The sequence below is a fragment of the Anomaloglossus baeobatrachus genome, chromosome 7, assembly GCF_048569485.1.
Source record: "Anomaloglossus baeobatrachus isolate aAnoBae1 chromosome 7, aAnoBae1.hap1, whole genome shotgun sequence".
Taxonomy (NCBI): Eukaryota; Metazoa; Chordata; class Amphibia; order Anura; family Aromobatidae; genus Anomaloglossus; species Anomaloglossus baeobatrachus.
In genome coordinates, this window is record NC_134359.1 from 194059925 (window position 1) to 194204103 (window position 144179).

The following is a 144179-nucleotide window of genomic DNA, read 5'->3' on the forward strand; positions in this document are numbered from 1 at the left end:
TCACATGCTGGCGGTACATCAATGCTTTGATCTCACGCTGCACAGCTCTCTGTCGGCTCCCCGCCGCCGTGGCGGCTAACTGCTGCAAGAGGGCCAACACATCACTCATACAGTGTTCCATCACATTAGTTGCCAGTACTATCTTCGGGTTATGATCACTGGGTTCATTCATGATCACAATCATACCCTGGTGTTGCAGTTCAGCTCTCCCCACTGTCATAGCCACTTGCTTATACCCCACTTGGGTCAGTGGGAGTCCATCAGCAGCAATCAGTGTTATGCTAGTATCTGGGGGAGCCAGCTCGTCTGTCCCCCAATACCGTTGGTACAATGTGTATGGGATGGTGGTTACCTGTGATCCAGTGTCCAAGAGAGCCATCACCGGTATGCCGTCCACAGCCACGGGGATGATGGGCCGGGCCCCGATATACCGATCCCGCCAGTCTGGAGGGCCACGGGGTTCTACTCCTGAGGATTGGCCCGTGGCCCCAGGGGTTGCTCGTTTAACGGGCACTGTCGGAAGTAGTGGCCAGGCTTGCTGCACTTGTAGCAGGTTGGAGGTCTGTTCCGCGAGTGATTAGCACTTCTCCGCTGCATCCAGGGAACATCCTCAGGGCTGTCGGCGAGCTGTATCTTGGCTGGAGGCTGGGATCTGGTCAGAGGTTGGAGCGCGGCAAGAATCTTGGTGAGGTCTCCGTCCATGCGGCGGACCTGGGCTGCCAGTTCTTCCATCGTGCTGCTTGGAGCAGTAGGTATTGGAGAAGCTGGTAGGGCAGGGGCCACCACGACGGGGGCCGTCTCAATTGGCCACGGGGGTGGCTCAAAGATTTCTGAAGCTGGGGGTTGCAGTGCTTTGATGGCCCGTTCCTTTAACACAGCAAAGTCCACATCAGGGTGTTCCAGGGCCCACAGCCGGAGTTGTTTGCGATCCTCAGAGGACCTCATCCCCTGCACAAATTGCTCTACTAACATCTTGTTGCTGTCCGCCTCATTGATGGTGTCCTCCCGCTTTAGGGTGCGGAGGGCGGTTTGCAGACGTAAAGCGTAGTCCCGAATACTGTCCACAGACCGTTGCCGGCATTGGTAAAACTGCATCCTCAGCTCAGCTTCGGTACGGGTCTCAAAGGCAGTCTGTAGCTTCTCAAAGATGGTGGCTACAGAGAACCGGTCCCCCTTGGCCCAAGTTTCTGCCTCCTGCTCAGCCGCGCCGGTTAGCTGGCCCAGCACTACCGCTGCACGTTGCTTATCAGTCAGGGGGTACAATTCCAGAAGTGGGTTAAGCTTTTTCCGGAAGACCTGTAAAGCATCAGGTCTCCCGTCATACTGCGGTAGCCAGGTAGCTCCGGGCACATAGGGCAAGGAGAACGGCATCACCTGAGCGAGAGCGGGGGCCGCGGCACCTCCTCCCAGCACGTCCGGGACCTGAGCAGGCCCATTCCCATCCACGGGTGCCACTGCGGCTGCGACCGCCGCTCCTCCAGCGGCTTCGTCGGGCGCAGACATCTTGTTTCCGTCCCCCTTAGCCTCTTTCCGGCCCCTCCTCTATCGGGGCGGGGTTTTGGTCTTCGCGCCTCTGCTACTCGAGAAGACGCTCGAGCGGGAACTCTTCGCACCAAAGATGGCGGCTTCTGAAATTTTCCGGCCGGACACCTCCGGCGGTCACAAGGCGCACCTCTACCCAACGGCAGAGCGGTAAGATCCTGTTCGTGACGCCAAGTTGTCGCGGGCGGAGGAGGGGACGCCGCGCTCTCCCACTGCTCGGGTCCGGCTGCCGCTGCTGCTGCGGCCTGCTGCTGCTCGGTGGCTCGAGCGATGGGCCGGATCCCGGGGACTCGAGCGGTGCTCCTCGCCCGTGAGTGAGAGGGGATTGGTTTTTGGTATAGTTTATTGTCCGTGACGCCACCCATGGTTGTGGTGATTGTGTGGACACCACCGCTGCTCTGTATGGGGATCCCGGGAGCGGTGACAGGGAGCAGCAAAGTTGTTAGTTCTCCCCTCCGTGGGTAGGGGGTGGTTGTCCCGGGGCCCAGTGATGAGGTGGGGGATGCTGGATGGCAGGGCCGGTGCAGGGCTTGGTGGGGTGCAGGGACGCAGGGGCAGCGCTGTGCCTCACGGCACTGTGGTACTCACTCAGCCTGAGACGGTGACACAGTTCTCGGTAAAACACACGGCTGGAAAGACGGTTCCCACGGACGGCTGCTGTTGCTTTTCCCCAGTAGTTGACGGTGACGGTCCTTTTTCCTGCACCTAAGATGATGTTGGTAGCGATGGGTTCCCACCGGTAACCCGCTCCCCGGCTTGGATATGGGCCGGAGGAGCCCCTTTCTGCCCGCAGGCGCTGGCCCTGAGAAACTGGTGCCTTGGCAGTGGTGGTGTCTCTCCACTACGGGTGGACTGTTGCCTTCAATCGGGACTTATGTGTTGGGAGACCCAGGAGGTCCCCTTCACTGACGGATTTGGCAAATTCACGGCGACTCCTAGCCTTGCCGGGATCCGAAAGGCCCCTGCCAATGGTGCTGGCTTCTCTTCGTATACCGCTTCGGTACCGCCGGGCCACCACCCGTCCACGGTCCTTTCGGCAACCTCCGAGTAGCCGCTCCTGCAAACAGTCACCGCCGTCTGCTGACCTTGCTGTCTCAGTCCGGGGCACACACCCGGACCGACTTCAGGCTTTCTCAGCTGTCACTTTCTCTGTCACTTTCTACTCTCTTACTTGCTCCTCTACCACTTCCTTCTCCTTCCCTAACTCATCTCTTCACTCCTTCACTTCCCTAGCTTAACTGCCTGGTTTTCCCGCCTCCAGGGCTGTGAACTCCTCGGTGGGTGGAGCCAACCGCCTGGCCCGCCCCCTGGTGTAGACATCAGCCCCTGGAGGAAGGCAACAAGGATTTTTGTGTAGCTTTGGTGTACCTATCTGGGGTGTAGGGTGTGGTGGTGTCTTGACCTGTGACCCCTGGCTTGCCCAGGGCGTCACACTTACTTTCAACTATACCGGCACCCATGATGCTGATGCAGTTGAAAGTGCGAGACTCCCCCAATTCATGGGTCCCTTAGTGGCCGCATGGTCTGCCACTATATCGGTATGCTACTGGCTCTATTTTTCACAATTTATCTAAGTACTGCCAACTTTTTTTTACTACAAGGTGCAATCTCTCCTACAATTTATAATACAGACCTGCCAAAGGCAGAGCCTGTGCACAGCCACAAGCAGCTGACTTTTGATCAGAGCACAGCACACAATGTAGATCACAACAAAGTGCTTGTATCACACATATTTACACGTATTACCCGTGAGACCTCATTTACACATCAGTATTTGTGCATCAGTATATCTATGCCAAAGCTAGGAGTGGAACTCACAGAGGAAAATTGTAAATTAAAGATTGACACCTGTTCTATGTTTTGGAGACACTCCTGGTTTTGGCATATGAATACTGATAAAATACTAATCAAAAATACTGACGTGTAAATGAGGTCTAAAAACAACATCCTTAGGCTAAGTTAACACAGGGCATCTTTTGCTGCACTTTTAGTGCTTTTTTTGAGGTCACAAAAATGCACCAAAATGCATGCATTTCCTTCTCCCAGCAAAGTCTATGAGATTTTGCTGTCCACACTGGACATCTTTTGTTGGCTGCATCTTGGCTGCGTTTTTGAAGATGCATCCAAGATGCAACATGTCAATTTTTTGCGTTTTTCCAGCTGTTTTGAGCCCTTTCAGTCAAAAGATTTGACTTAAAAAATACATTGGACAAAGCGCGGTAAAAACGCATCAAAAATGCATTGCGCTTTTTGATGCGTTTTTTTTGTCACGGTGCGTTTTTGGTGCGTGTTTTTGGGACAAAAACACTGCATATTTGTTGTAAAAAAAAAAAAAAAAAAGATGCCATGTGTGAACATACCAATTGGCCACGCTGTGTAGTTTTGACACGTATTTTCAGAAATCTGCATCAAATCTGCATGTCCATTGTGAAGCCAGCAAAGTCTGTAAGAATTCAGAAGTGCTGTGCCCACGTGCTTACTTTTCCCTTGCGTATTTGGTGCAGATTTGGTGCAGAAAAAAATAAATCTGCACCAAATATGCAAGGGAAAAATACTCAATGTGGGCACAACACTTCTGAATTCTCATAGGCTTTGCTGGCTTCACAATGGACATGCAGGTTTTGCTGCAGATTTCTGAAAATCTGCGTCAAAATACGCGTCAAAATATGCAGCGTGGGCACAGGGCCTTAATGTTCGGTCAGTCAAATCGAGAATAGGTAATTCTCTATCAAGGTTCTTTATAATGTATTTTTTCTACCTGTTTCTTCATTAATTTCCACTGACCATGGTGTCAGTACCCCACCTGAAGTGATAAATAGAAATGAAGAAGAAGGCAAAAAATTGAAATGTATCTATACATCTGCTTTATAAAAAGAGAAAGTTTAGTAGGGATCTTCCATAATGGTAGTCTTTACAAAGTGGCATCTTCTGGTCTAGGATGTTTATTTAGGTGTCTGTCTGAGAAAAAGTAATCAACTATTCATTATCATAAATGCTCTCGGCATAGGCACAGTTCAGTATAATGGAGCACTTTTATTTCCCTTAAAGGAGTGGTTCACCCATATTCATTATTGGTCACAATGATATTATGTTGAGAAAAAATGTTTCTCTGAAATACCTTGTGTTGGCAATTCTGCCTGTGAGTGACGCTTTTGCAGAGCACTCTTCCCCATCTCGCTTGACCCCCGGTCTCCGTGACCTCGGGGATACAGTGATGTCACGTCAACTTCCTGCTCACCTCACATCATCGCGGCCGGCCCCAGTCTCCCTGAGTGACTGGGCTGTGGGAGGCGTTTCACCACTCATCGCAGCTCATCATCTCCCTGCTCCCTCCTCCTTCACTGCAGAGCGCTGCAAGCAGGAGACCTGCTGGGCTGTGATGAGCGGTGAAATTCCGCCCAGAGCCCAGTGACTCACGGGGACAGGGGCCGGCCGCGGTGATGTCAGGTGAGCAGGAAGTTGACGTGAGATTACTGGGTCCCTGAGGTCACGGAGCCTGGGGGTCAGGTGATGGGGAAGAGCAAACCGCAATAGCACCGCTCATAGGCACTTTTGGCAACACAAGGTATTTAAGAGAAACTTTGTTTCTCAACATAATATCATTGTGGTCAATAATAAATACACTGTGTGCAGAATTATTAGGCAAGTTGTATTTTACAGGATTTTTTTATTATTGATCAATAACTATGTTCTCAATGAACCCAAAAGACTCATAAATATCAAAGCTTAATATTTTTTGAAAGTTGGAGTGGGTTTTTTTTAGATTTGGCTATCTTAGGAGGATATCTGTTTGTGCAGGTAACTATTACTGTGCAGAATTATTAGGCAACTTAATAAAAACCAAATATATTCCCATCTCACTTGTTTATTTTGACAAGGTAAACCAATATAACTGCACAAAATTTAGAAATAAACATTTCTGACATGCAAAAACAAAACCCCAAAAAATTTGTGACCAATATAGCCATCTTTCTTTATGATGACACTCAACAGCCTACAATCCATAGATTCTGTCAGTTGCTTGATCTGTTTACAATCAACATAGCGTGCAGCAGCCACCACAGCCTCCCAGACACTGTTTTCCCTCCCTGTAGATCGTACATTTTATGAGGGACCACAGGTTCTCTATGGGGTTCAGATCAGGTGAACAAGGGGGCCATGTCATTATTTTTTCATCTTTTAGACCTTAACTGGCCAGCCACACTGTGGAGTAGTTGGATGCATGTGATGGAGCATTGTCCTGCATGAAAATCATGTTTTTCTTGAAGAAGTTGTCTGGTCTGGGAGTTGAGCTTCACTCCATCTTCAACCCGAAAATGTCCCACAAGTTCATCTTTGATGATACCAGCTCATACCAGTACCCCACCTCCACCTTGCTGGCGTCTGAGTCGGGGTGGAGCTCACTGCCCTTTACTGATCCAGCCTCTGGACCATCAAAAGTCACTCTCATTTCATCAGTCCATAAAACCTTTGAAAAATTAGTCTTAAGATATTTCTTGTCCCAGTCTTGAGGTTTTATCTTATGTTTCTTGTTCAAAGGTGGTCGTTTTTCAGCCTTCCTTACCTTGGCCATGTCCCTGAGTATGGCACACCTTGTGCTTTTTGACACTCCAGTAACGTTGCAGCTCTGAAATATGGCCAAACTCTTGGAAAATGGCATCTTGGCAGCTTCACCCTGGATTCCCCTCAATTTATGGGCAGTTATTTTGCACCTTTTTTGCCCAACACGCTTCTTGCGACCCTGTTGGCTATTTGCCATGAAACGCTTGATTGTTTGGTGATCACGCTTCAAAAGTTTCGCAATTTCAAGACTGCTGCATCCCTCTGCAAGACATCTCACAATTTTGGACTTTTCAGAGCCCGTCAAATCTCTCTTCTGACCAATTTTGCCAAAAGAAAGGAAGTTGCCTAATAATTAAGCACACCTTATATAAGGTATTGATGTCATTACACCACACCCCTCCTCATTACAGAGATGCACATCACCTGATTTACTTAATTAGTAGTTGGCTCTCAAGCCTATACAGCTTGGTGTAGGACAACATGTATACAAATTATCATTTGATCAAAATACTCATTTGCCTAATAATTCTGCACACAGTGTATGGGTGAACACTTCTTTAATATAGAGTGGCAGTGCACAAGCTCAACTACCACTCCACACATTTGCCATTGGGTTGCGAAGCTCTGTATGGTTTTGGTGAGTTTCTTATGCTGCCTATTTTCGCTTATTTATAGAAGTCTCATGCCCCTTGAGATTCTTTAATATTCAGTGTACAGTGACCTGCCGTGTGTGTCAAATTCACAACACATCAATTTCTCTTCTGAGTACACCAAGGTTTCTGTGCAGACTTGCATTAGGTGAGGAAATTGCACAGGTAAAAAACACATGCATTTTTAGTGCACTTCTGTGGTGGAAACACATGAAAATGCATGTAACCCACACATAAATATATCAATACAGTTTTGTCAAAGCCAAATACCAGGAAGTATAAAAAAGAAAGCAGTTTTATTTAAAGCATGACACACGAACAAGAGACGAAAAATCAGAGACAAAAGTGCAATAAAAATGCATGATATGCACACAAAAACGCAATGACAAAGCACAAGCAACCTTATTTAATCAAGGGTACGTGCTCATGATCAGGGTTTTCAGCATTTTGAAAGCAGCATATTTTTGCAGCATCTAAAATGCTGCATTGTACAGTACAAGCACAGTGAATGGTATTTATAGAAATCTCCTGCACACTATGCTTATTTTTCCTGATGTGTAAACTGACCTGCAGTACAGGCTTCCTCTCCGCAGCATGTCAATTTCTCCTGCTTCATGTTCAATTTGCATCTGTTCACACTTGTCTGTTAGGAAGTGCCATCAGTTAAATTTCTCCTGTGGAGACGCTTGAGTCTCCTGCACAGGAGAAGACACCGGACGCAGAAAAAATATGTTGTGTCCAGGACACCTACTAATCTTGATTGTGTGCACATACCCTAATAGGTGCAGAAAAGGAGAAAAAATTCTGCAACATTAAAAGCTAATCATGGGAACGTAGCCTAATGGGGATAAATGGCGTTCTGCACAGCACACCAATTTAGTTAATCTACAGTAAAGTCAGGAGATATGATTTCCCTGCTCTTGACTCTGTAGACTTTAATTTGCTTTAAGCATGCGGTCTACAGAATGGCCGGGTGATGCACTGCCCCAGACTCTAACACAGGCACAGAACATCAGAGTACCAGTGCGGTGATGTCATCACATACTGTGCGTATAACAGCACAAAAACATTAATGCATTGGTCCAGTGTCCTAGATTAGGTGAGTATATGAAGATTTTTATTTTAATGACAACTATTGATGTGGCTGGGGGGGCATCTGATCTGAAAATATGGGGGACCTCGTACAGTGTGATGGTTACTGTGGATGCGACCTACATTGTAGTGACTATTATTGGTGATCCTCATAAAGTGTAGGGACCAGTAAACAGTGTGGGAGCTAATGTGGGGGCCATTATACTGTACAGTTTGAGGCCTACTGTGGGGGCCATCGTACCTTATAGAGACTATGTTTGGGGACCCTTATACAATTGGAGGCCCTTATAAAGTATGACAAATACTGTATGGTTCATTATACAGTGTGGGGACTAATGTGGAGGCTGTTATACAGTGTGGGAGCTAATATTTGGGCAATTTTACAGTTTTGAAGCCACTATGGGGGCCATCATACAGTTTGGGGGCCCTCAAAAAGTGTGAGTACTACTGTGAGGGATGTTATACAGTGTGATTGACACAGTGTGGGGATGCTCTTAAAGCCAATATATAGTGTGGGCTACAGAGAGGATCATTAAACAGCATGGGGGCTGTTATTCACTGTGGGGGCCATTATGTAGGAGCTGCACTGCGAGGCTGGGTGAGCACTATTGTGGGTGTCGTGCAGCCAGGCTCTGGGTATGAGCAGCATGATTTGTGTAACAGATTCCTTTAAATTGAGGAAATGTCCCAGAAAAAAAACATCCACAACAAAGGAAAGATAATCTTACAATAACTGTAACCTTCTCTCTAAAAGAGCTCTGTGAAAACTGAGATCTCTAACCTATATTTGTAAGGAAAAAGAAATGTAGATGTGAGCCACATCATGAGTTATTCCCTTGGCAGATGCAAACAATACTTCTCTCTGAAAATAACTTCATCCAGGAAAAAAACATGCTCAGTGTTCCAGTGTATCATAGCAGCCAGCCAAAAGTTTCCCCTACAGCCAAGAGAAGCGGAGATGGCTCCTGTCCAACACTGGGTGTTTTCTGTGCCTGCATGAAGTCATTATTAAACTATGGCATGTAAAAAAAAAATGTAAACCTGCACAACTAGGAGTGCCGTGACATGGAGTATGCTCTGAAACACACCCCTGGATCTGAAAAGTTTGGATAATTCCCATTTTACCTCCCACTGGGTGGAGCAGAGGCTTAAAAGGGAAGCTGGAATGTAGTTGCTGGCAGTGTTTTGCTGCAGACTAGTGTCATACTATCCTATCAAAGCAAACACTAATCAAAGGCGAAGAAGCCAAAGAGGAGAACATCTGCTACTTTTACAATAAATTCATTAGAATATATCATACGAAAGCTCAAGAGGAAAAGTAAAGCAGCTGCACGGTTTGATTTGTGAACATCTGTGAACATGGAGGAAGATGCAATTCAGATAGAGAAGAGCAATGAAGAGTTTCAGAAGAGTGCTGATCATGAGAGCCAGGAGCTGGTGGTGCCCAGCCACAGCCCTGCCGAGTCCCCCAGCTCCAGCCCTACACCCCAGCAACTGGTGGCAGACTCCATCAAAGACAGTAATCAGGTCAACGCCATCACAGTTCTCACCCTGCTGGATAAACTAGTAAATATGCTGGATTCAGTGCAAGAAAACCAGCACAAAATGGAAAAGAGGCAGATTGACATAGAAAACTCAGTAAAAGGTATCCAAAATGACATCACCAAACTTTCAAAAAGTCATACGTCTACAAGCAACACTGTCAGTAAACTTCTGGAGAAATCTCGCAAAGTCAGCGCCAACATGAGAGATGTCAAGGATCGTATGGATAAGCAGACTGTGCAGGTGAAGAAGCTGGAAAGCAACCACAATGTGCTCTTGAGAAGAAATAATTTCAAAGTCTTAATCTTCCAGGTATGTTACACATTGTATAAATACCACTTTATCTGTTACGATAGATAATGAAAATATTTTTGCAGAGACTCTTCTTTGCATTACAAGTACAGACTGGTACCCTGGGCAGCTGCGCCCTTCTCACTATGGAGCTAGTGTAGACTGAGCCCTCGTGGGCAGGGTCCTCTCTCCTCCTGTACCAGTCTGTGCCTTCTATTCTTCATGATTAATGTACTTGTTCTTATGTAGATCCTTTTCACTTGTAAAGCGCCATGGAATAAATGACGCTATAATAATAAATAATAATAATAATAGTGGTACTCACAGTAGAGTATCACAAGATACAATCAGGACTATATACATATAATTGTATATTGTAAATATATTGTTTTACTTTGGACATATTTGAGTAAAATCTTTATCATATCATATCATATAGAAATCTCACATATATTGTAATCTGGTATCAAATAATTTGAAAACCAAATTTTCACTTTAAGAAATGACTAAACCAAAGTAAGCACCATATACGGCTGAAACGAATGGGTGGGGTTGAGTATTTTTTTGGACTAATTCACATGAAAGCAGAAGAATTGAATATTATACAGTAAGGCTAGAGCTAAATGGCGACTGCAGTTCTTAAACTTTTCTAAGACTTGTTTGTGTGGATACTTTTAGGACTGCAATTTGTCTGAAAAAAGCAAACAAATCGCAGACAACTCGCATGCGTGTCGCACTTTACATGACACCATTGCAATGTGCCACTTGTATGACCAGAAAACCAATCGGTTTGGGTTTTTTGCAATGGTGGTAATGTAGACTTGTTGACAATCATGAGATGGGTTGTCACAATTGAACAACGCCATCTTTATATTGTCTTGTAGTAATATACAGTAGATATCACTTGTGGGCCCACATTTATCAAGCATCTCATATCAGGTTGTAGTGTAAACAGGACCTCTGAAATGTTGCTAGTGAAGATATGAAACATTTTTTCTGTAACATTTGCAATTTTTGTTGCCTGTCACTGCCTCTGTAAATGGAAAGGAAAATGGGCGTGGTGTCCAAAGAGTATTTGATTAAGGCCTCATTTACAAAAATGAAGACTAGCAATTGTATAAATAGAACCCTCTCAGAGCAGATGGAGATTTATTTTTTTGACTGTGAAAATGTAACAATTTTTCTATGAAACTCTTCACTTTATTTGGCACCAATCACTCCAACTGCTTCCTAGTACTTGTGGGCCATGGGTTTGGTTCCATCGCTGTCACCTGCTGTAAACAGACCATATCCATCACATACGTTTATAATGACAGAAGCAGAGGACGATTCTTTGTGTATTTGCTTTCATTTACTTATATCAGTAGCAATCATTTCTGTATCATCTTCAAAACGTTATGGAGATGTCATAAGATTGGGACAGAAATATTGGTGATTGTTGTCATACCTACAGCTCAGAAAATGGGAACATTCGCTAAACATACGATTTCTGCAATGACTTTAATGCAGAAAATGTATCAATGCAAACCATTGTATGAATATTAATTAATTAAAGTGTGTGCAGTGTTCACTTTGATTGTTCCCAGGCTTATTTTTTATTATGACATTTACCTAAATGTTAGTGTAATTCTGTAGAATGAAATACCTTGGCTAATAATGCGCTGGAGTCGCTGATTCACAGATTTTTGCATTAAATGCAAAAAGAAAAATATAACACCACTGATATTCCTGTTGACTTGTTACATGCACAAATGTGGCCAGAAAGCCACATGCTGCTTCCAAAAATACAAATCAGGGAAAACATTTAAATATGTCATGTGTTAGATATCATAAATTCCCTACACATATGACCATAGTATAATGAATTCACATTTTGTGGAATTTTAGTGGAGACATCAACATTAAAATTTCCAAAGAAAAATACTTTACGGCATTTAATGAGCCCAATTCACAAACAATAAACTCTGCCCTTATATATCTGCTTATTTCTGACATGACTGAACCTCCATACTGCTGGGGTGGATGAGATGTGGCACCATTTGTGGTAGGGCAGTGCTCCCAGTCCTGCAGCTGTCAGGGCATGCTGGGAGTTGTAGCTTAGCCACCACTAGGTTGGGGAACACTACAGTAGGGAGTGGCTGGTGGTCTACACGGATACATTGTACCAGCACCACTGCCGGCTGATCACTTACAGAGCAGTGTGAATGCGAGACCAGATGTGGCTAATGGTGGACAGCATGTTGTATATAAACTACAGAAATAAGTGACTCTTTCCTCCCTACCGTCAATGTTACTTTCTTGGAGTACCCCTCTACATTTACTATTCATACATGTAATAATAAATAATAATAATACATGTATATCGAATAACCATTTCTGTAATTAATGAGCATAATTGCAGGATGTGTCATAATAGAAAAAAAATCACTTTTAACGTTCGCCTGAGATTTTCCTTTTCAGTTACTAGAAATATCATGTGCTCAAGCTAATCGTGAATAATTCAGACCAAAAATGGAAAAGTTGAATCTTCACCCCTTCAACTCGGAGCATTTTAGCATGTGTCCAATTCTGTGGAGCATTTCTTAATTTAACCCTGTGCGGTGTCAGTGTTCTTGCTCAGACTGGGCACAGCTTTAACCATAAATGATAAACTGCATGAATGCGAAGAAGTAGGGTAAAATACAGGATTTTAGGACCCCACACTATGGCCATCATGATGTTATGTCTTCAAAAAATGTTCCAATGTTTTAATATAGTTAATATGTAAGAGGCATAAGGAGGGCACAGCATTCAATGCTGGGGGCCTGGGGAGTAATTACGGATGGTAGCCTGCTCTACACCTTCAGAAAAGGATCTAGACGAATAATTCAGCACCTTGCATCATTTGCAGAACTTACACCACTCCTCAGCAGCAGTCTGTACTAGTCCTCAGGATCAGTTTAGTGTTGGCACATCTTGGTCTTACATGTTGCATTCAGCTCTTTGCTTCTTAAGACCGCTATACATTATGATGTCACATATATGCCAGCTTCACAATCTGACCTTCACAGTCCAAGTACAGACTGAGCTGTCTAGACCTGGCCCTAACTGGACCGCCTAAGGCTATGTTCACACAACAGTGTAAAAAATCGATCCGCTTTTCATTCCAAAAAGTGGTACAGTTTTTCTCACTTGTCATCTGTTTGCAGTCTGAATGCAATCGGATTTTTTACAGTAGCGGTAATTAATCATTTACAGTTTCCTATGTTACAGAATTGCAATGTATCCATAAAAATCAGATGCTATACTGTGACATCCAATTTCTTTCTTGCACCTATAGACTTGAATAGGGGAGTCTCATCCAATTTCAGATTCATATTGCAGCATACAGAGTCGGTCCTCTGCACTGCCTCTTTGAATAACAGGGGCTGGTATGCTGTGTGATAAACATTGGATAGTACTTGTCCAACTTATAGAGTTGTGTGCATAAGCCCTAATAGGGTTGTATGGAAACATGCGGCCTTTCCAGACATTGCAGTCTGTGCTCGGACTGTGACTGTTGGAAGTGTGAAAATGGCCTAACATACATTTTCAGTTAACTAGAATAGTGTTGTCTGAAAACTATATCTCTCAGCATGGCTTGTTAACACCTTAGGGTGAGTTCTGACGTGATTCAGTTGTCTGCCAGGTCATGCTAGAAGTTGTAGTTTCATAACAGATGGAGTGACGCACGTTGATGTCCTACTACCCTGTTTCCGCAAAAATAAGATCTACCCCGTGAACAAGGTTTTTTTGGCTTTTTGGAGTATGCTTAAAATATAAGCCCTACTCCAAAAATAAGTCCTAATTGTGGTTCCATAAGGTAGTGTCTAAGTAGCTAAAAAAAAGTTAAAGAATACAGCAGGAGTCTTCATCAAAGAAAGCATTAGGTGACACCATACTTTAGTTATGGACAGTTACTTGTTAGACGGGCAGCAGTCATTAATGAGAGGACTATTGTGATTGCAGCAGTGCTTGGTGCATATATAAGCAGTTACAAACATTTGTGTGGACACATTTTCCATATGGCAAAGGTTAGGAAAAAAACTGGCCTTGTGTCACATTTCTGTATGTGGTGTAAAATCCCAGCTCCAAATATTTTACATTCCTCTTGAGCAAGCAGCCCAGCCCAGGATAAGACTAAGCTGCATTGTGGCACTGACAGATAGCGGCAACTTGTCTCCCACTGCCTTTCATGGAAGTTATGTATTTCCCAGAGGAAAGATACTTCTGCTTTGAATCATTTTTACATCTTTCCAGTTCTTTTCACATTAAACTACAATAATTATACAAGAATATAGTGTATTCTTCCACCAGGGTATTACATACCAGCCGAGGCAGACGTGCCAAGGTGCCACCTGTGCAGTCTCACAGGGGCCCATGAGGTAAGGGCCCATATCCACCTGAAAATCATCTTCGGTCACAGACACATAAATGGTGCGTTATGGACTACACAGCGCCCATGCACCATTATTATACATGGGCCCTCTTCTGTCTTTCTGCCCCGCATATATGTGTGTTTGCACTTGTGCTAGTCCAGACAGGATATATCTATTGTGACCCTCCATTAAGGATTATTTACATAACTGAACTTGTGGTCTATGTTCCCATCCTAAAACTGTTCACCCCACACACTGAAATTGTGTCCTGTTTATGCCAAAAAAGTCTGCACCCTACATACAGTGAAGAAAGCAAGTCCTCATTCCCATCATTATAATCACCAGCTATCTAATTTATGGGCTGGTAAACTGATTCCATCTTGTATTATTTAGATCAGTTGCTATAAGTAACACCGCCACTTCTTTGCCCTGGCTTTCATATGTGCAGCTCATCGTGTGTATACACCCATGTGCAGTATTCACGATAAGTGATGAATATGAAATATGGTCACACTGTTATTCTTTTTACATCTTTCCAGTAGAAGAACTCATGAAATAACTTGAGACTATGGGAAGCATATATTGGTATTCAGGTGAAGAAGTGCTGAATTAGCCATTTGACAGTTTCTCCTATGCACAATATGTAAGGTCTCTTCTTAATTTGTAAATCTTTAAAACCACATTCTTATTTTGTAGAGACACTTGGCGATCCCTGCATAGTTGTGTTAGATCTCCAACATGCAGAGGTCACTACTTACACTTTTACTCTCTCTTATTTACTACTACCTCGTTGTCTGACTCTATGCATGGTTCATATACAGTTATATGAACTGGGCTAGGTATGTACATATGGTAGATATGCATTTTTGACATTATGATATTCTTCTATCACTTCTCCCGCCTACCTCCTATGGGCGCCACCCAAATCCATTATTCACCTCACAAAGTTTAATAGTGATTTCACACATCATATTTCAGCTCTGTATTTCCAATATTTTGTAGACCAGTTTCACATATTTGTATTTCACGGTCCATGTGTGGACCAGGCTTCCACTAGATGTAGCATCTAATAAATAATGCACACAATAGATGAGCATTCTGGTAGGGAATAGTGATGAGTTAGCGTGCTTGGCACTGCAAGACACTCGATCAAGTATCGGGATGCTTGAGCATGCTCGATACTCAGCCAATTATCATGGGTGCTCATAATGGGAACAAATAAAGGCGTTGTATAAACTGCAAATGGAACTTCTTATGACTTGCTTTCAAAAATGCATTTTTTTTCTTGATATTCTTACATAAATCCAGATTTGTGGAGTAAGCAACTAATAGTTGTCCCTGTGGACACATTCTCCCACTTCAACTGTGGATTTCTGCAGCTCCTCCAGAGTGACCATATACTTTACCTCTTGGCTGCTTCACTAATACTACTTTCTTTGCTTGGGATGTCAGTTTAGGTAAATGGCCATGGCCTTTTATGTTTGCAGTAGTGTCATACTCTTTCCATTTTTGGATGATGGGTTGAACAGTGCTTCATAATATATCCAGGACTTGGGTTATTTCTTTTCTAACCTAAACCATCTTTACTCTTCTCCACAACTTTATCTCTGACCTGTCTGGTGTGTTCATTGGTTTTATGATGCTGTTTGATACCTAATGTTTACCAACAAACCACTGGAGTCTTCACAGAAAAGCTGTAGTTATACTAAGAATAAATTACACACAGATTTAATTTACTAATTACCGGTAGGTGATTTTTCTTCAGGATTGGCTGCACCTCAATGGGGAGGATGCAGCTGTGCTGGGGTAAAAATAGCTAGAACTTTGGAGGAGTGTTTAAACTAGAGACTGAGGAGGGCATTTACTGTATAGGAGAGGAAGATAGTGCAGATAGTGACCTGGGCATGGTGCTGACATGGGGTAGGGGTTAGAACAGTCAACACACTAAAGAAGGATAGAGATACAGAGAAATACATAGAGTGCATGTACACTAATGCCAGAAGCCTCACCAGCAAGATGAAGGAATTAGAATTAACATTGTTGGAAAACAATGATGATATGGTTGGAATAACAGAGACATGGCTGGATGAGAGCTATGACTGGGCTGTTTATTTTACAGGGCTACAGTCTGTTCGGGAATTACCATACAAATAAGCGAGGGCGAGTTGTGTGATTATATATAAAATCATCCTACCTAATAATACAGTATATGTAAGGCTAATGAAAATGTAGAGTTCCTCTGGGTGGAGATTATGGAATGGAGAAAGATAAACAAAATACTATAATGGAAGCGGCAGAAAATAGATTAAACTAAATAGATGCAGCAGTGAATCAGGAAGAAGCCATTAAATTAGCCACCCAGATATAAATTGGGGAGCAGAAACCAGCAGGCTCAGGACCCAGAAAGAAGTGGGGCACTGCTAGATCTAATATTAACCAATAGGTCGGACTGCATATCAAATATACGGGTTGGGGTCACTTGTGTCATGGTGATAACAAAATAATAAGTTTTCATGTATCCTTTAATAAGATGTACAGTAGAGGGGCTACAATGACACTATACTTCAGAAAGGCAAATTTCCAATGTCTTAGAGATGAATTTAGTGCCATAAACTAAGACAATGTCCTGAGAAATAAAAATGCACAAAGCAAATGGGACACTTTTATAAGCATCCTGCATGGGACCTCAGCACAATATATACACTATGGGAATAACAAGCTAGAAATAGGAGGAAACCACTATGGCTAAATAGAGCTGTAAGAAGCACAATAAATGTAAAAAAGACACGTTTAGAGAATTAAAACAAGAGGTTAGTGAAGAGGCATTAAATTATTTAAAGAAAATTAAATAAATTCTATAAAAAGCAAACCAAAATAGCAAAGATTGAGAAAGAGAAACTCATTACCAGAGAAAGTAAAAATAATCCAAAGATATTCTTCAACTACATAAACAGTAAGAAACTCAAAAATGATATTGTTGGCACCCTCAAAAATAATCTGTGTGAAATGGTGGAGGAGGATGAGGGGAAAGGCCTAAATGCCTTTATCTCTACAGTATTTAAACAAGCAAATCCCATGACAGATGACATGATCACTGATATAAATTCCCCATGAAATGTCACCTGCTTAAGGGGTGCTTCACACATAGCGAGATCGCTACCGAAATCGCTGCTACGTCACGGTTTTGGTTACGCAACAGTGACCTCATTAGCGATCTCGCTGTGTGTGACACTGAGCAGCGATCTGGCCCCTGCTGTGAGATCACTGCTCGTTACACACAGCCCTGGTTCATTTTCTTCAAAGGCGCTCTCCCGCTGTGACGCACACATCGTTGTGTGTGACAGCGAGAGAGCGACGAAATAAAGCGAGCAGGGAGCAGGAGCCGGCGTCTGGCAGCTGCGGTAAGCTGTAACCAAGGTAAACATCGGGTAACCAAGGGAAGCCCTTTCCCTGGTTACCTGATATTTACCTTCGTTACCAGCGTCCGCCCTTGCTGCCAGTGCCGGCTCCTGCTCTGTGCACATGTAGCTGCAGTACACATCGGATAATTAACCCGATGTGTACTGTAGCTAGGAGAGCAAGGAGCCAGCGCTAAGCAGTGTGCGCGGCTCCCTACTCTCTGCACATGTAGCTGCAGTACACATCGGGTTAATTAACCCGATGTGTACTGTAGCTAGGAGAGCAAGGAGCCAGCGCTAAGCAGTGTGCGCGGCTCCCTGCTCTCTGCACATGTAGCGACGTTATGATCGCTGCTGCATCGCTGTGTTTAGCAGCTAAGCAGCGATCATAACAGCGACTTACTAGGTCACTGTTACGTCACAGAAAATGGTGACGTAACAGCGACGTTGTTATCGCTGTCGCTATATGTGAACCCAGCCTAACCCAGTAAGAAATACAGCACACCTCAAAATCAATAAAGTAGACAAACTGGGTTAAGAACTGTCTCAGTAATAAGGAAACAAAGGGGGGGTATTAATGGAACACAATCAGATTGGGTCACAGTTAATAGTGGGTTACTACAAGGGTCAGAATTGGGCCCTCTTCCTTTTAACATATTTACTAATAACCTTAGAAATGGCAATTGAAGTTTATTGTGAGTAAATGTAAGGTTATGCACTTAGGCAGAGGAAATAACATAATTATGTACTTAATTGTTAAAAACTGAGTAAAACTGTCACTGAAAAAGACTTGGGTGTATGGGTGGATGGCAAACTCAACTTTACTGACCAGTGTTAAGCAGCTGCTGCCAAGGATAATAAGATAATGTGATGCATTAAAAGAGGCATAGATGCTCTTGAGAAGAACATAGTTTTACCCCTATACAAGTCACTAGTGCAACCACACTTAGAATACTTTGTACAATTTTGGTCTCCAGTGTATAAGAAGGACATAGCTGAACTAGAACAGGTTATGAAAGGAAAGGAGGGAATGCAGTATCAAGACAGATTATTAAACTTGGGGTTATTCAGTTTGCAAAAAGGAAAGCTTAGGGGGTGATCTTATTTCAATGTACAAATATATGGGGGGATAGTATAGATACTTTTCTAATTATCTTGTTACACATAGGCCTGTGACAGGGAAAAGGGTGTATCCTCTACATCTAGAGGAAAGAATGAACTCTCTGTCACATAATGTTGTAATGGCTAATTCACTATGCTATATTTGAAGAGAAACCTTAATGCCCTTGAAAAAATGTTATTTTACCGGTTATGGGCATTCGATTCTGTGATGGGGTGTTGATCCAGGGAACTAGTCTGGTTACCGTATGTGGAGTTGGGAAGGCATTTTACCCTTAAAAGGAATCTGTCAGCAGGTTTTTGATAGTGCTTAACAAGCTGCCCCCACCCACACCAGGCTCTCAGTGTACAGTTCTATGGACAGAAGCTGCTAATCACAGAAGGGGGCAGAGTTGGACTTCAGCTCATGTGCTCCTCAGTCTAAGGCCGGTGTTACACTTGCGAGTGCCTCGCGTGTATCTCGCGCTAGTCTCGCGGTGCATCACCCGGCACAGACTCATGCTACTCACAGGAGCGAGTCTGTTGCATGCATCTCTATGCAGTTGAGACGCTCCTGTAAGGAGAGTGTGAGTCTGTGCCAGGTGATGCAATGTGAGACTTGCGTGAGATACATGGGAAGCACTCGCAAGTGTGACACCGGCTTAACTAATGATAAAGCCATGAAGTTTAAACTAACATTGCAGATAAACAAAAACGCAGTTTGAGATAAGAGATGCAGGACTGTTATCTGAATGTTAACTCTTGAAGAAAACCTCCTGACAGATTCCCTTTAATATAGAGCTTAATGTATACCTTATGGGGTTTTTGTCTTCCTCTGGATCAACATGTTAGGCTATGGGCTGAACTCGATGGACTTAAGTTTACCTTCAGGTTTAAAACTATAGAACTATGAAATCAAGCTTTATCCAACATCATCAAAATAGTTTAAGGCATCAACAATACTATCTAACATTTTTATCTTCTCTCGCAATGTAAAGGAATTAATTATTTAGTTGCGAATAGCAAAACTCTGTCTTCTGGCAGGTGGGTGAATAGGAATGTACTATGAAGCTCGCCCTCCAGATATACAGAAATTCCCACATTAGAAACAACTTATATAAATGTAACATTTTAGCCTTGTACTTATTCTCATGTTAGAAAAGTTAGACAACTTTTAACCGCTTAATGACCGAGTCCTTTTAATGACAAGCTACAGTTTTTGTTTTTGTCTCTGTATTTAAGTAGCTACAACTATTTTATATTTTTAGATTTTCATTGATGTTACCATGTTTTATGCAGTAAAATTTGTATTTATTTAGGAACTAATTGGAGGTATACATAAATGTTCGTGAAATATATATATATATATATATATACATACAGTATTTGACAACAGTTCATACGTACCCCCCAACAGCTCCTAATTGTACATAAATACATACACATAAGTTTAATATAAATATACATATGTGTGGGTATTTATATATATATATATATATATATATATATATATACATATATATATAATACAGACCAAAGGTTTGGACACACCTTCTCATTCAAAGAGTTTTCTTTATTTTCATGACTCTGAAAATTGTAGGTTCACATTGAAAGGAAAGCATCAAAACTATGAATTAGCACATGTGGGATGAAATACTTAACAAAAATGTGTAGAAACGACTGAAAATATGTCTTATATTCTAGGTTCTCCAAAGTAGCCACCTTTTGCTTTGATTGCTGCTTTGCACACTCTTGGCATTCTCTTGATGAACTTCAAGAGGTAGTCACTGGAAATGGTTTTCACTTCACAGGTGTGCCCTGTCAGGTTTAATAAGTGGGATTTCTTGCCTTATAAGGCTACATGCGCACGCTGCTTTTTTTCCTGCTTTTTTGCTGCTTTTTTGGCTGCAGTTTTGTCAGCAGAACTTTCTGACATCTGACTTCCCAGCAAAGTCTATGAGAAGTCAGATTTGTCATGCGCACATTGCAGTTTGTCAGCGTTTTTTTTGTCAAAAGTTTGTGACAAAAAAAATGCACCATGTTCATTCTTCCTGCGTTTTTGTCAACATTTGTCACCCATTGAAATCAATGAGGGTATCAAAAACGCAGGAAAAATGCATGCTAATCAAAAGTGGTGCATTTTACCTGCCTTTTACCTGCATTTTTGTTTGCAAAAACGCAGGTGATTTGTCAGGAAGTGAGGTCAGGCAAGTGGTCCCGTCCCGTCCTCCATGTGTTCCCCGAAGTACCGCTGTCCCCAGGGGAGATGATGTGGAGGACGGGACTATCAGCAGCGGCAGTGAGAGGGGGATGGACATTGGCAGCTGAAAACATTGATTTTTATCTCTCTCTGCTGCCGCCGCTGATAGTCCCGTCCTCCACGTGTTCCCCGAAGTACCACTGTCCCCAGCGTGCATGCACAGGGGAGATGATGTGGAGGACGGGACTATCAGCAGCGGTGGCAGCGAGAGGGAAATATCAATGTTTTCAGCTGCCAACGTCCATCCCCCTCTCGCTGCCGCCGCCGATAGTCCCGTCCTCCACGTGTTCCCTGAAGTACCGCTGTCCCCAGCATGCACGCACAGGGGAGATGATGGACCCCTCTCACTGCCACCGCCGCCGCCGCTGAAAGTCCCCGGCTCCACGCTCCTGCCGGCTCCACGCTCCTGCCGGCTCCACGCTCCTGCCGGCTCCACGCTCCTGCCGGCTCCACGCAGTAGCGCGATCAGCTGAGCTGTCACTGAGGTTACTCGCGGCCACCGCTGGATTCAGCGGTGGCCGCGGGTAACCTCAGTGACAGCTCAGCTGATCGCGCGGCTGTCTTCATTAGCTGCATGGAGGTGACCGGAGCGGCTGTGTCTGCTGCTTCTCCGGTCACCTCCATGCAGCAGCGCTGGATGAGACGCTGGAGCATGCTGGATTACGCCGGACATGGAGGGCTTTGTCGGGGTTAATAAATTGGTAATGAGGGAATGTGTTTGTGTTTATTATTTCTAATAAAGGATTTTTCGGGTGTGTGTTTATTTTACTGTAATTTACAGATTAATCATGGAGGGTGTCTCATAGACGCCTGACATGATTAATCTAGGACTTATTGGCAGCTATGGGCTGCCATTAACTCCTTATTACCCCGATTTGCCAACGCACCAGGGCAAATCGGGAAGAGCCGGGTACAGCCCCAGAACTGTCGCATCTAATGTATGCGGCAATTCTGGGCGGCTGTTGGCTGATATTGTTAGGGTGGGGGGCTCCCCATAACGTGGAGCTCCCCATCCTGAGAATACCAGCCTTCAGCTGTATGGCTTTACCTGGCATTAAAATTGGGGGGGACCGCACGCCAGTTTTTTTTAATTATTTATTTATTTCTAATTTTTTTTTTTCAATTCAACAAGCTTTATGGGCTTGTTTGAACTGAAAAATACATGAAACAATTGTTGACAAAACTGCAGCCAAAAACGCACCAAAAAAGCAGCAAAAATGCACCAAAAAAGCACCTACATTTTTTGTGACATTTCCAGGCTCTCTCTGACAAGGTGCAGTTTTGGCTGCAGTTTGTGAACACGAAAAAGAAGCAGCGTGCGCATGTAGCCTAAATGGGGTTGGGACCATCAGTTGTGTTGTGCAGAAGTCTGGTGGATACACAGCTGATAGTCCTACTGAATAGACTGTTAGAATTTGTATAATAATGATGTAGAGATGGCATCAAGAGCATGCAAACAAAAAAACATGGGATGATACCTTTTTGCCAAGTAATGTCCAACTAGAAGATGTCAGCTTCAGTATCCAATAACACTTGCTTTATTATGGACCTAAAAATGTTGCTGTTACTGCTATTGTGATGCCATTATGAAGCAAATGGACCCATACTGGATTCTGTAGCCACCTGCCTCTACTTGGATTACGTCTTTTCTCAGTTTTGAATATTATTTTTCCTTTACAAACATTCCAACAAGTGAAGTTTAGCCTTGAATGTGGATAGAGCCACCCTACATGTGATGGGGTTAACAATTAGCGTTTATTCTATTTTCTTCCTTTCTTTGTCCTACATTGAGCTTTTAGTTATAGCCAGATGTAAATGATATAATTAAAAGCATACATGGTACGCCTGCCTGATGACATGTATGTAATAAGAAGACAGAATGAGACTTTCCATAATTACGTTGTCAAAACAACTGTTGTTTTCTCATTGATTTAGTGGAATACAATTTTCCATCATGTAGTGTGCTTTGCTTTAGTGCTGTTAACGCTGATACACACTGACACTGATGTAAATTCCCACACAGCAAAATGTAGCTATGTAATTATATATGTCATCTACCAACCTGTCCTGCAGCACTATGATCTACTATGTGTAAGATAGCGCAGCTACTCTCTGTTAATTTCAGTTGGGCATAAAATATATTAACCCATTTATTCTACAACCAGAAAGTGATATATAATGATCATGTATTTATCTGACATAATGCATCTAATGCATTTTATTGACTAGTAGATACACATTATGATGAGAGACACTTCTAGTTTCCTCTCTGTCGGAATGGCCGTCCGCCATTGTTTTGTAGCGGTGTTTATTTGTGGTGAGCTTGGATCAGGTGGGGCAGCTATATACTGTGAAGCTCATACAGCGAACTATAATGTGCACAAGCTGTTTTAGATATTGCGAGGATATACACAGTTGCCACAATGTCTGAGTATGTGTAGTCCTGCCCCTCCCGGTATCCCCTAACCCCTCCCAGGAACAGGCACATTCGACATAAACCCCATTTTTCGGGTATATGACTTTGAGTATTTAGTTACAGAAATTTCTGCCCCATTTCTGCGTCTCTTGGCAGGAAAAAAGCAGCAAAGCATGCGTTTTTACATTTTTCAATTTGAAGTCGATGGGTAAAAAAAAGAAAAAACACTGGAAAAACGCACCAAGAATTGACATGCTGCAGATTGTTTTTTGCACCAAATCTGCAAGGAGAAAATACTCAAGTGTGCACTACACCTCAGGATTCTCATTGACTTTACTGGAATCAGGATTTGTTTGCAGTTTTATAAAAAAAATCTGCACTCAGAAACACATAAAAAATAACGATAAAACCACAACGGGCGCACACAATATTAGAGTCCAGAAAATCTGACAGTAGTAGCCATGGAGAAACTGATAAGTAGAGCGCCTGTATACTGCTGTGAGTGTCACTATTTATTACATGGAAAAATATGAGCCCTAATAGCTTGTTCTAGCTCACACACAACAAATATTCCATCATTCATAATACACAAGTACAGCGAGGGATGGAAACTATGCGGCTTGGCATTATCTTCTATATGGCTATTATACTAGACCATTCATTGTGAAGAAAAGACAACGCAGTCAGAGTTGGTGTTCTTGCATGCAAACAAGAATAAACCTAAAACCTTAGAAATAGCAAAAAGCAGAGGCACTAATGTCGCGGGCGGGGAGAGGATGCTGCGCTCACCACGCTCGGGTCCGGCGCTGCTGCTGCTCGGTGGCTCGAGCGGTGGGCCGGATCCGGGGACTCGAGCGGCGCTCCTCGCCCGTGAGTGAAAAGGGTGGTTTGTTGGGGTTTGAGATGTCGGTTCGTGACGCCACCCATGGTGTGTGGTGAGGTTGGGGCACCACCGCTGCTCTGTACGGGGATCCCGGGAGCGATGACAGGGAGCAGCTGGGATGTTTCTCTCCCCTCCGTGGGTAGGGGGATTTTGGTAGTCCTGGGGCCCGGAGTTATTGTCTGTTTGGTGGATTGCGGGGCCTGGCCAGGTGCAGGGTCGTGGGGTAGCGCAGTGCCAGATGTCATGGTGGTACTTTCTCAGCCAGTAATGCACATGGAGTCTCTTGTAAAACAAACGGCTGGATGAGCGAGTCCCACAGATGGCTGCGGCGGTCACTCCTGGTCGGTTGGCGGTAACAGTCTCTCCCTGCACCGGTGTTATGTTCTTGGCCCCGATGGCTTCCCACCGGTAACCTGCTCCCCAGCCGTGTGTTGGCTAAGGGAGCCCCTTTTGTTGCCCGCAGGCTCTGGCCCTGGGAGCTCTAGCTCTGGCGGTAGCTTTATCTCCCTCACGGTTTGGACGGCTGCCTTTGTCGGGTCTTTATTGCTGGGAAACCCCAAAGGTTCCCGTCGCTGACGGATTTGACCAGTTTAACGGCGACTCCTAGCCTGGTCGGGGTCCGTAGGCCCTGCCGGAAGGTGCTGGCTTCTCTTCGCTCCCCTGTCCGGTACCAGCGGGCCACCGCCCGTCCCCGGTCCTTACGGTTGTGCGTCAATCTGCCTCTCCTGCAGCCGGTCACCACCGTTTGCCAACCTTGCTGTATGTGCCCGGGCCACGTACCCGGACACGGTCAGTCTGCTCCTCCACTACTACCTCCTTCAGCTTCAAACTCTCCTACTCCACTCCTTGTCACTATCTCTCTGACCTTCTTTCCTGCCTCCAGGACTGTGAACTCCTCGGTGAGAGGAGCCAACCACCTGGCTCCACCCCAGCTGGTGTGGACATCAGCCCCTGGAGGGAGGCAACACGGATTTGTGTGTGTGTGGCTGGTGTGCCTAACCGGGGTGTGGGGTGTGTTGTTGCAGTACCTGTGACGTCCTGGCTTGTCCTGGGCGCCACACTAACCAAAAGATAAAACTCATATGCATTGTTTAATTGTGTGTTTAAAAAAAATCAAAAGACTGGTGAGATGTTAGCAGTCAGCGTAGGCCGGCAAAGCATCAATAAAGCCAAGGACTCCCAACCTGTCTCCTAAGATGTTGCTTGGCAGGCCTCACACTGTATAATACCTGTGATGTGACGAGGGCAGGCATTTCCAGCTTACGATTGACATTAACAACAATGTCAGCTCAAATCCCTGATTCCATTGATACATTTGCCTCCTTAGCCTGTTCCTGTTTTTTTTTTTTAAACCTAAAAAATAAAGGGAACCTGTCACAGCTTTGTCCCCTATAAGCTGTGGCCACCAGCAGTGAGCTCTTATATACAGTATTCTAGAATACTGCATATAAGTGCCAGGCTAATCTGTATAATGTAAAAAAAACACCTTTATTATACTAACCTCAGGGGCGGTCAGGTTTAATGGGTGTCGCTGGTCTCGAGTTCTGTGCCTTCTCTCTTCCTTCCATCTCTGCCCTTCTTCCCAGCTCCATGTGGATGATGCAGCCTCCATTGCGCTCCTGTGCATGCACACTATGATCTACCCTGCTGACGGCAGATCAAAGTATTGTAGTGCGCATGAACGAGCCGTCTTTGACCTTTCCCCGTATCTGCGCATGACAGTACTTTGCTCTGCCCTCAGCAAGGAAGATCAAAGTGTGCATGCGCAGGACCGCAATGGAGGCCTCTGTGAGGAAGACATAGAAAGTGTCATCCACACGGAGCTATGAAGGAGAACAGAGATGGATGGAAGGAAGGAGGCACCGAACCAAAAACCAGCGATGCCCATTGGACCTGACAACCCCATAGGTGAGTATATTAAAGGTGTTTTTACATTATACAGAGTGGCCTGGGCACCTACATATAGTATTCTAGAATGCAGCTTAAAAAACATTTTCTGGACACCTTACATTTTGTTTACAGACAGGGCAAAAAAGTTCCTTATTTTTATGTAATGTACTGGAATTTCTGGACAGTTGGCCCTATGAGGGATATGATAACTACATCTCCCTCCACTGTTCACTATGTCAACTGATTAAAAGGAAAGGGTAAACTTATTTATTACATGGACTGGAATCAATTCTCCAAACTTTCTGGGGAACCCAACTCATGTAAAATATTCTAACAAAGCCCTCCATTAACAACCTCAAATTGACAAGCTACAATCTGAATTGACCAGAAATATAGGCAATTAAACATCGTAGACATTTTCTAAATAAATGAATGATCAGATTTGAGTGCTTTGTAATTTAAAGTAAACTTTCTACATGCAATATCTTTTATTTTTAATTTATTTTAACCAAAACTAAAACTTGATCTTTAAAACTGCAATGTAAAAGGCTGTTTTCACACACAACAGATCTTTTGCCTAAACCTCAGCTTTATTACTCTTCTGAACTTTTCTCACAAGAATCTAGGCATATGCTGCAGAAAAACAACAAATCTACAATTATAATAACTACAAATATGATTTTCTTTATTTAAAGCACTGCATTTTTTCCCAGCCCTGGAGTGCTGATTTAAATTTAAGTCCCGTGTCCCCGGTCCTATACTTGGGCATCTTCCACTTTTTTCGACATCGCTCCGGTCCCATGGTGACACATTGTGATTGCAACTTTTGATTGGCTGTAAGTCAGAAGTTAAGTCACAAGCACTCAATAAAAGTCTATGAGAGCCAGAATGAGGCCAGAATTAACTTTTCTGTGGTTCTACTGATGAAGAAGTCAGTTGTAGTGTGAAACATGATTGAGAATAAACCACACTTGAACTTTAATGCACTAAACTCCCTGGATATCTTCATTGAATCTCTACCAGCAACACAGCATATTCATATCTAATTTACCTGATCCATTACACATCAGTTTGGTACAGCCAATTTACACCACCCACAGAATTCTATGGTGCATAATTTACTGGGCCCTAACCTGCAAATGTAGTGTGCAAGCAAACAAAAATTTTTGTGTAATGTTTCATCACTTAGTATATTATGGGGCAATTGCACCCTAGAAACCTAGTTGTCACGGGTGTCAGTCAGTCCTGTAGTGTCCGGCTATAGAAGGTCATAGCATTTGGCTGCACAGACTGCTCCCTGACCTTCTATTATTTCTGCTTGGTTTTCATCCCTTTCCCTTTTTGACCCTGTGGATTTCCTAAGCCTGTCAGCAGCTGTTCATCAGTACTTCCCTTGTCTTTATATACCTTCAATTTCTAGTATTCGGTGCTGGTGATACTTCATATGCCTTTATCAAATAATCGGATTGCATACATCTTGAGAATCTTAATGGTTGTTGCAGTTTCTCTCCCTGAGTCAACTGGAGAAAAGTTGTTTGTTGTCTTCGCTTGTTTATGATCCCTGTATGTCCTTAAGTGCCTAATGGGGTTTACGAAAAGTTCATCCAATCCGCTCCCTATCTAGGGCTCAGATCAGGGTAAGCCTAATGCCAGAAGAAGGGGCAGGTAATCCAGCAACACGTCCAGTGATAAAATCAATTATTTAATCAAACGTTTAAAAAGGTCTAGTATATGATAAAATATGTCCATGACCCAGGGTAAGGATTGCTTACACGTTTCGGACTATACAGTCCTTACTCATAGTTGTGATCCCACCCTGGGGCATGGAATCATATTTTATCATGTACTAGACCTTTATAAATGTATGGATTAAAGAATTGTTTTTTATCACTGGACTTGTTGCTGGATTACCTGCCCTTTTTCTGTGAATGCACTGGATTCCTGATATCCATTGATCCCTGCACCGCCTGGGTTAATTGCACCTTTTGTGGATCTCTTCAACACTTGCATGCAGAGTGAGCTGAAAATGACTTTTTTGCTTTATAAGCCTAATGCCAGGTATCCAGCTCAGCAAAAAGGTGCAGCACTTATCTAGGAAGGGGAGGGAACCCAGGGCACAGCAGCATGCTTGGTCAGGGGTCACCATCTCCCCTTTCCTTAGCCTAGACACAGGGTTTCCCTTTCCTCTCGCCGTTCGCTTGGCACTTCCCCGTACCTATGTGCGCACTCTGTGTTGAGTTTATTGCAGTTCTAAACGCATCCTCTTGCAGAAATTGTGTTTGTCAAATTTGGTTGACCACAAAAACGCTAAAAATACGCTTGCGTTTTTATTGCGTTTTTACCACGTTTTTACCGCGAATTACATGCTTTTTCATTGCTTAAAGTCAGATGCGTTTTGAATACAAATACTCTACTAAATAAAGTTTAAACATTCAAACACTATGAAAAAAACAGAAAAAAATGATAACAAATATCATGATTAAAATCATACATAAAATAGCTAATTTTATTAAAATTATAACTGTTCTAATATTTATGCATAAAATAACGTTAAATTATGGATTTTCATTAATTTAATTGTCGGACTGTGTGTGTGTGTAAAGGGACATATTATGCCCGTATTATAAAGTAAAAAAACGCATGCGTTTATTTGTTCAAAAAAGCATGTTTTCTGCATCAAAAAAGCATGTTAAACGCTAAGATTTTAATTTAGGTTGCATTTTGAAAGTTCTCATTGACGCTAATGTTAGCAAAACGCTGCCAAAATGGCAAAGACCAATTGACATGCTGCTTCTTTAAACGCAGAGATTATGACAAATTTTCTGCAACTGAAACGCTGCGTTTTTAACAGCATTGTGTGCACAAGAAAGCCCAGTTTCCCATACACTTTGCTTGGAAATCAAAACGCATGCATTTTGGCATTAACTCGTTCAGCCCCTGGGCACTTTCCAGTTTTGCATTTTTGTTTTTTGCTCCCCTTCTTCCGAGAGCCGTGACTTTTTTACTTTTCTGTCAATCTTGCCATATGAGGTCTTGTTTTTTGCGGGACAAGTTGTACTTTTAAATGAAACCATAAGTTTTACCATATAGTGTACTGGAAAATAACAAAAAAATTCCAAGTGTGGAAAAACTGCAAAAAAAGTGTGATGGCACAATAGTTTTTGGGATGTTTTATTCACGGTGTTCACGATATGGTAAAACTGATGTATGGGTATGATGCCTGAGGTTGGTGTGAGTTTGTAGACACCAAACATGTATAGGTTTACTTGTATCTAAGGGGTTAAAAAAATTCACAAGCTTGTCCAATAAAAGTGGCGCGCGTTTTGCGCCATTTTCTGAAACACGTAGCGTTCTCATTTTTTGGGATCTATGGCTCAGTGGCGGCTTATTTTTTGCGTCTCAAGCTGTCGCTTCTAATGGTACCATTTTTGCACAGATGCTACGTTTTGATCGCCGGTGATTGCATTTTGTGTAAAACTTGCGGCGAACAAAAAACGTAATTTTGGCGTTTGGAATTTTTTTGCCACTACGCCGTTTACCAATAAGATTAATTGATTTTATATTTTGATAGATCGGGCATTTCTGAACGCGGCCATACCAAATATGTGTACATTTATTTTTTTAACCCTTTAATTTTCAATGGGGGGAAAGGGGGGTGATTTGAACTTTTAGGTTTTTTTTGTTTTTTTTAAACTTTTTTTTTTACTTTTTTTTTTATTTTACTAGTCCCCCTAGGGGGCTATAGCGATCAGCAATCCGATCACTCTTATCTATCTGCTGATCACTGCTATACAGCTGTAAACAGCAGATTCAGTCACTTTCTGTTTCTCTCTGCTCGCGGCCGAGGGAAAACGAAAGTGAAACTTCATAGCTGCAGGCGTCATCACATGACCTTGTGCTACGATGGCAACCACCGAACGTCACGTGATCACGCACGTGACTTCCGGTGGGGGCGGCGGTAAGTAAAAAACATGGCCGCGCGCATATAGATCTTGCTACCAGACTTTGGCAGCGAGATTTAAGGGGTTAAATGTTGCGAGTGGATGCGATTCCACTCGCAACATGCAGGCACACATGTCAGCTGTTGAAAACAGCTGACATGTGTGCTGACCGCCGCCTGCCAGCGGCAGGGGGCGGGGCTTAATGGGACACGCTCCATGACGGATATATCCGTCCATGGTCATGAAGGGGTTAAAACGCTGCAGTTCAAAACGCTGCGGAAACGCATGAAAAAACGCAAAGTGCGCACATAGCCTAATACTGAATATAAGCTGAGGCAGTTCACACATGGCTCTCCACATAAACTGCTGCATTAAGATTTGGCCTGAAAGGTTTAGTGAAAGACGACCTCATTCCAACACTTGTTTTTTATATGACATTTATCCTGTCAAATATAACTAGATTAATTAGTTGAAATTGTTTAGTGACTTCTTCACGGAAAACTTCAGCAAAGGATATTCACTATATTATGTACCTAATTCAGAGTCTAAAGAGGGCAGTGCTATAGTTATGTCCATAACCCCCTTTCATGCACCGCACCCCCCAAGGCTCCAAAACTTTATATGGCACAGTGTAAAAAAAAAATAGTGTAAATACAGTGAATGCTTTTATTATGTAATATCTGGTATAGCTTTACCTTTTCTTCAGTTATAGGGAGAAATATTATCCCTTTCAACAAAACCTCAATTGACTATATTTAGATATTTTAATGCGCCATCAATATGCTATGTTAGTTTAGTTTAATAAGACCCAAAGTGGTTTCCATGACATTTGATAGCCTATAGATTGCATAGCATTGGCACCATGCTGGGTGGGCTCTTGATGAATTCTCCCAGGAGTTGGTTTTACTACAATAACCAGTTGCCTTAGTGATGATTAGAATAAGTGACTTAACACATTTGGTTTTAAATTGAGAAATTATAGTGTAGCTAAGAGGGATTTGATTTAATGTCAGCACAGAATGAAACCATAGCATAATGTTTAAAGCTTTTGCCTTTTAACTAATGCAGCATAGGCTATTATAGAATTATGTGGAGGGTCTTTTGTATATCTGCAGTTGATGTGTCATTGCTATGTTTTCTGCCATGAGTATTCCTTCTTTTTTCTGATATGGTTCTCCTGATACAGACTATAGTTCCAAAAATGCCCATGGCTTCGCAGAGACAGTTGAGTCTCATCACTTTGTACTTGCTCTGAGTGCCAACTAAATGTAGAAAGCGTCTTTTCCTTCAGTGACAGAGAACATCAGTCCTCTCTGCACAGTCTCTGTATATTCCCATGAGATGCAGTTTCAGGCTCTCTCTCCTGCCTCCTGCTTGTGGTAGGTTTCTCCTACTAGCTTGTACAAGCAGGAGGCAGAGGAAACAGGTTGTCAAAGGCCACACTGAACATTCTGCACACAAAGATAATATAGACTGTCAGGATTTTTCTAACTGTTCAGCTAATCATTGCATAGACTAATAAATTACTGATTTGTGACATAAGGCAGAGATGATATTTTCAGCTGTATAGGGGCTTATGCAAAGTAATAAAAGGGTTATATTTGTTGTGGAGGCAAATTAGAGTTTGAATGGATTTTATAGATGAATGTGATTCTGTAATTCAGAGAAGCCTGTACTGGAATGGTAGTCAGATTGGCTAGATCATATGAAATGACATAACCCATAATGAAAGCATTAAAAAAGCATAGATGCAATTGTACTAAGATGAAACAAATTAGTCACCTAGAATATTGCTGGTGAGTAATCATTAAACTGTTGGTGAAAATCAAATAATGATTGAGTACTACATAAACACTTTACAAATTATGTTGTAGTAAAAAAAGTATTCCTATTGTATAAGAAGTGTACATATTTTAGTATTTTTGTAATTCTTTATCATAAAGGGAAAAATCGGTATTAATCAGTTCATAAGGATATAAAAAATGAATAATCCCTCCTACTAAATTACATATGTCCAACATATACATGTGGAGATTCTCTAGATGTACATACCAAATATGTTGCCCAGATGTATGCAGCTGCATATCATATAACTGCATTCTTTGATGACTGATTACCACTTTAAAAATGTAGGCTAATGATTAAAAGGAACCAACCGGCAGAATTTTCATATATAAAGTAAAGCCAGTGCTATATTGGGGTTATCATGCTGAATGTAACCATACCTTTTGTTCTGAGATTGGATGTTTTAATTCAGAGATATGTGCAAGTAAAGTTCCAGCAATGCACTGCATGTTGATTGACAGGTGCAACAGAAAGGGAATATGTGGGTCAGGTCTTGCTATCTATTCCCTTCCCTGTCTGCCTGCCTGGCCTTCCTCCCCCTGTCACCATCATACATGTTAATTCCAGTGCAGGCAGACAGGGGTAGAAATAGAAAGCAACACCCGACCCACATGTTCCCTTCCTATTGCACCTGTCAATCAATTAGCAGTGCATTGCTGAAACTTTATTTGCACATATTTCTGAAATAAAACATCTAATCTCTGAACAAAAAGCTATGCTTACATTCAGCATCCTAGTGCCAGTATAGCACTGGCTTTACTTTATATATGAAAATCCTACTGGTGGTTCCTGTTAAAGAAGTACTCCTATCTATATTTTCTTCTATTAAAGTGTACATATGTGCATGTAATGTAGCATGAGTGTAATAATATACTTTCCTACCTCTGTTCTCTCTGTTGTCCAGCGCTTTTCTGCCCCACTTATTTGTGGCATCACCTCTTTGTAGAGACTCTCCGGATCAGACTGTGCTCTGCTTGACCAGAAAGTGTTTTTACAATGTAAGTCTGTAGAGTATCAGAACAAGGCTCTATAGGCTTACATTGTAAAAGAGACTTCTGGCTCACACAGTATAGAGTGATCCAGATATTTTGAGGAGCGGTGTGGAATTCACTGAGAAGAGGAACAGAATGGCACAGGATATTAATACTTACACTACACTGTTTGCACATATACACACAATTACTAAAATAAAAAAAAATAATACAGTGGGTGAAATAAGTATTGAACAGGTCATCAATTTTCTAAGCAAAAGTAATTCTAAATGTGCTACCGACATAAAATTCTCACCAGATGTCAGTAACAATCCATCTAATCCACACAGGCAGAGAAATCAAACCATGGATGTCCATTAATTAGGTTATGTGTAATAATGAGAAATTGTACAGGGAAAAAGTATTGAGCACATGCAGAAAGAGAGGTCTAAAAAGCTATGGAAAGTCATGACACCATCTGAAATCTCTTAGTAATAATATAGCAATTCTGCCACTTATTGAAAAATAATATCAGCTGGTTCAACTGATGGCCTATAAAAAGGCGTCTCAGTAACAAGGTGCAACACAATAAACATCTCATGATGGGTAAAAACAGTGAGCTGTCTCAAGACCTTTGCAACCTCAATGTTGCAAAACATACTGATTATATTGGTGCAAAAGATTTCCTAAACTACTGAAGGTTTCGTTGAGACCAGAATCTAGAAATGGAAAGAATATAATTCAATCATAAATCGGACATAACCTGGTGTTTCCCACAGAATTTTCACACAAAGGAGTGAAAATAATTATCAGATGGATTACCCTAGAGCCAAGGATGACCTACAAAACGTTAAAGAAAGACTCAGAATCAACAGGTAGAATTGTTTCAAAGAAAACATTAAGTAATGCACCCATCCTTCATGGCCTGTATTCACGTTCATCACACAAGACTCCATTCCTGAAAAAAATGCATGTTAAAGTGGATTTATAGTTTGTTCTACAACATTTAGACAGGCCTGTGAAATACTGGGAGAATATAGTCTGGCCAGATGAGACCAAAATTGAAGTCTTTGGATGCCAAAGAGCTCCACCCCCAAAACACCATACCAACAGTGAAGTTTGGAGGTGGGAACATCATGGTGTGGGGCTGTTTTTCTGCAGATGGCACTGGCATGCTTCATATCATTGATGGAAAGATGAATGGATAAATGTACAGTACCTAAACATTCTTCGTAAAAATCTGCTGCCATTTATCAGGTGGTTGAAGATGTAATGAGGGTGAAAATTTCAGCACGACAATGTTCCCAGAGACACAGTAAAAGAAATGTTCAATTGGTTTCAGAGAAAGAAAATAAAGCTGCTAGAATGACCCAGCCAATCACCTGACCTGAATCCAAGAGAAGGAACTAAAGCTCAGAGTTCACAAAAGGGATAAAGTGCCTCTGTCTTCTTCTATGCAAAGGTTTATTTTTCATGATACGATACGACCATTATTCTTTCATCAGGCTCTAAAAGGGTACCTGTCATCTAAAAAAGACTATTAACCTGCAGATATGGGGTTAATGTGCAGGTTAATAGTGTTCTGATGCTATGTGGCCGCCACCGTGAGAGACAGAATGCTGGGAGGAAATTAACTTTATTCCTCCTAGCAGCCACAGATTATTAGTCATTGAGGTGCGGTTGGTGTGGTTCAGTCACCACTGCTTCTGTAGTGAGCAGCAACTATAACCACACCAGAACACTGACTGAAAGCCGCATCCTCACTACATCAGCAGTGCCAGCTGTGTGCCTATGACTGAAAGACTGAGGCTGCCGAGAGGAATAAAGTTATTTTCCTCCTGGCAGTGGGGCTCTCTCAGTGCGGCAGCCGCAGGGTGTCAGAACACTATGAACCTGCAGATTAACCCCTATATTCAGGTTAATAGCACTTTCACGTGTGACAGGTTCCCTTTGAACCTCTAGAGTAGAACTGCGGTTTTACACACAGTTGGATACAATGTCAAGTTCATGCGACTCGATTCACTTTGCACAAGTTTCGATTTCCTAAATGGTATTCTAATAGATGTCACCTATGTACTGATTTCACAAATATGTGTTGCTCTTGCAAGAGTCTCCCAAGGTCAAGTAAAACATTTTTGTTACAAAGCAAACAGATAAATAGGAGTCTTTGGTTAATTTCCATTAGTGATTACTTTCCTATAACTCTATATAGGAAGTAAGCTAGAAAGTTATCTCGAGATGTTCTTGTGGCGCCCCTGACCTGGTCAGGCACCACTGAGTACTGCACCCATGCTGGGGACAGTACAAAACAGGTGATCCAGAAGGCTGACCGAGGTGTGACTACACAGGCGCATAGTGATCAGGTCTCACACATTTACCTTTGAGAGGACCCCTGGGGATCCCAGGAGGGGGCGAAGCCTCTATCTCCACTCGAGGGGTGTGGTAGAGAGCCTGGTTGCTAGGTGACGTAGGCAAGAACAGGAGAGGAGGGAAGAGTGAGCCGAGGACAGTTGAGTGGTGAAGTTCAGGGAGGGCAGAAGCAGACCCTGTAGCTCTACACAATTCTGACAACGTACGCGCAGTGACTACCAACGGGGGAGAACGGTCACCTGGTAGTGCTGCCCGAAATCCACACACGGCTAAAGAGAGAGCAACGGAGTGGAAAGTAAGGAGACTGTCAGGGAGATACCAGGCCCAAACGGGTAACAGGTCCCAGTGCAGGGATAGATCCACTTGTCCTTTGCCAAACCTGCATGAGGGGGCACTTTACACCCCCAAGACAACACCACAGAGTCCGCAGCCACGTAGCCAAAGTGAGGGCCCATAGCTCACAGGAGGCAAGCAGCCGGAGTGACTTGGTCCAGGCTACAAGCAAACGGGCCAAAAAGAAGGGGAGAGAGGCACCAGCAACTTCCCTGGGCGACCCCAGCAGGGCTTCAAGCAGGGGTTACCCCAAAACACTACGGGCTAAGGAAGGTGAGTTGGTAGCCACCCTCATAAGTCAGCCTGAAGGACACCTGGTTCCAGCCTGGTTCATCCCAGCTACGCCCGGGTTACTCACCCTGCCACCATCAGTGAGTAAAATCCCTGAAAGACATCCTGCTTGTGCGTGTGAGTCATTCTGCGACTTGTAGTTCCACACACCTACACGGGACCCTGGGGCATGCCTCACTCTCAGGAGGCTATTACAACTGACTGCACCTACTATCAGCCCCAGGCACCCCCTAACCTGCAGTGGCGGTCCCCATTGACCGCAATTCTGAGAGTGGCGTCACGACAATCAAAATAGAGGATTTCCTACCTGTGACGAGATCCAGCCGCGTGGAGTCCCTGAAGGTAATGCACCGCTGCACCGACACCGAGCCTCGGGGCCCCACACATCTGGCGTCACGAACAGGATAAGGACTAGACCTGTTCAGACAGGTGACCATGTGCCTGGGCGGTCCGCTTGGAAAATTGGAAGCGCCGCCATATTGCCACCATGAAAAGCGCGCTGAAAAACAACAGCAGCCCGCGCTGGGAGAAGTTACCGCCCACGAAGAGGTGTGGCTACCCAGAGATCCCCTGGAGAGTCCTGTCCTCGCAAGTGATGGGAGCGGAGGCGTTCAGAGACGTCGGGAAGGAAAGGGAGCCAGAAGCCTGCTGCTGGAAAAGGCAGAGCAGAAACTGATAAGCCTGCTGTTGGGAGAAGAGTTCAAGGCAGTGAAGGAACTGGCACTGAGACTGCAAGGAAGAGTCGGAGGTCTGCTGCTGAGAAAAGATCTGCAGAGCGGCGACGACGTGGTGAAGATGGCGTCTGAAGATAGGAGCCCAGAGCCGGGTTCCGCTGCCTGGTGGTCCTGGGAGCTTGCCCAGTTCAGTAACCGACTGGAAGCGAGGATCGTGCAGCAGATCCGAGAGGGACGTGCGGAGCTGCAGGAGATGGCTGCGGCGGTTCAGGCCTATGAGAGGGGAACCGCACGACGAGTGCCAGACCGAGCGGCGACGACTCAGGCCCCGACGATGTTACCGATGGGTGAGTCCTGTGTTGCCCCTGTCAGCGCGAGTGCCCCGACCCTTGCTGCCATGCCCGCGGTCCCTGAAGAGGCGCCCGGCGCTGCAACGCTGAATCAGGCCGCAGCCACGCCAGGTGCGGCCCGCCGAGCCCAGGCCGCCTTAACGATGCCCAGCCCGGCCCGCAAAGATCCGGCTGCCGCCGCGACCCTCCTCCACGCCGCAGGTGCGGCCCGCCAAGGACCGGCTGCAGCTGCGACGCCAATCCAGGCCGCAGAAGCGCCCAGCCCGGCCTGCACAGATCCCATCGCAGCTGCGACGCCAATCCAGGCCGCAGAAGCGCCCAGCCCGGCCCGCACAGATCCCATCGCAGCTGCGACGCCAATCCAGGCCGCCGCAGCGATGCCCTGCTCGGCCCGCCAAGACCAGGCCGCTGCCACGCCAGGCTCGGCCCGCCAAGACCAGGCCGCTGCCACGCCAGGCTCGGCCCGCCAAGACCAGGCCGCTGCCACGCCAGGCTCGGCCCGCCAAGACAAGACCGTACAACTATTTACCCCGGCCTGCAAGGCCAGAGCAGACACCGCTCCCCAGCCCAAAGAAGTCCCTGCTAGGAAGTCCCTGCTGGGGGAGGACCCCGAATACTGGAAGCTGAAGGCTGATCTAGAGGCCCACTTCCCAAAGGAGATGGTGGACCGGTATCTGCTCCCTCCGCATACTCACAGGAAGACTCCTGCAACATTCATGCCAGAGGGTCCCCCGCCCTGGCCTGCTGATGAAAATCCATCCATAGCGCTGCCACAAGAGGAGTGCCCAGAAGAACTAAGGGGGAGGGGAGGCCAGGAAGCTGAGAAGCTGACCCCAGAGCCATCAGCAGTGGATGCAGCACCAGTCCAAGAGCCCGAGATGCTGCCGTACTCCCGCTGGGATGAAGAGGGCCCGACATCCTCCGCTGAGGAAGATTTGTCCAGATACCTCACCTGGGAGCCTGCAAGCGGTGAGATAGCAGCCAGGCAGGACCCAGCCCGCAGGACACGGCGCCGCAGCAGGACAAGGGATCCACCTGCACAGCAGTCTCCCGAGAAGAAGGACGAGGTCACGGCCAGAGACTTAGAGGAAAAGCGGTCCTTGAGAAGAGCCAAATCGCAGGTCAGAGGCCCACTTTGTCGAGGAGTTGTAGAAGACTTCAGTCTAAGGTCTGGATATGGCTTTATAGTAGCACCTGGTGTAAAAGAGGGCATATTTGTGAACAGAAGGGATGTTAGAGCACATTTACCTAGAGGACATCCAGGAAGAAACCTACAGATAGGAGACCCAGTAGAATTTACAAAGCACCAAGGAGAACGCGGATGGTATGCACTAGATGTCACACCCTGCCCCAGAAATCCCTACAGTAAACCTGCTGTCTCAACACTACAAGATAAAGAAAGAGAGAAAGAAACAGACACAGAAGAAGAGGAAAGAAAATACAAAGAACTCATTGATGAAACCACTACAGATGATGACGACAGGTGCCACAGCCCTACAGGCCCAAGCCCTGGTGAGGAGGAAGAAGGAGCAAAGTCCATGTAAAGTAAAGTAAGAAGTACAGCAGTTACAAGTTTTGACAAGTTTTGCAACGTTCAAGTTTAAGCACGTGCCCACATGAACTTGTGTGAGAAACCCTTTTGCACTTTAACCCATGAACCTTAAGGCTATGAACTGGCTATAGCCACAAACTCTCGCAGTGTTTATAGTTACCCCAGAGGTACCACCACTACCAGGGAGCACGCCTGTTTATGGGGCCTGGCTCTCCACCACAAAGAGGGTACCTGGTCAGCACCAACTGTGGAGGCCGCCTCTACATCCTGCCAGAAGTGGCTGAAGGCGCGGCTCCACCAGGCCAGGTATACCCTGAAACCACCAGACCATGAAAGCCGCCTCTACATCCTGCCAGAAGTGGCTGAAGGCGCGGCCAACGGGAGAGGCAGATGGAAAGAAAGGTCTGGGGAAGCTGATGGCCCAGACCTGGTTACCAAAAGAAACCGGTGACCTGCCGCCTGAGAGGGTTTAGGGTGGGTTAACGGACTTGTGGGTGGAGGGTGGTGATGTATGGTACCTGATGGTTTTAAAACGTTTTACCATGTTTTACTGTTTTACGCATTTTAAAATGTTGTCTTGCAGCCCGAGGACGTGCTGGTGATAACTAAGGGGGAATGTGGCGCCCCTGACCTGGTCAGGCACCACTGAGTACTGCACCCATGCTGGGGACAGTACAAAACAGGTGATCCAGAAGGCTGACCGAGGTGTGACTACACAGGCGCATAGTGATCAGGTCTCACACATTTACCTTTGAGAGGACCCCTGGGGATCCCAGGAGGGGGCGAAGCCTCCATCTCCACTCGAGGGGTGTGGTAGAGAGCCTGGTTGCTAGGTGACGTAGGCAAGAACAGGAGAGGAGGGAAGAGTGAGCCGAGGACAGTTGAGTGGTGAAGTTCAGGGAGGGCAGAAGCAGACCCTGTAGCTGTACACAATTCTGACAACGTACGCGCAGTGACTACCGACGGGGGAGAACGGTCACCTGGTAGTGCTGCCCGAAATCCACACACGGCTAAAGAGAGAGCAACGGAGTGGAAAGTAAGGAGACTGTCAGGGAGATACCAGGCCCAAACGGGTAACAGGTCCCAGTGCAGGGATAGATCCACTTGTCCTTTGCCAAACCTGCATGAGGGGGCACTTTACACCCCCAAGACAACACCACAGAGTCCGCAGCCACGTAGCCAAAGTGAGGGCCCATAGCTCACAGGAGGCAAGCAGCCGGAGTGACCTGGTCCAGGCTACAAGCAAACGGGCCAAAAAGAAGGGGAGAGAGGCACCAGCAACTTCCCTGGGCGACCCTAGCAGGGCTTCAAGCAGGGGTTACCCCAAAACACTACGGGCTAAGGAAGGCGAGTTGGTAGCCACCCTCATAAGTCAGCCTGAAGGACACCTGGTTCCAGCCTGGTTCATCCCAGCTACGCCCGGGTTACTCACCCTGCCACCATCAGTGAGTAAAATCCCTGAAAGACATCCTGCTTGTGCATGTGAGTCATTCTGCGACTTGTAGTTCCACACACCTACACGGGACCCTGGGGCATGCCTCACTCTCAGGAGGCTATTACAACTGACTGCACCTACTATCAGCCCCAGGCACCCCCTAACCTGCAGTGGCGGTCCCCATTGACCGCAATTCTGAGAGTGGCGTCACGACAATCAAAATAGAGGATTTCCTACCTGTGACGAGATCCAGCCGCGTGGAGTCCCTGAAGGTAATGCACCGCTGCACCGACACCGAGCCTCGGGGCCCCACATTCTCACACGCAGCCTCAGCTAATATCCAGCAGTTATGTCCATATTCCATATATACACAGGTTATATCCCGATAACCTCCTGCGGATTTCCAGTCGCTCTTGCCCTTGTTCTGTGACTCTTGACAGCCGCATTATTTACCACAACACTTTTAGCGTTTCATCCCAGCATGACAAGTTTCCTTGCAGATAGTTTGTTCACTTTTATGTAGGGCAAACAGACAAGTGTGAAATACAAAATCCCTCTCAGTGCTGTACAATTGTAAGGAAACGGCCTTTGTATTTATTAGCCATACCATTTTTGTACAGGTTTGCAGGCATTAAAACATATGGGAGGATGATAATATTCAGAAATTGAACAATCAATCACTTCTACGGCCTAGGAATTCCTAACCTAGCAGAGGTAATTTGATTACCTTATTCAATGAAAATCAGTGGCCATATCCATAAATCAAGCGAGCATGGCAGACTAAAGAAACCTCTTTTTATAGTGTTGTCATTGGAAGATTCAGGTGGCAATTTTGCAATGCTGTGTAGGTGACATAATTATTAACCGCATTTATATAGCGTGCCTTCAGTCTGACCCGTTTCACTACAGACATTGCTTTGCTGCAAGTTTCACACTTATTTCCCAGCTGGGACAACCTGGACTGTGAGAAATAATTTATTTTCCAGAATCGTTCCCTTTATCAGTAATATTTAATCAGAGTGACAAATTAAAATTACAAAATATAACGAAACTCATCCATACTGATACCGTTGCTATATAATAATATAATAATATAAGATGTATTCACTTATATAGCGCAATTAATTCCACAGCGTTTTTATATACATTGGCACCGGTATGTATGTCTGCACATATCCAGTTGTGTTTGTCAATCAATTAACAAGTAGAAAAGAATTACCGTACTCATCTGTAATACTGTATTGCGCACTAGAAAGTGACTTTTTCTTAAGAAAAAAAACAGACCCTCTGAAAAAATCCCGCACCCCTGGTAAAAACTGCACCCGCATTTTTGACGCGATTTGCTGCAGATTTACTGCGGATTTACCGCGGATTTTCCGCAACTTGATCCCCGCGGATTTTTACCAATATCTATGGCAAAAACCGCAGGTACCTGCAAAAAAGAAGTGACATGCTCATTAATTCTGCAGCGGAAAACCGCGGGTAAATCCGCAGGTATAAAAAAAACGCAGTGTGCGCACAGCATTTTTTAAAACCCATAGGTTTTGTTGGGGAATTGACTGTAGCAATGTTAGACACATTTTCTGCAGCAAATCCGCGGCAAAATACGTGGTAAATCCGCAGCGTGCGCACAGGGCCTTAGGCTGAGGTCACATGTCCTATAATCATCCATTAGAATGGATCCTGCAGAGATCTGTTGGTAAACTGATTTCTGCCTGATCCATTTTTTTACCTTGGGAGTCTAGGGATAACAGATACGTTAAAGGGTTGCTATTTACCTGCAATTTGTAACAGATCCTGTCAAAAAATAATGGATCTGTTACAAATGCAAAAAAAGATGGCTAAATAGCTTTATCCATACTCTGCAATGTTAAAAAAAATGTATCCGTCAGAAATCAGTTATTTAACAACAGAAAAAAGCAGTATCCATTTTAATGGATGATTATAGGACATGTGACCTCAGCCTTAAGGCCCCGTCACACGCAGTGATATCGATAACGATATCGCTAGCAAGCGTACCCGTCCCAGTCGTTTGTGCGTCATGGGCAAATTACTTTCTAAGGGGGTGGTTCGTGCGGTGTCACAGCGGCGTCACTAAGCGGCCACCCAGTAGGGGCGGAGATGAGCTGCCGTAACATCCCACCCACCTCCTTCCTTCCTCATTGCTCACACATAGCGATGTGTGCTGCCTCGGGAACGACGAACAATCTCCGTCCTCAACAATCAACGATTTTATGAAAATGAACGACGTGTCAACAATCAACGAAAAGGTGAGTATTTTTGATCGTTAACGGCCGGTCGCACACAACGACGTCGCTAACGATGCCGGATGTGCGTCACGGAATCCGTGACTCCGGCGATATATCGTTAGATACGTTGCTGCGTATAACGGGGTTTTTAGGGACTATGATCTGGCAGATTCTTTCGTGGGTCTTGGGGTTGGTCAGGCTCCTGCACAGTTTACCTTGATGCAGATAGAGCCGACTCTGATCTTGCCACAACTTCTTGGTCTCTTCTGGAGTGCCTGGTCCAAGACGGGCATCAAGTCTAGCCAGCAGCTTCTTGACTAACTTGATCGCCGGGTCCCGATCCTGTGCTTCCTGTCAGCCATGGTGAGGCAACGGATTACAGGTCATGTCCTGTTGTCGTGCACTGGATCTGAATTGTTCATCCAATGGAAAAAAAACAGCAAATATAATGAACATTGTGCCGTATTTATCATAATTCCACATACCGCATACTTGGTAGATTTTTTCTTCTCCATGCTCTCTCATTGCTGTTGGACTTTTACATAATACTTTTTACAACTTATTTAGTGATATGCTTACATAGTGATATATGTTTGCACTTCTCCCTTAGAAAACTCCCAATGAGCTTGTAAAACAGTGTCAATTTTGGCCTCCGTCTGGCCATTATACATTTGTAGTTTGGTCTAGTAGACTACCGTATGTTATTTGATATTGTGATATCACAGTATCTAATTGAAAAAGGATATATCAAAGGTAGTTTCTATGGCATCACAATACATCCGCTGATCAGTTATCTCTTACGGTACGTGCACATGATCAGTGTTAGCAGCGCTTTTGCTGAGTTCAGAACGCTGCCTTGTACAGTAGAAGCACAGTGGATGGGATATAGCAACATCTCCCGCCCACTCTGCTTTTTTTGTACACTGCATAAACTGACATGCTGCACAGCTTTCGAGCTACAGCTTGTCAATTTATTCGTGTGCAGAAGGAAGTGCTTTGAGCGGGAGAACACAGCGAAAATATGTTGTGCCCAGAATTCTGATCATGGGCACAGACTCTGCATTCTCCCGCGGACAACACTAGGGCCTCCGTAAGAGGGAAGACGCTACCTATAGAACACAGCATCTCCAGAGCATAGCATTTACCCTTACCGACTGGAGGTCATTTAGCTGCCTGTTTACATAGGCAGACTAAAGTAAAGGATGCACGCTCTACTAAATCGCTCAATACACATAGACTACCATAGTTCTCAGTACTGCTGTACCACCCCTGTGCCCTCGGCCGAGCCGCTCGGATCCTGAGCCACGGTGGCTCGAGGGGTCTCCGGACCCGGGGGTTCGCGCGGACACTCGAATTCAAAAGAGAGGGGATAGGTATGTACAAGGGATGTGTAAGTTCGTGATGCCACCCACGGTGCGTGATAATGTAAGATACCACCGCTGCTGTTGGGGAGCCGGTGGCGATGGTGTAGCAGCAGGATCTTTAACCCCTCCATGGGTAGGGGATTTGTGCCACGGAGCCCGTTGGGTAGAGGAAAAGGGGCTTTTCAGCGTACTCACTCACTCCAAGAATAATAACTCTGACTTGTAAACCAGAATTCTGAGCACGCTGCAGCATGGAGGGAGCACATATGGATCCCTGCCCTTGGTGTTGCTGTTAGCCTGTGGCCTTTTCCGTGGCACCTTCTCACTAGTTGGACCCTCAAGCTTGAAACTTTTTGGCTCCAGCTCACCTGTATGGCTAACGGAGTGAGCTTGCTCTCAGGGTTCACGCATAGGATTTCTTTGGACTGTAATTTGGGAAAGTCCTATCCCATCGGTGCGCTAGTACCCCGATTTTGGAGCGGGTTGGCGTCGGGTAAATTACCGGGACGCGTGAAGCTACTTCCTAAGGTCCTTGTACCCCGTCGTGCCCTGGCCCCTGCCCGGTGATGGCTCAATGCCGCCGGCTGCCCTCCTCGGCAGTCCATGCCCCTTGACGCGATCCCCTGCGACCGGGGTTCCAGCTCCTACCAGGCCCAGACCAACGTCTGCCACCTAGTAAACTTCAGGAGCCCTTCCCCGGATCGGTGACCTCTCCCTCTCAGAGAGTCATCTTCCACCTCCTACTCCTTTCACTCCTGTTTCACTACTCTGCCACTTTCTCACTTTCCCCTACCAACCCCCCATGTGGGCGGACCTATTCCCTTCAGGCCCCCCAATGGTGTGTCTGGTGGGTACGGTGCAAAGTGTTCCTAGGATTTTGACTGGCTAAGCTGTTAGCAACACCAAAGGACCAGGATCCGTAACCAAGGAGGAGTGGATACTGTGCAGAAGGGCAGATTGCACAATACCCTGTGATGACCTGATAGGCCACGGACACTGCGAGTCCCATGACCATGCACTGCCGAGAATTTTATTTTTTGTACTGTACAAAAGACTATTTCACTCCATGAATCAGTGTTTTTTGTTATTCATTGGGCAGCCTGTTTATACAACAAAATTAGAATTTTTAACAACGCAATGTAAATCTTGCATTGTAAATTGACACACTGACCAAACACTGATGAAACCTGGATCCAAAACTCTGAATAATGGTTGGTGTTTTTACATAAGAGAAAAATTAGACGTCTGAATGAGGCCTATGGTAGACTTGGGGCGTAGACATTCTATCTTTGATAACAAAAGACTTTCTTACACTGCAACGCACCGCTACTACTGACATTTTATTCTTAATATACAGTATATGACATTTTATTCTTTTGTGTGGGTCTTCTTTTAACTCTAGTGTGATAGCTACATGTTCCATTTTTCCATGTCATTTCAAGCATTAGTGTAGCTTAAGGTGTTTTGTGTGCGCTTTTCTTAAGAGATGGTAGTAGAGATATGTGATAGTAAGCTTCGGGTTTCAGCATCGAGGCTTCCTTAGCAAGTTCTTTAAAAATGATATGTACAGATATGGGAGTAAAGATATGTGATCCTGAGCTTGGATTCCACGCACATAAAGTGCTCAAGATTTTATCTGTACAAACTCAGATTCACCTTATGGGAAAATCTAGATAGATCAGGTATGTCTATAGGGGTTCAGAAGAAAACACAAAAAAAAATCTTGTGAACACATTTTTTTTGTTTTACTCGGGAGATAATGTGTTATATGTTTGATTGAATATTCACTCTACCAGTGTGAGTCTGCCTGTATTAGTATTCTGTAGGTTTTCTTTTCATAATCAATGAATTATACACATTGTTATACCTAATTATTTTCGACTTTTTGCTGGTTGTCTTAATTGAATATCACAGTTTTATCATACTGCTGTAGGAACCCATGTCTGGCAAGACATTGTACCTTAATGGCTGTCCATCTATTGAGTAGATGGACTGTGTCCTCAAGGCTCCATAGAGGGGTCTGAAGTTGGGACTATGACAACCATGCAGTGACTTGAAAAAGTATTCATACCCTGTGAATTTTTCCACCTTTTTTCACATTACACCCACAAATTTAAATGTATTATTGAGAATTCTTGTGATATACCAACACTAAGTGGCAAGTACTTGTGAAGTGTAAAGGAAATGATATATAGGTTTTTAAATATTTTAAAATATAAATCTTAAATTTATGATGTGCATTTGTAAAAGACCCCCTGTAGTCTGATACCGCTAAATAAAATCTTCATTGACAAATTGCTTCCAGAAGTCACCTATTTAATAAATTGAGTCCACCTATGTGGAAAGTATTTTCAGTATAACTAAAGCTGTTCTGTGAAGACCTCAGTGGTTTTATGAAAACATTAGGGGTCAGACAGCATCATGAAAGCTAAGAAATATACCAGACGTGTCAGGGATAAAGTTGTGGAAAAGAGTTAAGCAGGGTTAGGTTACAAAAAGATAGCCCAAGCACTGAACAGCTCATGGATCCCTTTTAATCCATCATCCAAAAATGGAAGGAGTATGACTCAACTGCAAATCTATCAATACATGGCCATTCACATAAACTAATATCCCAAGCAAGTAGATCACTAATTTGAAAAGCAGCCAAAATACAGTCGCTCTGGAGGAGCTGCAGAGATCCACAAAAAAACTTTCCTTTAAAGAAGAGTGGTAAGAAGGAACACATTTTTGAAAGCAAGCCATAAAAAGTCCCATTTGCAAAAACCCATGTATGGGAGACAGCTAGCATGTGGAAAAGGTACTCTGGTCAGATGAGATCAATGACCAACGTAGAACTTTTAGGGCTAAATGCAAAATGCCAAGTGTGGTGGAAAACTAACACACATTAAAAACACCATCTCCATCATCAAAGATGGTAGTGGCAGTGTAGAGTGGCATGGGGTAGTAGTCGTGAGTAGAGTTGAGCGCGGTTCGAGGTTCTCCAGTTTGCAACTCGAGTGATTTTGGGGGCTGTTCTAGATCGAACTAGAACTCGAGCTTTTTGCTAAAGCTTGATAGTTCTAGATACGTTCGAGAACGGTTCTAGCAGCAAAAAGACAAGATAATTACTAGCTGGCTTTCCGCTGTAATAGTGTAAGTCACTCTGTGACTCACACTATTATGAAATTTCAGTATATAGTGTGCGGGAACAGCGCCTTCAGATCACTGCTGTTTGGATAATAGCGATCGCCATTTTTTTTTTTTTCCTTGTCTTCCTTCCCTAAGCGCGCATGTGTAGTGGGGCGGGCCAGCATGTCAACCAATCCCAGACACACATACAGCTAAGTGGACTTTTAGCCAGAGAAGCAACGGCATGTGTGATAGGATGTCCATGTCACATGTCCCTGCATTATAAAAACGAGTATCTGCCCGTCCGGATGCCATTATCTCTTCTGCGTCTGGGTGTCAGTCACCACTGGTGTAGCTCCTGTCTCCGATACTGCTGTGTACGCTCTATACACAGCGCTATACAGAATAGGGATAGAAGTTTCTTTCAGCCCTTGTAAGGGCTAATAACGGCAGGGTCAGAGCCATAGGTGACAGTCAGGGCCGTGAAAACAGATTTTAACAGCTACACAAGATGACAGCGTCTGTGTAGCTAAGGTCAGGGATTTCCTCGCTGCATTTCCCCATTAGTAGGGATAGAAAGGGAGGCTTCCTTTCCTCTACCCAGACCCACAACCCTGCCACTGTACGCTCCTGCCCTTTGCACACTCAAACTCATTGTTACTAAGCCATTATGCTAGCAAACACTGAGAAAACTTAGTGGCATCTTAAAAGTGGCTGTTGGACTTCTGTATTGTCCCACTAGTGCAAAGATATTTGCAGCACGTCTGCCTGCATTGCACACTCAAACTCATTGTTACTAAGCCATTATACTAGCAAAAACTTAGGAAACTCAGTGGCATCCTAAATGTGGCTGTTGGACTTCTGTATTGTCCCACTAGTGCAAAGATATTTGCAGCACGTCTGCCTGCATTGCACACTCAAACTCATTGTTACTAAGCCATTATACTAGCAAACACTGAGGAAACTTAGTGGCATCCTAAAAGTGGCTGTTGGACTTCTATTAGTGCCCCACTGGTGCCAAGCTATTTCTAGCACCTCTGCATGACACCCTCCTGCTCTGTTTTTAATAAGCTATAATAATAGCAAAAAATGCTGCCATTTAGTGGCATACAAGAACTGGCTGTTGTACTCCATTAGTGCCCCACTGGTGCCAAGCTATTTCTAGCACCTCTGCATGACACCCTCCTGCTCTGTTTTTAATAAGCTATAATAATAGCAAAAAATGCTGCCATTTAGTGGCATCCTAAAAGTGGCTGTTGGACTTCATTATTGTCCCACTGGTGCCAAGTTATTTTTAGCACCTCTGCATGACACCCTCCTGCTCTGTTTTTAATAAGCTATAATAATAGCAAAAAATGCTGCCATTTAGTGGCATACAAGAAGCGGGCTGTTGTACTCCATTATTGTCCCACTGGTGCCAAGCTATTTCTAGCACCTCTGCATGACACCCTCCTGCTCTGTTTTTAATAAGCTATAATATTAGCAAAAAATGCTGCCATTTAGTGGCATCCTAAAAGTGGCTGTTGGACTTCATTATTGTCCCACTGGTGCCAAGTTATTTTTAGCACCTCTGCATGACACCCTCCTGGTCTGTTTTTAATAAGCTATAATAATAGCAAAAAATGCTGCCATTTAGTGGCATACAAGAAGTGGCTGTTGTACTCCATTAGTGCCCCACTGGTGCCAAACTATTTCTAGCACCTCTGCATGACACCCTCCTGCTCTGTTTTTAATAAGCTATAATGATTGCAAAAAATGCTGCCATTTAGTGGCATCCTAAAAGTGGCTGTTGGACTTCATTATTGTCCCACTGGTGCCAAGCTATTTCTAGCACCTCTGCATGACACCCTCCTGCTCTGTTTTTAATAAGCTCTAATAATAGCAAAAAATGCTGCGATTTAGTGGCATGCAAGAAGTGGCTGTTGTACTCCATTAGTGTCCCACTGGTGCCAAGCTATTTCTAGCACCTCTGCATGACACCCTCCTGCTCTGTTTTTAATAAGCTATAATGATAGCAAAAAATGCTGCCATTTAGTGGCATACAAGAAGTGGCTGTTGTACTCCATTAGTGCCCCACTGGTGCCAAGCTATTTCTAGCACCTCTGCATGACACCCTCCTGCTCTGTTTTTAATAAGCTATAATAATAGCAAAAAATGCTGCCATTTAGTGGCATACAAGAACTGGCTGATGTACTTTATTATTTTCCCACTGGTGCCAAGCTATTTCTAGCACCTCTGCATGACACCCCCCTGCTCTGTTTTTAATAAGCTATAATAATAGCAAAAAATGCTGCCATTTAGTGGCATACAAGAACTGGCTGTTGTACTCCATTATTGTCCCACTGGTGCCAAGCTATTTCTAGCACCTCTGCATGACACCCTAATGCTCTGTTTTTAATAAGCTATAATATTAGCAAAAAATGCTGCCATTTAGTGGCATACAAGAAGTGGCTGTTGTACTCCATTAGTGCCTCACTGGTGCCAAGCTATTTCTAGCACCTCTGCATGACACCCTCCTGCTCTGTTTTTAATAAACTATAATAATAGCAAAAAATGCTGCCTTTAGTGGCATACAAGAAGTGACTGTTGGACTTCCATTAGTGTCCCACTGGTGCAAATCTATTTGCAGCACCTCTGCATGACACCCTCATGCACATTTTGCTACGCTAATTTTATAGCAAAATCAGGGAATTCCTTGCTGCATTTGATCATTCGGAGGGTTAGAAAGTGAGGCTTCCTTTACTGTCCTGGTACCCACAGAACACGGCCACTGTACCCACCTGTCCACTTTTGCCACGCTATTTAATTTGCCCAAAGAGCTGACTCTTTTTCTGCCTTCCTAAAATTGTCTCTAATACTAAGTTAGTGTTCCTTTGCTGCCAAGCAAGGTACAACACATGTGCATTCTACACTCCTTTCCATTTCTAGAATGCAATTATTAAATGCAGGTAGTCCAGCCAATCTGTGACGAAGGTGCAGGTGTGGATATAATGTAGCCTGCATCCAATGTTGGTTTTCTCGATGTCTGACAGCTCAACAATACCATCTGTTTCCACTTCCAAAACAAGTGATGACCTGCCAATCACACTCCCTGTTGCGTGTAAAGGGGTCGAAGTTCAGTGTGAAAAACCATGTGAGACTGCTGTCCCCACAGTCACAGAGGATGAAGAGCACGCAGATGCACTTGATGGGGCAGGCGGTGGTTGCACAGGCACGCTAGGCCGCATTGTAGCACAGTGAAATTCACATTGTGACTTATGCTTCATTTTAAGTCGTGTACAGGGTGGGCTCCCCAGTATGCAGCAAAACCAGGCAACAGGAAAAGGACTCTAGTCAGTTGGGTTGATAAATGATTGTTTAACTTTACCAAAACAAACAATAAGAACCATGCATACAATTTAAATAATTGAACAATCTATTCTGTTGCCTACTACCTGCTAATTCCTCTGCGTAGCAGTAATTGTGTGTTTGTGCGTGTGTGTGTGTGTGTATGTGTGTGAACACGACTTACCAGTGGCGCATCACAAGAGATTCCCAGTTATCTACGTAAACATAGACAAAACACATTACCCCCCCTGAATACCCTTGTTAGCTGAAGCATCACAGATAAGGCAGATGATAACAGTGTGAATGCAAACCACACAGCTCTGCAACACAGTCATGTAAATCTTGAAAATCAACAGTCAATGCAAACATGTGTCGCTGTCCCTCTATGATTTAAACTGTACGTGACAATTTGACAGTGCAGAGGCAGCAAGTCTTATTGTCTATAAATAGTCGGCCTACCCAGAACAGATATTTTTTTTTTCTAATAAAACAAAGGGTTGCGTGTCCACATAATTGTCTGGGCACAGCCTACCGTACCCGGGTACTGTGATGTCCAGTTGCCAGAAAAACAGACTTTATGCTCCTCTCACGGTAAGCAGTATAGACAGCACCGTAAGAATGTTGGTCTGTGGCACAGGATGCTGCACACTGGCGTTACGGTACTCCTCACCAAACTCCAAAATGACTCCCCTCACAATTGAACGAAGTGTTTCCGCGGTGGCTCCTTGCTGTAACACACACCTTTAGCTTTTCCTTCTATTCATAGACAGCATCTCCAAGTCTCCTCCATGTCTAAGTGTGGAGAGGCAGCTAGTGTGCATGCGTGTGCCGATTTACCCCAGCCGCAGCCTAACTACAGTGTTTCGCCTAGTGAGTACGCTCAGCCTGACTGTGCCATTCCTGAGGCTAAGTCTTCATTTCGGGATACAGCGCATGCTCCCACACTTAGTGCGAAAAGCCTCTTTGCACAGGTACTTGCATCCGTGCCGGGTCTAAGTCCTGTTTTGTGCCTAGACACCATGCTAAAGCTGATAGTCTTTTTTCAGAGACTGTATGTCATGCTACTGAGCATGCTCAGGCACTTACTGCATCAGAGACTAGGTCCGGTAATGAACTCTTTGGCCCTGCCCCTGATGTGGGGGGCCCATATAGACCACAGGGCATCAGGTGTCCTGACGATGTGGCCAGGCCAGTCCCAAATGGCTTGCAGAGGCCCGCCCCTATGACTTGTCACCTCATTATTGATGGTCAGACGATGACTGGTGAGGTGTTTGTGTCGTGGCAGCCATGAGGTCATTATTGAAGCTGCGGTTCCAAATAGGACGCTAGTTATGCAACTCATGACGTGTCACTCTGCTTTTGTCTCCAGGAGGTGCATTGTGGTCCACCCTGGTGTGGGGCGGACCCAGGTTATAAAACGGGCTGGAGCCAACAAGGAGGTGCACAGTCTTCTATTATGCTCCGAAAGAGCACACCTCCATGTGTTGAACCCATTGCGGCTTTAGGCCAGAGGTAGGCAGGGATAGGGCGTTGATGCAGGCCGCCACCACAGTTGGTACTGCAGAACGGTTAAGACCAGCTTCTGTCCTACAAGTCCTGCTTGTGCAGCCCAGTGGCATTAACAGGCCTGCTGCTGCTGATGCGCCTGCTGTCCACAGGTGTGGCCCCAGTGCACACGGTCAGCGTACTCAATGGCCCCTGTGATGTTAACAGGGAGTTCCTGGGCTGGGTGGGCGTGTGGACCCTGTGACGCTAACAGGGCTCCCAGTCTCCAGATCCGAGTGGCATCTAACTCGGTTCAGGCTACTATTAGTTTCATAGCCACACAGCTCTGTATCCTCCACCTAACCTTCCAGGTGCCAACCTCTCCTTTTCCATCTGGGAGCACGGTGGACATTGACTGCTGATGGGGATATATACCTTTCTCTTTCTTTTCTTATTAATTTTCGTTATATAGCGGTAACATAGTATATACCACCTTATCCAAATCTGCCAGTCCCACCATACCAGATGGTGTTTCTTCAGCAAATGTTACTTTTGCTTAACCACCAAACCCACGGACAAAAACTTTTTTCCCCTTTCCAACACACCTGTTCCCCTTTCCACCAGCATCTGTCCTTTTTCAACTCATTTTGTATATGACCAAAAGTGCAACTCTGCAGGGACACCGTACTCAATGCCATCTCAGCACAGCAGCCAGTTCTCGGTCCCTCAGATGTGGACAAGTAAAAGACCATTTCCTCCTATCCATGACAAAGCGTTGAGATTCACTCTGTGCAGCACTGGTGTTTAGTGGAAAGGCAGATCTAAGATTGCGTACCACCTTCTGCAGATACTCCTGTATACGTGCGTCCCTTTCTATGGCAGGAATTATTTCGCCAAATATTGTCTTGTACCGGGGATCTAACAGTGTGGCAACCCAGTAGTTAGCATTACTTCGAATTCGTACAATCTGAGGGTCATGTTGTAGGTAGTGCAGCAAGAAGGCGCTCATGTGTCTTGTGCATCCAGGAGGACCAAGTCCTTGGTGTGTTGGTGGCAGAGAGGTGAGAATCGTGCCTCCTTCCTCTGCCCTCTCCCCCCAACCTCGCACAACCGAAATGTGAGCAAGCTCTCACTCATCTGCTGAGTCTTCCATGCCCATCGCCAGTTCGTCCTCCATTTCTTCATGGGCTCCTGCACCTTCCTCAACACTTTTTGCTGATACTATGCGCCCTTGTTAATCCCTCTCCCCCACCATGCCTGCCGCCTAGGTGCCGCTGACCATCTAGACCTCGTAGATCTTGTTATCCCTTCCGCATATGCCTCCTCCTGTACTTCCTCCCCTTCCTCTTGTCCCCACACCTGACTCCGAATAATGCTTACAGTGTGCTCCATCATGTAGATGACCAGAATTGTCACGCTGAGAATGGCATTGCCAGTGCTAAACATCTTCGTCAACATTTGTAAACTGTGTAGAAGGGTGCATAGGTCCTTGATCTGACACCACTCAAGCAGCGTGATCTGCACCACCTCTGGATCAAGTTAGGCCAGGCTATATGTCATAACGTATTGCAGCAGGGTTCGCTGCCACAAACGCTGCAACATGTGCAGATTCAAATTCCTGTGTGTCGGCACATCGCATTTCAGGCATTTAACCACCAGACCTAAAGACTTCTAGAGCGACGAAAGTTGTTGAGCTGCTGTGTGCAAATGATGGAAGTGAGCACATAGCGAGCGTGCCCGCTGCACAAGGCCATGTATGCCGGGATGGTGTTTTAAAAATTGCTGGAGAATTAGATTCAACACGTGAGCCACACAAGGCACGTGTGTCACATTGTCACGGCAAAGGGCCGCACCCATGTTTGCATCATTGTCACACTCGGCCTTCCCTGGCTGCTGGTTGAGTGGAGACAACCATTGATGAAACTTGGTCTCCAGAGCTAACCGTCCACAACTTCTCAGCGGTGTGATTCACATTTCCCATACATTTCAAAGTAAACATTTGACCGCATGATGGCATTGAGCTCTGCTGCCAGCATAGTAAGGAGGAGGTGTGTGGTTTTCCTTGTGCGCAGTTACAAGGACGGGTGCCCTGACCACACATGGTTTGGGCCGAGGTGAAGGACCCACACGAGGTTGAGGAGGCAGAAGCAGTGTATTAACTTCTACATACAGATGAAGGATTGATACAACTCGTGGGGACAGCAAGACTTGTACAGCAGACCCTTCTCCATCTCTCCCCATAGTAACCCATTGCCCAGTCAGCGACATGTAACGCCCCTGTCCATGCTTACTGGGCCAAGTATCTGTGGTGAAATGCACCCTGTCACACAGTTTCTCAAAGAAGCGGTGATGTTTGGTGCGACATGCTGGTGTAGCGCGTGCGCGCCTTTGTTGGAGAAGGAGTGGCGCCTGGGCATCAGCTCTTGGGGCACTGCGATGGGCATAAGGTCTTGAAAATCCTCGGTTAAAAAGGTTGGAAAGGAAGCATTTTGGTAGCCAACAGTTTGCAGATGCTGAAAGTCAAGCTCTAAGCCATGTCATGCCCTTCTAAAAGCATGTAAAACACAGCAAGGGGACTCCAACCACAGTCTCCCTCGTTTCCACTAATTGGGCCACACACACCCCACTTGACTGGCATCAGTTGACCCCCATTTGCAAGATGAAAAAGATGCTTTGCATGAAGCACTCTTAAAAATACGCATGCCTTTCACCTCCCCTGGATGAGCCAGGGGAAGAAAAGTCTTCTGAGAGCCATGACTTGTTCATCTTGGTTCTTTTTTCAAAAGCGAGGGGACTCCAACCACAGTCTCCCTCATTTCCACTAATTGGGCCACACACACCCCACTTGACTGGCATCAGTTGACCCCCATTTTCAAGATGAAAAAGATGCTTTGCATGAAGCACTTTCAAAAATACGTGTGCCTTTCACCTCCCCTGGCTCAGCCAGGGGAAGAAAAGTCCTCTGAGAACCATGACTTGTTCATCTTGGTGAACGTTTGTCTGTCCACATTGTCAGTGGACAGATGCGTGTGCTTAGCTGTCAGCACACCCCCAGCAGCACTGAGGACACGTTCCGAGAAAACGCTGGCTGCGGGACACAACAAGATCCCCAAGGCGTACGTGGTGAGCTCAGGCAATTTATCCAGATTGGAAGCCTAAAATGAGCAGGGCTCAAGTTGCACAGTAATGGCATGGACGTTCCCTTGCATATACCCATATCTGTGTCTCCTCCTCTTTTTCCTTGTCCAGCTCCTTTGTTTTCGCATGAGTATATATCCTTGTCACTTTCCCATGTGTTTTTGTTATGTTGTGAGTTGTTTGTCACCTTTTGGACACCTTTGAGGGTATTTTGTAGGTGTTTTTATGTGTTTGTGATTGCCTGCCATTGTTTCCTATGCGTCGTCGAACGGGGATCCCGTTTGAGTTCGGTTCGGCGAACGTTCGACGAACCGAACTCGAACGGGATCCCCGTTCGACGAACCGAACTCGAGTCGAACCACGGCCGGTTCACTCATCTCTAGTCGTGAGCGAGGGATTGACACCAGATTCCCAAGCTCATTACATAAAAAACATGGTCCTGGCTGGGTGTGTGGACTTGTGTCTTATAAACTCTATGCCACTGCAGGCCGCAAGTTGCCATTGGCATCGGTTGGCAAGGACCAAATGATGACTCACTTCAACAAGGAGCCCACCTGTTCAGCTGCAGAGTTTCAGCAACAACTTGTTACTTGACAGTTCTCCTTTGTCAACTATATACACTAGACAGTGGGCACACATCTTCCGGCGTGTTACAGTAATACAAAGCATATTCGGATACATTTGCAGTCTCTTGCTGGATTGTTTCCATTCTTTCTGGTCCTATGAGTCCCAGCACAACCCAGCCAAAGTCTTCAGTCCAAATTGTTAGTCACTTTCCAATTCTGCATTTAACAGCCTCTTCCACTTGTAGAAGAGGGGAGTAAGAGGTTTTTGCTCCCAGACACTTCAGAATCCACGTCTCTTCTAATTGTAGAGGAGGAGGGTAGGAGGTAGCCAGTAGTTCCAGAGTAGACTCTTGCACTCCCAGTCGCTTGGGGAGTCTCCATCCGGGAATGCAAACTTTCTTATATCTAAGGGGTGCTTCACACACAGCGAGCTCGCTGCCGAGATCGCTGCTGAGTCACGCTTTTTGTGACGCAGCAGTGACCTCATTAGCGATCTCGCTGTGTGTGACACTGAGCAGCGATCTGGCCCCTGCTGCGAGATTGCTGCTCGTTACACACAGCCCTGGTTCGTTTTCTTCAAAGGCGCTCTCCCACTGTGACACACAGATCGCTGTGTGTGACAGCGAGAGAGCGACAAATGAAGCGAGCAGGGAGCAGGAGCCGGCGTCTGGCAGCTGCGGTAAGCTGTATCCAAGATAAACATCGGGTAACCAAGGTGGTTACCCGATATTTACCTTAGTTACCAGCCTCCGCAGCTCTCACGCTGCCTGTGCTGCCGGTTCCGGCTCTCTGCACATGTAGCTGCATTACACATCGAGTTAATTAACCCGATGTGTACTGTAGCTAGGAGAGCAAAGCTAAGCGGTGTGCGCTGGTAACTAATATAAACATCGGGTAACCATACCCGATGTTTACTTTAGTTACCAGTGTCCGCAGCTTCCAGACGCCGGCTCCGTGCAAGCGCAGCGTCGCTTGCACGTCGCTGCTGGCTGGGGGCTGGTCATTGGTCGCTGGTGAGATCTGCCTGTTTGACAGCTCACCAGCGACCTTGTAGCGATGCAGCAGCGATCCTGACCAGGTCAGATCGCTGGTCGGATCGCTGCTGCATCGCTAAAGTGTGAAGGCACCCTTAGTCCATTCTGATCCATTTGCATTTGTAGGCTTGGGGGCATGTTGCTAAAGTCCCATCCTTTAGACTCTCCTCTCTGGGGCCACTCTCTTTAAAGGCTGGTCTCTAGTCATCACATTGTCTCTTGTCTTGTGTTTTGGCCAACACTCTAGGATCTTGCTATCTTGACTCAGAACTCCACTTTCCTTCTCCAGCCACAAGTCACCCACAGCATACGGGCTTGACAACCTGCAGACTATATGTCTGTATCTATCACAAATTGGGTCTTCACTAACTCTCTAGAAGGAATTGTCTCTATCCCTATGATTTAATGCCTCCCATTGTGGCCTAGTCCCAATGTATATATATATATATATATATATATATATATATATATATAAAACTATTACTTACCCTGTCGTTTGGTAGATACATATACAAGTACTATGCAATCTACATTATAACATATTACCCTATTACATAGCCTTACTATACATTACATGGAAACATATTTCAATATATCACCTTACATCACAGTTCACATACTATAATACTTACAAATATGCATAACACAATTCACATCATACTACATGAGAATACAATAATGCAATTGTTGTCTTCAGGTAAAGGAACACAACAGCACTCAGTCCACCGCATTACTGCAGCATAATGCTGTGGGGATGCTTTTCTTCAGCAGGGATAGGGAAGCTGGTCTGAGTTGATAGGAAGATGGATGGAGCAAAATAAAGGTCAATCCTGGAGGAAATCCTGTTTTAGGTAGCAAAACACTTAAGATTGAGGCGTAGGTCTAGGTCCACCTTCTAGCAAAACAACAACCCTAAACATACTGCCAGAGCAACAATGTAATAGTTTAGATCACATTCATGTGTTTGAATGGCCCAGCCAATATCCAGACCTAAATTCCTTTAAGAATCCGTGGCAAGACTTTAAAATTGCTGTTCACAGACGCTCTACATCTAATCACAGTGAGCTAGAGCCACTTTATAAAGAATGGTCAAAAATGTCAGTCTCTATATGTGCAAAGCAGGTAGAGACATACCCCCAAAAGACTTGCAGCAATAATTGCAGCGAAAGGTGGTCCTATAAAGTATTGACTCATGGGTTCTGATTACTAATGCACATCACAATTTTTGGTATATATTTATTTTTTTAAATTATTTACACGTAACAATTACATGCTAGTTTGTGTTGGTATATCACATAAAATCCCTATAAAATTCATTTACGTTTGTGGGTGCAATGTAAAAAAACGTGGAAAAATTCACAAGTCCTATAGTTTATAGACAGCAGTTGCCTTTTTTAAAGGGAACCTGTCACCAGATTCATGCTGCCCAAACCACAGTCTGCATGAATCAGTCTGGCTGCAGGATTCCATCCAAGTATATTTTTCTCCACATCACTCTCACATTTTAGACTTAGGTGCTCGAGTCGCGCCCATCCGAGCATTCAACTGCTCTTAACGAGTACCGAGCATCGGAGAGTGGTAGTGCTCGCTCATCACTAATGTCTAATCCACCAATAAGAATGTGTACATGAGAAACTCCCTTGTTACCTAAATGTTGAATGTCTCATTTCTTAGATCCCGATATAACAGTATAAATTGTAAGAATACCTGCTTGAAGGGGCCATATTTTTAATAATTCATTTCTGCATATTCTCTGCTTGTAAATGATTTAAATTCATGAAAATGAAGCAAATTTGTTTTGTTTCACTATTAATGGGAGACATTTCCGGATCTGCTTTGTAACATAGGAAAATGCAAACCAACAATCAAAGCAGTTCCTATTCACACAGGAAACTTAATACATTAGTCCACTGTGCAATGTTAGAATTAACCTCCCGGATGTTAGATTGTTGACATTGTTCAAAGAGCGTATGAGCTTTTACTGACCAAAAAACTGAAGCATATATATAATGTACAGGCCATTCATAGAATACAGTCATAACGTTAGGTTAACTCTATGACCCCACAAATTGTGCAGCAATTATTGAGGTGTTGTGCTGGGTTATCATGATAGACAATTCACCTGTACAGAGCAAACATGTCTCTGGCTTCTGTGCTGACTCTGTATTTTAACCCTATTGAGACTCTGTTTATGATGCATTACTTTCTATTATATTATTCAAGGACTTACAGATGTAGTAATCACCAAGCGATAAGCAGCTTATTACCCTATAACCTAATAGGCAAAAGTGACAAAGTGTGGTAAAACATGTTGAGAAGATTGTTCTTAAAAATAGAACTAAAGTGAACTAAAGTGGAGATATATGGAGCATGTTGAGATGTTCGAAACAAGACTCATCGTAGAATGCAGACTTAAGACCAATGTGTTTCATGAGCAGTTCTGAATGATTTTCTTGTGCTACAGTTTGGTTGCTTGCGGTGATTCTGCAGTTGGAACACTATGTTTCTATAGTTATAGAAAAGTAATAGTTTATTTTTGCATAACGCTGCCTTTTTTTTTTAATAAACAGAGGTACAGTATAAGCTCACTGGGCGTGGTTCCTCAAAGATTTTACAATGGGGAAAATAAGTATTTGATACACTGCCAATTTTGCATGTTTTCCCACATGCAAAAATGGAGTGATCTGTAATTTTTATCGTAGGTACACTTCATCTATGACAGACAGAATAAAAAAAAATCCAGAAAACCACATTCTATGATTTTTAATTTGCATTTAATTGCATGAAGTAAGAATTTGATTCACTAGAAAAACAGAACTTAATATGTTGTACAGAAACCTTTGTTTGCCATTAAACCTTGAGTTTCAGCTTCCTCCAAAGATTTTCTGTTGGTTTAAGTTCTGGAGATTGGCTATGCCACTTCAGGACCTTGAAATGCTTCTTACAGAACCACTCCTTAGTTGCCCTGGCTGTGTTGTTTTGGGTTATTGTCATGCTCAAAGACCAAGCCATGACCTATCTTCAATTCTCTTACTGAGGGAAGTAGGCTGCTGGCCAAAATCTCACGATACATGACCCCATCCATCCTCCCTTCAATACAATGCAGTAGTTTTGTCCCCTTTGCAGAAAAACATCCTCAAAGTATAAAGTTTCCATCCCCATGCTTCACGGTTGGGACGATGTTCTTGGGCTTGTACTCATCCTTCTTCTTCCTCCAAATATGGAAAGTGGAGTTGATACCAAAAGGTTCTATTTTGATCTTATCTGACTACATCACCTTCTCCCATGCCTCCCCTGCATGATCCAGATGGTCACTGGCGAACTTCAAATGCTCCTGGACATGTGCTGTCATGAGCAGGGGGACCTTGCATGCTTTGCAGTATTTTAATCCATGACGGTGTAGTGTGTTGCAAATAATAATCTTTGAAACTGTTGTCTCAGCTATCTTCAGGTCATTTACCAGGTCTTCCCTTCTAGTTCTGGGCTAATTCCTGACCTTTCTCAGAATCATCCTTACCGCGCAAGGCAAAATCTTGCATGGAGCCCCAGGCCGAGTTAGATTGACTGTCATCTTGTGTTTCTTCTGTTTCGGCCCTGAAGCTCTGGTCGCTACAGGGTACTGCAACTCAGTTAAGGAGAAGTATCTATCTGGGTTAAGTGACAGGAGGTTTGTCGGTGCTCACACCAGACACACACATTTCACATGCAGTTAGGTGCCTTCCCCACAGGGGGGGAGTGGACTGGGGTGGGCAGGGAGAGTCAGAAATCCAGTAGCATGGAACTTCCCGGTCACCAGGACAACCACTGGGGGGCGGGTGCCACATGGGGTATAAGAGGAGGTAGCCATTACACATAGAGAGCTTTCTAGAGGGACGTCCCCTGAGACCAGACTGAGTGCAGGAAAGCACCAGTGCTGGAGGGACGATACAAAGCTCCCCTTTCTGCTGTGGAACCTGGGGCTTGTAAGTAGGAGCTCAGCCCAGGTTCCTTCTGCCAGTTGCTTGATAACGAGAACAAACAGGACATTTACACTGACACCGGTAACCGCCTGGAACTTGCACCAGATAACCGGAGACTTATCAGCAGTGAACCAGGACACTCTTAGGCAATCTCCTAACCAATGTGTAAACACCTGAACTGGAGCTCTTCCCTCATTTCCATTATTTACCAGCAACGCCGCCCCGCCCTTCGGCGCCCATGGCCCACTTCCAGCTAGCCGGCCATCCTCCCGGGGCACCCACTCCACCTGTGAGGAGTGACTCCATCTTGGCTGCAATCAACATCCACCCCCGGTGAGAAGAACCCTGCAGCGGCAGCCCCCTTACCTGGCTGCACATCACAGGTGGCGTCACATGTGAGCTTTTTTCAAAAACCTCCTGTAAATATTTCCCTTTTAAAAAGCACCCAGGGCATGGAACCGGGCAACGGCCATCAAAGTGACATTTTCCCCAGTTATATAGCCTGGGACTGAGTACCCCATAACCCTGGGCGACACACTTCCAATTCTTAATAATTGCACCAAGCTGCTTGCCTATAGTCCTGTAGCCCATCCCAGTCTTGTGCAGGTCTTCAATTTTGTCCCTGGTGTCCTTAGACAGCTGCTAGGTCTTGGCCATGGTGGAAAGGTTGGACTGTGATTGATTGATTGATTGATTGATTGAGTGTGTGGACAGGTTTCTTTTATACAGGTAAAGAGTTCAAACAGGTGCCATTAATCCACGTAATGAGTGCAGAGTAGGAGTGCTTTTTAAAGAGAAAATAACAGGTCTGTGAGAATCAGAATTTTTGCTGGTTGGTGGGTGATCAAATACTTATTACATGCAATAAAATGCAAATTAATTATTTTAAAATCATGCAATGTGATATTGGTGATTTTTTTGTCTTCTGTTTATTATAGATGAAGTGTACCTGCAATAAAAATTACAGACCACTCCATTCTTTGTAGGTGGGAAAAGTTCATAATCGGCAATGTATCAAACACCTACTTTTCCCACTGTATATATTCTGATATATAAAGCTTTTAAATGTCTAAACATTTTGATGCAACTCGAGGATGCATTAAAATAAAGCAAATTTTGGCATTCTCAGACTATATTTGTCCGCCTTCAACAAATGGGGTGAAGCTGGGGCCAGTCGTGGATGTGTCAACCTCCAATTCTTAAATTCATAATGATCAGTGGCAGGGGTGGCGTCAGCACCCAGGCAAGTGCAAGGGACAGTCGGGGGGGGCCCACTCGCCGTCGTCAGGGGCAGTGATCAGTTCTGCGGCCCCCGAGCCCACTTCCAGGGACCGAAGTTCTCAGGGCAGCAGCCGCACTTTCCTGGCTGCCAGCCCTTTAATCCCGGCACCTGCTCCCCAGCATTCACTGCTGAACTCTGGGGTGCATGTTTACAGGAGTTCATATGTGGGTGGAGCTACCATGCAACGTTCTGTGCTCCTGTCCCACAGATGAAGAGAAAGGAGCCGCGGCGCCAGGCAATGTCACCTGGGCTCTGAGCTGTATGTGCCCCCCAGAGCTGTATGGGCTCAGCAGAGCAGTATGGCTCCCCAGAGCTGTATGTCCCCTCACCAGGGATGGGCCCCCAGAGCAATATGGCCCCCCAGAGCTGTATGGGCTCCCCCACCAAAGCTGTATTGGCCTCAACACCAGAGCTGTATGTCACCCAGAGCTGTATGCCTCCCCCAGAGTTAAATGAGCCCCAACACCAGAGGTGTATGGCCCCCCAGAGTTATATGAGCCCTAATACCACAGCTGTATGTGCCCCCAGAGCTGTATGGGCCCTCCAAATCTGTATGCTTCATAGCCATAGTGATGTATATGCCCCCCAGTAATGAGCATGACCCCCAGTATCATCTATGCCCCCCAGTAATGTCTATGCCCCCCAGTAATGTCTATGCCTCTCAGTAACGCCAGTAACATGTATGCCCTTCAGTAATATGCATGCCCACCTAGTAATTTGTATGCCCCCTAGAAATGTGTATGCCCCCCAAGTAATGTTTATGCCCCGCAGTAAAGTGAATTTCCCCCAGTAATAGGTATGCCCCCCAGAAATGTATATGCCCCCAGTAATATGTATGCACTATAGTAAAGTCTATGCTTTTCTAGTAATGTGTATGCCTCCCAGTAATGTGTATGCCCCCCAGTAAAGTGTATTTCCCCAAGTAATGTGTAGGCCCTTTAGTAACGTGTATGCCCCTCAGTAACATGTATACCTACCCCCAGTAATGTATATGCCCCAAGCCTCTCCTTTGATGTATAAACTGTAGGACCCAGCCTTCCCTGTGATGTATATACTGTAGCCCCAGCCCTTCCTGTGATATATATACTGTAGCTCCCAGCATCCCCTGGGATATATATACTATATTCTAAGCTTCCCCTGTGATGTATATATTGTAGCCCCAAGCCCATCCTGTGAAATATATACTGTAGCCGCTAGCCCTTCCTGTGATCTATATACTTTAATCCCCAGTCCCTCCTGTGATGTATATATTGTACACCCCAGCTCTCCCTGTGATGTATATACTGTAGCCCCCAGCTCCTCCTCTAATAAATATATATATAGATATATATATATATATATATATATATATATATATATTTATGTATATACTGTAGTGTGTATGTATGATGTCTGTTTCTATATATTTTTGTGAATTTATCTTCAAATATGTACGTATACCTGTATGTGTATGTATCTGTTTATGTGCGTTTCTGTGTATGCATTGGGCCCACTCAGACTTTTTCGCCCGGGGCCGAAAAAAATCTGGAGACGGCCCTGATCAGAGGTATTCACTACGTTAAAAATTTTACTCCAGGAAGAATATGCCCCTTAATAAATCAGGAGCCCGGCACTCCACCCTGTTGCCCTCATCAAGACTGGTATGAAGATCACCTATCTTGATCGGTGTCACTGTACGCAAATAGTTTAGGCCTGCCTCTCTACTGCCACAATACTATGTGGTGGTGAGCTTTGTAATTGCTCAATCTGTATGCTCAGTATGTAATGACCACGGGTGAACACTATTCTCCTTAAGGAGACTTTTCAAGCCAGTCTGTCTGCCAGTAAGGGGACTTATAGCTGCCATGCCCCTCTGGGAAATATTCAAATTGTCTCTCCAGGAAAGGAGACAAACTCTAGCGCAGCCCCACCTATTGAAAGTAGCGATCCTAAAAGTTCTCATGAGCCAGATCAGACACCCCCATACTTTGCACTGAAGAGGGGCAAGCACCCCGAAACACCGTGTCTGCAAATCGGGATTCTGATCTGGCTTATATATCCTGAGTCATATGCAAAGGATTGTTAAAAATACACATTTGACTTTTAGGATCGCTACTTCCAATAGGTGGTGCTGCGCTAGATTTTGTCTCCTTTCCTGGAGAGACAATTTCAGTGTGTAATGAGATATTACACTCAAAGACATATATATACTAGAGATAAGCAAATATTCCAAAATTAGTTTTGTCAGATACAAATGTATTCAATGTAAGTAGAATTCTTGGTAAAAAACATTTATTATGCTCCGATCTCTTAGACCCAGAGCATAATAAATAGAGGGGTTAAAATAAAAAAAATATTAGTCACCTCTCTCTTCACTTGTTCTAGCACAATAGCTCTAATCTGGTCCTTCACTGACATATTTTCTCCCTCCGGCTTCAGTGTTCTCTTTTGTCCTCAGACTTCATTACTCTTGAGTGTTTCTGGTGCTGACTTAGCGCCATGCGTCGTTTTGATGTGCATTGCCGTAATAGTGTCATGATGTCACTCAAGGCCTAATTAGTCCTGAAGGTACCAAAGAGTGAAAGCAGAAGACAGGAGCCAGAAGAAAGCAGCAAACCATGCAGGGAGCTTTGGGGATAGGAGAGCGGAGGGCTGAAACTAGCTTTAGATATTTTTTTAAACCCTCCCTGTCCATAAAAAATATCAGACGGACATTTTTTTGAGGAAATTGAATCACAAAAATTTGGGTTCTGGCAAATTTGAGTTTTTAATGAAATTTGAAGTGCATCCCATTAATCACTAATACTCTTTATAAAAAAAACAATAGTTTAATGTTATAAGTTTTAATAAAGCAAACTCATACAAGGATTTCATCACATGTATAATGTTTTCCATAACAAGTAGTGACGGATTCACGTGTTGTTCCTCCACCTCTGGAGGTAACTTTCTGAAACTGGTAACAAATTTTATAAAGCCCATCTCCAATCCAAACTCATGTGTGAACGCAATTCATTATATTATAGTTCTTTGTTCAATATCAAAATGGCCGTGTTCCAGGAATAATAATAATTATAATCTTTATTTAGCAAGCTACAATATGGGAGTTGTTTCACATGGGAACACTCAATGAGATATATTTTTCTTTACCTAACTCAACCTTAACTGTGAGGAGTCATGGGACAAAATGGATTTTTGTTACTCGGCAGAATGCAAAGCTCTTACTTTGTTAGCATTCTACTCATTAACTGTTATTAATCCCTGGAAGCTAAGAGCAGCAGCAAACTGTCTGGATGGTCATGCTGGGAATGTAAGCAAATAAGTCCTGTCTGCAATTTCTGTGGCTATACATTTCCAACAGGGAGTATTCTGAATAGGGAGAGGGAAGTAAGCAGCTGCCAGACAATCTCCCCCGTGAGTATGGGGCATGCTGAATGATTTTCTCACTACATAGGCTGAATGAATCTTCCTAGAACATGTAATTGTCCCTCTAATATCTAAGGCCATGTTTAAGATTTTATACTGATCATACATGAAATCAGAAAACCGAATGCAGCTATTTTGCATGAGGGCTTTCCAACTATGTGCCAATGACAGACATGAGGAAAAGAGGGATTGGGCATGCTGAATTTCAACATGCCTGATGCATTCATCCTTTTAAAGAGAACCTGTCAGGTCCCCAGTACACCCAGAACCATGAGTGGTTCTGTGCACATATCTCTAATCCCTGCCTAACAATCCATTCATGTAGTAGCACATATAAACAGATCTTTAGAAAAACTATTTCTAAAGACCATTTAGGAGATGCTAATTAGGGCAGTCAGTAGTGAACACAACTTTATACCCCTTAGCATTGCGTTTCTCTGATGCCGGGTGTATGCAACCAGACTTCAGAAAGGCTCACTGTGCATGATCAATAATAAAAATATACACATATTTGGTATAGCCACGTTCATAAATGCCCGCTTTATCAAAATAAAAAATCAATTAATCTGATCGGTACACGGCATAGCGAGAAAACAATTTAAAACGCCAAAAGTTATTTTTTTTTTGGTCACCACAACATTGCATTAAAATACAATAATAGGCGATCAAAACATTGCATCTATGCAAACATGATACAATTAACAACACCAGCTCATTACTCATAAATAAGCCGTTATTGAGCCCCTGATCCCGAAACATGAAAACGCTGCGGGTATCGGAAAATGGCAACAAAAGCGATATTCTTTTTTCTTTACAAACTTCTGATTTTTTTGTTTACCACTCAGAGAATACTAAAACTGTACATATTTGGTATCTACAAACTTGCACTGACCTGGGGAATCATAACTAGAGATGAGTGAACCTGAAGCTAGGTTTTTGAACCGAACACCAAATTTAAAAATCAAGGATCACCCCTGTGCAGTGTTTGAATGGCGCACACTGGAGGTAACAATAACGTGGTCAGATGTAGTGTGCAACAAAGAAAAAAGTTTGAAAAAAGCCTGCCCACCGTCCCCCGGAAGTGATCTGCTTCTGGTTGGCTGTATGTGGGCGGAGACTCAAACTGCCAATCAGTAACTGGATCCAGGGTTCGGATCAAGCTCGAGCCTATGGTGGAGTTAGAAAAAAACAAGGATAAAAAATGGAGAAATGTCCACGCTGCTGTGCCAATAAAGAGTTAATTCCAAATAAGAGTAATGCAGAGTGGTTTATTCTACGTGTTTCGGAGATAACCCCACTCCTTCATCAGGAAATCCACCAAATTTTTTTTTTTACTATGGTGGAGTCAGGCTCGTTTGCTGCTGGCGAACTGAGCTTCAATGGAGCCGCTTGTCTCTAATCATAATACCAGGCTAGTTTTTCAAAATATCAAAATAATGAACATAGTAAATTAAAAAAAAAAAATATATTGTGCAATTGCACTTTTTATGCAATTTTACTGGACTTTTTTTTCCCCATTTTCCAGCACAATATGGGGCAGAATGAATGGTGCCGTTCAAAAGTACAACTCGTTCTGCAAAAAAACAAGCCTTCATATGGCTATACTGATGGAAAAATAAAAAAGTTATGGTTCTTGGAAGAAGGGGAAGAAAAAATGAAAAATGGAAAATCGCTCTGGAGTGAAGAGTTTAAGGATAAACTGATGTGAATACTTATCAGGCAACAGCTTACACAATCCTTGTATCATTGAACTTAACACGGTCATAAGGGAAAGTCACAAAAACTAAAGGTCTACATTCATCAAACAAGCAGAGTTGCATTTTTTAGAATTGTAGAACAAAGCATTGTAAATAGACGCGGCTCTGTGCTCACTGCCCAGCAGATCATTTATCAGAATGCTTACAAAATACAATTCACATAACAAACGCTAAAACACTATTCAGATATAGGAAACAGGATTAAGATGTGCCTGTTTTATTATGAAGCCACAGAGGGTATTATGTGTAGTCTGGAAAAAGGAAAGAGACTCCGATCTTTTTTACAAGTGGTAACATTTCTTCCAAAACTAAAATCTAAGTGCAGTGAAACAATAATCCTCCCACCCTCAATTCCGCAGTTGTTTTTTGGGTTTAGTTCTTAAAGAATTTGTTGCAAAGTAAAATGATCTGGCAATATGATTCTCCATGTCTGTATGATTACAGAAGTCCCAACTTTGCTTAATGGTTTCTTATTTAAAGAGGAAATGTCATTTTAAGTTTTATTAAGCAACCTTGCAATACAATACATCTTATTCGAGACTATTCTGCTTTCTGCTCGTGGATCTATTTTTTAATCTCAATTCATAAGTAGGATTTGTAAAATCTGTAGTCAGTGAAGACAGATCTTCCCATTACTGGGATAGGAGATGATATCTGCTAGTTTTTTACATTCTATGTAAAGTAAATGGAGGAAAGAGGAGGCAAGCAGGCAGGAACAGATATTGTGCTGCAAGATCTTCTGAATGACGATTATAGCTCTAAACAGAACTTTATGAGCAAAACCTGTCATCTCTTATTTTGGTAAAATGAAAAATTGTTTTCACCAGGGACTTGAACATAGTCTGTAATTTTTACTATATATTGCAATACTGTAGTATTGCAGTGTATAGTATAAGTGCTCTGTGATGGTGAGATATGGGGGGTTGTGTATCATTTTGTGTAGGTTTGTATTTTAGGCGTGGTGCTCTGTCAATTCTGTGTATTCCTTGTGTGAACATTGTCCTGTTTGCAGGTTAATCACCCCCTGCTGGGCTTTTGTCCCTAAGTCTGGGGGAGGGGGGCCTGGGATCCACCTAAATTCTCTGTTTACCTGGAGGATTATTCAACCTGTCTGAGAACTTCAAGAGAGAAGCAGGAAGATGCATCCTGTATGGGAGAAGCTGCGGCTCCCCAGAGAGACCTGGACATTTATCACTTACTGGACTGTATAAGAGTTTCTGGACTATTTTACCCTCTCTGTGGTGGATTATTTTTATGGACTGTCTGATTTAGCTTGGAATAAATGTTCTTTAGATTTTTCACTCATTTCTTACTCTGTTGATTGTGTTATGCTGGAGAAGGACCCCGTGAAATGCTCAGTCTCCTATAGACCTCATCCACAAGCTGGTCTGTTTAGGAGTAAAGTGCTAAGAAGTAAATTTCACTGCATACTCAGGTTGAAGTATTTCTGATTTTATTGTACAGACATATGCTGGACACAATAAGGTGCAGGGGAATTGAAACTATAAGGGACGTTTGACCCTCACGGGTCTTGTTCATAATCTCGTTTAGTGGTAAATACTGTATGTAGAGTGCGCTCCCGTACATGCGTCAAGCATGGAGGTGCCCTCTGCACATTTACCACTAAGCCACATTGTGAACAAGACCTGTGAGGGTCAAAGCGTCCCTTTGGCTATGTGCGCACTAGAAAGTGCCTTTTTCTTAAGAAAAAACCGGACCCTCTTAAAGAATCCTGCACCTGAGGTAAAAACCACAATGAAATCCACATGTGGTTTTACCGTGGTTTGCAATGGATTTTTTGCCGCAGATTTTCCGCAAGTTGGTCCGTACGGATGTTTACCATTATCTATGGCAAAAACCGCAGGTACCTGCGGAAAAGAAGTGACATGCTCATTAATTCCGCAGCGGTAAATCCGCGGGTATAAAAACGTAGTGTGCGCACAGCATTTTGTAAAACCCACAGGATTTGCTGGGGAATGACTCCAGCAATGTCAGACACATTTTCTGCTGCAAATCCGCGGCAAATCTGGGGCAAAATCCGCGGTAAGTCCGCAGCGTGCGCACAAAGCCTTATTATCGCAACTCCCCTGCACCTTATGCAGTCAAGTATATGTCTGTACAACAAAATATTGCATCTTCAACCTGACTGTGCAGTGAAATTTACTACTTTAGGACTAAATGGATTGCACATCCCGTCTACCTGTACCTCAACGTTTTGACTGAGCACTCACCAATAATATTTTCCTAGGAGTACAGCCATGGCAGGCACAGGAGTCTACAGAGATATTCTAGTACTTCCATAAAAAATTATTTTTATTTTGATTATTTTAATACAACATGGCACAATTCTAATCTGAGGTTATAGCTAAGAAGTGTTATTTGAAACGCATCAACATAACAGTCTTTCCTGTGATTTTACTCTGCTTGTGATGTGTTGGACATGTTTTAATACTTCAAATAAAAATGTGTTGTTTTTTATGGGAGTACTGGATCATCTGCTATCTTTGGATTGCACTTGCATTTCTATTACAGCAGATTCCTGACTGCCATAAGGACCCATCGGCTTACCTTGATCATGTTTCGGGAGGCCGAAGGGTGTTTGGATAGTCACGGCTGCTGAACCACTTGTTAAATGACAAAAGCCAGCTTTACACGTTGCAATTTCGCATATGATATCGTATGCGATTTGCAAAGCCCCCATCGTATGTGTGCACGTTCAATTTGTTGAACATGCCCCCCAAACAATTAACCCCCGTCACATGTACTTACCTTCCATACGACCTCGATGTGGGCGGCGAACGTCCATGTCCTGGAGTGGCAGAGACGTTCGGCGTCACATCGACGTCACGTGGCAGACGGCCAATAGATGCGGAGGGGCGGAGATGAGCGGGACGTAACATCCCGCCCACCTCTTTCCTTCCGCATTACCCGCCGGGAGCCGCAAGACGCAGGTAAGTTCTGTTCAATGTTCCCAGGGTGTGACACACTGCGATGTGTGCTGCCTCGGGAACATTGAACAACCTCACGTTCAATTCACGAGGAATGAACGACGTGCATACGATGAACGGATTTTTGTTCAATCACAATCGCACGTACCTGTCACACACTGCAATGTACCTTACGATGCCGGATGTGCGTCACTTACGACATGACCCCGCCGACACATTGTAAGATATATTGCAGCGTGTAAAGCTGGCTAAAGGCATTTAAGAAGTTAACAGCAGTGGGGGGGGGACTTAGCTCTATACGTTGCTGTTAGTCAGATGATGGCTGCATAACACAGCCTAGAGAATAATGCAGGCTCAGCTTCTGAGCCCGCTGCAAAGACAGGGTCCAAGGGGCGGGCTGGCCCGGGGAGCAGGCGGGCAATTGCCCCCCGGGCTGCTCTCCTAGCTGCTGTACAGGGTCGGCGGCCTGCTGCATAATGTCATTGTAACACACACATGGCCTCGCGCAGCCATGTCTCCTGTACTGGGATGCCACGGGGTCGGCACTAACACATTTACAGGCGCAGACAGTGTCAGCTGTCTGCATTATAGTACAGGAGACAGGGCCACGCGCAGTTCACTGTGCGCAGCCATGTGTGATATAATGATGTCATGCAGCGCGCACTGCCTCCCCACTGTAGAGGGGCATCAAACAAGTCTGTGAGCCACACAGGAAGCAAGAGAAGGGTTGTCCTCAATCATCAATAGTAAAAGCCACATCAATATGTGTGTAGGTCTGTGTGTATATGATTGAGTTTGTCTATTTTTGTATGTGTATGTTTATATGTTTGTGAATGTCTTCAAAACTGTGTACGTGTTGGTACGCCATGTGGGTGTACGTGTCTGTAAGCCGCATAGGTGTACGTGTCTGTACGCTGCGTGGGTGCACATCTCTGTACTGTATGTTTACATGTCCGTGTTTTTGGGGTTCTATATGTCAGGGTACGTGACCATGATCAGTGTTCACAGCATTTTGGATGCAGTGTGTTTTCGCTGCATCCAAAATGCTGTGTTGTACAGTACAAGCACAGTGGATGTATTTCTAGAAATCTCCTGCCCACTGTACGTGTACTGCCCGGCCCGCAGTGAAATCTGACCTTTAGCTTGGATCTTCAAGCTGTAGCATGTCAATTTATTGCTCCATAGACGCGCGTGTTCTCCGCAGGGAGAACAGAGAGAAAGACTGCAGTGGACCCAACCCTGACTGTGGACTCAGGCAGCTACAGTCCCTTCGGAGAGCACTCATGTCCCCGCAGGAGAGAATACGCTGCGTCCAGGACATAGCATGTTGTGTTGTACGTGTAAAACATTTGTATCTTATATCTTCTCTTTAAGGATGATTGTCCACCATCAGACTTCCTCACAGTTTGGACGCAGTGTACTTTATCTGGCAGAGACGCTAGTCTCCTGGGTGGGAGAACTCGCTGTCTGTGCACACAATCAAGGTCACTAACACAGTGGATTTTTGCTATGTTCTCCCGCTCAGAGTACTAGCATCTCCATTAGAATAAATTGACAAGCTGCAACTCAGAAACCCAAGCCACAGGTCAGTTTATGGAGCATCTATAACAAACACAGGGGGCCAAAGATTTCTATAAATACCATCCACTGTACCATCCAAGACAAGTGAAATTAACCCCATCACTATGACGTAAATATGTCACCTTAAGGCCTCCTTCACATGTCCGTATTTCTGGTATGTGTTGTATCCGTTTTTTACCATATATACTCATTATAACCTATGGTGCTGCTCACATCCTATAGCGCCACCTGGAGGAAAACAACGGAGTTAGCATTTTTATTTTGAAAATGGAACAAGATAGAGAAAAAAAGTGAATTACAAAGTTGTAGGGCATCAGCAATTCAATACGAATCGACACCTTGCATATAGAAATGCTATGATTAGAATGTGTAAAACTCACAAGCCTGCGGACGTGAAGCAATACCTCATGGAGACCTTCCTACAAGTCATTGGGTATGGTGGCTGCGTGGCTATCGCATTCTGTTTTTGAGATAAAATGGCTAACTCTTGTTTTCCACCAGGTGGCGCTATAGGTGGTTTCATTGTGTAGCGCATGGCTACTTTACTATACCTAGACACCACTTCTATGCCTATAGCTGCCGCTATTCTCAAGTTAATAGCGGTGAGCGGTGGACAGGATATGGGTGGATACACTGTATGTAGTTAGCTGGGATATGGTACTGTTTCTATGTAGTAAGCATGGTTTTGCTCCCATATCCAAATAGTAAGCTCGGATATGGTACCATATTTAAGCAGTAAGCTTAGTTCTGGTACTATGTGTATGAAGAAAGCTTGTTCTGTTCCCGTATCTATGAAGGAGGCTTGGTTCTGTTGCTGTTTCTATTTAGAAGAATGAGTAAGTAAGATTTTGTTCCGGTATTAATACAGTAAGCTCGGTTCTGTTCCTGTACTATGTAGTAAGCTCGGTTCTGCTCCCATATCTCTGTAGTAAGCTCTGTTCTGTTCCTGTATCTATGTAGTAAGCTCGGTTCTGCTCCCATATCTGTATAGTAAGGTCGGTTCTGCTCCCATATCTCTATAGTAAGGTCGGTTCTGCTCCCTTATTTCTGAAGTAAGCTCGGTTCTGCCCCCTTATCTCTGTTGTAAGCTCGGTTTTGCTCCCATGTCTCTGTAGTAAGCTCGATAATGCTCCCTTATCTCTGTAGTAAGCTCAGTTCTGCACCCTTATCTCTGTAGTAAGCTCGGATCTGCTCCCATATCTCTGTAGTAAGCTCAGTTCTGCTCCCTTACCTCTGTAATAAGCTTAGTTCTGATCTTGTATCTCTATAGTAACCTCTGTTTTGCACCCTTATCTCTGTAGTAAGCTCGGTTCTGACCTTTTTATCTCTACAGTAAGGTTGGTTCCGATCTCGTATCTCTGTAGTAAGCTTGATTCTGATCCCATATCTCTGTAGTAAGCTTGGCTCTGCTCCCATATCTCTGTAGTAAGCTCGGTTCTCCTCCTATATCTCTGTAGGAAGCTCCTTGCAGTTCCCATATCTATGTAGTCATCTTGGTTCTATTCTAGTATTTATGTACTCAGTAAGCACAGTTCTGTTCCCATATATATGTACCAGCCTGTTCATAAAGCCTGTTACCTCTGCTGCTTTAATGCAAAGGCCAGAGATGAACAGGCCAAAGGTGGGCCGCCGCAATTCGAGGGCCACTGCTTTGTGGTTGCCCACCAGGCTAAATTGTGCCAGCCAGCCCCTGCAAGGACCTGATATTTAACATAATAGCATGTCATAATCAGTAAAGGGTTAAAGAGGATCTGTCACCAACTCCCCAAATTATCTGCATGCATTATTACATTAACTGTCTTGTCCTGATGATTTTCTGATGGTGCATTTACTGTGAAAATCTGTGTCATATGGCTGCATAATTCATTTTGAACATTTTCATGTTTAATATTCAAATTAGCATTTTGAGTCCAGCTATGCAGTGAAATAGCTTCATGTGTTTAGTGTATTCAGTGCTAAACTCAATCTCCACACATCTGCTGTAGTCTGACAAGCTGCAGCCTGTACTGAGCAGTGTGAACTGTCTGCAGCAGGAGAGGAGGTTCGCTCAGGAGAATTAGTTGATAGACTGGGTTTTGCTCATGAATACACTGGTCTCAAAGAACTAATTTTAATATTTGGCATAAAAACTTTCAATGTGAATTATAAGGCAGGAAATTTTCAAAAAGTATGAGACAGTCATTCTGACACAAATTTTCAAAGCAACTACACCAGCCTCACCTGATTAAAGAGACATTTAATAATATATGCAGTTTGCAGTTTTGAGACACATCATCTTTAAAGTTGCTCTTCACAATACTGCACAATACTGCAGCCTTCCAGTTATATCATAATGAATGTTTTAATGCTTTAATTAATTGATGGGCCGCTTTTTCTTAATGTGACTCAGATGAGCTTTAAAGGTTTTCATTGCTTTTTGAAATACACTTTTTGAAAGGTCACTCATCCCATGTTCCAGGATTCCGACATTTCATCACTGACGAGGATACGTTCACTAGATCTTCACTATAAGTAAAGTACAAATCACAGAGGTTTGTTCATAATTCTTATATAGTCATATGAAAAAATTTGGGCACCCCTATTAATCTTAACCTTTTTTCTTTAGAACAATTTGGGTTTTTGCAACAGCTATTTCAGTTTCATATCTAATGTCTGATGGACTGAGTAATATTTCTGTATTGAAATGAGGTTTATTGTACTAACAGAAAATGTGCAATCCGTATTTAAACAAAATTTGACCGGTGCAAAAGTATGGGCATCTCAACATAAAAGTGACATTAATATTTTGTAGATCCTCCTTTTGCAAAAATCACAGCCTCTAGTTGCTTCCTGTAGCTTTTAATGAGTTCCTGGATCCTGGATGAAGTTATATTTGACCATTCCTGTTCACAAAACAATTCCAGTTCAGTTAAGTTTGATGGTCGCCGAGCATGGACAGCACGCTTCAAATCATCCCACAGATTTTCAATGATATTCAGGTCTGGGGACTGGGATGGCCATTCCAGAACATTGCAATTGTTCCTCTGCATGAATGCCTGAGTAGATTTGGAGCGGTGTTTTGGATCATTGTCTTGCTGAAATATCCATCCCCTGCGTAACTTCAACTTCGTCACTGATTCTTGCACATTATTTTCAAGAATCTGCTGATACTGAGTTGAATCCATGCGACCCTCAACTTTAACAAGATTCCCGGTGCCGGCATTGGCCACACAGCCCCAAAGCATGATGGAACCTCCACCAAATTTTACTGTGGGTAGCCAGTGCTTTTCTTGGAATGCCATGTTTTTTTGCCTCCATGCATAACGCCTTTTTGTATGACCAAACAACTCAATCTTTGTTTCGGCTTCTTTCGCATCACTCTCCCATACAGCTTCTCCTTGTGCAAAGTGCGCTGTTTTGTAGATCGATGCACATTGACACCATCTGCAGCAAGATGATGCTGCAGGTCTTTGGAGGTGGTCTGTGGATTGTCCTTGACTGTTCTCACCATTCTTCTTCTCTGCCTTTCTGATATTTTTCTTGGCCTGCCACCTCTGGGCTTAACAAGAACTGTACCTGTGTTCTTCCATTTCCTTACTATGTTCCTCACAGTGGAAACTGACAGTTTAAATCTCTGAGACAACTTTTTGTATCCTTCCCCTGAACAACTATGTTGAATAATCTTTATTTTCAGATCATTTGAGAGTTGTTTTGAGGAGCCCATGATGCCACTCTTCATAGGAGATTCAAATAGGAGAACAACTTGCAAGTGGCCACCTTAAATACCTTTTCTCATGATTGGATACACCTGCCTATGAAGTTCAAAGCTCAATGAGGTTACAAAACCAATTTAGTGCTTAAGTAGGTCAGTAAAAAGTAGTTAGGAGTGTTCAAATCAAGAAATTGATAAGGGTGCCCATACTTTTGCACCGGTCAAATTTTGTTTAAATGCGGATTGCACATTTTCTGTTAGTACAATAAACCTCATTTCAATCCAGAAATATCAGAGTCCATCAGTTATTAGATATATGAAACTGAAATAGCTGTTGCAAAAACCCAAATTGTTATAAAGAAAAAAGGTTAACATTAATAGGGGTGCCCAAACTTTTTCATATGACTGTATATGTTCATCTTTCTGAAAATTTTGTGCAGGAGTGTCTGGAAATCTCGGTGTGTATATGTATATATATATGTATTTAGTTTTATATATATATATATATATATATATATATGTACATGTATTTCTATATTTATATATAATGTGTATGCATATATGTGTTTATATCTGAGCAATATATATATATATATGTGTGTGCGTGTATATAAGCGTATAAGCGTGTGTGTGTATATATATGTGTGTGTGTGTGCGCAACATATATGTGTGTGTGTGTGTGTGTATGTGTATATATATATATATATACCTATATATATATATGTGCGTGTGTGTGTGTCTGAATATACAGTACAGACCAAAAGTGTGGACACACCTCATTCAAAGAGGTTTCTTTATTTTCATGACTCTAAAAATTGTAGATGCACACTGAAGACATCAAAACTATGGATGAAAACATGTGTAATGAAAAACTTTAAAAAAAGTGTGAAACAACTGAAAATATGCCTTATATTCTAGGTTCTTCAAAGTAGCCACCTTTTGCTTTGATTACTGCTTTGCACACTCTTCACATTCTCTTAATGAGCTTCAAGAGGTAGTCACCGGAAATGGTCTTCCAACAGTCTTGAAGGAGTTCCCAGAGATGCTTAGCACTTGTTGGCCCTTTTGCCTTTACTCTGTGGTCCAGCTCACCCCAAACCATCTCGATTGAGTTCAGGTCTGGTGACTGTGTAGGCCAGGTCATCTGGCGTAGCACACCATCACTCTCCTTCTTAGTCAAATAGCACTTACACAGCCTGGAGGTGTGTTTGGGGTCATTGTCCTGTTGAAAATAAATGATGGTCCAACTAAACGCAAACCGGATGGAATAGCATGCCACTGCAAGATGCTGTGGTAGCAATGCTGGTTTAGTATGCCTTCAATTTTGAATAAATCCCCAACAGTGTCACCAGCCAAGCACCCCCACACCATCACACCACCTCCTCCATGCTTCACGGTGGGAACCAGGCATGTAGAGTCCATCCGTTCACCATTTCTACAAAGACACAGTGGTTGGATGCAAAGATCTCAAATTTGGACTCATCGGACCAAAGCACAGATTTCCACTGGTCCAATGTCCATTCCTTGTGTTCTTTAGCCCAAACAAGTCTCTTCTGCTTGTTGCCTGTCCTTAGCAGTGGTTTCCTAGCAGCTATTTTACCATGAAGTCCTGCTGCACAAAGTCTTCTCTTAACCCCTTAACGACCCATGACGTACTGGGTACGTCATGGATCGTGTGCCGGTAAACCCCGCCCCCTGCCGCCGGCAGGCGGCCGCGATCCGCGCACATATCAGCTGTTATCAACAGCTGACATGTGTGCCTGCTAGCCGCGGGTGGAATCGCTTCCACCCGCGGCCATTAACCCCTTACATTTCGCTGCCAAAATCTGGCAGCGATATGTATATGGGCACCGCCATGACAGTGACTTACCCCGCCCCCACTGGAAGTCACGTGACATGATCACATGACTTTCGGCGGTTGCCATGGTAGCACAGGGTCATGTAATGACGCCTGTAGCTAACATGACTCACTTCCTCTCAATGCCGGAATACAGCCGGCATTGAAAGTGAAGCAGCAAATCTGAAGTTCTCAGCTCTGTAGCTGAGATCTGCAGATAGTGCAAAGCGATCGGATTACTGATTGCTATAGCCCCCTAAGGGGACTAGTAAAATAAAAAAAAAAGTAAAAAAAAAGTTTTAAAAAATTAAAAAAAATAAAAAACCTAAAAGTTCAAATCACCCCCCTTTCAACCCATTGAAAATTAAAGGGTTAAAAAAATAAAAAATATACTCATATTTGGTATTGCCACGTTCAGAAATGCCCGATCTATCAAAATATAAAATCAATAAATCTGATCAGTAAACGGTGTAGCGGCAAAAAAATTCCAAACGCCAAAATTACGTTTTTTGGTCGCTGCAAATTTTGCGCAAAATGCAATAACAGGCGATCAAAACGTAGCATCTGCGCAGAAATAATACCGTTAAAAACTTCAGGTCGAGACGCAAAAAATAAGCCATCACTGAGCCTCAGATCCTGAAAAATGAGAACGCTACGGGTTTTGGAAAATGGCACAAAACGTGCGCCACGTTTTTTGGACAAGCTTGTGAATTTTTTTTAACCCCTCAGATACAAGTAAACCTATACATGTTTGGTGTCTACAAACTTGCACCGACCTGAGGCATCACATAGATACCTCAGTTTTACCATATAGTGAACACAGTGAATAAAATATCCCAAAATCTATTGTACGATCACACTTTTTTTGCAATTTTTCCGCACTTGGAATTTTTTTGCCGTTTTCCAGTACACTATATGGTAAAACTCATGGTTTAATTTAAAACTACAACTTGTCCCGCAAAAAACAAGCCCTCATATGGCAAGATTGATGGAAAAATAAAAAAGTTACGCCTCTCGGAAGAAGGAGAGCAAAAAACAAAAACGCAAAAACGAAAAGTGCCCGGGGGCTGAAGGGGTTAATAGTTGTTCTAGAGATGAGAAGGTGTGTCCAAACTTTGAAACCACCTATAGTGCCACCTGGTGAAAAACAATGGAGTTAGCATTTTTATCTTGAAAACGGAACTAGATAGAGAAAAAAAAGTGAATTACAAAGTTGTAGGACATCATTAATTAAATACAAATCAACACCCTGCATACAGAAATGCTATGTTAAGAACGTGTAAAACTCACAAGGCAGCGGACGTGAAGCGATACCTCATGGAGACCTTCCTACAAGTCATTGGGTATGGTGGCTGCGTGGAGTGGCCTCCAAGCTCACCTGACCTGACCCCATTGGACTTCTTTCTGTGAGGTCACATCAAACAGCAGGTATATGCGACCCCTCCAGCAACATTGCAGGACCTACAACGACGTATCAAAGATGCTTGTGCAAACGCGTCACCTACCATATTGCACAATGTGCAGCAAGATACAGTATGCTGTCCAGAGTCCAGATGTGCATTGCAGCTGACGGTGGCCACTTTGAGCATCAAAGTTAAATGAGCGCTATATGCGGGACCAGCATTCAATGTTTTGGAGGGGGCATGGGTTTCATATCATAGCATTTCTGTATGCAAGGTGTCGATTCGTATTGAATTGATGATACCCTGCAATTTTTTTACTTTACTTTTTTTCTCTAATTCGTTCCGTTTTCGAGATAAAAATGCTAACTCCGTTGTTTTCCATCAGGTGGCGCTATAGGTGGTTTCATTGTGTAGCGCATGGCTACTTTACTATACCTAGACACCACTTCTATTCCTATAGCTGCCGCCGTTCTCAAGTTAATGGCGGTGGACAGGATATGGGTGGACACGCTGTGTGTATATGTATATATATATATATATATATATATATATATATATATGTATGTATATGTGTATATATATATATATATATACATATATACGGTATATAATTTGTATGCGTAATATATAATGTGCATATATATAGTGTATTGCACATATATATATATATATATATACATATATACATATAGTATGTATATTCCACATATATATTGCACACATATATACCCATGCATATACTGTATATTGCTATAGTGCACATATACATACGCACACACACACACACACACACACATATATATATATATATATTACACATATATACTCACACACACATATATATATATATATATATATATATATATATATATATATATATATATATATATATATATATATATTATTGTATGTGCATGTGTGTGTATATATATATAGTAATATCGAGAGTGGTAAATTATTAATCCAGCTCCGCAGCTGCACAGGTCGTCTTTTCTTATTTAGTCTCAAACCAAGAAATGCAATGTAGCAGTTGTGTGGCACAGTCTCCTTATTGCAGAACCTTTCCTCTGGCCATTTTACTGCTCATTAGCTCTTGAACTTGAGCCAACCTAGCATCAGCAAACAGAAGTAATCTCATTAAGTGTTCCTACCCCAAGGTAAAGTGAATAGTGCTTAATTAATTGTTCACAATTATTACCTGATGGCCCACACGATGGAAAAGAGTTATTTGTAACCGGACCACTATTTCGAAAAACAGGTTTTCCTATAGACATAATTGGCACAGCTCGCTGTGATAATTGTCCTCAAATAGTTGAAAATTCCTTGGCAACTCCATCATGTTTGAAATCCTGGTGCACCAAACAAGGCAGTAAATTAACATGACTTGCATTGCTGAGAAAATAATACATTCTGACTCCTCACGGCTTGTATTGAATAATGATTGACTGGAAAACATTTAGGAAAATACAATAACTCACCTTGCACAATCTTGCCTGTCATTATGCTGAAATAAAAGTTAAAGTGAACACATTAATGTGCTAGAAGCCAATGAATTTCCATTAGTCAATCTATAAATATAAGGTGAGCTGTATATGCTAATGAGGAAGCGGAATAGATCCACAGTAATAATTTGAAGAGCAGATCAAAGGAGTAATTATGGCCTGTTATATTCATTTCATTGTTGCTTAATACAATATAATGGCTCTATTATCATAAGATATGCAATCGAGATAATGTGCTATGAGTAGGAATTCACTACTTTAGGCAGCTTCATTTGACTGGAAGCAATAGTTCATCTGATGATGCCGGAGACTGGTTGTTTCAATACATTCATAATGATGGGATCAAAATTTACCATATTTAATCCTGATTTTATTAGGTAGAGAATCATTGTATTCAATGTTATCAAAAAGTTCTCAGAAATGTCACATTCCCTGATCTTCACAAAATATGATTTGGATTAATATTGTTTGCTCGTGTTTTTAGTAGATTTGTGGTTTTTATATTATAGTGAAGTGTTACACCTCGTGGCTCTCCTGTGGCAAGGAATGAGACAGTCTCCTTGCCTGCCACGAGCGCTCCTGCTCCGCAGCGCCGAAGGTCTGCCAGACTGCGCAGAGTGCAGGAGAAACCTCATCAGAGAGGCAGCACAAGGGTGACACCTAGTGGTACTCCTGTTGCAAGAAATGAGGCGGTCTCCCATTCCTTGCCTGCCACAGGTCCTCCTGCTCAGCAGCCTCGAAGGTCTGTGAGGTTGCGCAATGTGCAGAGATGTGCTGCTCAGGGAAGCAGTGAGACTCCCGTTATCTCTACACATTGTGAGACCGAGGATCCCGCCTCTATTTCCCAGAGGCAGGAGGGTGAGCATGTGCTATGCTTGGTGGATCCTGATTCGCCCACTGACGTCACACGGCTTGATGACAAGGCTGGTGACGTGGTGAATCCTGACTGGCCAGGCTGGGATGTCGTGGATCCTGATTGGGTCAAGTCCATCATCTCCGCCTCGCGCCCGCCCTTGGCTGGAGCTACACCTCCTTAAAAGCTCCTCCTGCCATCATGGCGGCGCGCGACCGTCCTTCTATGTTTGGATGTCTGGCAGCGTGCTGCCACGCCACTGCTCAGGCATTATCTTCTTCTGTGGGCTTGGCCCTTGCTGCTTAGGCAGCACCTGGTTTGCAGGCCGTGTCCCTGCCTTGCTGCTCCGGCAGTAGCTCCTTCTACAGGCCGTGTTTCTGTCCCAGGTGAGCTCCTCGAGTCTCCACTGGACTCACCTGGTTATTGAAAGCACACGTGCGTGGGCACCTCTGTGCTACCCTCGTGCCATATTCTCGTGACTTCCACTGGCACACGTGCGTGGGCACCTCTGTGCTTCCCCGTGCAACAGGTACACCGAGCCGTGTGATCCCTGCCATACAACCCACACGGGTTAGGGCAGACCGGTGTACATAGATCGTCTGTGACATTCCAGACGATCGCTAGCAGCAACCCGCTCACTCTTCACCCACCATAGCAGCGGTCCCTTACACCGCACAGTGGACCTTGACCGGCGGAAGCTGTCCATTCCCCATCTTGGCACGCTTCCCCGGGTCCCCCTCGTAACAGTGAAGTGTATATGGCATCTTAACAGGGGTTGTAGATTTTTTTTTTTGTAAAAATAACCCCATTTCAATGACAAGAACAGGCTATAAGTCTCAGAAACCTTATACCGTATTCTTAAATCCTATTCCCGCCGCTCTTAATTTTCATTTTTGCGCATTTGTGTTATGTTCCCTTCTTAGGTCGGCAAAATTAGGACTTGGTTTCATGTGACTTGTTGTAGTTTTAAATGAAAAAAACAAGATAGCCAACATTAGGCTGGATTTTAGTTCATGTTAAGATCAGTGTGCAATGCAACTGCAATGCGATCCTGAGATTTTTCTCATGATTGCATTTCGTGTGCAATGCGCGTTTGATGCGTATGGGATCCGTTTTTACTATGTCATCTGCCATTCAGCTCTGCTACATGGCCGCTGACAGCAGAAACAGACAGAGCCATGTAGCAGAGCTGAATGGCCGCTGACAGCAGAAACAAACAAAGCCATGTAGCAGAGCTGAATGGCCGCTGACAGCAGACACAGACAGAGCCGCACTATCAGAATGAAGTCGGATGAACTTCACCTGACTTCATTGTCATCCCGCGGCTCTGTCTGTGTGGCATGGCCTGATTTTTGGTCACCGGTGAAGGTCTCACCGGTGACCACAAATCCCCTGAGTGACCGCAGTGAGCCGCGCTATCAGCGGTGCTGTCACTGAGGTTACCCGCGGCCACAGCTGCAGTCCTCCCGCTGAGATCTGTGGCCGCGGGTAACCTGAGTGACGTCATCGCTGATAGCGCGACTCACTTCAGTTGCTGCGGGGAGCTCACAGAGAGCGGTCGTGGTCTGTGGCCGCTCTATGTCAGCTTCCGATGTAGCAGAGCTGAAAGCGTCGTGGGACCGCTGTGGATTACGTCGGACCTGGAGGGGTATTTGTGGACTTTATTAAAATGGTGAAAGAGGTTGCTGTTTTTTGTCTTTTATTACAAATAAACGATTTTTTTGGATGTGTGTGTTTATTTTCTTTAACTAACAGGTTAATCATGGAAGATATCTTGGGGAGATATCTGCCATGATTAATCTGGGACTTAGTGGCATCTATGGGCTGCTGCCATTAACTCCTTATTACCCTGATTGCCAACACACCAGGGCAATTCGGGATGAGCCAGGTACAGTCCCGGGACTGTCACATCTAATGGATGCGGCCATTCCGGGCGGCTGCTGGCTGATATTGTTAGGCTGGGGGGCTCCCCATAACGTGGAGCTCCCTATCCTGAGAACACCAGCCTTCAGCCGTTTGGCTTTACCCTGGCTGGTATCAAAATTGGGGGGAACCGCATGCCGTTTTTTTTAATTATTTATTTATTTAACTTCATGATATAGACCCGCCCACCAGCAGCTGTGATTGGTTGCAGTGAGACAGCTGTCACTCATCGGGGGGCGTGTCTGACTGCAACCAATCATAGGCGCCGGTGGCGAGGAACGCAGGGAATACGAGATGGATTAATGAGCGGCCGGCTTTTTCAAAAGAGGAAAAGCCGCCGGAGCAGTGTGAACACCGTGCAGTGCCGCGCCGGTGATCGGGGATCGGTGAGTATGAGAGAGAGGGGGGAAGAGGGATAGACCGACATGCACAGAGAGAGAGATAGAGACAGAGAGAGAGACTGACTGACCGACAGAGAGAGAATAGAGACCGAGAGGGAGAGACTGACTGACAGAGATAGAGATTGACCGACATTGTGAGACCTCACTCATTTCCAGTGTTTTCTGAAACATGCGATAAATGTATTTAGAAAAACGAATGTCACTAGGATGGTGTGTGCGCCGGTCCGTGTGACATCCGTTTATTTACTCGCTCCCATAGAGTTGCATTGGAGAGACTCGCGCAAGAAATTCACCAAAACGCAGCATGTTGCGATTTTTTTCTCAGTCCAATTTGGACTGAGAAAAAAATAGCAGATGGGAGCTGCCTCATTGATTAACATGTATCCGAGTGCAATGCGAGAATCTCTCACATTGCACTTGTGCGAGATAATCGCAAGTGAGAAGCTGGCCTTAAATGTGTTTTTCAATCCCGTACCCATGACTGAATCATGGCTGTGGGCGGGACAGGCCCAAGCAAATGCTGCATGAAGTAAATAGCCTGTGGACAGGGCCTGATGGCTGAATGTGAACAGCCAACAATTGCCAAAATCAAGACAGGTGGAATACAAACCAAGTTGGGGTGCATGGCAAGGTGGGGGTCAGCCACCGACCAATTCAATGAAAAAAACAAGATAGCCAATACTAAATGTGCACTACTGCACTAAAAATTCCAAACTGTACTTATTATTAAAATTTGAAATTTTTGGCAAAAAATTGCAATTTCTTGAGCTAATCCGCCACGTCACGGCAAATCTGATTGGAGCAGTCCTACTCTAAAATATTTTTATATAAAATGTGCCATACGGCCTCACATATGAAAAAGTAGAACTGCACGGTGGCTCAGTGGTTAGCACTGCAGTCTTGCAGCGCTGGGGTCCTGGGTTCAAATCCCACCAAGGACACCATCTGCAAGGAGTTTGTATGTTCTCCCCGTGTTTGTGTCGGTTTCCTCCGGGTTCTCCGGTTTCCTCCCACACTCCAAAGACATACTGATAGGGACATTAGATTGTGAGACCCAATGGGGACAGTGTTCCTGATATATGTAAAGTGCTGCGGAATATGTTAGCGCTATATAAAAATAAAAAATAACTGTTTAATAGCAGCACTTGGTGGTTTTTCAATCCCATACCCATGACTGAATCATGGCTGTGGGCGGTACAGGCAAAAGCAGATACTGCTTGAAGTAAATAGCCTGTGGACAGGGCCTGATGACATGCACTAAAAATAGGGGGAGGGGGAATTGATTAAAAAAATACAAATATCTTACAGGTGTTTTGTTTTTTTTTGTAACATGGTAACCATTAGAGTAGAGATGATTGGATTAATATGCTGTGGATCAACTTCCAGCAGAATTACTTCAAATCTTCCCCCTCACGATTGAAAACACTCTACCTAGTGCCATTTTACTTTCTACTGAAGACTCAGAGTGAGCTAATGATGTCTGCTGCAGCCACGTGGGCTTCCCCATAATGTCACATCGTATAGCACAGCCAGTTATTGGGAACTATTACAGACAGTATGAAAAGTGAGGGTCAGCCAAGCATCACCATTTTAGGAATTTACAGTGTATGGAAAGGAAGTCAAAGTGCACACCTTTAATTGTCTCAACTTGTGAATAATGCAAAAATTAAATTGTGAGGTGCTGGATCTACAAAGTCAGGGTAGAGTTACATTGGCGTATTACTCACACCAGTTCAATGCGAGAAAATCAGGAAGTCCATGATGGAAGAGACATGAGCATTCAGTAGGCTATGGCAACTCATTAGGACCCCAGTGCTTCACCAAGCTCGTCTGGTCTCCCCATGAAGAGTCCATCTAGTTTTTGAAACTATCTTGTTTTCTCTGAAACACCAAAATTTCAGAGAAAAACATACCTGGCTGGAATCATACATCCAGAATCCGACTGTTGCTGCCCATGTTTGGCTAGCATGAATCCAATCACAGGTTCCTTTTAACTTTTATTACAATTGCATGATAGTAAAAAGTTCTAATAGTTTCTTAACATAGCAACTTTTACACGTTGTAAATTACTTAGTCATTAAACAGCACATTTTGATCTGTTTACTATCAATGAATAAGAACTTGTTTGCGTTATAGAGGAGTAATTTATTTTACTACTTTAGTTCATTGCTTTTCCAGCACCAATGATTGTGGTAGAAAGAAGAAATGTATTTCCCCTTTCATACATGGCCAGGCTGATGGGCTATGTAGGGCTTACGGTGCCACATCACCAGAACTGACATGCTTATTTTTTTCTGCATGGGCTTGGAATTTGCTGTAAAAATGAAAAGTTTCAAAACTGTGAAGACTCATTGATATAGTCATACATTCCACCAATAATATTAACTGTGCTTCTTCCAGTACTATGAATAATTACACTAGATGTACTATGTAACCATGGGTGTTTCCAGAGAAAACTAACAAAATTTTTCATGTCTAGTTGACCGCGATATGATCGACTTTACTTACAGATCGTCACTTATAGATCTGCATTTTATAAGCCATGAAAGTCTAAGTTCTAGGTATGATGTATACAGTTGAAACTGTATCTAATTGTTGACTTACTTATATGGAAATAAAACCCTGCAATTGGCTTTGCCACATATTTCAGTATATTCTACTTTCAGAAGCTTTACTAACAAGTCCATACATGTTTACAGCCAGTAAATCTGAGCATGGGCCAAGTTACACCACTACTTGACTAACTTGGCAAAATTACTAAATATTTAGTGTTACGACCAAACACAAAACATCACATCACTGGATAATCAATGTCATTTTATGTCATAGGTTAAATTTTCAATACTGTCAAGAAAGTCAAATCTAATTACATGCGCAAATGGTTGATTTATTATTTTGTCATTTAAAATAATGAAAATCCTTTTAATCTGCTTAGAAAAGGCCAAATTCTCTGGAAAAATCACACAACATGAGAACAACCAATGGCTTTCTAATAAAGACCTATTTACAGAAGACTGCATTGGGTTACCTTATTACTATAGAGAGATATGAGCCCCATGTATCAAAGGAGAGCTGAGGATGCCACAAAAGGCTAAGAACAAGACTCCATGCCAGATTCGCTGTAAAGTTTGTACCACTGGTAGTAGACACACTCCATTGACTTAAGTTTTGGCCATAACGTTTATGTCCAGATTACCACTTCATGAAGCATTAGTCCTTGAATCAAATTTGATAGAATTTAAAGGGGACATGTTACCAGGTTTTCGCTATATAAACCAAAAGTGCACATACAAAATCAGAGAGTGTCAGCTCACGTTGATCACCATATTCTAGGTCCTTGTAGATCGCACAGAACCTTATCAAAAGTATAGACAATGGCAAACAAAAAACAAAACTTCCAGCAATGTAAAGAACCATACCACATTGGGAGAAGAGATGCAGTAGAATAAAATGTCACATTATTTCTTCAGTAAGTTGTCATGCAATCTGTCTTACTGAGTGACGAGGCACCAAGTGATTAGTATACGGCACTGGAAGATTATGGAAGGTTTGTTTGTCTGCCGGGGAGCCTTGTTGCTGGACTGACATGAACAAGGCCTGAAAGATGGTGCTCATATGGGGAAAACTTGGTGAAAAGTTCCCTTTAACCCTGTGATGCAAGTGTGACCAGTCCAAGTAAATAAATCCATATCCCCTTTCAATATTTCAATGCTTACAAACGTGAAGAAACATGACAAATACTTTTTATTTGCTTTTGTACTGTATTTGAGTTTTCATTTTATGTTTCTCCATTTAAGAGGTCGTCTGCATTGGAAAATCCCATTATATTAGAAAAATGCCCTTATATATGCACTAGGAGAGTGTCCTGCTATTCATATCCAGTCCAGGAAAAAGCGCTGTAAAATATAAAGGGAGTTAATGTAGCGCCCCTGAAGCCATCAGGGAGCTACAAGGTGCTGTATCCTCACCAGGATGCAGGGCCTACCCCCTAGGGACCCAGAAGACCAGTGCTGGTAACACACAAATACTCCAGGTAATCCCAGTTTTCCCCAATTATCCCCCATAGAATGGTACCAGGCTAGGGTTGGACCAATGGATGGCCGCCTAGAGGTGGAGCCAGTCCAGCCCACTAGTTGACCAGGTGGGAGGGGCAGACTGTGGAGAGTCAGACAGAGGAGAGTGGGGGAGTCAGCAAGTGACTGTGAAAGGGAGCAGACAAACTGACTGGGAGTGAACAGTAACCTGAGGGCCCAGGTGGTTAGTTGCCCCTGGAGTACGGTGGAGTACTCCTGGAACTACGCACTAACGCGGTACAGCACCCTAGGTCAGGTAGAAGCTCCAGGCAGGCCTGATAACACCTGCACAGTGAGGGAACCATCAAGGACCTCACTGACCTTGAAGTTCGGGGCTCAGTAGCAACCGGGGACTATATGAGAGACTCCAACCCCACAGGGTTCACGCTAACGTCATACGGACTGCAGTAGAAAAACCACCAGAAGGGGACCCCCAGCTGTTCTACGCCACGGGGACCCACCAACCAAAAGACAGGTGCAGGGGAAGAAGCCACCAGGTTGCTAAACCGGCACTGGAACAAAGGAAACCTGAAGGTGAAACCAGCAGGCCTCAGGTGACCACTTGCCACCAAAAAGTGAGTAAAGAACCAGTTGCACTGAAACCCTTGTGTGGCCTACCTTCTTACGACACCCATCACATCACCTACCCTCTGGGGCCCAGCCCTGCTTGCGGACGGCATAACATCCAGGCTGCCATTAACACCAGCCCCAGTAGTGGACATTGTGCAGTGGAGGCTCCATCTTCATAGCCGCAACACCGCAAGTGGCATCACGGGTGAACATTATTCTAATTCCCTGTAAATATTACCCTTTTTAAAATGCACCCAGGCCACGGGACCGGTCAATGGCCACCAAAGTGACATTCCTAATTTATACACCGCCCGGGACCGAGTACCCCATAACCCTGGGTGACACATTAACAGTGTTGAAACTCCTACTGGGTGCAGGAGACCTCCTGGCAGTCCACAGATGTGAGTAGCCAGTAGAATGGTGCACAGATGTTCATATTGCATTTTAGAAGCAGAATCCTGTATGCTATGTATTTATAAAAGCAATCATTGTGCACATTCCTGCACTATTAAAGTTCTCCCATAAAACCGAATGTACACTTTACCGTGGTTAATCTATCACACCCAGTACAGGAAGAAAACATGTGCCTGCCAGTTTTATACAATGACCTATTGTCATGAAATATCCACACAATGTTTAGTTGTTACAAAAGCTCTCAGTATATTAGAGCAATTTGCATTTGTAATAATAGAAACTTCACTCTATCATATAAAATATGCAATTCAAAAGAAATAGATCATATTTCACTTATGTGTGATGTACATTAAGCGCGTATAGTGGAAATGCTTCCCGACTTCCATACCAACAGCCCCATGTTGTGTAATTAACCAATAAGATTTCAAAACCTCTGTATAGTTAGCTTATAATCATTAAATCCATAATTGCCACAAAGCATCACTTTTTGTTTTATTTCTTTTTCCTAAAACCTTAATTATTTTAAGTGACATTATGTGAAGATCTTAATTCTGCTTAACCCCTTAAGGACTGAGCCACTTTGTAAGGTTAAACACTGGGCAATTTTCCATTTTTTTATTTTTGCTCTCCTTCTTCTGAGAGCCTAAACTTTTTTATTTGTTCCTCAATCTTGCCATATAAGGGCTCGTTTTTTGCAGGATGAGTTGTACTTTTAAATGAAACTATAAGTTTCATTATATAGTGTACTATAAAGCAGCAAAAAAATTTCAAGTGCAGAAAAATTGCAAAAAAAAGTGCAATTGCATGATTGTTTTGGGGATATTTTATTCACAGTGTTCACTCTATGGTGAAACTGATGTGTTAGTTTGATGCTGCAGGTTGGTACGAGTTTGTAGACACCAAACATGTATAAGTTTACTTTTAAAAAAAATTCTGAAGTTTGTCCCAAAAAAGTGGCACGCTTTTTGTGCCATTTTCAGTAATCCGTAGCGTTCTCATTTTTCAGGATCTGCGGCTCAGTGATGGCTTATTTTTTGTGTCTTGAGCTAACATTTTTATTGGTACCATTTTTGTGCAGATGCTACGGTTTGATCGCCTGTTATTGCATTTTGCACAAAATTTGCAATGACCAAAATACGTATTTTTGGCGTTTGGAATTTTTTTGATGCTACACCATTTACAGATCTGGTTAAATGATTTTATATTTTGATGGATCGGACATTTCTGAATCCGTCGATAACAAATGTATGTATATTTTGTATTTTTTTAACTCTTTCATTTCCAATGGGGCGAATGGGTGGTGATTTGAACTTTTAGATTTTTTTTTTTAATTTTTTAAAACTTTTTTTTTTACTTTTTTTTAATTTTATTTTAGTCTTGGGGGGGGACTATAAGGATCAGCAGTCTGATCGCTCATTCATTTCTCCTGATCACAGCTGCACAGCTCAGATCACCAGAAATGCTCATCTTCTGTTACAACTGCTGGTTTGCCAGCTGTAACAGGAAGTGAGTCATGATAGCAACAGAAGTCATCACATGACCCTGTGCTACCATGACAACCACATCACAGGGCTCACATCACAGGGCCTCTGATGGCGGCGGGTAAGTGGGCGTTATCTGCTGTGAGGATTTAAATTGTGCAGTAATATTTTGACAGCGCGATTTAAGAGATTAACAGACACAGATGGATCACGGATACACCTGAGCCTTTGATGCACACATGTCTGCTGTACAAATCAGCATGAGACCTATCTTCCTGTCCCACTTTGCAGGGGGAAACAGGACTCCACTCTTGAAGCCAGAACAATGTGAACAGGTGGTTGGTTGGATGGCAGTTAATGCTTCCAGTATGTTTCCCAGCACCAGCCTATCTTCGATACAGTCCAGTCTCACTAGCCAAGAGCCTGGACCACATAATCCTCACTCTGGTTCTCTTTCCTACCATCATGGCAAGTCCCAGGAGACAAGTGTTCCGACACTTAGACACTATGAGGAGCTCATTACCTTTTCATTTATTGATTCTGGCCTCTTACCATGGATATTTCAAGAGAAACATGAGGAGATTGGTTAACAAAAAGACCATTGTGAGAAATTGTAGTTACTATCTCAAGAGGTAGATGATGATGAGACAAAGTTGCCAGCAAGTAATGTTGTTTAGTTAACCAGTCAGTAGAACCAGAGTGCGAAATTGGAAGACAAGGTGGTGGACGCGATGAAGTCACTGAGGGGGAGGGATCCACAGCACCGTAAGAGGCATGACAAGGCAGTGGGACTATCCAAGGGAGAAGGCAGGCAACTGTTCCCAATAGCATCCAAATACGGGAAGTTCCCAGGTAAATGGCTAGGTGTTCCCCAGTCTGGTGCTTTTTTAAAGGAAGTAAAAAACCAGACATTTACAACCTGTGCTCTACCAAGACCAGCAAGGGCATGACTACTAGCATGCTCAGGCACATGTCATCAGAGTACCACACTAGGTGGGCCAAATGCCTGGGTCCACAATCGGTGTTTATGGGTGACAACACTGCCTCATCTATGCTACATACTTGCCAATCACCTGTCCTGGGTGTAGGCACAGATGCCTCCTGCTCTACTCCTTTCGTTATACATTTGCAAGCACCATCAGCAACCACATCCGGTTCTTTGCCCCAGCATAGCATTCAGCTGTTCCTATCCCAGCATAGCATTCAGCTGTTCCTATCCCAGACCTTGAAATGCAATTAAAAATACCCTGCCACCCACAAGCACAAATATGAAACGAGCACATATTCAGACTGCTTGCCTTGGAAATGTTGCTGTTTAGGCTTGTGGACACTGAGACTTTCCGCAACCTCATGGTGGCAGCCATCCCTCGGTACTCGGTCCCCAGCCAGCGCTATTTTTCCTTGTGTTCCATTCCCACCTTACATCAGCATGTGTCCCATAACATCACCAATGCCCTGACCAACACAGTTACTGGGAAGGTCAACTTCATGACTGACACTTATACAAGTGCTTGTGGCCAGGGACGCTACATTTTTCTGACGACTCACCGGGTGAACCTTTTTTAGGCCGGGACCGAGTAGGATCTTGGGACAGCACACATGCTACAAATGCCGAGGATTGTGGGCCTTAATTAAGCCAGAAGAATGTGAACAGGTGGTTGGTTGGATGGCAGTTAATGCTTCCAGTATGTTTCCCAGCACCAGCCTATCTTCGATACACTCCAGTCTCACTAGCCAAGAGCCTGGACCACATAATCCTCACTCTGGTTCTCTTTCCTCCCATCATGGCAAGTCCCAGGAGACAAGTGTTCCCACACTTAGACACTCTGAGGAGCTCATTACCTTTTCATTTATTGATTCTGGCCTCTTACTATGGATATTTCAAGAGAAACATGAGGAGATTGGTTAACAAAAAGACCATTGTGAGAAATTGTAGTTACTGTCTCAAGAGGTAGATGATGATGAGACAAAGTTGCCAGCAAGTAATGTTGTTTAGTCAACCAGTCAGTAGAACCAGAGTGCGAAATTGGAAGACAAGGTGGTGGACGATGAAGTCACTGAGGGGGAGGGATCCACAGCACCGTAAGAGGCATGACGAGGCAGTGGGACTATCCAAGGGAGAAGGCAGGCAACTGTTCCCAATAGCATCCAAATACGGGAAGTTCCCAGGTAAATGGCTAGGTGTTCCCCAGTCTGGTGCTTTTTTAAAGGAAGTAAAAAAACAGACATTTACAACCTGTGCTCTACCAAGACCAGCAAGGGCATGACTACTAGCATGCTCAGGCACATGTCATCAGAGTACCACACTAGGTGGGCCAAATGCCTGGGTCCACAATCGGTGTTTATGGGTGACAACACTGCCTCATCTATGCTACATGCTTGCCAATCACCTGTCCTGGGTGTAGGCACAGATGCCTCCTGCTCTACTCCTTTCGTTATACATTTGCAAGCACCATCAGCAACCACATCTGGTTCTTTGCCCCAGCATAGCATTCAGCTGTTCCTATCCCAGCATAGCATTCAGCTGTTCCTATCCCAGACCTTGAAATGCAATTAAAAATACCCTGCCACCCACAAGCACAAATATGAAACGAGCACATATTCAGACTGCTTGCCTTGGAAATGTTGCTGTTTAGGCTTGTGGACACAGACTTTCCGCAACCTCATGGTGGCAGCCATCCCTCGGTACTCGGTCCCCAGCCAGCGCTATTTTTCCTTGTGTTCCATTCCCACCTTACATCAGCATGTGTCCCATAACATCACCAATGCCCTGACCAACACAGTTACTGGGAAGGTCAACTTCATGACTGACACTTATACAAGTGCTTGTGGCCAGGGACGCTACATTTTTCTGACGACTCACCGGGTGAACCTTTTTTAGGCCGGGACCGAGTAGGATCTTGGGACAGCACACATGCTACAAATGCCAAGGATTGTGGGCCTTAATTCCGTCAGAGTTTCCTCCACCTTTTACACCAGTCCCTGCACCCCCTCCTCCTCCTCTACATCCTCTATCTCTGAATTGTCATCTTGGAGTGTGTCATCCATATCAGTTGCAAGCTGGAAGCACAGCAACACTGCCTCAGTGAAGTAGCAACAGGCTCTGCTGAAATGAATTTGTTTAGGTGACAAAAAACACACCATCGCAGAGTTATGGGAAGCTATAATAAACTGGACACATCTGTGGCTCTCTCTGCTGAACCTACAAGTAGGCATGGTCATGTGTGTAAATTGATGCAACCTGGTGGAGACCCTGAAGCTTTGCAAGCTCGCACACATACCATGCCTGGCCCACATGCACAACTTACATCTGAAAACTTGCCCAGATGTGAATGAGCTACTTATAAAGTTACACCGCATGTGTTCCCATTTACCCAAGTCAGCTACAGCTGCTGTTAGTCTGGCAGTGCTGCAGCAGCACTTGCAAATGCTAGCTAACGACTAATGTGTGATGTGTCCATTCCCTGGAACTCCATCTTACAAATGTTAGCGAGGCTTTGTGAGCAACAGAGGGCAGCTACAACCTTGCCATCGGTATTTAAGTCAGCCTCTGCACATTAGATTTGACAAGTGGGCATAGAAGTCTAACATCTCGGCTGTTATCCAAATCTTTGAGGAATCAACCAAGATGGTGAGCAGTGACGAAGCCATAATCAGCATAACCATCAACACTTCTGTGTCTGCATAAATGTTCACTGCTCACAATTAGAGAGGAAGCTTTGCATGTTAACCACGTGGAAATGCAGGAAACAAAGTATATAGGGTGATACTGCCCAAGCCAGCCTCATTACATCTCAGCATGGATTGGTGGACAATAAGGAAGGGGAGGCTGAGGATTGTCATCAACATTTCTGGCATCAGGATTCCCTTCAGGTTTTGTGTCCAATGTGCACTGAAAAACACATCTAAAAACTCAACATGTGCACAAAGCCTAATACTCAGACAGCAACTTGGGAGTCAAGGATGCATCCAGGCATCTTTTCCATGGTATTCCCATTCCATTTGAGTCCTGTTTTTATCCATTTCAGTGATTTTCCTGCCCCCCAGCCATTCTGGTGGTGGATCTTCCAGAAAGAAGCTTGAGTTTCCCATTCAACTTCCATTATATTTGTTACTCGAATCGAGCCTTTCTGAGCATCCGACGTGCTCTAGTCAAGTACCAAGCACTCAATCTTTTCATTGGTCACTCATTGCTAATCCTCACCTGTGGTGTGGGTGCCATATCAGTGAAGTTGGTGTCTAGGCTTCATGGGCTTATGTGGTATTATGTCATTTGAGCCTTGCAGGCAATCAGCTGCTTCTTCCCTCTTTCCCCTTTACACATAATTGACCCCTGGAAGAAATGAGAGCTGCTGCTGCTCTTTGACTTCCTCTGGATTCAGTTTCTTACGAAGGAGTTGAGAATGAAGTTGACGTTGATCGACTGCAGTACTCAATGCTGACATCACTGGAACAACGCCTGCACTGGAGGTGAGGATAGCGGTTATTATTTTACATTGGGAAAATATAGTGATTGAGAAGGGGTTGTCCGAATAGTGGATAACCCCTGTAATCTCAATGGTAACAACAATAACTTATCACACAGTTTAATTCAATTTATGAAGGGTTATGCTTGTGGATGGAGGGATCTTTACACTTGTAATGCTATATGTAATTGCTGATTATTCTGCATTCCATTAAATTAGGCTTGACAACGTTTTTTTTAGCCCAGATTAATTTTTACTATGGATAATTAAATGAGTTATAAATGTTAGTGCTTGTACTCCTACAAGTATTCTATACAATGACAATATAAGGCTGTGTAGACAGGTTCATGATTCAGTGCCAATTCTATGCATAAACTGCATCAAATCTGGCAATATTACATAAAATGCAAGTAAATATGAAGTTTACATTTATACTTTATAAAACAAAAAAACACAGCTATACTCTGTAGCAATGTAAAAAAAAATGTAATAGTCCTGGCTGCCTGACAAGTTCTGTTGGAGTTAATGGGAAAGAATTTTGGATTGGAGAACTTTGATTACCGTTCTTTCAAGCTGATGTGATGAACAGAAAGTGGTATAAAAAAAATTAAAAGCAATTACCTGCAAATCATCTACTTCCTAATTGAAATTGTGCTATCTGAATGAGAAAATGTGCTCCGTTTTCTTCTTTTCCAAGGGCACTGATGTACAGAATTCCAATTTTCTAACATTTTATTCTGATATGAAGGCATAATTTAAGAAGACAGAAGTTATTGTGTGGCTTAATAGCTTCAAAACCAAAGCCCTATATAAAATGTAGAATACAAGGACAAGGACGCTAAACTTAAACAGAAATGGTATTCTTATTAAAATTTGTGTCACAATGTAGAAGCATGACCGATTTAAAAAATATGCAGTTAAATTTTCAGCAGTCATATCACATGCGTTTTTTTATTTTATGGTCAACTACGCCATGTGGCCTCACCTTAAAGCAGGGGTCTCCAACCTATAGCTAACGTGGTTCGTGGGCCCATGATTTGTGGCTCATCGCTGTTTGCCAGCTTGGTGCATTAATATTAAAGGTGGCTTTACACGCTACGAGATCGCTAAAGCGATCTCGTTGGGGTCACAAATTTTGTGACGCACGTCCGGCCGCTTTAGCGATGTCGTTGCGTGTGACACTTATGAGCGACTTTGAATTGTCGCAAAAACGTTCAAAATCGCTCATCGGAACATGGGGGTCCCTTCTCAAATATCGTTGCTGCTGCAGTAACGATGTTGTTTGTCGTTCCTGCGGCAGCACACATTGCTATGTGTGACGCCGCTGAAATGACAAATATCTCCTTACCTGTGTCCGCCGGAAAAGGAGGAAGGAAGGAGGTGGGCGGCATGTTCCAGCCGCTCATCACCGCCCCTCCTTTTCTATTGGGCGGCGGTTCAGTGACGCTGCTGTGATGTCGCTGTGACGCTGAACGAACCTCCCCCTTAGAAAGGAGGCGGTTCGCCGGTCACAGCGACGTCGCAGAGCAGGTATGTGCGTGTGACGCTGCCGTAGCGATAATGTTCACTATGGCAGTGATCACCACATATCGTTACAACGACGGGGGCGGGTGCTATCGCGCTCAACATCGCTAGCAATTGCTAGCGATGTTGTAGCATGTAAAGCAACCTTTAGTCTAGAAATCAGCTATGAAGTGAAGGTCTCCAGATGGTGACTTTTGTTAGTAGCTCCTTACAAAGGAGCAGATCTGGATGCTGATTTTTAGGGGTGGGAGGTGAGAGTACAATATTGCCAATTAGTTTGGTGCTTGAAGTAGGATGCAATAGTTTGGTATGTTTGATGTAAAAATACTGACTGGGGGTTAAGTGGGCACTCCTGGATGTGAGTATACTTCTCACAATGGAGGGGGCACAAAGTCTCAGTGTACTTTTTAAGGGAACTTGGGCTATCTTTATACCATCCCCTGGGTGTCACTATGAAAGAGGGCTATCTGATAGTGGCTCGCAATCATCTTTCGAAGCTGAATGTGGCTGTCACAGTAAAGCCCGCTTTACACACTACAATATATATTACGATGTGTCGGAGGGGTCACGTTGTAAGTGACGCACATCTGGCATCGTAAGGTACATTGTAGTGTGTAACAGCTACGTGCGATTGCGAATGAATGGTAAAACGTTTATCGCATGCGCGTCGTTCATTCCTCATGAATTGAACGTCAGGTTGTTCATCGTACCCGGGGTAGCACACATCGCAGTGTGTGACACCCCGGGAACGATGAACAGATCTTACCTGCGTCCTGTGGCTCCCGGCCAGCAATACGGAAGGAAGGAGGTGGGCGGAATGTTTACGTCCCGCTCATCTCTGCCCCTCCGCTTCTATTGGCCGGCCACCGCGTGACATTGATGTGACGCCCAACGTCCCTCCCACTCCAGGAAGTGGACGTTCGCCGCCCACATCGAGGTCGTATGGATGGGTAAGTATGTGTGACGGGGATTAATCGTTTGTGCGGCACATTCAACAAAATTGAACATGCCGCACATACAATGGGGGCGGTTACAATCGCATACGATATCGTATGCAGAATCGAAACATGTAAAGCAGGCTTAAGAAAGGTTTGGAACTTCTTCCCTAAAGGAAGGTCAGAGTAGCAGCCTCAGCTATGCTGGACATATAATGTTTCAGACTAGTCCACCTGACCTTATTAGTAATCGTATGCTAAAAAGTTTATAAAAAGATAAATAAAAGGTAGACATCAACATTACATGTATTTAGGCTTAAAGGGGTTGTCCAGTACACGGACAACCACCATGTTTAAAATAACAATGCTCCGGTTTCAGCGCCATTCCAGTGGTGTCGGCAATTGCTCTACTGGGTCTCAAGTGAGGTTGTTACATCATGCAAGGCCTGCTCCCAATGAGCACTGGCTTCACTCTCTGTGCCTCTAGATGTACGAGGTGCTGCTGATAAGTCTTTGGCTTTACCCAGAAAGTAACGAGATAGGATGATGAAACTTTACATTTATTCCACATACTCTCCACTGATATCAACACATTTCTTACATTGGTATTCCAAGTTCTGTAAGCAAAAAGAAAGATTTCAGTTGTGCCTCAAACCAGGCATAGATAGCAGCCATGTCATCAGAAATGTTGTAAAATTTGGTACCCTTGAGGTGTTTCTTCAGGTTTGGAAACAGATAATATTTTGAGGGAGCTAGATCTGATGAATAAGGTGGGTGGTTAATCAGCTGAAAGCCCAGCTCTGCCAGTTTTGCCGTGGTCACTTGTACAGTATGAGTGGAGGCGTTGAAGGAACAAGATTCCTTTGGACAGCTTGCTGCACCTTTTGGCATTTAGAGCTGCCTTCAATTGGTGCAAAAGTTCAATGTAATACCTTGCATTGATGGTGGAACCCTTTTAAAGGTAGTCTACTAACACCACACCCTCGTTATCCCAAAACACAGATGCCATCACCTTAGTGGCTGATTTTTGCACCATCAACTTCTTTGGACGAGGAGAACCACTGTGCCTCCACTCTTTTGACTGCTCCTTGTTTTCAGGGTCATACAGGGTCCTATCCATAGTGACCAGTGGATCCAGGAAGTTCTTATCTGTACGGAAATGCTGACAAACAGATTGGGAAGTTTTCACTCGCATGCTTCTCTGATCTGTTGTCAAACATTTGGAGACCCACTTTGAAGATATCTTCCTTATGTCCAAATGTTCATGGATAATGACATAAATACGTTCTCAGGAAATCCCCATAATGTACAGTGCTGGCCAAAAGTATTGGCACCCCTGCAATTCTGTCAGATAATACTCAGTTTCTTCTTGAAAATGATTGCAATCACAAATTCTTTGGTATTATTATCTTCATTTAATTTGTCTTTAATGAAAAAAAAATAAAAAAATTGTCATAAAGCCAAATTGGATATAATTCCACACCAAACATAAAAAGGGGGTGGACAAAAGTATTGGGACTGTTTGAAAAATCATGTGATGCTTCTCTAATTTGTGTAATTAACATCACCTGTAACTTACCTGTGGCACCTAACTGGTGTTGGAAATAACTAAATCACACTTGCAGCCAGTTGACATGGATTAAAGTTGACTCAACCTCTGTCCTGTGTTCTTGTGTGTACCACATTGAGCATGGAGAAAAGAAAGAAGACCAAAGAACTGTCTGAGGACTTGAGAATCCAAATTGTGAGGAAGCATGAGCAATCTCAAGGCTACAAATCCATATCCAAAGACCTGAAAGTTCCTGTGTCTACAGTGCGCAGTGTCATCAAGAAGTTTAAAGCCCATGGCACTGTGGCTAAACTCCCTAGATGTGGAAGGAAAAGAAAAATTGATGAGAGATTTCAACGCAAGATTGTGCGGATGGTGGATAAAGAACCTCAACTAACATCCAAAAAAGTTCAAGCTGCCCTGCAGTCCGAGGGTACAACAGTGTCAACCCGTACTATCTGTCAGCGTCTGAATGAAAAGGGACTGTATGGTAGGATACCCAGGAAGACCCCACTTCTTACCCCGAGACATAAAAAAGCCAGGCTGGAGTTTGCCAAAACTTACCTGAGAAAGCCTAAAACATTTTGGGAGAATGTTCTCTGGTCAAATGAGACAAAAGTAGAGCTTTTTGGGAAAAGCCATCAACATAGAGTTTACAGGAAAAAAAAAGAGGCATTCAAAGAAAAGAACACGGTCCCTACAGTCAAACATGGCGGAGGTTCCCTGATGTTTTGGGGTTGCTTTGCTGCCTCTGGCACTGGACTGATTGACCATGTGCATGGCATTATGAAGTCTGAAGACTACCAACAAATTTTGCAGCATAATATAGGGCCCAGTGTGAGAAAGCTGGGTCTTCCTCAGAGGTCATGGGTCTTCCAGCAGGACAATGACCCAAAACACACTTCAAAAAGCACTAGAAAATGATTTGAGACAAAGCACTGGAGACTACTAAAAAAGTGGCCAGCAATGAGTGCAGACCTGAATCCCATAGAACACCTGTGGAGAGATCTCAAAATGGCAGTTTGGAGAAGGCACCCTTCAAATCTCAGGGACCTGGAGCAGTTTGCCAAAGAAGAATAGTCTAAAATTCCAGGAGAGCATTGTAAGAAACTCATTGATGGTTACCGGAAGCGGTTGTTCGCAGTTATTTTGGCTAAAGGTTGTGCAACTAAGTATTAGGCTAAGGGTGCCAATACTTTTGTCTTGCCAATTTTTGGAGTTTTGTGTGAAATGATCAATGATTTGATTTTTGTTTCATTCTCTTTTGTGTTTTTTCATTGGAAGCAAAATAAATGAAATTAATAATACCAAAGAATTTGTGATTGCAATCATTTTCAAGAAGAAACTGAGTATTATCTGACAGAATTGCAGGGGTGCCAATACTTTTGGCCAGCACTGTATACTACTGCTTTAGCTGATATTCGTCTATTCTCCAGTATGAGGTTGTGCACAACATTGACAATCTCTGGAACAACAACCACTCTCGGTCGTCCAGGACGTTCCTCATCATTGGTGCTGAAGTGCCCCATTTTAAATTTGGCAACCTAGTTCTTAACTGTAGAATATGAAGGGCATTGATCCCCCAATGTCTGCGACATATCACCATGAATATCTTTCGCAGACTTTCCTTGCTGAAACAAGAATATTATCACTACTCTGCTCTCAGTTGCTGTGAATATCACATTAGACTCCGCCATTTTGTTTTCCCGCATGCGTTGAACACTGCTGCCATAAGCAACAAACACAACATTTTGAAAATATGTATTAGACACACAAGGCATGTGTTGTAACATTCGTTACCATAGAAATAAAAAAAGATCACAAAGCCAAAGACTTATCAGCTGCCCCTTATATTAAAACATCAGGTGGATATCAGGGGCAGTCGAAGCTCTAATTTCATCTTGGTATTCGATTTGTCCGAAGACAGGAGATTATGCTCACGTAACATAACTACTCCATGTGAGTCCCAGGAGAGCAAGTGCCGACACCGCTGGGACCGTGCCGGCACCGAAGGTGAGTATAACCATTTGCTATTTTAATGGGGGAAAACATTGTGACTGAAAAGGGGTTGTCTGATAGCCCCTTTACATATACCTTTTAGGCTACTGACTTTTATTTCTTAGTCTTTTTGTTTGAGCTAAAAATATTCTTGCTTTCTCAACTTACAAAACATAAACTTTTTCTTTTGGGGGGGGAATTTGCAATAAAGAATTTTTTTGTTATTTTTCTAATGTAATATTTGTATCTGAGTAAAAGTATATTTTGTACATGTTGTAATTCATTACTTTTTAAGTGAATCCGATCCTATTACATAGATTTACTTACATTTCTATCTTGTTAATTTTGACACCATATTTAATTTATCAAAATGCATACCAACTGTTTACAATTTTTTTCATTCACAGCTAATGGCCATTCTGCCTAATGAATCACTGGAAGTATCAGAATCTCAGAGACCTAATAGGCACTGTAGGACATGTAGGATATATTTAGTTAGGCAGTAATGGTGCTTTTTGTCTCTAGGCTACAGTTTGTTATCACTTACTCACTTGACATTAAACCTGTCCTCCGAGCTGAGATATATACTTTTGAAGACAATTCTCTTCAGACATTTCCAGTATTGCTCATGAGTAGTATTTCCAATCAGTGCTTACTTGTTTTAGTGATATATTGCCACAGTTTATTGGGTTTCTTTTTAAGTAAGACTTTTCCATGTCCCTAGAATAAAGTAACCACAGCTTTGATTTAGTGGAACAACCCTTTTTACAAAAGCAAGTAATTATGTTACATAAACTTGGATTGCTTTAGTTTCCTAGGGGACAAAAATCATACTGCAGATAATTGAAGTGGAGCAGCGTAAAACATTTCGCCCCCGATTCATCATTGTATTTGCCCCAATTTTCTCAAGTGAAAAAGGCTTTAAGGCTCAATTCACATGATCGTATGAAAAAACGGTCTCATTCTCTTCCAGGAGATCCAGACCAGTAGCATCCGTGTGGTGTCCGTGTGTAGTGCGAGTGCTATGCAAGTGGGTGAATGTTTTTTTCTTCACTTGTTATCTGTGTCATCAGTTTTTTTTCAACAACTGTCATTTACAATCATTTACAGGACCATTTACATTGTATCCATAAAAATGGACGTGGTCCATGTGCCATCGGTGTGGCGTCCACTTTTTTCTTGCACCCATTGACTTGTATTGACAAGTCTCGCACGATTTAGGCAACCAATTGCACCATGTGTGACTTTTGGCTCATCCTGAATCTGGATGAGAAAAAAGCTGAACATCTATTCTACCTCACTGACTAACATTGGTCCAAGTGCAATGCAAAATTTTATTGCATTGCACTCGCGCAAGTCATACACATTTAGCTTTGCACTTTTTCATTATTTTTTTTTTCCTTTTTATGTTAACTTTACTTGGCTTTGTCAGGTTTTTTTTCCTCTTGTTAGACAATGTGAGTCATCTTTTACTTTCCAAATGTTTTTAGCCTAATTCATCATTTGTGTCTTTTTCACATGTTACAATTTTTTTTTCTTTCTATTTTCCAGTACCCTATTGGAGTACTAAATCTGTAAATTTGTCGAATTTTAATTTTGAGAAGCTAAAGACTAAGATGTGACATTTTAAAGAATATTTAAACTTTTTAAACGTAAAAGACAAAAAAGCATCTTTGATTTTGCATAAAATTAATCCAATAAAATGGGCCATTTTAAAGAATTTGACACAAAAACTGTAAGTGAACAACAAAAGATGAAACAGTCACTTAAAAAATGCAAGTCATAAATTTGGATCTTAATTTCCTCCTGAAGGTATATTTTTTTCTAACAGTGATATAAATATATTAGAGTATTGATTCCTGAGGGCATCCAGAAGTTTTATTTCCATACACACAAGAAGATACAAATCTCAGATAATAGCTATGGTGCCTTGTTGCTGATTCTTACTTAGTTTCCAAGATCTTTGACTTTGTTTTAGGTGAATATTCATTGAAAAGGGTTGTCCATTGAAAAGAAGTCATCATCTATCCATAGGTTATTTGACAGCCTAATTAATGATGGGTTTCCCTCATTCCCTATGGGGCTGCCAAGCGCTGTGCTCCGCTTTTTCCAGCAAGGGCTAGAGGTTCCCGGTCAGGGACCAGAATTCCTATCTCTGCCAATTGATGTGGGTCAAGTGAAAGAAACAATTCTCAATAATAAAGACTCAAGCAGGAAACCTTGTGAAGCTCAAAATTTGTGTCTATCTCAAAACGTTTGGCCTTGACTGTAGCTTTATCTGCGATTAGAGCAGAATCATGATAATGTTATGTGTCATATATACCTATATAAGCTTCAAATCTGTGTTTTTTCACAGAAAAAAATTGTCATGTTGATGTGTGAGAGATGGAAGGGGAGGAATTACAAGCAATAGCAAGGGTAAGGGAGGGTAGGGTTAGGGTTAAGGTTCTGCTTACAGAGAAATAGCATTGAGTGCATTCTATGAGATTAGAATTTGGCACTTTGTGCCGATTTTACTGAGAAATTTTATTTCCGGCGAAATTGAATGGCCTAACTGAGATTCGAAAGACGCCCGGGCATAATAAACGTGAGATGTAGAAAAAAAAATAAAGAAACATCAAGTAATAGTCTTTGCAATGCTTCTCTCCACTATTCACTGTACAGCCCTCGTTGCCTCTCCTTATCACTGCGATGAGATGAAACATTGGGCTGATAGGCCTGGGACATTTCTGTGCATACAGAGATGTTCCAGGCTTAGTTATCTTAGGGTATGTGCCCACGATCAGGACTCACTGCATCCTGGACGCAATGGTACCTGACCTGCGGGTCCGCGAGTCTCCTCCGCAGGATGACGCAGGAGACGGCAGCTGCTTGTACCTACGATCAGGGTTCAGTGTGTTGCGGTCTCTTGCTTGTGTTCTCCCTACGAATAAGCAGCAAACATTGACATGCTGCGGTCTGGAAAGCCACACCGCAGGTCAATGTTTTCTGCAGAAAAAACAAGCACAGTGGGCACGGGATCTCTAGAAGTCTCGTCCACTGTGCTTGTACTGTACAACGCATCATTTTGGACGCAGCTGGAGCATGCTGCGTCCAAAACACTGCAAACACTGATCGTGGGCATGCACCCTTAGGCTATGTGTCCACGGTAGAATGTTGCTGCGAATTTTTCTGCATGAAAATCCGCGACTTTCGCGGCAAATCCGCACCTTTTTTTTGCCGCGGAATTGCCGCGGATTTTGATGCGGAATTTTTTTTTTTCCCCCCCATTCTATAGCCAAAATCCGGATCAAAATCCGCAACAATAATTGACATGCTGCAGATTTTTCCGGATCAAAATCCGCGGCAAATCCGCCGCGGAAAAATCCGCAGCATGGACACAGCATTTCCAAAATGCCATATAAATGGCTGGGAAGTGCCGCTGCTGCAGATTTTCGGAAAATCCGCGGCTTTTCCGCGAGAAATCCGCGGCAAAATCCGCGCATTTTCCACAGCGTGGACACATGGCCTTAGAGTAATCATTGTAAGGTCGCTGAACACATCGGACATCATTGCTGCCTTACAACAGGTATTCACAGGAACATCTGTGGCCTAGTCACATCCAGTCCCATTGCTTCATTGCGCAACTGCAGTATGTAGAAGCTGTGGATTGCACAGGGGGAAGTGAGCAGTGGAGTGTTTGGAGAGGGCAATGGTGAGGTACTATTTTTTTGGTTTTTTTAAATAGTGATTTTTATTGAATTTAAATTATAACAGGCAATTAATAATATATCAATTAGCTGCTTAAATTGTTTTAACCTTTTGCTTTCTCTCTACATTTCAGCAAATTATCAGCCAGCCTGCTGCCATTTTCATAAATTCATGCAGAGCGAATTGCAAAAAAATCTGCATTCTTTATTTGTTTTCATAAACTTCAACTCCACTCGAAAAAAATCACCTAATTCTATGGGGATGGTTCACTAAGCTCACAGCATGCAGCGTCACATACAGGATTGTTAGCAATAGCAAGTAATGAAAAAAATAAAATAAAAATCATGTGAATAAATATTTCGGAAAAAAAATCATCCCAATGTAAGAAAAAGGCCATTACTAAATTTTGACAATGAGCAAATGATAATTTTTAAGCCAATATACATTCCAGTCATTTTGTCCCTTTAAATATAAACCCAATCACAAAATAAGCACCTTTTATAAAATAAAATCATGTTTCAGCCCCCTTAACTACCTCTACATGCAAAAATGACTTTTCATTATAATTGGAGATAGTGATTTGTGCCCAATTTAAAATGTCCAAGGCTAATATAATCTTCCTTTGGAAGCAATTATTTGCTCTAAGATTAACTAGAAAGTCTTTAGATCACCTGAGTTTCTTTATTGGAGCATTGATTTAGAGTTCTCACTGCCTTTTCATGCTAAAGTATGCCTTTACAAGAGTGCTCTAAATTTAGATACAAGCTGAAGATAATCTAATTTTCTCCTCTGCTGCCAAATTAACTATTCGTCACGGTTGCATATACTCTGCTTTACCTGACCCACATGCAGAATAAATTAAGGTGGTTTATGTTGTATAAAACATAATACTAATGGTTGGATTTCTTCTTTACATTGCCATAAAACAAACTTTGAACATTTTCTATTCATCTGCCAGTATAATAAACTGTTTATATTGGAAATTGATAAGGACAGAAGGGGTATCATTTGTCTACGCAATATCGGCTTCTGCCTTTGGAGCACATATCTTAACAATGTATTATACATTTCTATACAAATATAAACAATAAAATTATGGTCCGCTTTCAGTAAATTAATATATTTTTGTTTTTGCTTCAGCCTTTTGCGTCCCATTGTTAACTTTTGTCCTTAAAGGGTTATTCCCATCTGTAAGATCCTATCCCAATATGTGGTAGGTGTAATAATATTAGCCAATAGCTAGCACTTTAGGTATCCATGGTTACGACCACTAGCAACTAAGTAATTGTCAATATATGCGTGGTCATAACCATGGATACCTAAGGTCCTGCAATTCCCTGCACATGAGGTAAGCAACATAGGGAATCAGGATGAGTATACTACATTTCGAAGTGGAGGTATGTGTTAATATTATTATTATTACTACATCTACTACATATTGGGTTTGGATCTTGGAGATGGGGATACCCCATTAACTACTTTGCTAGGTTTGTAGTTGAGGCCCAAGTCTTTTTTTTCTCATGTCCAATTACACTGAATGATGTTCATGGGAGTGAAGTTCAATCTGGAGGTTCTCCACATGAATTGTACCTATATTTTATCTTTTATCTACCGTACTTTTTTTATGGAAAAATAAATAGATAAAAGTGTTCGTTTATCCATATTTGTTTATTAGACACTTTTTTCTTGGTCCCATTTAAAGAGCCACCATTTTTTTCATTTTTCTATCAGTGCAGCTGCGTGTGAGGTTGTATTTCTCAGAATGAGAATATTTCTCATTGATACCTTTTGTTGCACATTTGTGAAACATTTTACGCATACATTTTGCTCTGCTCACCATCTAATATGATATATTTATTCTGTAAGTCATTATAACTACAGTGATCCCAAACTTATACTTTTTACTATCTTAATACTTTTTCACAAGAAAAAAACAAAAAAAAAAAAGAGCTGGAGCATAAGTTGGTATACATGCAATAGGCGCACATTCACACTGTGTCTATTTCACAGACAAAACCCAATAGAAAAACACAAAATTAGCATATACAATATAAAAAGTAAATAACAATAGTACATTTTACCCCTTCATGCCATGGCCATTTTCCATTTTTGTGCTTTTGTTGTTCCTGCCCTTCTTCCAAGAGCCATAACTTTTTTATTTTTCCATCAATATAGCCATATGAGGGCTTATTTTTTGTGAAACGAGTTGTACTTTTGAAGAACACCTGTCATTTTACCATAAACTTTACTAGTAAATAATAAAAAATATCCAAAGTGTGGTGAAATTGCAAATAAAGTACAATTCCACAATTATTTTTGGGTTTTTACATACCATGTTTACTATATGGTAAAACTGACCTGTCAGTATGATTCTTCAGTTCAGTACAAGTTTGCAAATACCAAATTTGTATAGTTTTTCTTTTAATTCATTGGTGAAAAAAAATTAAGAAATTTGTTAAAAAAAAAAGAAAAAAAAAGGGCTTTTGTCGCCATTTTCCAAGAACCGTTACGTTGTCATTTTTTGGAATCTGGCGCTGTGTGATAGCTTATTTTTTCCTCCCTGAGCTGATGTTTTTACTGATACAAATTTGGGGTAAATGAAATGTTTTGATCACCTTTTATTGCATTTTATTGCAACAAAACTGTAATTCTGGGGTTTTTTTTAACCGTTTCCCAATTGCACGATTGTTTTGGGGATCTATTATTCCCCCTGTTCACTATTTGGTAAAACTGACCTGTCAGTATCATACAAAGAAAAAACATGAATCAGCTCACCAAATCAACCATCTGGGATGTTCCAAGGAAAAGCGGTGCATGGAAACAGGCCGTCTCCTGGTCACGTTAGTCCAAAAAAAAATCTATTATTTTTTTCCCAATGGGGTGAAAGGGAGTGATTTGAACTTTTTAGGTGTTTTTTTAATTGTTATATATTTTTTAACAACTTTTTTTACTGTTTTTATTGATTTTACTAGTTCCCCGTGGGGACTGTATGACTGTGCTGATCAGAGCGATGCTGCAGCAGTGCTGTGATCAGCAGAAATGCAGTGTTCCTGTCGACCGTCACAGAACATACTTCATGGAAGGATCAGGGGTCATTAGCTGACCCCACGCTGCCATGGCAACCCATTGGCGTACCATAATAGTGTCATGGGGCTGCTGATGGCAACGGGGAACGGCGTGAACCCCGCCATGGCCATTTAAATTGTGCTGTCATATTTTCACAGCACAATCTAAGTGGTAATCAGGCACCTGTTAGCCACACATGTCTGCTAATCGAATCGGGGATTATCACTGGCTCGCCGCCATAGTCCACATATATACATGCAAGGTAGTGAAGGGGTTAAAAAAATGTTACACTGTTTATCGATCAGATTAATTTATTTTACATTTTGACAGAGCAGAACATTTCTGAAATTGGTTATATCAAATATGTGTACTATTTAAAAAAACATTGTTTCAATTTTTTCAAATATTTTCAATGTGGAAAAAGGGGGAATTGTACTTTTGGGTTTTTATTTTCTTTCTCATATTTTTAAAAGATATTTTTTTCACTTTTTATTATATTTATTAGTACACTTAGATGACTTGAACCTGAGATTATCCGATCACGTGTGCTGTACAGAGCAGGATATCAGCAGCGCTCTGTACAACAGAAATGCTGATCACCTGTGAATGCTGGCTCTCAGGAAATAGAGAGAGAGCTATAAAACTTCATCCTTAAGCTCTATTTAAAGATAACATTAGTATTATACTATAAAATCAACTGACAGATTCCCTTTAAAGGCTAAACTGCCAGGAACAGTAATTGCACCCTGGGCTGCCAACCATCCAAAACCTCCAGGTCAGGCCGAAAAAATAGGGCACTTTTTTCCCTAGTCCGTATAAAAAAATTAAGGTGTCCATGATTTTTTGGAAGCTGAATAAATTTGTATGCAAAATATTCTGACTATAATTATTATTATTTGTAATTTACAGTGAATGCAGCTGATATCTCAAAACCAGAATTATGGGCTGTAGACAAGGATCATGAATTACCTTAACGATTTATTATGGTTTTCCAAAGTGTCCATGAAAAATATTGTCTGTTCATGATTTTTTGATAAGTTTGTCCAGAAAAAATAAAAAGTCAAGTTCCCAAGATCCTAGCAGTTAAAGCATAAGAAGGGCTAAGTTATTTACCCACGCTCCTGCTGCTGATTCCACATGTGCACAAACATGCAAATGCAAGATCAGACTGACAAAAATGTACAGTACATGGCAGAGTGGGAACAGGGTCTCTGCTGAAATGTACATTTTCATTGCTGGTTAGGAACTAGCTCTATGAAAGCCTCTATAAGATAAACACCCACAAAGAATAACTCATTGCCATATTCTCATGCACACGGAATACAAATCACTTTATTTTAACTCATGCTCAGATAAATCACATGTAAAATTTCACACTCAACGCATTTTCCCTCAAACATGGCTTCATCAGGAGTGACGATAGTAGACTTATCTTTAAAGATGATATGGCAATAGCAAATACACTATGGTGGAGAGGTACATAATTATCCACTCAGATCTTCATATATAGAGGCTTCATCTTGCCACAGATAGCCTGAGTCTCCTATTAAGAAAGTATTGTTTAAGACGTAGGGCACACATTTGACATTAAAGATCACTTTAACTTCATGCCGAGGCTCTTCAGCATATAGCTAATGGATTCATCTCCAGGTTTTGTATATGCGTGCTCCTTCACACAGAGCAAGAAATTTTACAATATTACACATCTCCAGTCACACACAAGGAGCTTCAATGATATCATATCACCCATTGGGGTGCAGCCGCTCCCTACCGTAGAGCCTGTAGTTGGAGGCCGTAGTTGACTGAGAAGTCAGTCCAGTTCTCCAGGAATCCAAACTCTTGCCTATTTGCACTTTAATATTTTAGCGGTCATTTATTTGTCTATCTTTGATTTACTGATTATTTTGTGGTAGTAGGATACATAACAAGAATGCTTGTATGGTTGCATTCTAGGTAAAGTATTTAATTTAAAGAAATACAAATTGATTCAATTTTCTGTTTTCTTAATATGTTTTCTTAATTAATTAGCAATTGTCCCATTCAAGATGCACATTTATTATAATTTCCGTAGCCTTGAAGTAGCTCTACAAGTAGCACAGCCATCTCTGTGTTTTATTATGTAAATTCCCGTAGAAGGGTTGATGAGAAGGATATATTTCTGTAAATGATAGTTAACTATAATTTAAGTCATGCATCTGTCTTCATATTAATTGCTATTTATATTGATATTATATATTGTATTTTTATCTTGAATTTTGAACTTTTGAGCTTCTGTAATATTTACGTTAAAAAAATATAATGTAAATTAATTTTGACTTGCTTTGAAACCTGAATATTCTGTTTTTACTTGCAGTCTATACTATGCCTAATTGCAATCTCTTCTTTTCAATAAAGGAAGAAAATGAAATCCCGGCAAGTGTCTTTGTGAAAGAGCCAACACCTGTTCCTAGTATAACAGAAGGTCCAGAGGAATCCAATGACCCTAACAAGTCTCAGGAGGAGACCATGCATACAATTGACCTTTCTTCAGATGATGAAATTAATCATGAAGATGATGGTCATGATGACAGTGTGGATGAAAAATTAGAGCCAAGCAGAGCTGAGAAAATGAAAAGATCCAGTCTAAAGAAAGTAGACAGTCTGAAGAAAGCTTTTTCACGTCAAAATATCGAAAAGAAAATGAGTAAGATCAGCACTAAAATTGTGTCCCCAGAAAGAAGAGAAAAAATTAAAAAGTCTTTCACCCCATCTCAAAATAAGTCATCAAAAAGTTCATCATTTAAAGTTCCAATAGGATTTAGTATGAAGAAATCCAACGAGGAAGAAATTCCTATGGAAGGTGAGGGAAAGTGTCCAAATGAAGCTGAAGAAGAAAAAGCTGTGAATGGTCAGGATGAGAGTCCAGTGGATGAGAAGCCATCTGAGATACTTCCCAATGAAGATGATGTTAAAATTGTTGAAGTTTCAATCGATAAAGAACCTAAGGCAGAAGACGAGAAGAAAAACATTGAGTTGTCAATTGTTGAAGATGATGAAGAGAACGTACTGGATTTTGAAAGTGAAAATCCATTTAGCCCTGAGTACAAGCCAAAGCCTGGGGAATTAGAAGAATCTTATGAAGCACCCACACAGTCAACTGCTCTGCAAATAGACCAAACTGCATAAAAGTATAAAAGTTGGCTCAGTGTGCAGTCATCTGGTTATAAGTGGTATTTACACCGACAAAAAAATCAAATACACATACAAGGTTAAGTGTTATTTTGATGTAAAAAAAAAACAACATAAAACTTTAGATGAGTTTAGATGGGGGTAATATTTTTAGATAAAGGATCCTGTCCATAACCCAGGTAGCGATAATCTAAAAGTTATCATTTGTTTTGTGAAAAGTGGTTAGGTTTAAGTGGCAGTGGAGAACTACATAATGCACAGCTGTCAGTATAGATAAAAAAAACTATGTCTTCTATTCCCATAAACATGCACTCTATATTAAAAGTTGTCACTTACAGGCAGTCATCATTTTGTTACTAAATATTTCATAACATGCCTTGGGGCATTTAAAAAGCAAGGGATATATATATACAACATATATATATATATATATATACAGTGCCTACAAGTAGTATTCAACCCCCTGCAGATTTAGCAGGTTTACACATTCGGAATTAACTTGGCATTGTGACATTTGGACTGTAGATCAGCCTGGAAGTGTGAAATGCACTGCAGCAAAAAAGAATGTTATTTCTTTTTTTATTTTTTTTTTAAATTGTGAAAAGTTTATTCAGAGGGTCATTTATTATTCAACCCCTCAAACCACAAGAATTCTGTTTGGTTCCCCTAAAGTATTAAGAAGTATTTCAGGCACAAAGAACAATGAGCTTCACATGTTTGGATTAATTATCTCTTTTTCCAGCCTTTTCTGACTAATTAAGACCCTCCCCAAACTTGTGAACAGCACTCATACTTGGTCAACATGGGAAAGACAAAGGAGCATTCCAAGGCCATCAGAGACAAGATCAAGGAGGATCACAAGGCTGGCAAGGGGTACAAAACCCTTTCCAAGGAGTTGGCCCTACCTGTCTCCACTGTTGGGAGCATCATCCGGAAGTGGAAGGCTTATGGAACTACTGTTAGCCTTCCACGGCCTGGACAGCCTTTGAAAGTTTCCACCCGTGCCGAGGCCAGGCTTGTCCGAAGAGTCAAGGCTAACCCAAGGACAACAAGGAAGGAGGTCCGGGAAGATCTCATGGCAGTGGGGACATTGGTTTCAGTCAATACCATAAGTAACGTACTCCACCGCAATGGTCTCCGTTCCAGACGAGCTCGTAAGGTACCTTTACTTTCAAAGCGTCATGTCAAGGCTCGTCTACAGTTTGCTCATGATCACTTGGAGGACTCTGAGACAGACTGGTTCAAGGTTCTCTGGTCTGATGAGACCAAGATCGAGATCTTTGGTGCCAACCACACACGTGACGTTTGGAGACTGGATGGCGCTGCATATGACCCCAAGAATACCATCCCTACAGTCAAGCATGGTGGTGGCAGCATCATGCTGTGGGGCTGTTCCTCAGCCAAGGGGCCTGGCCATCTGGTCCGCATCCATGGGAAGATGGATAGCACGGCCTACCTGGAGATTTTGGCCAAGAACCTCCGCACCTCCATCAAGGATCTTAAGATGGATCGTCATTTCATCTTCCAACAAGACAACGACCCAAAGCACACAGCCAAGAAAACCGAGGCCTGGTTCAAGAGGGAAAAAATCAAGGTGTTGCAGTGGCCTAGTCAGTCTCCTGACCTTAACCCAATTGAAAACTTGTGGAAGGAGCTCAAGATTAAAGTCCACATGAGACACTTAAAGAACCTAGATAACTTGGAGAAGATCTGCATGGAGGAGTGGGCCAAGATAACTCCAGAGACCTGTGCCGGCCTGATCAGGTCTTATAAAAGACGATTATTAGCTGTAATTACAAAACAAGGGTTATTCCACAAAATATTAAACCTAGGGGTTGAATAATAATTGACCCACACTTTTATGTTGAAAATTTATTAAAATTTAACTGAGCAACATAACTTGTTGGTTTGTAAGATTTATGCATCTGTTAATAAATCCTGCTCTTGTTTGAAGTTTGCAGGCTCTAACTTATTTGCATCTTATCAAACCTGCTAAATCTGCAGGGGGTTGAATACTACTTGTAGGCACTGTATATATATATATATATATATATATATATATATATATATATATATATATAAATGTATAAATCTTAGGTCTCAATAACTCAATAACACTTTGTTTGCTAAACTGCCGTATTTCATTCCAATATTTGGGACCAATCTTTAAAGGGAATTCATCATAACACCAGAACGAATCACTCCCCCAAGCTGTTTATAAAGCCACATTGCTCTTTGAGAGATGGCTTCAATATTTAACTTTTTCAATCTGTTTTTTGTTATCTGAAAAATCACAATTTTATTTAATATGCAAATGAGGCTTAAGTGCTCTGTGTGTGATCAGAGCACTTATCAATCCTCTGCCTTTCTGTCTCACTTCCTCCTCAACTTTACTGACTGCTCACTAGTTTAACTACATGGCCACTACCAGCTGTCATGCAAGTTGAGGAAGGCGGGAATGGTTGAGGAATACAACCGCATTGGCTGAGGCTTGGGCAGTTTGTTGCCACTCCCAGAGCACTTAAGCCTCACTGGCATGTGAATTAAAATCAGCATTTTTTTAAATCAGTCAGAAACAGATTGCATAAGTAAAGTGTGGATGTTATTATCTTTCGAAGAACAAAATGAAACATAAACATTTGGGTGTGTGATTGCTCTGACAAGTTCCCTTTAAAGGGAACACCAATTTTTTTCCATAGAGATAGTATAATAAATACATGTTTCCTAATAATACTAACAAACAAAGTTATTAATTAAATAAAGATATATATATATATATATATATATATATATATTATATTTTCAAGTAAAGTTTTTATTGTCAAATTATTTGGGGTTTTTTCCCTGTTTTTTTTTTCTTTTTCTCTTAGACTATAGTTACTAACTTTAATTTTTTTGTATACATGAACACATATGTAAAACACCTTTATGTCAGGCAAATATTGGAAGAGTGTAAGTTAGATACCGCACTTGGTCATGAAAAACAAGTGGAAAACATTATTATATAACAGCACCTAGCGCCTCTTCATTATTTTTGTGCATTATTTCACTAGTCTTTATTATTCCCCATCTTCAGTCCAAATCAGTATTGTAAGCTAACAGTTTGGATATGAAATCATTGTAAATACCGGCAGCTCTAACAGCAGAATAGGGACACTTGTTTTGAACGTATTGTTCTAACATAAAAAAATATATAAATGTATTTTGATTACATAGAGTTTTAAGATTCTACAGAATATATGAATATTTGAAATTTGCTATTTTGTCTCACTAGGCCCCATTTTCTAGTAATGTACGGATGCTATAATTTCTCCACTTCCCATTTGAAAATTTAATTTCTGCTGGTATAACAAATTTTTACCTGGGGGTTAAGAAAGTTGACAATATCCGAAAATATTTAATCAATAAATAATGAAGTTCAAAGTAACACTTTATATACTTGATTTGCCTATTCACTTTATGGCTTGATGCTATTAGTCTCTACATTATAAGAATGGGAAAGAATTAATATTCAAGTATTGAATAGAGATGAGTGAACCCGAGGTTCGTACGGAAAACAGACTTAACACAAAATACAGACTTCGAGTTCTGAGATTGGGTGCATTATGTATGCAAACCACTCACCCAAGCATCACTGTGCTTGGGTACACTAAGTGCTCAGCCCAGTGCTAGCCACTTGCAGTGTTTGAATGGCTCGCACTGGGGGTAACAGCATGATTGGATGTAGTGTGCAAACCCCCCCCCCTTCACAAAAAATGGGAAAAACCATGCCCACCTGCACCTTTAAGTGTTCTGTTTATAACTGAATGCATTTGGGCTGAGACCTGAACTGCCCAATTAGTGACTTCCAATGGGGTTCAGGTCAAGTCCGGGACTCAAACCAAACCTTCTCCAAAGTTCGGCTGAATACGGTGAACCAAACTTCCACAGGTCCGCTCATCTCTAGTACTGAATAATCCATATTCAAAATGATTTTATGTACTTTTTTCAGCACTGAGTAATATTATTTTTAACAGCATACATAACATTTAGCATGCTTTGCACTCTATTGAGTAATGCACCTATATGATATCAGATGCACCAAAAGATACCTATGTTTATATATTGCTGTTAGTTGTATAGGAAAGATTGTATCCACTGATGACTACTGTAGAGGATTTGGAGAGTTATATTATAAAGAATATTGGCAATATAAGCCTTCTATGGTGAGAGTATGTGTAAAGATCAAATATCTGTATTTGCAAGTTATTTTTACAGAAACATAAAAGGGGAGAAGTTGAATCTACATCTATAAGTAGGTTATGTAAGAGGAGCATTTCAATTACTTTCTTTAGGAATACAGATGTTATCCCATAATGGTATCACGCCTTCAGTTTACGACTCTGCATCAATCTGTTCAAGTATGCAATGTCAGATAGACATTGGAAAAGCATAGCCTTCTTGGAAAATGGGCATTTTTGAAAGTGTAAAAGTAGAAAAAAGGGCAGGAGTGCTTCCTTGGATTACTGGAGGCCCAATAGCCATGAATAAATGGAAAGGTGCTGACCATATTCTGCTGTATGGCGTATGTGCCGTGAACTGCCAGAGGAGCTGCCTAATCCAGGAACCTCTTCATTTCTGATCTGAAATGCTGAACGGTTTTTAACCTTACAACACATCATCTGTAGTAAAATATTGGTCTCTTCTTCCCAATGACATCGGGATTTTGGAATTGGGTTATGTCTCCTTCTTTTTATATTGTTTCTTAAATTGAGAGCTTGGATACTATGTTTCAAATTGCTAACAGTAAGTGTATGTGAGAATGTGGATGTGTGTGTACAGTGACCTATGGAGTTTGGTATATAAAATATATAAAATAATCAACATTAACAAGTATCTCTATCATCAGTGTAGATAGTAAAAGCCCCTTTAACATCATGTTCTGGAGGTTCGACCTCCCATATAGTTTATATTTTTAGATTATAAGAAGCTCAGCTGGTGGGAGAAGATAATCGTTTTCTTTAGAGAATGTTTTTCCTCTCCATCTACCCAAAATGTGATCTTCCTTTTGGAAAAAGAAAACTTATTCCAGATTGCCTGGGTCATGTAATGCTAATCAGTTCCTTATCTGGTAAGGACTAAAGGTTTGTCAATCACTTATTTTAGGGGATTCTGATGAATATTTTGGAATGGGCCCATTATACCAAATGTTTAACAATATGAGGTAGTTATATTCCAAATATATACTGTATGTCTCATGCTCTTTAAATCTATATGTGCCATAGACTTCTAAAAGCACAACATATGGCAAAAGAGCAACCCATAGTCTGAGTATATTCTGCATCAAAATATCTTTTTTAAAGGAAATCTGTCAGAATCAACCCTCCTAAGCCATTCTTATGGATATATAGGTAATTGGAAGTTAAATAAAATAATACCTTGATATCTGCATTGTGATGTCTTATTCCAGAGAAAAACACATTTTTCTTTTATATAAATGAGCTGCTAAGATCTATGGGCTACACATAGATTTTCTCTGAGAATCTGTTACTAGAGGTTATTTTAAATGAAAGGGGCGTTACGTGTGTGAAGTATCTAGATCAGAAGAGCAGACTGTCAGTCACTACATGTCTCACACTGGTAACGCCCCTTCATTTAAAATACTCTCAGGAGGCAGATTCTCATGCAGATCAGTGTCCACCCCATAGATGTTAACAGCTCATTTACATATTAAGAAAATGTGGATTTCTCTGGAATAAGACATTGGATTGCAGATATCACAGTTACATTTTATTCAGGCAGATTCCTTTAAATTGTAAAAATTATAGCTGACTACATCTCTATATTGAACATGCAGACAATGCCTAAATTATGTGAATAAACCTTACTTCCAGTTAATGCTCTTTTTGTAGTGCAATTTAAATGAAATAATAGTATAATTACTTAATATTCTTGTCAGCCTAAAAGTGTTTCATTAAAAGAAGAAATAACTAAATCAAGAACCCAAAATACTGGTAGTTAAACACTGAATTGAGATTGTTTGAAAATAATGATTTATTCTTGTATTGTTGGCTAGTTGTATCTGTTTTACACTATTTATCTAAGAGTAGCCAAGTAGTGCATAATGGATTGACCTTGGTGCATTGCTGTTTTTTGTGATTTACACCGCATACAGATGGACATTTGCTGTACGCAAGTAATAGCTTGTAAAAAAATCTGCCCTTTTAGTTTTATTTAATGATTTTGACTATTTGTCACAAGGAATCCACAGTAAATTCATCACTTAATGCAAATTAAGCTTAATGTTTTCCCGTAGAGAAAAAGATTCAAGAGTGACCTGCAATGATAGCCCAAGTTACGACTATGTATATGTCACTGATGTTGCATAATCAAATGCCTTCCCTATAGGAAATTGTCTCTTCAGGAAGGAAGTAGACAAACTCTAGTGCTACCTATTGGAGGTAGCAATCCTAAAAGTCAAAAGTGACTCTTTCATGAGCCTTGTCATATGACTTAAGATTTATGCCAGATTAGAATCTCCATTTGCAGGCATGCTATTTGGGGATGATTTCCCCTCTTCAGTGCAAAGTATGAGATCTGAACTAGCTGTATGAGAAACTAGTTCCCTAAAGGAGTAATCCAACCTAGCTCACCTCCCAATGAGAAAGTGAGATGTCCCACAATTACAACTTATTACTGTGGTTCTGGAGGATACACAGTCATCCAGAGTCAGAATATATAGCCTCATTCACATTGCTACTCTAGGCATTGTTTTGAAGAGACCCATGATAAAACCCCGAGAGAGATGCAAACATCTCAGTATGAGATTTTCATACAAAGGTATACAGAGAATTTTCTGTTGGATCCCATTTAAATCAGGCAAACACTAACTTGTTACACGCTCCCTCAGTTTCCATATGTCATAGAACAGTACTTCTAAGGAATAATGGCTCTGCAGGGGCGGATCTATGGTGCAGCCACACAGTGATCCAACAGAGAAGGAGGCCAACTACCACCTCCAAAGCAGCAAGCTTCTGTCATAGAGCTGCAGAGGGCCTAAACACTGTTTTGCACAGGGGCTTTTCACTTTCTTTTTGTCACTGTAGCTCCATACATACTGAAACCAATGGAACATTGTATTGGCACGTATGTGCCATCTTACAACCTCCACTGTGTCCATATACAAATAATACTGTAACCACAATTAAATGCATCCACATAAGAGTGTGGAAAACATAAAATGTTTAAATGACCTAATGTCTTCTGCCAAAGAAATTAAGAGAGCCCTGCAAGTAAAGCAAGTGTACAATTTCCATCTTATATATCCATCCCGGATCTAATGCAAATGAAACATTATGCTGACAAAATGTAGTAGATAAACACTGTGAAAAAAAGCCATTGACATTTATGTGCAGTGTTTATGACCAGCCTATAATATCCTTTCTACAATCTTGGGGTCCTGCATCTAATGCTGTTCATTCATTGCACTTATTTTGTAATTGAAGAATCTCACCATTTTCTAAAATGTAGCACATAAGCAATTTCGAGCAGCTTGGTCTAGTCTGGTCTGCTGTACATAGATGCCATTTTATTGTGCAATTAACTAGCATAATAGGAAAATGCAAGATGCCACAATACAGCGACTGGCTTAGGGAAGACCAGTTAGAGAGGAATAATAGGGCAATTTGTGGTAAATTGGGCACATGTATGGAATGACATATTCATGACATGAGTCCTACTATGTCCGGTGGGTCCTTCTAATATCCCAGTGGAAATGAGACGTAAGCACTTCAGGAGACACACACTAATGTGAATATTTACCATCTACTGCTACATTTTACATTGAATAACTTGTGGCTTATTTTTTTTAATAAAATCTAGATATGCTGTATGTTCTAAGTGTAAAGTCCAGATATTGTATGTGCTATTCTTTGTATCAATGTAAATGTTATCAGCTGGCTTGTTAGGCGCCTTATTAAATATAATAGAAAGTTTCATATGCTGTTCCATGCATTTATACATTATATTTACTGTTTAAGTTGTGACTGTGCATGAAATGATGGTATCAGTGGGGGTTTTGGAGAGATCATATTATACGCTTATAGCAAGGTTTGGTATAGCAAGTCTCCTTTTACGTATTTTTGTAAGCTAATAGTATGACACTTCTGCATATGTAACAAGCAATATATTGTAAATAAACCAAAATAAAATGCTGATTTTTGGATTTTATTCTGAATTTATTCATATGTAAAGACTGCAAATCACTGTTAACCTATCAATATGAGAAAACACTTCCTCCAGTGACAGAAATGTGATGTTTCCCATCAATAATGTCTGGGAATAGTTGCAGTAGTTGATATGACCGGGGTGATGTTTGATTTGCTAAAACTGGTAAATTCCCAGGATGAAAGCTCTAAGGCTGCAGATAAAGGGGACAATAATAGATTTCAAGTATTTAATGTATGGATTGTTAAAGAGGACCAGCCATCAGGATTTTCAAACATAAAGTAAAGTGCTATACTGGGGTTATCATGCTGAATATAAGCATATATTTTGATCTGAGACTGGATGTTTTATTTCGGAAATACATGGAAGTAAAGTTCCTGTAATGCACTGCTTGATTGGCAGAAACTGCCGAATAGCTAATATGTAGGTTATGTTTTGCTATCTATTCCCGCCCCAGTTTGCTGCCTGGCCTTGGTAGATGTTAGACTGTATGGGCTGCATTTTGAACATGCCCCTTGAACACATAAGAGAAATGACACATACCTGTAAGGAGCCCATACAGTCTAGCATCTACCAAGACCAGGCAGCAGACAGGGGCAGGAATAGATAGCAAAACCCGACTCACATATTAGCTATTCGGCAGCTGCTGCCAATCAAATAACAGTGCATTTCTGGAACTTTACTTGCACATATTTCTGAAATAAAACATCCAATATGTGAATAAATGGTATGGTTAATGGTTACATTCAGCATCCTAGCATCAGTATAGCACTGGCTTTACTTTATATATGAAAATCCTGATGGTTGGGCCGCTTTACCTGTATAACGAAACACTGTTTGCTATAGTCAATATGCCAAAACACTGCGAGAAAACAGAATCGATTTTGTTCTTATGGTATCCATCTTGTGTTATTACTTTATGATGTCATGGAGATTGGGTGGCACTGATGGGTGAGGACATTTTCATTTCTGTACGAAAAAGGTATACAGATATTACAGCACGGGATCACAGATGATTCTTTCTGTGAGGTAAGACTTTTCTCTTCCTGTTTTTAAAAAAATATTTCACCTCACAGAAAATTTCAGCTGTGATTCCATGCTGTACTACCTCTATTCTTTCTTTTTTGTCCTCCCCTGCTCAGTAAATGGGGTGTGGTTAGACCATGTCCCTCTACAGTCAGAAACAACCATTACACAATACACAGCAGTGGCACATGTTTGAGACTATCACGGCACAGGAAACATTTTTTTAACACATCAAATTGTGGAAAATATTATTATTCCAGGGTCTATTGATTAATGTCAACTTTAAAATGAACTTTGTTTGTGGGAAAATCTCAGGCATTTGTGTATAAGAAAGGCTCACTTCATGACATAATTACATGTACTTTCCCGCAGGTCACCTTCTTATCAGACATTTTCTCACTGAACTACGCTCTCAGTTTTTCCTTCACTGTCTCCTCACCAGTAATTCTATTATGTAGTCACCACAAATCCGGGGATCAGTCTGCAAGCACGGCAATATCCACATCAACGTCTCACCAGAAGAAAACTATCCAGGAGGCACAATATACACGGCAGTCCAGTGCAAGTCTCAGGGCATAGGCAGTGGGGAATAAGATGTAGCTCCACCCACCATTTGGAGTAAAATACCAGTCTCATCGGATTCCTTTACCAAATACAGGTAAGTCTGGGAGCTTGCGGAGTGCAGCCAGATGACCATTGCTTCACGTGTGAACATGCTATGAAAGTTCCTTTTAAACGTTCGTTGAATAGTGACTCCACCCTGTGGAAATGATTGCTGTATATAACACAAACACAGATAAAAAGCCTATAATAAAAAAGGGCAAAGGAAGCAGTCCTGAATCACTCTCTCAGATCTGAGGGTCAATCTTGGAAGACCAAACTCCAGTCTTACGACCTTTCATCTCACTAGCTCAGTAAACACTCTTCTGCAACCAGCCACACATTCACTGATGGATTAACTCACTTTAAGGCTATGTGCGCACTAGAAAGTGCCTTTTTCTTAAGAAAAAACGGACCCTCTGAAAGAATCCCGCACTCGCAGTTAAAACCGCACCTGCATTATTGCCGCGATTTGCCACGGTTCTGCCGCAGTTTGCCGTGAATGTACCCCGGATTTACAGCGGATTTTAGGAAAGTTGGTCCGCGCAAATTTTTACCATTATCTATGGCAAAAAACGCAGTTACCTGAGCAAAAGAAGTGACATGCTCATTAATTCCGCAGCGGAAACTCCGCGTGTAAATCCGTGGGTATAAAAAAACGCAATGTGCGCACAGCATTTTTTAAAACCCATAGGTTTTGCTGGGAAATTGACTGCAGCAATGTTAGACAAATTTTCTGCAGCAAATCCGCTGCAAAATCCACGGTAAATCTGCAGCGTGCGCACAGGGCCTTAGGGCTCGGTCACACAAGCGTAATACTCAGACAAATGGTAGCCAATGTTTTGTCGGATAGCACACAGTCGGATACAATACACTATTGATCTTGAGGGGAAATTGTAATATTACAGCAGGAGAACATAGATGTGAAATATTTAATTACAACATAACAGAAGAATTGATATAAGAATGTCAAACATTACTATTATTACTGACAGGTCATACACAATTGGTAATTCAATAAAATAACATTCACTTTGATAATTTCACACTTAGGTAATTGTTATACATTTCTATAGCAGTCAGCCCAAAAGTTTTCCTGTATCGTTCCTTCTTAACCTTAGTAGGATTAGACTGAATGAGAGCAGCAGTGGTGCATGCGCAGATTTCATTTTTTTCTTCATTAGCGCATGTGCCATCACCACTGATGGTCATCTCCACAATGTCCTTAGTAAAATGGCGCCGAAGATCGTGGAACCCTCATGCGCTGATTTTAACGTCATTTTAATGAAGACAACATCACAATAGCAGTGCACATGTGCACAAAATTTAAAAATAAAAAATGGAGGCAAGGCAGGAGGAGTAAAGATTACAGAGGACCCGACCCACAAAGTACCGCTTCGATGCTCAAGCCTCTGCCACCAATGATGTCATTTCTGAAGGTTTGAATAAAGATTATTCTGCAATGAAGACTCAGATTTCTTACCTAAAGGTATCATTTTAATCATCATGCAAGAGCCATTATGGCACTGTTTCTAGTTCATTGGGCAAAAGCTTGATGGTTGATTCCCTTTAAAAGCATAGTGAATGCATTTTACACAATTACACTTAGCATACATTGCCTACAAATATGAAGTTAAACTGCACAAACGACACAATAAAACATTGCTCACACTTAGAATAAATGCTGCTTTTTTTCTTGCTGCATTTTATTTCCATGTTTTATGCAAGTGTCCACACTAAAAAAGTGCAATTACAATCTTTTGGGGATTGTTTTTTTCCTGTATAGTTTTATTTGTTTTCCATTGTATTTTATGTGGTTTCAGTGCAGATTTGAAGCAACTTTTTAATGCTTTTTAATACAGAAAAATTTTGATTCTGCACTGTTCCATGTGTTGTACCTGGCTCCCTGTAGAAGTCTACAGGTAAAAACGCACCACAAAAGCATAGTTCAGCAGCGTCTTTAAGCGCACAGTGAACTGGAGTTTGCATGGAATTATTATTTTTCTTTTTATTACTATTTTTCTTAGATGGGGCACTTGTGCTCAAAAGTTTAAAAACAGATTTTTTTGCTTTCTTAGCCTTTTTTTAGGGAATATGGATGAGTAAAAAAAAAACAGCTTTAGAATGCACAGCCGAAAAGTTCAGATGATGACTATAAGATGGGGGTGCACACGTCAAGCAATACACATTTTAGAAAAAGAAGAGCAAGAAGCTTGACCATAAAAGGCACTCACTCCAAATATTGAAATATCTTTTGATCACTAGGTCATTTAGCCTGAACCGTATTGTTTGAACTCCAGTGTTTATCTGACATGAATTAAATTGCTTGATATTTAAATATTATATAGATCTAATCCCTGTGAATTTCATGGTTAATTCATTATATATACTCTTATAGGAAGACTAACTGGGTATTGTTTGTTGTCCTTGGTGTCTTATTACACTTTTGTGCACTTTATCATGTTTTGCTATTGTTGTTTTTAACATTTTGTATACGAATAAAATTGTTTTTAACTTTTCATATACCTTTGGAGTGAGTGCCTTTTTTGGTCAAGCTTCTTGCTCTTCTTTTTCTGGAATATGGATGAGAACCCAAAATCTTTTTTTCCGCTCAAGGTTAGTGGTTTGGTAAAGCCATTTATTGTCAAACTACTGTGATTTCTCTTTTTAAATCATAATGACAACCAAAAACATCCAAATGACCCTGATCAAAAATACACATATTTTGGCCTGATAACATGCATAGAAGTTGACACAAAAGGGTTTGAATAGCTAATAAAGGTAACATCCTCACCTGTGACCTGTTTGCTTGTAATCAGTGTGTGTGCATAAAAGCTGAGTGAGTTTCTGGGATCCAGACAGACTCTTTCATCTGTCATCCAGCCACTGACATTTCTGGATGGTGAGTCATGGGGAAAGCAAAAGAATTGGCAATGGATCTACTGGAAAAGATAGTTGAACTGTATAAAACAGGAAAGGGATACAAAAAGATATCCAAGGAATTGATAATGCCAGTCAGCAGTGTTCAAACTGTGATTAAGAAATGGAAAATCAGGGGCTCTGTAAAAACCAAAACACAATCAAGTAGACCAACAAATATTTCGGCCACAACTGACAGGAAATTTTTTCGGGATGTAAAGAAAAACCCACAAATAATATCAGCCGAAATACAGGACTCACTGTTTCAAGATGCACAATATGGAGGCACTTGAATAAAAATGGGCTGCATGGTCAATTCACGAGAAGAAATCCATTACTGTGCAAATGCCACAAAGTATCTTGCCTACACTATGCCAAACAGCACAGATACAAGCCTCCAAACTTCTGCAACAAGGTAATTTGGAGTGATGAGACCAAAGTCAAACTATTTGGCCACAACCATAAATGTTACATTAGGAGAGGTGTCCACAAGGCCTATGATGAAAGGAACAATATTCCTACTGTAAAACACGGAGGTGGATCGCTGATGATATGGGGATGTGTGAGCTACAAAGGCACAGGAAATTTGGTCAAAGTTGAAGGAAAGATGAATGCAGCACATTATCAGCAAATACTGGAGGCAAATTTGCATTCATCAGCCCAGAAGGGGGTAGGGGGTGTACTTGGATGTTCCAACATGACAATGATCCAAAACACAAGGCCAGGTCGACCTGTCATTGGCTACAGCACAACAAAGTGAAGGTTCTGGAGTAGCCATCTATGTCCCCTGACCTCATTATCATTGAACCACCCTGGGGTGCACTCAAGCACACAGTTCATGCAAGAAACCCCAGGAATTTACAGGAATTGGAAGCTTTTTGCCAAGAAGAATGGGCAGCTTTACCATCTGAGAAAATAAAGAACCTCATCCACAACTACCATAAAAAACTTCGAGCTGTCATTGATGTTAGAGCAATATAGGGTATTAAGAACTGGGGTATATGAACTTTTGATCAAGATCTTGGATGTTTTTGGCTGTCATTATGATTTAAAAAGGGAAAACACAGTAGTTTGACAATAAATGGCTTCACCCAACCACTAGCCATGAGTGGAAAAAAAAAGATTTTGTGTTATCATTCATATTCTCTGAAAAAACTCCAAGAAAGCAAAAAATCTGCCGGGGTATGTAAACTTTTGGGCCCAACTATAAATGGAGAAAATTTTCTACACAAAATGTGCAGTAGAAAAATACAGTGTTACCTCTACATGCAAACATGGAATAATAAGTCAGTCTGCCAGGCTCACTGCGAATGATATTATATGTGGAAAGACATTCTGGACCAGGTGGGTGGTTTCTCTTAGGAGAACAAAAAATATAACATGATATAACATGACTTCCCTGCCTGTAAATTGTTCAAGAGAATAGAATGATTCTCCTCAGATCACCCCATCTTAAATGTGCATATAACTAACTGTCTGCAAATTCATAGAAAGTCTATAAACATAGGTGATTCTGTTGTCTGTAGCTTCCTGCAGAAATAGCACCTTCCAAGATTTGAACTACCAGTGGAACAGGACGGGGTAAAGCAGTTATGTTGTTTTAGTTAAGCGACAATTGGAACGATATGCCTGTGGTGCATTGCCCAGTAAGCCATTAAAGGGTTATTCACAAGTTTTTCCATGGGTAAAGTCACAAAGGGCTTTTTAAAACAATTAACTTTGCAATTAAATTATTAAAAATCCTCTCCTTTTTCAAGAATGGAGGGATTTTTAATTCTATAGTTACCAGCCACCAATTTAGTCTGTCAGAAGTGGCTGGTATAATGTCCCTCTCACTGAGGAGTGAAAGATGCAGTAATAAGGCTGTACACTAGGTGGCACTGGGGATACCTAAAGGCTGGGGCAAGTCTGTCAGGCTGGGGTCAGAACCGAGAGGACATGGAGAGACACAGGGAGCAGACAGGAGAGAGGTCATAAGACAAGCCGGAGGTTGGGTAACCAGGAGAGAAAGTATGAACACAAGGGGCACACAACAGAGAAGTCAGGAGAGAAAGCCGGGGACAGGAGCCAGACGGCATGGAGAAGTCAGGGGGGAGTAGATAGAGGCAAGTCAGGAGGTCAGTCCAGGGTCAAGTACCAAGATCAGTCCCTAGACCAGGAGACAGACACTTGCAGCAACAGAGCCAGAAATTAATACAACTGGCAGGGTTCTGGAGGAGAATGCTCAGTAAAGAAGCCTGAGCAATTACCCAGAGGATGGAACAGCTGAGTAACCAGCATCTCCCAGAACCAACCTGGACTCCAGTATAGTTACCAAGCTCCTAGATCTGTAAAGGCTGCTTTACACGTTGCAATTTCTCGTGCGATCGCATTTGCGATCACACCCACCCCCATCGCTGGTGCGGCACGGGCAATTTCTTGCCCGTGTCGCACAATGTTGTAACCCCCATCACACGTACTTACCTTCCTAACGACCTCGCTGTGGGCGGCGAATATCCACTTCCTGAAGGGGGAGGGACGTTCGGCGTCACAGCGACGTCACACAGCGGCCGTCCAATAGAAGCGGAGGGGCAGAGATGAACGGGACGTAAACATCCCGCCCACCTCCTTCCTTCAGCATTGCCGGCGGCCGCAGGTAAGCTATGTTCATCGTTCCTGGGGTGTCACACGGAGCGAGGTGTGCTGCCCCGGGTACGATGAATAACAGGATGTGTGATTTTTAGAAAATGAGCGATATGTCAGCGATGAACGAGAAGGTGAGTATTTCTGCTCGTTGATAGCTGTCACACGCTATGATATTACTAACGATACCGGATGTGCTTATGTGACCCCGCCGACATCTCGTTAGATATATCGTAGCGTGTAAAGCCCACTTAAGTGCCACAGAGCATCTCCAGGTCTGTGAGTTGCTCTGAACAGAGACCCGTGACAGCCATTCTCCTAGGCAAGGAGTGCAGCACTTACAAGCTCTATGCTACAGGGCATGTGATAAGTATTCTAAAGCATGGTGGATCCAGCCAACTTCAGTGTTACTGCGCTCCTTCTATGCTACAGAGGCAAAACCTGGAAGGGAGTATAGTTCAGGCCAGCTGCAGAGCAATGCTGCTGGTCCAAACTGTCAATCAAATAAGAGCACACTTTAGACAAACCCATCAGGCTTATACAATGGTATTACACGCTCATTGCAATACAGTGCCCATGACATCAGGTCGTACACATCTGATGGAAAAAGGACCATATTTGCTTCATATTTATCAAAGAAAGCTGTGATTTTCCACTTTATGAACATGGTCAACTAAGGTCACGGTACTCTATGTTTGGTATGTTTATGGGTATTATGTGTACAGTATATGTTTATACACATGACAAGGGATGTGTGATGACTACCAATAATGAGAGGTAAAAGAATATTCGTCTGCCATCTAGTATGTGACACACAAGTAAGCAAGTATTCCTGTGTTGTGCGTGTCCTAGAGAAAATGTCATCACTGTAACAGATGGTAACAATTTTGGCAGTCTGCACATAATATCTTCTATAATGTGGAGTGTCAGAATTATTCTCACATAGCTATGTAATGCAGAGTTTGTCATTGTCAGGTATTCAGTTTACCTCATTGATATTCCTGAATTTGTCTCCCCGTTGAAGCGCGCTGTGTTTCCTTTGAATTTGCATAAACGAGGACATGAAAATGATGCATGGTTATGTGAAGCAATTCATTTGAAAGTGTCGACAAAAGGGATGTTTTAGAAGGTACACATGCAAAATGAGCGGAATATGTAAATACTCTAGTGATTGTATTTTTCTTTATTAAATCAATAACATAAAGGAAATGATGAAGTAGGTGAATTTTGAATTCACATAATCATCTATAAGGAATTTTAAACACATACAATGTAGCATAAGAATAAGTATAAAAGAGAATAAGAAGTAGTCATCAAAATAATAACACTAAGCATCATTATTAATAGCAGTTGTAGCAGCAGCAATGAAAAAAAAGTAGAACATAACTGTAATTGTAGATGGAATCTCTGGGGGTAGGCCATCAGAAAATCATTGATGTGGTGACAATACCTGAATAAATAATGAGACGCTGCGCTGCTAACTGGATAGCCATAGTCTCTTTGTGCAGAGGAACCTTGGGTCAGATGCCCAAGGATCAGTCTTTGAAGACTTGGTCTAAAATGTACTCTTTCTCTAACTATTCTTTTAAAGCAGGGATGGGGAACCTCTAGCCCTTGGGCCACATGTGGTCAGCAATGACAAGCAGGCAGATTTATGGGGACTGCATTGCTCAGATGGAAGCTGCACTTTGCTGCCTGCCAGCCCTTTAAACCCCCATGTGCGCTACAAGCTTGCGCACGCAATGTTCACTGTTGAATGATGCATGCGCATACACTGAAGAATTATGTTCTCCCACTGACCAGTGTAAAAATGCGGACATTCTTTGTGTGAGGGGTCAGCGCACAATGCGTTCCCATCCTACAGAAAATGAGTGTCAGCCCCACCGTCCCCAGTGCTGTACATACCTCCCAGTGCTATCCATTCCACACCAGTTCTTTCTGTGTCCCCCAGTGCCCCACAGCCATGTCCATGCCTCTCAGAGATGTATATACCTTCCTTTAATGTCTGGGCCACTCAGTGATGTCTATGCCTTCCAGTGATGTCTATGCCCCTGACCCTCCAGTGATTTATATGCCCCCAGCCCCTTCTGTGATGAATATGCCCCCAACCCCTCCAGTGATGTATATGCCCCAAGCACCTCCTGTGATGTAAATGCCCCTAGTCTCTCTCATGATGCATATACTGCAGCCCCTCTGTCTTCTGTGATGTACATACAGCAGCTGCAGTGTCTCCTATGTGATGAATATGATTTACGAAACGTATTATTCCAAGCAGTTGATTGCTTTCCAGACTGAGAAAAGCCTGTAAAAGCAGTTGTGAAAAACAGCATGATCAATATCACCTAACATCACAGCTGCACCAAAGACAAGCAGGTCCAGCCACCATTGTAGGGCTGAGTTAATTAATTGACCAATTAGCAGGGTAATTTTTAAGTTGATAATTTTGTGCGGCCCCTGAAAGTTGGTAGAAATTTCCAAATGGCCTCCGGCAAACAAAAAAGATTCCCCACCCCTGGTCTAAAGTATATACTGTATATTACTATATTATTTTATTAACAATATTATTAAGAACATGATGTCAGGGTTGCAAACTTTTTATTTTTTCTGGACAGCTTATGAAGAATTCACGGACAGACAATATTTATTATGGACACATTGAAAAACCATAATAAATCAATGTGATTATAACAAATACAAGTCTACAGCCAATAATTCTGATATGAAGATTAGAGTTGAGCGCGGTTCGTGGTTCGAGGTTCTCCAGTTCTAGGCTCGAGTGATTTTGGGGCATGTTCTAGATCGAACTAGAACTCGAGCTTTTTTGCAAAAGCTCGATAGTTCTAGAAACATTCGAGAACGGTTCTAGCAGCAAAAAACCAGCTAAATCCTAGCTTGGTTTCTGCTGTAATAGTGTAAGTCACTCTGTGAATCACACTATTATGACATTTCAGTGTATACTGTGCGGGAACAGCGCCTTCAGATCACTGCTGTTTGTATAATGGCGATCGCCATTTTTTTTTTTTTTTTCCTTGTCTTCCTTCCCTAAGCGCGCGCGTCTTGTGGGGCGGGCCAGCATGTCAGCCAATCCCAGACACACACACAGCTAAGTGGACTTTTAGCCAGAGAAGCAACGGCATGTGTGATAGGATGTCCATGTCACATGTCCCTGCATTATAAAAACGGACATTTTCCTCCAGGACGCCATTATCTCTTCTGCGTCTTTGGTGTCAGACATCACTGTCGCAGCTCCGTCCTCCTGAGTCCTATCGCCGATACAGCTGTATGCGCTCCATACACAGCACTGGACAGCATAGGGATAGCACTTTCTAGCAGTCCTTTTAAGGGCTCAAACCGGCAGGGTCAGAGTTAAGGTGACAGGTCCTGAAAACAGCGCCAGCGTCTGTGTAGCCAAGGTCAGGGATTTCCTCCCTGCATTTCCCTATTAGGAGGGATAGAAAGGCAGGCTTCCATTCCTCTACCCAGAGCCCCAAAATCCTGGCACTGTACCCTCGTGTCCTCTGCATACTCCAACTCATTATAACTAAGCCATTATACTAGCAAACACTCAGTGTACCTAGTGGCATCCTATCTGTGGCTAATGGACTTTGCTATAGTCCCACTAGTGCAAAGACATTTGCAGAGCGCGTCTGCCTGCATTGCACACTCCAACTCATGATAACTAAGCCATTATACTAGCAAACACTCAGTGTACCTAGTGGCATCCTATACGTGGCTATTGGACTTTGCTATAGTCACACTAGTGCAAAGACATTTGCAGAGCGCGTCTGCCTGCATTGCACACTCCAACTCATTATAACTAAGCCATTATACTAGCAAACACTCAGTGTACCTAGTGGCATCCTATACGTGGCTATTGGACTTTGCTATAGTCCCACTAGTGCAAAGACATTTGCAGAGCGCGTCTGCCTGCATTGCACACTCCAACTCATTATAACTAAGCCATTATACTAGCAAACACTCAGTGTACCTAGTGGCATCCTATACGTGGCTATTGGACTTTGCTATAGTCCCACTAGTGCAAAGACATTTGCAGAGCGCGTCTGCCTGCATTGCACACTCCAACTCATGATAACTAAGCCATTATACTAGCAAACACTCAGTGTACCTAGTGGCATCCTATACGTGGCTATTGGACTTTGCTATAGTCCCACTAGTGCAAAGACATTTGCAGAGCGCGTCTGCCTGCATTGCACACTCCAACTCATTATAACTAAGCCATTATACTAGCAAACACTCAGTGTACCTAGTGGCATCCTATACGTGGCTATTGGACTTTGCTATAGTCCCACTAGTGCAAAGACATTTGCAGAGCGCGTCTGCCTGCATTGCACACTCCAACTCATTATAACTAAGCCATTATACTAACAAACACTCAGTGTACCTAGTGGCATCCTATCTGTGGCTATTGGACTTTGCTATAGTCCCACTAGTGCAAAGACATTTGCAGAGCGCGTCTGCCTGCATTGCACACTCCAACTCATGATAACTAAGCCATTATACTAGCAAACACTCAGTGTACCTAGTGGCATCCTATACGTGGCTATTGGACTTTGCTATAGTCACACTAGTGCAAAGACATTTGCAGAGCGCGTCTGCCTGCATTGCACACTCCAACTCATTATAACTAAGCCATTATACTAGCAAACACTCAGTGTACCTAGTGGCATCCTATACGTGGCTATTGGACTTTGCTATAGTCCCACTAGTGCAAAGACATTTGCAGAGCGCGTCTGCCTGCATTGCACACTCCAACTCATGATAACTAAGCCATTATACTAGCAAACACTCAGTGTACCTAGTGGCATCCTATACGTGGCTATTGGACTTTGCTATAGTCCCACTAGTGCAAAGACATTTGCAGAGCGCGTCTGCCTGCATTGCACACTCCAACTCATTATAACTAAGCCATTATACTAGCAAACACTCAGTGTACCTAGTGGCATCCTATCTGTGGCTATTGGACTTTGCTATAGTCCCACTAGTGCAAAGACATTTGCAGAGCGCATCTGCCTGCATTGCACACTCCAACTCATGATAACTAAGCCATTATACTAGCAAACACTCAGTGTACCTAGTGGCATCCTATACGTGGCTATTGGACTTTGCTATAGTCACACTAGTGCAAAGACATTTGCAGAGCGCGTCTGCCTGCATTGCACACTCCAACTCATTACGACTAAGCCATTATACTAGCAAACACTCAGTGTACCTAGTGGCATCCTATACGTGGCTATTGGACTTTGCTATAGTCCCACTAGTGCAAAGACATTTGCAGAGCGCGTCTGCCTGCATTGCACACTCCAACTCATTATAACTAAGCCATTATACTAGCAAACACTCAGTGTACCTAGTGGCATCCTATCTGTGGCTATTGGACTTTGCTATAGTCCCACTAGTGCAAAGACATTTGCAGAGCGCGTCTGCCTGCATTGCACACTCCAACTCATGATAACTAAGCCATTATACTAGCAAACACTCAGTGTACCTAGTGGCATCCTATACGTGGCTATTGGACTTTGCTATAGTCCCACTAGTGCAAAGACATTTGCAGAGCGCGTCTGCCTGCATTGCACACTCCAACTCATTATAACTAAGCCATTATACTAGCAAACACTCAGTGTACCTAGTGGCATCCTATACGTGGCTATTGGACTTTGCTATAGTTCCACTAGTGCAAAGACATTTGCAGAGCGCGTCTGCCTGCATTGCACACTCCAACTCATTATAACTAAGCCATTATACTAGCAAACACTCAGTGTACCTAGTGGCATCCTATACGTGGCTATTGGACTTTGCTATAGTCCCACTAGTGCAAAGACATTTGCAGAGCGCGTCTGTCTGCATTGCACACTCCAACTCATGATAACTAAGCCATTATACTAGCAAACACTCAGTGTACCTAGTGGCATCCTATACGTGGCTATTGGACTTTGCTATAGTCCCACTAGTGCAAAGACATTTGCAGAGCGCGTCTGCCTGCATTGCACACTCCAACTCATGATAACTAAGCCATTATACTAGCAAACACTCAGTGTACCTAGTGGCATCCTATACGTGGCTATTGGACTTTGCTATAGTCCCACTAGTGCAAAGACATTTGCAGAGCGCGTCTGCCTACATTGCACACTCCAACTCATTATAACTAAGCCATTATACTAGCAAACACTCAGTGTACCTAGTGGCATCCTATCTGTGGCTATTGTACTTTGCTATAGTCCCACTAGTGCAAAGACATTTGCAGAGCGCGTCTGCCTGCATTGCACACTCCAACTCATTATAACTAAGCCATTATACTAGCAAACACTCAGTGTACCTAGTGGCATCCTATACGTGGCTATTGGACTTTGCTATAGTCCCACTAGTGCAAAGACATTTGCAGAGCGCGTCTGCCTGCATTGCACACTCCAACTCATGATAACTAAGCCATTATACTAGCAAACACTCAGTGTACCTAGTGGCATCCTATCTGTGGCTATTGTACTTTGCTATAGTCCCACTAGTGCAAAGACATTTGCAGAGCACGTCTGCCTGCATTGCACACTCCAACTCATTATAACTAAGCCATTATACTAGCAAACACTCAGTGTACCTAGTGGCATCCTATCTGTGGCTATTGGACTTTGCTATAGTCCCACTAGTGCAAAGACATTTGCAGAGCGCGTCTGCCTGCATTGCACACTCCAACTCATTATAACTAAGCCATTATACTAGTAATTTTTGCTGCCAGTTTAAGGGCCGTAGTTGCATTGTCAGGGATATTTATTCTTTATTATTCTGCTGTTAATAAAGCTAGACCACCACTGCAATCTTCACCACCTCTCAATTTTTACTACCACATTTTCAGTCCACAATCTTGTCGCAATCAACATGAGTGGCAAAATGACAGATGCTGGTGGAAAGGGGAAGAGGCGTGGTGGAAAAGGCAAAAAAGGTTTTGTCTGTGGGGAAGGTGGCAAAGCTCCATTATCATCTGCTGAAGATAGACCATCTACCAGCAAAAGTAAGATGTCTACTACTTACCGTGGACAATCCGATGTGCTCCCTTTTTTACGGACACGAACAACAGGAACAAAGGTAGATGATGGCCAAAAAAGGAAAATGCTTGAATGGATCTCAAGTGGTCCAACAAGTGCCCTCTCAGCCACTTCAAGTACCGCATCCAAAAAACACCAGTCCTCTGAGTTGTCATCCCAATCACACTTGATTTCTCCCAGCTCTGAAGTCTCCATCAGCCCTGCACAGTATGGTGGAACTGAGATGGCTGAGTCTGCAGAGCTGTTCAGTCACACTATAGCCTGGGAATCAGAGGTCTGCTCCCAAGCTACAGTGAGTACAGAACAGGAAATGGTCTGCAGTGATGCCCAGAACCTTTGTGAGTCTGATTCAGGCCGTGAGGACCAAGTTTCTGAGCATAATGTTGACCCTTTGTCACAAACTGTAACACCTGTGGTTATAGACAATGAGGAACATACTGATGAAGATGAGACGCAGATACCCGATTGGGATGACAACTTAAATATTCGGTCAGGGCAAGAAGAGGCTCGGTCTGAGGGGGAGGGGAGTGCAAACACAACAATTGATGATGAAGTTCTAGATCCCACCTACTGTCAACCCCCAGTCAGGCACTTGAGGAGGTCAACAGAGGCGGTGGAGGAGGATGCAACCGACGACGAAGTTACCTTGCGCCTTCCTGGACAGAGTCGGAGCACTGGTAGCACATCTACAACTGCATCCTCAGCCACCACTCTGCCTATGAGCATTATTCGGGGTGGATCAACAGGTCGCATGGCCTCTAAGCCTTGCCTAGCCTGGTCCTTTTTTGACATAGAAAAAGATCACCCAAATTATGTGATCTGTAAACTTTGTCATGATTCTCTTAATAGAGGTCAAAACCTCAGCAGTTTGACAACTTCTTCCATGAATCGTCACATGAATAAATATCATAGGTCCCGGTGGGAAGCTCACCGTGCTGCAATGCGGCCTAGCGGAGCGAACCATCCACCGCCTGCCCCTTCCAGTGCATCCGCGCGCTCTTCATCTTCTAGGACTGTGGGGACAGCTGTCACACCTGTTTTTCCACGCACAACTTCCACCACTGTAACCGCAACAGGCAGTTTGCTTGGTAGGTCGTCAGTTGGTTTGGAAGGGGAAACAAGTGAGTGTGTACAGCTCTCTCAGACATCGATAGCACCAACGTTGGATGAAGGCAACATCATGTCTCCGCCTGCACTTTCCTCACAAACCTGCATTTTTCCAGGGACACCCTACTCAACACCGTCTACACACAGCAGCCAGATCTCTGTCCCTCAGATGTGGTCAAATAAAAGGCCACTTCCTGCGACCCATGACAAAGCTAAGAGGTTGACTCTATCCCTCTGTAAGCTGTTGGCTACCGAAATGCTGCCTTTCCGCCTAGTGGACACACAGGATTTTAGAGACCTTATGTCTGTCGCTGTGCCCCAGTACCAGATGCCTAGTCGCCACTACTTCTCTAAGAAAGGTGTGCTCGCGCTACACCAGCATGTCGCACACAACATCACCGCTTCCTTGAGAAACTCTGTGTGTGAACGGGTGCATTTCACCACCGATACTTGGACCAGTAAGCATGGACAGGGACGTTACATGTCGCTGACTGGGCACTGGGTAACTATGGTGATAGATGGTGAAGGGTCTGCTGCACAAGTCTTGCCGTCCCCACGACTTGTGTGTCTCCTCTGTCTGTCCAAGTTCCGCCACTGCTTCTGCATCCTCCACCTCATCTGGGTCCTCCACCTCCGCCCCAAGCCTGCCTGGTCAGGCCACCAGCGTTCTCACTGCGCAGAAGGAATCACGCACCCCTCATTACTATGCTGGCAGCAGAGCGCAACGGCATCAGGCGGCCTTTAGCTTGACATGTCTTGGGAATAAGAGTCACACAGCTGAGGAGTTGTGGTCAGCTCTGCGGTCCGAGTTTAATAAATGGTTGTCTCCACTCAACCTGCAGCCTGGTAAGGCCGTGTGCGACAATGCTGCAAACCTGGGTGCGGCCCTTCGCCTGGGCAAGGTGACACACGTACCTTGTATGGCTCACGTGTTGAACCTTGTCGTGCAGCAATTTTTAACACACTATCCCGGCCTAGATGGCCTTCTGAACAGGGCACGAAAACTGTCTGCTCACTTCCGCCGTTCAAGCGCCGCAGCTGAGCGACTTGCATCGCTCCAGAAGTCTTTCGGCCTGCCGGTTCATCGCCTGAAATGCGATGTGGCGACACGCTGGAATTCAACTCTCCACATGTTACAGCAACTGTGGCAGCACCGCCGTGCCCTGGTGCAATACGTCATGACGTATAGCCTGGGCCAACGAGATGCAGAGGTGGGGCAGATCACCCTGATGGAGTGGTCTCAGATCAAGGACCTATGCACCCTTCTGCACAGTTTCGACATGGAGACGAATATGTTTAGCTCTGACAATGCCATTATCAGCATGACGATTCCAGTCATTTCCATGCTGGAGCACACGCTAAACACTATTCGGAGTCAGGGGGTGAGACAACATGAAGGGGAGGAACTACAGGAGGATTCATATGCGCAAGGGACAACAACATCACCAAGGTCCAGACGTTCATCATCACCAACGCAGCAGGCATGGGACCATGGGGGACAGGGATCGACAAGGACGCATAGTAGCAGGCGAAATGTTGAGCAAGGTGCAGGAGAACATGAAGAAATGGAGGACGAACTGTCCATGGACATGGAAGACTCAGCGGATGAGGGAGACCTTGGTCAAATTTCAGTTGAAAGAGGTTGGGGGGAGATGTCAGAGGAAGAAAGAACGGGTAGCACCTCTATGCCACAAACACAGCGTGGACTTGGTCCGCATGGCTGCGCAAGACACATGAGTGCCTTTTTGTTGCACTACCTCCAACATGACAGTCGTATTGTCAAAATTAGAAGTGATGATGACTACTGGATTGCCACACTATTAGATCCCCGGTACAAGTCCAAATTTTGTGACATAATTCCAGCCATAGAAAGGGACGCACGTATGCAGGAGTATCAGCAGAAGCTGTTACTCGATCTTAGCTCGGCTTTTCCACCAAACAACCGTGCAGGTGCAGGGAGGGAATCTCCCAGTTGTAACTTGACAAACATGGGACGGTCTCGTCATCTTCAACAGTCTACCCGTACCAGTAGGACCGTATCTGGTGCTGGTAACAGCAATTTTATGGAATCTTTTCATAATTTTTTTAGACCCTCTTTTGCAAGGCCACCAGAGACAACAAGTCTGACACATAGTCAACGGCTGGAGAGGATGATACAGGAGTATCTCCAAATGAACATCGATGCCATGACTTTGCAAATGGAGCCTTGCTCCTTTTGGGCTTCAAATCTAGAAAAATGGCCAGAGCTCTCCAGTTACGCCTTGGAGATTTTGTCGTGTCCAGCTGCCACCGTTGTCTCTGAACGTGTCTTCAGTGCTGCTGGGTGTGTGCTCACAGATAAGCGCACGCGTCTGACCAGTGACAATGTGGACAGACTGACGTTCCTCAAAATGAACAAGTCATGGATCCACAAGGAATTTACTACCCCTGTGTCATCCTGGGGAGAGTAAATGCTTGTGGATTTGGAATGTGCTTGATGCAAATCAAAACATCCTGTTTGCAACTAGGGCACAAGTGCTGCCACTGATGGGGTGTCTGTGTGGCCCAATTTTTGGAAAAAAGGGAGACTCCGCTTGGAGTAACCCTTGCTTGCTGTGTTTTTAAAAGAAGCCAAGATGAACAGAGCTGGGATCAGGAAAGACTTTGCTACCTACCCCGGTGTCATCCTGGGGACGGATAAGAATGGCGTATTTTTGAATGTGCTTGATGCAAATGTAGCTGTGAAGTGTACAACTGGGGCACAACTGCTGCCACTGAAGGGGTGGGTGTCTGTGGGGCCCAATTTTTGGAAAAAAGGGAGACTCCGCTTGGAGTAACCCTTGCTTGCTGTGTTTTTAAAAGAAGCCAAGATGAACAGAGCTGGGATCAGGAAAGACTTTGCTACCTACCCCGGTGTCATCCTGGGGACGGATAAGAATGGCGTATTTTTGAATGTGCTTGATGCAAATGTAGCTGTGAAGTGTACAACTGGGGCACAACTGCTGCCACTGAAGGGGTGGGTGTGTGTGGGGCCCAATTTTTGGAAAAAAGGGAGACTCCGCTTGGAGTAACCCTTGCTTACATTGTTTTTAAAAGAAGCCAAGATGAACAAGTCATGGGTCAGCAAAGACTTTATCTACCTACCCCGGTGTCATGCTGGGGACGGTTAATTATGGCGTATTTTTGAATGTGCTTGATGCAAATCAAAACATCCTGTTTGCAACTAGGGCCCAAGTGCTGCCACTGATGGGGTGGGTGTCTGTGTGGCCCAATTTTTGGAAAAAAGGGAGACTCCGCTTGGAGTAACCCTTGCTTGCTGTGTTTTTAAAAGAAGCCAAGATGAACAGAGCTGGGATCAGGAAAGACTTTGCTACCTACCCCGGTGTCATTCTGGGGACGGATAAGAATGGCGTATTTTTGAATGTGCTTGATGCAAATGTAGCTGTGAAGTGTACAACTGGGGCACAACTGCTGCCACTGAAGGGGTGGGTGTCTGTGGGGCCCAATTTTTGGAAAAAAGGGAGACTCCGCTTGGAGTAACCCTTGCTTGCTGTGTTTTTAAAAGAAGCCAAGATGAACAGAGCTGGGATCAGGAAAGACTTTGCTACCTACCCCGGTGTCATCCTGGGGACGGATAAGAATGGCGTATTTTTGAATGTGCTTGATGCAAATCTAGCTGTGAAGTGTACAACTGGGGCACAACTGCTGCCACTGAAGGGGTGGGTGTCTGTGGGGCCCAATTTTTGGAAAAAAGGGAGACTCCGCTTGGAGTAACCCTTGCTTGCTGTGTTTTTAAAAGAAGCCAAGATGAACAGAGCTGGGATCAGGAAAGACTTTGCTACCTACCCCGGTGTCATCCTGGGGACGGATAAGAATGGCGTATTTTTGAATGTGCTTGATGCAAATCTAGCTGTGAAGTGTACAACTGGGGCACAACTGCTGCCACTGAAGGGGTGGGTGTGTGTGGGGCCCAATTTTTGGAAAAAAGGGAGACTCCGCTTGGAGTAACCCTTGCTTACGTTGTTTTTAAAAGAAGCCAAGATGAACAAGTCATGGGTCAGCAAAGACTTTATCTACCTACCCCGGTGTCATGCTGGGGACGGTTAATTATGGCGTATTTTTGAATGTGCTTGATGCAAATCTAGCTGTGAAGTGTACAACTGGGGCACAACTGCTGCCACTGAAGGGGTGGGTGTGTGTGGGGCCCAATTTTTGGAAAAAAGGGAGACTCCGCTTGGAGTAACCCTTGCTTACATTGTTTTTAAAAGAAGCCAAGATGAACAAGTCATGGGTCAGCAAAGACTTTATCTACCTACCCCGGTGTCATGCTGGGGACGGTTAATTATGGCGTATTTTTGAATGTGCTTGATGCAAATCAAAACATCCTGTTTGCAACTAGGGCCCAAGTGCTGCCACTGATGGGGTGGGTGTCTGTGTGGCCCAATTTTTGGAAAAAAGGGAGACTCCGCTTGGAGTAACCCTTGCTTACTGTGTTTTTAAAAGAAGCCAAGATGAACAGAGCTGGGATCAGGAAAGACTTTGCTACCTACCCCGGTGTCATCCTGGGGACGGATAAGAATGGCGTATTTTTGAATGTGCTTGATGCAAATGTAGCTGTGAAGTGTACAACTGGGGCACAACTGCTGCCACTGAAGGGGTGGGTGTGTGTGGGGCCCAATTTTTGGAAAAAAGGGAGACTCCGCTTGGAGTAACCCTTGCTTGCTGTGTTTTTAAAAGAAGCCAAGATGAACAGAGCTGGGATCAGGAAAGACTTTGCTACCTACCCCGGTGTCATCCTGGGGACGGATAAGAATGGCGTATTTTTGAATGTGCTTGATGCAAATGTAGCTGTGAAGTGTACAACTGGGGCACAACTACTGCCACTGATGGGGTGGGTGTCTGTGTGGCCCAATTTTTGGAAAAAAGGGAGACTCCGCTTGGAGTAACCCTTGCTTGCTGTGTTTTTAAAAGAAGCCAAGATGAACAGAGCTGGGATCAGGAAAGACTTTGCTACCTACCCCGGTGTCATCCTGGGGACGGATAAGAATGGCGTATTTTTGAATGTGCTTGATGCAAATCTAGTTGTGAAGTGTACAACTGGGGCACAACTGCTGCCACTGAAGGGGTGGGTGTGTGTGGGGCCCAATTTTTGGAAAAAAGGGAGACTCCGCTTGGAGTAATCGTTGCTTACATTGTTTTTAAAAGAAGCCAAGATGAACAGAGCTCGGATCAGGAAAGACTTTGCTACCTACCCCGGTGTCATCCTGGGGACGGATAAGAATGGCGTATTTTTGAATGTGCTTGATGCAAATCTAGCTGTGAAGTGTACAACTGGGGCACAACTGCTGCCACTGAAGGGGTGGGTGTGTGTGGGGCCCAATTTTTGGAAAAAAGGGAGACTCCGCTTGGAGTAACCCTTGCTTACATTGTTTTTAAAAGAAGCCAAGATGAACAAGTCATGGGTCAGCAAAGACTTTATCTACCTACCCCGGTGTCATGCTGGGGACGGTTAATTATGGCGTATTTTTGAATGTGCTTGATGCAAATCTAGCTGTGAAGTGTACAACTGGGGCACAACTGCTGCCACTGAAGGGGTGGGTGTGTGTGGGGCCCAATTTTTGGAAAAAAGGGAGACTCCGCTTGGAGTAACCCTTGCTTGCTGTGTTTTTAAAAGAAGCCAAGATGAACAGAGCTGGGATCAGGAAAGACTTTGCTACCTACCCCGGTGTCATCCTGGGGACGGATAAGAATGGCGTATTTTTGAATGTGCTTGATGCAAATCTAGCTGTGAAGTGTACAACTGGGGCACAACTGCTGCCACTGAAGGGGTGGGTGTGTGTGGGGCCCAATTTTTGGAAAAAAGGGAGACTCCGCTTGGAGTAACCCTTGCTTGCTGTGTTTTTAAAAGAAGCCAAGATGAACAGAGCTGGGATCAGGAAAGACTTTGCTACCTACCCCGGTGTCATCCTGGGGACGGATAAGAATGGCGTATTTTTGAATGTGCTTGATGCAAATGTAGCTGTGAAGTGTACAACTGGGGCACAACTGCTGCCACTGATGGGGTGGGTGTCTGTGTGGCCCAATTTTTGGAAAAAAGGGAGACTCCGCTTGGAGTAACCCTTGCTTGCTGTGTTTTTAAAAGAAGCCAAGATGAACAGAGCTGGGATCAGGAAAGACTTTGCTACCTACCCCGGTGTCATCCTGGGGACGGATAAGAATGGCGTATTTTTGAATGTGCTTGATGCAAATCTAGCTGTGAAGTGTACAACTGGGGCACAACTGCTGCCACTGAAGGGGTGGGTGTGTGTGGGGCCCAATTTTTGGAAAAAAGGGAGACTCCGCTTGGAGTAACCCTTGCTTGCTGTGTTTTCAAAAGAAGCCAAGATGAACAGAGCTGGGATCAGGAAAGACTTTGCTACCTACCCCGGTGTCATCCTGGGGACGGATAAGAATGGCGTATTTTTGAATGTGCTTGATGCAAATGTAGCTGTGAAGTGTACAACTGGGGCACAACTGCTGCCACTGAAGGGGTGGGTGTGTGTGGGGCCCAATTTTTGGAAAAAAGAGAGACTCCGCTTGGAGTAACCCTTGCTTGCTGTGTTTTTAAAAGAAGCCAAGATGAACAGAGCTGGGATCAGGAAAGACTTTGCTACCTACCCCGGTGTCATCCTGGGGACGGATAAGTATGGCGTATTTTTTAATGTGCTTGATGCAAATGTAGCTGTGAAGTGTACAACTGGCGCACAACTGCTGCCACTGAAGGGGTGGGTGTGTGTGGGGCCCAATTTTTGGAAAAAAGGGAGACTCCGCTTGGAGTAACCCTTGCTTGCTGTGTTTTTAAAAGAAGCCAAGATGAACAGAGCTGGGATCAGGAAAGACTTTGCTACCTACCCCGGTGTCATCCTGGGGACGGATAAGAATGGCGTATTTTTGAATGTGCTTGATGCAAATCTAGCTGTGAAGTGTACAACTGGGGCACAACTGCTGCCACTGAAGGGGTGGGTGTGTGTGGGGCCCAATTTTTGGAAAAAAGGGAGACTCCGCTTGGAGTAACCCTTGCTTACATTGTTTTTAAAAGAAGCCAAGATGAACAAGTCATGGGTCAGCAAAGACTTTATCTACCTACCCCGGTGTCATGCTGGGGACGGTTAATTATGGCGTATTTTTAAATGTGCTTGATGCAAATCAAAACATCCTGTTTGCAACTAGGGCCCAAGTGCTGCCACTGATGGGGTGGGTGTCTGTGTGGCCCAATTTTTGGAAAAAAGGGAGACTCCGCTTGGAGTAACCCTTGCTTGCAGTGTTTTTAAAAGAAGCCAAGATGAACAGAGCTCGGATCAGGAAAGACTTTGCTACCTACCCCGGTGTCATCCTGGGGACGGATAAGAATGGCGTATTTTTGAATGTGCTTGATGCAAATCTAGCTGTGAAGTGTACAACTGGGGCACAACTGCTGCCACTGAAGGGGTGGGTGTGTGTAGGGCCCAATTTTTGGAAAAAAGGGAGACTCCGCTTGGAGTAACCCTTGCTTGCTGTGTTTTTAAAAGAAGCCAAGATGAACAGAGCTGGGATCAGGAAAGACTTTGCTACCTACTCCGGTGTCATCCTGGGGACGGATAAGAATGGCGTATTTTTGAATGTGCTTGATGCAAATCTAGCTGTGAAGTGTACAACTGGGGCACAACTGCTGCCACTGAAGGGGTGGGTGTGTGTGGGGCCCAATTTTTGGAAAAAAGGGAGACTCCGCTTGGAGTAACCCTTGCTTACGTTGTTTTTAAAAGAAGCCAAGATGAACAAGTCATGGGTCAGCAAAGACTTTACCTACCTACCCCGGTGTCATGCTGGGGACGGTTAATTATGGCGTATTTTTGAATGTGCTTGATGCAAATCTAGCTGTGAAGTGTACAACTGGGGCACAACTGCTGCCACTGAAGGGGTGGGTGTGTGTGGGGCCCAATTTTTGGAAAAAAGGGAGACTCCGCTTGGAGTAACCCTTGCTTACATTGTTTTTAAAAAAAGCCAAGATGAACAAGTCATGGGTCAGCAAAGACTTTATCTACCTACCCCGGTGTCATGCTGGGGACGGTTAATTATGGCGTATTTTTGAATGTGCTTGATGCAAATCAAAACATCCTGTTTGCAACTAGGGCCCAAGTGCTGCCACTGATGGGGTGGGTGTCTGTGTGGCCCAATTTTTGGAAAAAAGGGAGACTCCGCTTGGAGTAACCCTTGCTTACATTGTTTTTAAAAGAAGCCAAGATGAACAAGTCATGGGTCAGCAAAGACTTTATCTACCTACCCCGGTGTCATGCTGGGGACGGTTAATTATGGCGTATTTTTGAATGTGCTTGATGCAAATCAAAACATCCTGTTTGCAACTAGGGCCCAAGTGCTGCCACTGATGGGGTGGGTGTCTGTGTGGCCCAATTTTTGGAAAAAAGGGAGACTCCGCTTGGAGTAACCCTTGCTTGCTGTGTTTTTAAAAGAAGCCAAGATGAACAGAGCTGGGATCAGGAAAGACTTTGCTACCTACCCCGGTGTCATCCTGGGGACAGATAAGAATGGCGTATTTTTGAATGTGCTTGATGCAAATCTAGCTGTGAAGTGTACAACTGGGGCACAACTGCTGCCACTGAAGGGGTGGGTGTGTGTGGGGCCCAATTTTTGGAAAAAAGGGAGACTCCGCTTGGAGTAACCCTTGCTTACATTGTTTTTAAAAGAAGCCAAGATGAACAGAGCTGGGATCAGGAAAGACTTTGCTACCTACCCCGGTGTCATCCTGGGGACGGATAAGAATGGAGTATTTTTGAATGTGCTTGATGCAAATCTAGCTGTGAAGTGTACAACTGGGGCACAACTGCTGCCACTGATGGGGTGGGTGTCTGTGTGGCCCAATTTTTGGAAAAAAGGGAGACTCCGCTTGGAGTAACCCTTGCTTGCTGTGTTTTTAAAAGAAGCCAAGATGAACAGAGCTGGGATCAGGAAAGACTTTGCTACCTACCCCGGTGTCATCCTGGGGACGAATAAGAATGGCGTATTTTTGAATGTGCTTGATGCAAATCTAGCTGTGAAGTGTACAATTGGGGCACAACTGCTGCCACTGAAGGGGTGGGTGTGTGTGGGGCCCAATTTTTGGAAAAAAGGGAGACTCCGCTTGGAGTAACCCTTGCTTACTGTGTTTTTAAAAGAAGCCAAGATGAACAGAGCTGGGATCAGGAAAGACTTTGCTACCTACCCCGGTGTCATCCTGGGGACGGATAAGAATGGCGTATTTTTGAATGTGCTTGATGCAAATGTAGCTGTGAAGTGTACAACTGGGGCACAACTGCTGCCACTGAAAGGGTGGGTGTGTGTGGGGCCCAATTTTTGGAAAAAAGGGACACTCCGCTTGGAGTAACCCTTGCTTGCTGTGTTTTTAAAAGAAGCCAAGATGAACAGAGCTGGGATCAGGAAAGACTTTGCTACCTATGAACAGAGCTCGGATCAGGAAAGACTTTGCTACCTACCCCGGTGTCATCCTGGGGACGGATAAGAATGGCGTATTTTTGAATGTGCTTGATGCAAATCTAGCTGTGAAGTGTACAACTGGGGCACAACTGCTGCCACTGAAGGGGTGGGTGTGTGTGGGGCCCAATTTTTGGAAAAAAAGGGAGACTCCGCTTGGAGTAACCCTTGCTTGCTGTGTTTTTAAAAGAAGCCAAGATGAACAGAGCTGGGATCAGGAAAGACTTTGCTACCTACCCCGGTGTCATCCTGGGGACGGATAAGAATGGCGTATTTTTGAATGTGCTTGATGCAAATGTAGCTGTGAAGTGTACAACTGGGGCACAACTGCTGCCACTGAAGGGGTGGGTGTCTGTGGGGCCCAATTTTTGGAAAAAAGGGAGACTCCGCTTGGAGTAACCCTTGCTTGCTGTGTTTTTAAAAGAAGCCAAGATGAACAGAGCTGGGATCAGGAAAGACTTTGCTACCTACCCCATTGTCATCCTGGGGACGGATAAGAATGGCGCATTTTTGAATGTGCTTGATGCAAATCTAGCTGTGAAGTGTACAACTGGGGCACAACTGCTGCCACTGAAGGGGTGGGTGTGTGTGGGGCCCAATTTTTGGAAAAAAGGGAGACTCCGCTTGGAGTAACCCTTGCTTGCTGTGTTTTTAAAAGAAGCCAAGATGATCAGAGCTGGGATCAGGAAAGACTTTGCTACCTACCCCGGTGTCATCCTGGGGACAGATAAGAATGGCGTATTTTTGAATGTGCTTGATGCAAATCTAGCTGTGTAGTGTACAACTGGGGCACAACTGCTGCCACTGAAGGGGTGGGTGTGTGTGGGGCCCAATTTTTGGAAAAAAGGGAGACTCCGCTTGGAGTAATCGTTGCTTACATTGTTTTTAAAAGAAGCCAAGATGAACAGAGCTGGGATCAGGAAAGACTTTGCTACCTACCCCGGTGTCATCCTGGGGACGGATAAGAATGGCGTATTCTTGAATGTGCTTGATGCAAATCTAGCTGTGAAGTGTACAACTGGGACACAACTGCTGCCACTGATGGGGTGGGTGTCTGTGTGGCCCAATTTTTGGAAAAAAGGGAGACTCCGCTTGGAGTAACCCTTGCTTGCAGTGTTTTTAAAAGAAGCCAAGATGAACAGAGCTCGGATCAGGAAAGACTTTGCTACCTACCCCGGTGTCATCCTGGGGACGGATAAGAATGGCGTATTTTTGAATGTGCTTGATGCAAATCTAGCTGTGAAGTGTACAACTGAGGCACAACTGCTGCCACTGAAGGGGTGGGTGTGTGTGGGGCCCAATTTTTGGAAAAAAAGGGAGACTCCGCTTGGAATAACCCTTGCTTACATTGTTTTTAAAAGAAGCCAAGATGAACAAGTCATGGGTCAGCAAAGACTTTATCTACCTACCCCGGTGTCATGCTGGGGACGGTTAATTATGGCGTATTTTTGAATGTGCTTGATGCAAATCTAGCTGTGAAGTGTACAACTGGGGCACAACTGCTGCCACTGAAGGGGTGGGTGTGTGTGGGGCCCAATTTTTGGAAAAAAGGGAGACTCCGCTTGGAGTAACCCTTGCTTGCTGTGTTTTTAAAAGAAGCCAAGATGAACAGAGCTGGGATCAGGAAAGAC

At 43.2% G+C, this 144179-nt stretch overlaps 1 protein-coding gene across 1 annotated transcript; it reads left to right on the top strand.

Annotated features, from left to right (window-relative positions):
• The first annotated feature begins 8937 nt into the window (after positions 1 to 8937).
• Positions 8938 to 117739, top strand: CAVIN2 (caveolae associated protein 2). The gene is made up of 2 exons (XM_075317840.1): positions 8938 to 9701; positions 108758 to 117739. The coding sequence occupies exons 1-2, from the start codon at positions 9207 to 9209 to the stop codon at positions 109526 to 109528; spliced, it is 1266 nt and encodes a 421-aa protein (XP_075173955.1). The 5' UTR covers positions 8938 to 9206; the 3' UTR covers positions 109529 to 117739.
• Positions 117740 to 144179: the final 26440 nt, after the last annotated feature.

Excerpts from the sequence above, each read along its gene's own strand:
- CAVIN2 (XM_075317840.1), top strand. The coding sequence starts at position 9,207 with ATGGAGGAAGATGCAATTCAGATAGAGAAGAGCAATGAAGAGTTTCAG. Across the intron at positions 9,702-108,757 it reads TCAAAGTCTTAATCTTCCAG|GAAGAAAATGAAATCCCGGC; the intron begins GTATGTTACACA and ends TTTTCAATAAAG.